The 144,179-nt window shown below is 44.0% G+C and overlaps 1 protein-coding gene across 1 annotated transcript; it reads left to right on the forward strand.

The window, feature by feature from the left end:
• Nucleotides 1-60,207: 60,207 nt before the first annotated feature.
• On the forward strand, nucleotides 60,208-121,197 carry LOC310800837 (kelch-like protein 9; the record flags this gene model as incomplete). The annotated part of the gene is made up of 15 exons (XM_083664741.1): nucleotides 60,208-60,220; nucleotides 65,837-65,970; nucleotides 66,577-66,709; nucleotides 69,498-69,694; nucleotides 71,902-71,977; nucleotides 73,988-74,542; nucleotides 75,857-76,036; nucleotides 76,369-76,482; nucleotides 87,304-87,787; nucleotides 103,026-103,257; nucleotides 104,176-104,334; nucleotides 104,518-104,644; nucleotides 104,818-104,874; nucleotides 117,144-117,205; nucleotides 121,003-121,197. 15 exons carry the CDS (start codon nucleotides 60,208-60,210, stop codon nucleotides 121,195-121,197), a joined length of 2,718 nt encoding a protein of 905 aa, XP_083520867.1.
• Nucleotides 121,198-144,179: the final 22,982 nt, after the last annotated feature.

The following is a 144,179-nucleotide window of genomic DNA, read 5'->3' on the forward strand; positions in this document are numbered from 1 at the left end:
CTGGGACGTTTACACAACATTAACAACCATGGAACATTGGCATATATTTTAGGATAAGATGCTGGATATATCTGCGACTGCAGTCTTGATTTTGAATAGGTTGACAATTTAATGATTTTAAAATGGAGGTTGTTGGAATTTATTATTGCAAGATATCTTACACAAGTTGACTGATAAGTCATTACAAAAGCAAACTGAAGTAAAAAAATGTTGCTTGAAAAACAAATGCTGGACATCTCATGTGACATAAATGTGATCCAATTTGATCAAATCAGCAAATCACTTGTAATGTCATATGTAGGAACAAGGCCATTTTGCGGAGGATTAGTGTATGACTGATTTTGAGCACAGTGGAGATGATGGAGATTTTATTTCGGGGGGGAAGGGCACTTGTATCAAGCTGACTTGAGTATGTGCTTTGTTAGCTGTGCATTGATCGCATTGTGTTTGCACAAACGCTGATACTATTGCTTGCCAGTGCTGGTGCATCTTGAGCCCATGTTTTGCCGGGCTCGGCAAATGATTTTGAATCCAGAACATCCTTTGCAGTGAGGCCTTTTTTGTGCTTGGCTTGTACTGCTAGTTCATTCAAGAACACTCAAGTCATAGAATTAACCATTTATTGCATAAATGAATATAATGCATACAATTATGTTTGGCGTTGAAGGCTCCGCTCTTAGAATTAATTTAATATTTAATTAATTTAATTCTCCCTGAACTCGGCCGAGCAGGGAGCGCAAGCAGAATCCCCCATGGGAATAAAATATTCCAGATACATTTAAACCATAGAAATTAAAAGAGGGAGCCTAAAAGCAAGACATGGAAACATGTTCATTTTTTGAGCCATGCAGACTCCAGAGCTACAATACATGATAGCATTTGCATTTGATCTAAAAGGTGGAGGTTGGGGTGGAGGTGGCAAAGCGTTTGCCAGCAGCCGCACGATCCAGCAAGGATCGGGAAGGAGGAGAACAGACAGGCCCGGTTCTACGGGGGTGCAAAAGCATGCATTGCACCCTTATTTTAATTGTCTGCATGCTCAGTTGAAAAGTAAAAAAAAAAAAAAAAAAAAAAATTTTTTTTTTTTTTTTTTTTTTTTTTAATAAATGCTACAGCTGCACACTTACTGTTTAAACTTGAATTATCGTTGTTGTTTTTCTTTGTTCTTTGATGTGATTTTATGGCTTTTTGGCACCTATATGTAACCTTTTAAGGTTGAGATAATTGTATTATCATTATATGGTCCAAATATTTCAGTAAAGCACTTGAAACACTTGAAATATTCTTGCTTGGGTGGTATCATTCTACTTGAAATGATGGTCAAATGCATTATTTTTAGTAAAATAACACTATTTTCACCTTAAGAGTGCCCGGCCTTCGGCCGGGCATCTGCACCCCTTCCTATCTTGGATGCACCCTTAGTCATCTGGTTCTGGAACCGGCCCTGAGAACAGATCAGTGAGTGAGAGGCTGCCCTATTTAAATGGACCGCCTTGTTGTGAGAATGACTGTGATTGGAGAATTGGTTAAACGGTGAACCAAACAGAGGCTGTCAGCTGGTACAGCTGGGGCGTCGACTATGACATCATGTCTTGAATGAACTAACGCAGGCTTCATTTCATTCAAGAACACTCAAGTCATAGAATTAACCATTTATTGCATAAATGAATATAATGCATACAATTATGTTTGGCGTTGAAGGCTCCGCTCTTAGAATTAATTTAATATTTAATTTAATATTGAATTAATTTAATTCTCCCTGAACTCGGCTCAGCAGCATGCTACGCCGAGCAGGGAGCGCAAGCAGAATCCCCCAAACAACGGAACTCGACAACGCCAAGCATGAAAACGCCCATGCGAATGCATCAGCCAGACTATAGAAGCTATGTGTAGCAGCAGCATGCTGCGGACCTCGGGTCACCTTAAAAGAGATACACCGAGTAACTCAAAAGAGGCCCATACTATAATTAAGTGAATTACCTATGTGTGGCAGTATGCCACCTTTCAATTAAATAGATGTATGCTTACACCAAAGGCCATTCTATCATAAGTGAACCATTTTTAAGAACAAGCAGCATGGATGCTGCAGATAGGGGGAAGCAAGCCTGCGACCCTGAGCATGAATGCAATGAGATAGGAGGAAGCAAGCCTGCGACCTTGAGCCATGAGTGCAATGAGATAGGAGGAAGCAAGCCTGCGACCTTGAGCCATGAGTGCAATGAGATAGGAGGAAGCAAGCCTGCGACCTTGAGCCATGAGTGCAATGAAACCAGCCAAGTGTTCCAATATTGACACATTTATTAATCTTAAAGTGACCGATGAATGAGCCGTCTCCTCAGGTGCCAGAGCCCATGGCTTTTTGAGCCGAGAGAATGTCATTAACTCCTGGGCGAACATAACGTACGTATGCTGCGGAAGACCATCTTCCCATCGCTTTCAGAGTGGCTGCAGGGACCAGTGAAGCAGCGGAGGTAGCAGCTCCGATGCGGAAGGAGTGAGAGGTGTACAGTGCCGGGGGAAGGCCGCACCGTTGGCAGAGGAGACGGAGACGGGAGGTGAACCATGATCTGGCCATGACCACTCTTTTGTCGGTCAGGAACAGAGGCTCATCCTGGCTGGCATGGCGACGCCATTGGAGGTATCGGGACATAGAAATCAATGGACAAAACACAGTATTAGTTTGAGATATGACAACATGAGATCCTTTACGTTCCCTGTCAGTTTTAGAGTGTTTAAGGTAAATGGAGTAATAGGTTGCATAAACCGTGACATCTGACATGGAAAGATCGTGAAGAGGGTTAAACGTGTTTGAGCTAGATGTAAATTCCCCGCACCTAAGAAATCCATAAAAGGCTGTGAGGAATACAGTTTCTAATAAAGTATCGACATAAGGACCGAAACACCCCTGCCTAAGGTGAGAAACCAGTTTGTGAACTAAAGGAAGAGAGAATGGAAGGCGCTTATCCTGGCTTGCTGGAAACTCTTTTTTTAGGCCGTTGAAGAGGAGATGAATGGATGGGTTTCCAAGCAGGCTACAGGCTGATGGATCTGCACATCTTAAATGAAACTGAATACCTGCTACAGATGCTTTGATAGAAGATGGATGCATTTTACGAGATTCAAAACAGTGGACAATAAATGCACATATCATGGAAATGTTAACAGGCATGACTGGGACAGAAAAAGCAGCACAAAAGGAAGTGAAGTGGAACCATGCGGAGTCATACATTTTTATTGTAGACTTTGCCAGTCCGAGACGCATGAACCTAGCAGCAGAGTTCATGTAGGACTGCAGATTGCTATTTAATCTAGCACCGTTTGGTTGAAGGCTGGGCAACGCAGGCCCTGAGGCGCAGCATGGGGGCAGAGGGTTCGGAACTCCTGAAATTTAAAACGTGACAGAGAGTCAGCAATTTTATTGTCCAGCCCAGGAATGTGCGCTGCACGGAGAGTGAAATTCCCCATCACACATGACCATGTTAATTTCCTAACAAACCTGTTAATGAAAGGAATAGAAGAACGCCCTTTATTAATAATGTTAACAGTAGCCTCGTTATCACAAAACACGACAATCTGTTTCCTGGACCAGAACTTACCCCAAAGAATGGAAGCTATAACAATGGGATACATTTCTAGCAGAGCAATAGATTGGACATCTGCCGAAAGAGATATTAATTCTTTTGGCCAAACTTCTGCAAACCACTGATTATTGAAAACCCCCCCAAAACCATTGGAAGGAGCCGCATCAGTATAGAATTTAAGGGCGACTGACGTTTCCGCATGATCATTATAGAAAAAAGATATGCCGTTCCACTGGTCGCATAGCAGAGACCAGAACTTTAAGTCTGACCTACAGCCCTCATCTAAGGTGACAAGATCATGGAGCTTATTTACAGATTTAGACAAGTCTAATAAACGGGAAATAAAAGATCTGCCTTGCGGAATAATCCTCATTGCAAAGTTGAGGTGGCCTAGTAACGATAACAATTCTCTTTTTGACAATGTCACCGCCTCCAGCGCACATCTCATAACTTGCCTAATTCTTACTAGTTTGTCTTGAGGCAGGGAAGCCTGCATGATGTTGCTATCTAAACGAATGCCTAAAAACTCAATCACCTTCAGAGGACCTTGAGTTTTTTCCGCCGAAAGAGGAACTCCTAGACGGTTAAAAACCTCTTTCAGCGCGTTGATACACCTACCTGGATTGGACTCGGGAAAATCTACCACTAAAAAATCATCTAGCAGATGAAGAACTAATGGCAGTTTACAATTATTTAATAGAATCCAACAAAGAGCTTCTGACAGAGTGTTAAATATACAGGGGCTACTGCGACAGCCGAAAGTTAGTCTGACGGAAAAATACATTTTCCCCCTCCATTTGACACCGAAAAGGTGCCACTGCGATGGATGGAGTGGCATGACTTTAAATGCATCTGTGATATCTGCCTTTCCTAGCCATGCACCTTTACCTGCCTTTTTAATTAACTGGATCGCGTTGTCAACAGTTGCATAAAATAAAGAGAATGGCGCCAGAGGAATAAGGCTGTTGATGCTTTGAGCACTATTGTCATGAGGAGCTGATAAATCTATGATTAAACGCTTTTTACCAGAGTACTTCCGAGTTGCTATTCCGATAGGATTGATACGGGATTTAGGAAAGGGGGGGCTATCGAAAGGCCCGAGCATGTAGCCTTTCTCTACTTCCTTAGCTAGCAGCTTATCGACTACTTCTGGTTCCTTCATAGCAGATTGCAGATTATCACAGACATAAGACATTTTAGGCAGAAAACATAGCCCAGCAAAAAACCCTTGAACAAGACCAGTCATTAAATAATTGACAAAACAACGTTTGGATGCTTTTCCAGTGCTCTCCCCAGTTCTGGAACGTTGACTGGAGTAGAAGGTTTAATGTTTTTTACATTAGCAGCGCTCTGGGATTGCGGCGGGGACACGCAGACCGGGAATGTCCGTCTCCACAGTAGCTGCAAGCATGCATATATTTACAATTTATAAATTTGCATACATTCTCATTGAAGTTTATACAAAGCGGTGTCTGAATGGATGACACGTTATTATATTTATTAAACTTAGAATTCACCTTATCGCCAGATTCTTTTTTAGCAGAAGAACTGGGCTGAGTCACAGTTCTGGGGCAGAGACTCAACGTGTGCGAAAAGGACCCGCACACAGCGCAGGAGAGAGCTTGGTGCCCTGTGAACAGTCTGCTGATAACAGCCAGATCCACCACGGCCCAGTCTAATCTCTGGTTGAATTTCTGAATGTACATGGCTGCCTTAGCAGAGAAAGATTTGTGGTATTCATAGAAATGACTGCCGCCATAAGACAGTGCCAGATCTGAAATGATCGCCAAATATGTGTCCAGCTCAAATCTACGTTCTGGGTACACCTCGCATATAATGTCCCTGAACACCCCGAAAGCCACGTTGAACTCAGCCATGGTCAGGATTTTAGACAGCCTCGGATCACTTTCCTTCAGGATGACTGAAACCTCCCCGAAATCGACCACACGTCTGTCAGAGGTCTCATTTGAACACAGAAGAATTTTTACCAAGTTAATGTCGTTACCTGCCAGGATCTGACTCCTCAGCTGTGGAGAAATAGCCGCCGCAGGCGGAAAGAACGGTACTCCGGCTGGAGCTGCAGGGACTGCAGATCCCAGGGATCTCAGCGGCGTGACGTCAATCGGAAGCGCCGGAGGTGTGCCGGCTGTCGACTGTGACCATGGCTGTGACGTGGACGGAGCGTGGAAGGTTCCGAAGATCGAAGACGATGAAGGCCCCGGAATCGCAGACACTGGGATGGGATCCGAGCGGTTCTCAAGAAGCTGGAGACGGGCATTCATGCGCTGCCGATGGATGACTGGATGTTGGCTAGGGCGACGAGGACCGGGTCCTGGACTGCTGGCTGCTGGACTCGGGCTCTTTTTGGAGGAACGTTAATGATAGGAACCTTAGCTTGGGCAGAGGGCCCATCTGCGGCATCAGCGATAACGTTGGCAAGAGCAGGGCAGTTATTCTTTTTTGCTTTGCGTTTTTTAGCAACTGGTGTGGCCAGAACATCTCCGGCTCTGAGGTTATAGACAAAAAACTCAAATAATTCTTCATGGGAAAGGCCCAAAGGCGCAGAGATACCATGATTATAGAGTCTCTCTATAATTTTGAAAACAGGCCAATTTTTAATCACTGGCAGATAGGGGTGTCACAATATATCGTCCCACGAAATTTCGCGATAGTAAAACGTCACGATATGTATCGTTGAGATGAAATCTCATATAGTGAAAAAAAAAAAAAAAAAAAAAAAAAAAATTCAAAAATAGACAAAGAAACGTCTTTGTTTGTTGAAGTTCAATGTGTGGAAAGTAGTTCAGTTGAACAAGTCTCTGAAGAGACACATGAGAAGTTATACAGGAGAGAAACCATTCAATTGAGTTTCTGGCAAAACTGTTTACCGTAAATTCCGGACTATAAGACGCACCGGTGTATAAGCCGCGGGACCAAAATTGACTATTTTTTTCTTCTATAAGCCGCACCGGACTATAAGCCGCGGGTGTTTTGATGTTTAATTACCATATGAAAGGGTTCGTGCACAGAGAGGAATGTCGGGAAAGAGATCGCTGTTTGGGGAAGCTCCCATTTATTAACATTTCAACAAAACAAAACAAAAGTCAGGTCACTAATCCCCAGACAAAATCACACAACAATAGGCTACCGTATATGTGCAGCAAACCTGTAACCAGAGAAGTCAAGTCACTAATCCTCGTCTTCCTCTTCTTCCTGCGTACTGAAACCACCAAAGTCCTCATCTTCAGTGTCGGAAACGAACAGGTTCAGGGTGGCTTCGTCAACCACTCTCCTCTCTCCTTCAGGTGCCATGGCACGAGTCCGATACCTCACGAGTCCGACACCTCACGAGTCCGAAAAAAGAGGCTAACTTCCCCCAGACCCTAACCCAAAACCTAACCTCTCCCACCCCCACGCCTAAACCTAACATCCCCCAGACCCTAACCCAAAACCTAACCTCTCCCACCCCCACGCCTAAACCTAACCTCCCCCAGACCCTAACCCAAAACCATGAGGTGTCGGACTCGTGAGGTATCGGACTCGTGAGGTATCGGACTAGGGGGCAGTCCCCGTGGCGTCATCCTCTTCATCCCGCAGCAGTCCAGCGTTTTGGAACCCGTTGGTAATTGTGGATGTTTTCACACTCCTATAATATTCCGTGATCTTCCTTTGTGTGAATTCGCCGAAGTTTGTGATTTTCTCCTGATAGTCGGGAGGGAGTTGTTCAGTAGTTCTCCCCCGGACGGACAGTCCCTTTTGCCCAGGTTACGCGCGGCTGCTCTGTTTGATCGGCGGCTGCTCTCTTTTAATGCGAGATTGACTGCTTTCAACTTGAAAGCTGCCTCGTGTGAATTTCTGCGTACCTTCCCCATGGTAAGTGAGAGTGTTGCTTCTACTGCTCGTCTTGTTGTGAATATTCCTTGATCTTCCTTTGTGTGAATTCGCCGAAGTTTGTGATTTTCTCCTGGTAGTCGGGGGAGGGAGTTGTTGCCCGAGTGGCCGTTTGCTTACCGTAATTACCATATGTAAGTGGTCACGCACAGAGGGGATTGTCGGGAAGAGATGGCTGTTTGAGGAAGCTCCCATTTACCGTATTACAACATTTCAACAAAACAACATAACACAACACCACCGTTGTTTATTTTTACAGTGCACACAGTGTCCGCGGTGTGGTGAAAAGAGGGCAAGAGAGGAAATTAAAACAGAAGTGGATTTATAGTTAGAAAGAGTGCTAAAAAAGAGAGATTTTTTTTTTTTTTTTTTTTTTTTTTCTGAAAAAATCCATAGATAAGACGCACCGTTATATAAGCCGCAGGGGCCAAAAAACGGGAAAAAAGCCGCGGCTTATAGTCCGGAATTTACGGTACTTGACAGGAAAAACTGAAGATGCATAAAAAATAGACTAAGAAAAGTCTTGTTTGAGTTTGAAGAAAAACTGAAGATGCATAATGAGAATTTATACTGCTGAGAAACCTTTTAGTTCAAAGTAAATCTAAGTGACGGTGTAACTCATTCTATTTCAAGATAAGCCTTATCTCCAATCTCATGTTTTTTCTAGTTGTTATTGTAATAACAATTTCCCACAACAGCATGTTTTGTATTTGTGCATTTCAAATAAAATACTACTTTTCCAGTCATATATTGTCATTATTCAAGTTTAAAAAAATATTGTTAAAATCGTATCGTATCGTATCGTTATCGTGAACCCAGTATCGTGATACGTATCGTATCGTGAACTGAGTGTATCGTGACACCCCTACTGGCAGAGTATTCGCTAGGCGGCCACTCCGACGCACACCGATGATATCCTCGGCTGTTTCGGACCCGCCCTCGTCTTCAGGAGGATCAACTGGAGGATTTTCTTCAAACACATCATCCTGCTCGATAGCAGACATCATGAGCCAGGAGATGGTGAGTACAAAGACACAGAGTAATTTTCTTTTCATACCTGATGAAAAACTTGCAAAGCGTTTGCCAGCAGCCGCACGATCCAGCAAGGATCCAGCAAGGAGGAGAACAGATCAGTGAGTGAGAGGCTGCCCTATTTAAATGGACCGCCTTGTTGTGAGAATGACTGTGATTGGAGAATTGGTTAAACGGTGAACCAAACAGAGGCTGTCAGCTGGTACAGCTGGGGCGTCGACTATGACATCATGTCTTGAATGAACTAACGCAGGCTTCATTTACTGAAACATCTGAAACCATAACGAACACAGGAGGACAGCAGGATTCTCTCTGATGGAAAATGCCCTCTTTCTTTACAACAATGTTATTTAAAGCCCCATTCAGTAAGTTTTCCAACTGCCCCCTCTGCGTGCATTAGTATCGATAACGATATCGCCGTTCAAAGTCAACAAAACACAGCGCCAGAAAGCTCTATGTACATGTTGTGACATTGGGTACTCACCACGTGATGAAATAATAATCCATAGTTCCGTGAAACATCATTTTCGTAGCAAATCCGAATCGAGTTACTTCCTTGCTTTCATGCAGACAGTGCTTATGCTGTACAGCGCATGCGCACATCCTTTTCTTTTTTTCTATTTTATTGACACGGGACGCTGACAGCAAACTGCTTAGTCCCAGTGCTGGCCAATGGAGGGCGGTGTGGGATAAATAAAGCCGAGAGTCTCCCTATTACACATCAATCTACCATGTCCTAAGACTAAAAATATCTTATATTACAGTAAAAAATGTCAAAAATCTTACTGATTGGGGCTTTAAGGAAAGGGGTTCTTATATGCTGCATGGAATGTTCACAAGCATATATACATATTATGAGAAGTATATATGTTGTAAATTGCTGGATACGTATATTTGGTGATGCAAATGTATGAAGAAAGTGAATGCCAACGTGGGAAACTAGTCATTTTTGTACAATAGAAAAGCAGTTTTGAGTGAAATGTAAGCATGCCCTTAGAGTACAGACCTACAAACTCTCAACTCAGTGCCTCTGCATGCAACAACTGTATCCTCTCCTACATGTATGTATACGAAAATCTTATATTTCAGCTACAAAACACAAAATGTCCTTGTGTTACTTAACCTGTTTTTATCTCAAGGAACAGGGCTAGCTTGTTGATACAGTATTCTATCATAACTCTACTCATAAGCCCATTACTTCTACCTGTAAAAGCCCTCGTGCATTTTTGCACTTTCCAATCTTTGACACCTTACTTGACAATGAAGGAATGTGTTACAGTAGTCAAGTTCTTGTTGGGTTTTGTTGGACCAAAGTCCTACACTATAGTAACTCCAGTAGCAGGTTGAAGAGAGAGTCCTCCGTGGTCTTGCCATCAAAGATTTTTTAATGTTCTGCACAAAGGATTCTCATGCACTTTTGTTTTCAAAAAAGAAAAACAAAATAAACCTGTAGCTATTTATCTGTGTAGCTTTTGTCTTTGCAGTTCTGTTATTGGCCCTCTATATTGATATAATACACATATATATCATATTTTGTTGCCCTGGTATTGACCGTCTCTTGTCAGGAACACAGAGATCCAGGGATGTTTGATCAACCACGGGCTATTAAAGATAATGCAACATCTCCAACTGTGTACCATCTGTTTCAAACAGTAACATGAGGTATAATACTGTTGTTCAAGACTATATTGGTTTGTTACATTGAATCCTGTTCCAAGTTACAGTACAGCTGTCACATGACTATATTGGTTTGTTACATTGAATCCTGTAAAGATTTCAACCGGACAAAGACGGATATTTAGGGGTTCAAGCCCTGAAGGGGCTGAAACCCTATTGTTTTTCTAAAACCGGTATTACTATTATTATTGTTAATCTGCCCCGACGCAAATTCCCGTGAGTTGGTAAATGGTAGAGACCTGAAATTTGGCCCAATGACAGATATTGTTGGCAGGTACCTGCTCAAGAAAGATTTTTCGAATCGGCCTGAAGGTGGCGCTATAATCGACGGTTTTACGTTAAAGGCCATAACTCCCCTCCCCCCCCCCCCCCCTCCCACCCCCCACCCCTCAGCACCCCTTCCCATTCACACCCAACCACCAACCCCCCCCACCCCCACAGAACCAGACCGCCCTCTCACCATCACTGAGGATGAAGTGTGCCGGTCGTTCCTGCGTATCAACCCACGCAAGGCGGCTGGCCCGAACGGCATCCCCGGGCGGGTCCTCAAGGCCTGCGCTCACCAGCTGGCACCCGTATACACAGACATCTTCAACCAGTCCCTCTCCCTCCGACGAGTCCCCCCCTGCTTCAAAGCAGCAACAATCATCCCCATTCCCAAACAGCAAAAAGTGACCAGCCTCAACGACTGGCGCCCAATAGCCCTCACGCCAATAGCCAGCAAGTGCTTTGAGAAGCTGGTCATATCAAAGATCCGCCCCACACTCCCCCCGGACCACGACCCGCTACAATTTGCATACCGCCCCAACAGGAGCACAGCGGATGCAGTAGCACACGTGCTCCACACCGCCCTGTCCCACCTGGAGGGGAAGGACACCTATGTAAGAATGCTGTTCGTGGACTACACTGCCCTGCAAAGCTAAAAGGGGGTAACTCAATTTTTGTCAAAAATGAGTTTTTGGCATTTTTGGAACATTGAAGATCTGCTTTATCATGTGGAAAAATATCTTGAGTCAATTGTGTTGTTTTTTGGGGAAAATAGGGGGTCATATTTACAGTAACTTCCAAAAGCCCTAGAAAAGCCAAACAAGACTGAGGTAACATCAGTTACGGTTGTTTGGTTTGGTTTGACTGCACTCTGAATGCTCTGCCCTGCAACGCAAAAAGGGAGTAACTCACCCTAATGTCATATGATTGTGACATCGGACCAATACAACCCCCACCCACACAGACACCCACACCACCCACATTAACTCCCAAGGTTGCCAGCTCATACGACATTAACCCCCTAACCCTTATACATTAACCCACGAGGCACCTCATATGACATTACCCGCCGAGGCGCCAGCTCATACCACATTAACCCCCGAGGCGCCAGCTCATACCACATTAACCCCCGAGGCGCCAGCTCATACAAATTTAACCCCCGTGGTGCCAGCTCGTACAACATTAACTCCTGAGGCGCCAGCTCATATGACATTAACCCCCGAGGTGCCAGCTCATACAACATTAACCCCCGAGGCACCGCGCATATGAAATTAACTCCGGAGGTGCCAGCTTATACGACATTAACCCCCGAGGCGCCAGCTCATACCACATTAACCCCAGAGGCACCGCTCATATGAAATTAACTCCGGAGGTACCAGCTCATACAACATTAACCCCCGAGGCGCCAGCTCGTATGACATTAACCCCTGAGGTACCAGCTCATACAACATTAACCCCCGAGGTGCCGCTCATATCAAATTAACCCCAGAGGTGCCAGCTCATACGGCATTATCCCCCGAGGTGCCAGCTCATACAACATTAACCCTCCAGGTACCAGCTCATACAACATTAACCCCCGAGGCGCCGCGCATATGAAATTACCCCAGAGGTGCCAGCTCATATGACATTAACCCCCGAGGCACCAGCTCATATGACATTAACCACTGAGCTACCAGCTCATACAACATTAACCCCTGAGGTGCCGCTCATATTAAATTAACCCCAGATGTGCCAGTTCATACGACATCAACCCCCGAGGAGCCAGCTCATACGACATTAACCCCCGAGGCGCCAACACAGACACACAACGGGCCAACAAGAGTCCCACCAAACTAGGCTTGAAGGATGTGTAGCGGCCTGATAATCTAGTTATATTATATTTATACGTATATTATATTAAGCCTAATTGTGTCATGAACATTAAACTTCATGTCTGTTATCATTATTATCATATATACTGGTTTTATATAGTGATAAGCAACCAAGTGAAGGATCAAATTGAAGTTACTGTCTTTTTGCTTGGCATCACCCCTTATTATTTTGCAGACAATGCAAAGCCAGAGTAAGGTAACTTCCAAATAAGGGTCAAAGGTCAAGTTTGAGCTAAAAAAAAAAATGTAGATAAATAACTACATTAAATAAACAAATAATTAACACATTTCCAGTTTTCTTCCTACAATACATTTGGCTGGACAACAACAAAACTTTAAAGTCATTTTTCTCAGTTCTACACTCTGGCGAGTTACCCCCTTTTAGCTTTGCAGGGCAGTACAGCTCAGCATTCAACACCATAGTACCCTCCAGGCTGGTAAGCAAACTCAGGGATCTGGGACTAAACACGGCAATGTGCGACTGGATCCTGGATTTCCTGACAGACCGCCGCCAGGTGGTGAGGGTGGGCAACCTCACCTCCTCCCCACTGACCATTAGCATAGGAGCGCCCCAGGGGTGCGTCTCCAGCCCCTTCTGGTACGACCTCTACACCCACGACTGCGTGGCGACTCAAACTTCAAACACAATTGTGAAGTTTGCAGACGACACAGCGGTCGTGGGGCTGATCTCGGGGGGCGACGAGACGGCCTACAGAGAGGAGGTGGGGGTCCTGGAACAATGGTGCCAGGACAACCACCTATCTCTGAACGTCTCCAAGACCAAGGAGATCATTGTAGTCTACAGGAGAGGGGGGGGCGCACACCCCCCAATCACCATCAACGGCACAGTGGTGGAAAGGGTGGACAGCTTCAAGTACCTGGGAGTCAACATCCACCAGGACCTGACCTGGGCCGGCCACACCGCCACTGTTGTCAAAAAGGCCCAACAGCGACTACACGGACTCAGGCGCCTGAAGAAATTCGGGCTGAGGAAAGAAATCCTCGGGGACTTCTACAGAGGCACCATTGAAAGCCTGCTGACAGGCGGCTTCACCGCCTGGTACGGGAACTGTACCACCATGGACCGCAGAGCGCTACGGAGGGTGAGGCGTGCGGCCCAGCACGTAACAGGAGGTGAACTGCCAGAACTGCACGAACTGTACAACCAGCGGTGCCTCAGGAGGTCCCTGAAGATCATCAAAGACACAAACCATCCCCACAACAGCCTGTTCTCCCTGCTACCCTCAGGGAGGAGATACAGGGCTCCAAAAACACGCACAAATCGCTTGAGGAACAGTTTCTTCCCGCAGGCCACGAGACTCCTTAATATGCACAAAATAGTGCAGTAGTCGTACCGTACCGTACTGCAGCTGCTACTATTACGGATGCCTAACGTTTAATTGTAAATTTAAGTGTATGTTTAATAAGGTGCCTAACGTTTAAGTGTAAATTTAAGTGTATGTTTAATAAGGTACATGCTATTTGCACATGTATGTATAAAACGTCGAATTTGGAATGTCTGAACACGTCTAACGTATGCACATGACATGTGCACCTATGTGCAATGAATATGCCACTGTCGTATAAGCCACCGACTTGTCTTATTGCTTATTTATGCCTATTTCTTATTGCCTTATTGCTGTCTTATTGCTTATTGATGCCTATTTCTTATTGCCTATTACTCATTGCTTGTTGCCTATTTGTACTATGTCGTAAACGGAGTCCACTGCACAAGAATTTCACACGTGGTACTTGTACCATGGAGTGACAATAAAAATCTTGAATCTTGAATCTTCCACGCCGTTGGTCCGATTTTCAAACTTTTTTTTTCCAGATGTTCAGGTGAACCTGCTCTACAAGTTTGCCATAAGGACCCTCAATGTCCGTCTGGAAAAATTTTGAGATATTTGAAAAAGTTTGGAAAACACATTTTTGACATCTCCTCCTAGACCGTTGGGCTGATTTCCACCAAAATCGCCAGGAAGCATCTATGGAGGAAGCTCTACAATCGTGTTTTTGGAATTTTTGAAATCTACTTTCGTTTCGGAGATTATGCCCCCTATTCTCCCACAGGCCTTCGGCGCTAAAACGGGCCTTAACCGCAAAAAAACATGCCTTGCGCCTGTTTTGGGACGATATCAATATGGCTTTACGCTGCCAAATGCGCTTTAGGCCGAATGGGCGTGGCGCAGTCCCAGAATGGGCCAGAGTGGGCGTGTCGGCGCTAAATACCGGCGTACTGCTATCTTCCGACCTGGCGTACATTTAGCGCTTTGCGCTTTTGAAAACCAGGCCTATTCAGAGTGCACCAGTTGCGCGGAGCGCTCCCCTCTGGCTCTCTTCCTCCCCTCTGGCTCTCTCCTCTGTCACCCTTCTCTGTGTCACTCTCTCCCTCTCTCCTCACAGTCTGACAGGCACAATACCGACTGTCTCTGACTCCCTCGCTCAGAGTCCCATAGAAAAAATAAGCTGTAAGTTCACTGCAATGTGAATGTCCCAACATGCATTGTGCTTGTCCATTTCGCTACTAAATAGCAACCAAATGAGCCGAAAACCTATATTAAGGGAGGATCTAAATAATGTGTAATGGTAAGACAACCTCCAATTGTAGAACATTTCAATATTGGACCAAATAAAACATCGAAATGAAAACACCACCCTATGTGAAACATATATGTCCTACTGGGGCTATAAATATCCCTTGTCGATTTAACGTGATTTAGATAAGTGACAGCGGAACGCGCTTCGGAAGCTTCTACTGTCATCTGCTATACTGTGATGTCCGCTCCAATAACTTGGCCCTACTCCACATTTAGTTTTACAATAAAAACACATTTATGCAATGACTTTACATAATGTAGGCTATATTTATGTGCATCATCCTTCCTGCAGCAGGCGAGAGAAAATGATATCTTTCTGGACAAACTTTCACCAATCTAATAGGCTATATTTTTCTAGCTGATTCGTTTAGAACATTATTTTCACTTTGATCTTGCTATAGTGTAGCGTTTTTACATGCTTGCAGTATTTAAACTGCAGTTATATTGGTTTGAGAAGCATCATAATATGGAATAATAGCCGATATATGGAGACAGACGGGATGAAGGGAGGTGGGGGGGGGGGGGGGGGGGGGGATCAGAGGCTTGGGTTTCGTCTGGTTTTGCTGGACCACTGGAATGGAGCTTAAAAGGCAAGCATGCGATTTGTTTATTGCACTTATCCAATGAACTGACGGTGCATAATTTTACGCTTAAAAGACGTGGTTGTAATGGTTGAGGCTGCGTCTAGCGCCAAGACCAAGATATCAAGTGCGCTGGTCCACGCCCACTGATTTGCGCTGCGCCAGGCGCTCGGCCTAGAAACAGCGCCGATGCAACGATAGGGGCCATTGATCGTTAAATTTGTGAGAGGGCGTGGCCTCACAGCTAAATTGTCATAACTTCATGAGAGATGAACGAATCTCCACGAAACTTGCTGGAGATGTTCGGGGACCATCATAGACCATGCATGTCAAATCTTGTGCAATTCGACCAAAAGGGGGCGCCATAAACCCCAGAAATGGGCGTGGCTTAACACAAAAAAGGCAGTAACTCTGCACCTGTTTGTCCAATGCTCGCGAAACTTGGCAGATATATCAAGGAGGATGTCCTAGTCAAAATCAGAAGTTTTGTCATTATTGGTGAAATTGGGCGGGGTCTATGGTCTAAGCATGTAATAGCCGTAAATCAAGTCCATTCGCATCATCGGTTGCAAACTTCTCAGCTTCATCTGGAATGGCAATTCTGGCATGCTATTTCGCAATTTGACCAAAAGGGGGCGCCACAGATCTGAAAAGTGGGCGTGGCCGAACACAAAATATGCTATAACTTCACACCCGTTTGTAACTCCCAGGCTGTTTCTTCAATTTTCAAGCAACTTTTTTCCACATGTTCACCTGAACGTACTCTACAAATTTGCCTCAAGGACTATTAGGTGTTCAATTTGCGCAAGGCTTGAACCCCTGCCATTGCCGCTTGCGGCTATATTTAGTATTTGATGTTACATCTTGATGGGACAAACGCACAGGCATGGCTTAAGAACAAAGTTTGAATCTAGGTGTCATCCATTCAGGAGTTCAGTTGACTTCATGCTCCTTGGAGTATGGAGGATCCTCATTGTTGTCGTGCACGTTTGACTCTCCAGATGTTTTTGGTTCCCCCGCAGGACAAAAAAATCATTTTCAAAACTTTTCTTTTCAGTTGGCTGCCAGTGCTTTGATGTTTACTTGCCATGCTATTTCAGAGGTGACGGGCTCTTTCTATTGTAAACTTTCTTTCTTTCTTTTTTTTTTGTAAAAACTGCTGTACTTTCATTTTGTGGTGGCTGTATTCTTTTGAAGGCAAATCTAAAATGGTGATCATCATTTACTTCTGTGGAGAAAAAGGACCAAGCTTTTCCCTCCTCTCCTCCCAGGCTGTCGTGCGGTCGGTCTCCTGTTATCTGAAGTGCCATATTATCCTTGTTCGGCTGCTGGAAGTCGCTCTGGGTTCTTCCACTTTAACTATATTATAATATTTGTTCTATTTTTACTGCCCTTTGAGGTTCATTTGGTTCTTTGTTGTAATTATTGTTTAACTTTTTTTCTGAAATAGACAAAAGTTGACTTGCTAGTACGATTCATGTTTTTGTTTAGTCTGTTCATCCTGTGTTTTAAAAGTGTGCGTTGGACCGGGCTAAACATCAGGTTTTGGTTTCAGTCTCCCAGAATCAAATGGCAAGAGCTTCTTTGTAGACTCAGCAATGTGCACTGATATTTAACTCAGAGGGAACGGAGTTCCCAGAGTAAACGTTGAGCGGGAAAAGCATTCCTCCTCAGGTTCCCCTTAAAAAAAATGTCTTGCAATGCAGTGGAGAGCAGAGCAGTGGAGATGGGGCAGCATGAAAGGGCGACAGGGCGGGGCCCAGGCCGCGCCGTGTCCAAGAACCCCTGATCCTGCATTCCCAGAGTAAAACCAGGCCATTTCCACCACTGCATACAGGGAGAGGGAGATAGACCAGATTCACACCTGTTCTCTGGGGGATGTCGAAAGGCATTGTGGGAAATGTAGGAATCGCCAACTGAAGCTGAAGTAGACGAGGCATAAGCTCTGTTCGAAACTGTTCCCTATTAGAGATATAGGCCCAATTCCAATCCGCCCCCTAAAGACACAAGCCCTGTTCCCTCAGTCCCTCTAATGGCTGCCATCTGAAAGTGGTTGAGTCATCAAGTGTGGAAGGGATCCACATTGGATAAATAGGAGGATTGGGACAGCAGAGCCCTTTGCACTTGACAAGATGATGTTGACTCCGGCAGGTTTGGGGTTCGCTATATATTGTTTATTGTCAAGACGCTTTGAGGGATAGACTCCCTGATGAGTCTGTTCTCATCCAGGCTCTGGCTCTACAGAGTGGACAACAGGTAATTTAAAAATAACTACTGCAAAATCTGCAATCTGCAACATGTGTAATTATAATTAAAATAAGCATAATAATGACATGTCACCCAACATTATACACAATGTCAATAATGTACAATACAGATTCGGTAAAACTATTTCTCATTCATCAAAAAAGTTGTGGATTGCAATTGTAATAGAAATGATCGATGATTATTCTAGGATTGTGTAAAATAACTACTTGCATTCCTCTGATATAATATTTTTGTCTAATCTGAAATCCCTATTAATGTAATGTTTCATTGTCAATTAAGGCATTCCAGCGCACTCGCAAACACCGTGTTCGTTTCGCGCGAGTGTTCTTTTATTTTTTTGACAGATATTTGCAGCCTTCCCCGTTTTATACGTCACAACGCTATGCATTGTGGGCAATTCCCTTTCCGTAAGTGGCCACAGCTGCTCCCTTACGGTAAGGGGGCAGAAAGGGCTCACTGCGAGCCCTCGTTCACTTTGCGATTTCACCGTGGGACATCCCTAAACCCTCACTCCCTTCACGTGAACACGCCTCTAAGGGGGTGAGTCAGTAAGGGGGCGAATTGGAATTGGGCCATAGTGTGTTGTTGGCCATTTTGTACTAGTGTCTGAATTACCAACTGTTAATTTGATTCACTGAAACGACTGTGTTTACAGTAAGGGATTCCACCTGTGACCAGAGAGCTAGAGTTACAAACTACTGTGTTTACACTGAAAGTGTTTAGGGGGGATTTTTCCTTCAGTATGCACTTCTGCTTGACAGAAATATGCTACGATTGTGTCTGAGATATTTGTTTTGAGGTGATTTCTTTTATGTTTTTTCTATTTATGTGATTTCTTTGTTATGTTAAAGGTTCAATTGTGATGTATTTTTTTTTACCACAGAGCAGTGTCTCCCTCATCAGGACAAGGAAGACAGAATATCAAGTAAATTAAACCTGAACCTGATATATCATGATAGGAATGTGTTCTGCACATCGATCATACACCCCCCCCCCCAACACACACACACACACACACACACACACACACACACACACACACACACACACACACACAGACAGTCACACACACAGTCACACACACACACACACACACACACACACACACACACACACACACACACACACACACATGCAAACATCACACCTGCCAAGGGGCACATAGCTCATAGCTCTGCTTGTGAAGCCAATGCTCAGAACTGAAGTAACTTAAATCTGCAAAAAGAAGTGAAGCGTAGATGTAATTTCAATCAGGAAGACTACTTAGCCCACACCCTGTTTCATTCACATTTCTCACTATTCAATCACATTTATCCACACCCAGTTTCATTCATACTTCTTCCTATCCAATCACCGTTATCCACGCTCTCCTACGCTATCAATAGCCAATCTGTGCAAGCCATCCCCTTCCCTCACTCTGCCACTGAACCAGTCATGTAAAGCAGTTGAGAGAATTTCAAGATCATTGGCCCTATCTTCCCTAAAGCGCTAATTTAGCGTTTGCGTTCGTTTAACGCCGTGCGCAATGCAAATTGGGGACAGACACAAGCACATGCCTGTGATAATTGTACGGGGCATTGGCTGCCACATACCAAAACAGGCGTTTCAGGGCTAAAATGTGGGATAGATGGCATTACCCTATCGTCAGCAGCGCGCAATTACTTTGCGCTAAGAGCTTTGAAAAGGACCTCTTACGTGCAAATACCTCCCTGCACTGGGAGCGCACCCGTAGGCCTCTATCTTCCGACAGGCGCTATCCCTAAATAGTGCTTTGCGCACTGTTTGCGCATGCCTTAAGGCACGGAAGATTGCATTCCGCCTTGCGCCGTCCGCCAGGTGTTCTGCCGAGTTTTGCTCCCCCGCAGAGCAGCAAAAAAAACATCCCCACCTCACGGGAGCTACTTGTAATGATTTATACAGAAATGCAACTGTTTCAAAGTGATATAATTGTCTGGTAGACGTGACCTCCCTGATTTCTAAGTTAAAACAGCCCTGAAATATGTTGGGGATGCAATTCTCGGCGGGCATGCGGAAACGTTCACGGCACCTGTCGCAAGCGCAAATTAGAGCCGTGCCAATTCCGCCAAAAATCATCTGCGCCCCAAAATGCCTGCGCAAACGGGATTTGGGCGGTCTTAACTACCAGAATTATTCACAAGCGTGGCCAGGCAAAGTTGGGAATTATGTCAATCAAAACCAATCACATTCCCGTCTCGCAATGGTTGTTTGCGCGAGGTTGCCTCGCCGAGGCATGCAATATGCTGTAATTCTCTCCATGCGTAATAGAGTGTACTCACTCGTGCGAGGACAGAGGGAGCTTATTGACAGATCGTCTGTGGTGCAATGACCCTTCGGGTTATGAAGGTAAATAGCCTATGTCCATTGTCCCACAAGTGCTCTCAATTAATTTCCCTCTTTGCGATGTGATAAAAGTTTCTCAGTGAGTTATAGTTGATTGCCTCACTGAATTATCTTCTAATACCCAATTTTAGCAGCATAATTTGATGTATAGGCTGTGCGTAAGGACATCTCGAAAAGGAATTCTACTTTGCACTGCGCTGCGTGGAGATTCCCAGCAAACATGAGACGTCCACCAGACGTGCATATCATGTCTATATTGCGTCGGTCGGTGCAGGACCTTATTTGTATGTCTGTTCGACGTGCAAATCAGGTACAGTTTATGTACGTCAAAGTACGACCCCTTTTGGATGTGGAAATGTAGTCTAATATTTGAACGTCATTTCTTTGGACGTCCGACTGATGTGCAAATCAGGTTCAGTATCTGGACGTCAAAGTATGACCCCTGTTGGATGTAGGAATGAAGTCTAATATTTGAACGTCATTTCTTTGGACGTATGCTCGACGTGCAGATCAGGTTCACTATCTGGATGTCGAAGTACGACCCCTCTTGGACCTAAATAAGTAGTCTAATATTTGTACGTCATATTTTGGACCTCTGCTCCACGTGCAAAACAGGTTCAGTCTCTGGACGTCAAACTACGACTCCTCTTGGATGTCTAAATATAGTTCAATGTTTGAACGTAATTTTTTGGACCTCTGCTCCACGTGCAAATCAGGTGCAGTATCTGGACGTCAAACTATGACCCCTTTTGGATGTGGAAATTTAGTTCAATATTTGAACGTCTGGCTAGGATATTTTTTTAGACATCTGCTCGACGTGCAAATCAGGTGCAGTATCTGGACGTCAAACTATGACCCCTTTTGGATGTGGAAATTTAGTTCAATATTTGAACGTCTGGCTAGGATATTTGTTTAGACATCTGCTCGACGTGCAAATCAGGTTCAGTATCTGGACGTCAGACTATGACCCCTTTTGGATGTGGAAATTTAGTTCAATATTTGAACGTCTGGCTAGGATATTTTTTTAGACATCTGCGTAATGTGCAAATCAGGTTCAGTATCTGTACGTCAAATTCCGACCCCTCTTGGATGTAGAAATGCAGTTCAATATTTGAACATCTGGCTAAAACTTCCGGTTTTTTGCCAGCTGAATCCATAATTCAAGAGGAGTTCCCACAAGAAATGTCAGCCCCCTAGGACTTATAACCTAGGAGTTATAAGCAACCCTAATTTCAAGATTTTTTAACGATTGCGCCTCAATAGCTCCTCCCCCCTGGGGACCCCCGGTCCCATTTTCACAGGGTGTACTCTATAATAGGGGGGCTACAAGCTCCAACCGAAATTGGAGTGCCAGGACCTCCAGGGGAGTTGATTGATAGCGAGGGCTTCTGACTGATGGAAGCTGTCAGGCTGTACAACCCTGACACCTTCCATCAGTCTGAAAGCTTCGCAATCAATCAACTCCCCTGGAGGTCCTGGCGCTCCAATTTCGGTTGGAGCTTGTAGCCCCCCTATTATAGAGTACACCCTGTGAAAATGGGACCGGGGGTCCCCAGGGGGGAGGAGCTATCGAGGCGCAATCGTTTAAAAATCTTGAAATTAGGGTTGCTTATAACTCCTAGGTTATAAGTCCTAGGGGGCTGAAATTTCTTGTGGGAACTCCTCTCACACTCCTCTTTCCGCCCACAAAAAAACGGAAGTCAAAACCACGCCCACATACCGGAAGTCGCGTTTCGACCACTTCCGGTGCCCGGATCGACGCGGGAGTGGTCTCGTTGGATTTCTCGTCAAATTCTACACTCAATAGAGTGGTTACACGTACATATACCCAAAAAAACAAAAAAAAAATAGATTTTTTTTTATTATGTCATATTAATAATCATAAAAAAGGTATTCTGAACATAGTAGCGCTCCGCCCTTTTAATATGTTGTAGATGGGCACCATACGAGCAGATTTGTCCTCCTCCATGAGGAAACAGAGCAGAAGAGATTAGGAGAGCACTGGTTGGCAGTTGAGGGATCCGTCCAGGACCTACTCCCGTTTGGCCACACACAAACCATTACAGTACAATTACATGTAATAGAATGAACCGGTATACAAACTAAAAATGACTACATGTCTCTGCCTTAACAGTGATCCATGCCGACTGCGCCAAATAGTGGCGGAGTGAGGGGGAAATAACTTGATATATGAACAAGATAGAAAACCAACTGAGGGGACAGAGACATGATTCAAAATAAATTATTTTATTTTGATTGATTGATTGATTGATTGATAACTTTATTGATACAATAATAGCAGAATTGTACAAGACAATACAACAAAAAATATTGATCAAAAGGAATAAAACACAATAAAGCCCAAGGGCTTGTTTCCATGTGGTCATTTGTGTGGGACAAGTGGAGTGAATATGTATACAGGTAAGAGCGCGTGTGTGCGCGGGCAACAACACAAACAATGAAAACATTTTACACACAACCATACATTCAATGACTGATTAGTCATTGACTGAATGGTTATTTACATAACAAACAAAAAATGCATCAATCAATAAATAAAAAGATAGAGACCAGCTCATATAATAAATCAAAGACCTACCTAGGGTTTAAAAACTGCGACCATACAGGAGACAAAAGAAAAAAAATAAAAGGTTAGGAACCCATTTGGGAGCCAACCAGCCATTTTTTCAAGGCAAGCTTAAAAGAGAACCTGGAATTAAGGGTCTTTATACTCTAAGGGAGTTTGATCCATAAAATAGCTGCTGAGTAAGAAAAGGTACATTTACCCTTTAAAGTTTTAAATTTGGGGGGAACAATGTTGGAGGTGCTTCCTCTTGTGGAGTAGCCATGTACCTCACTGACTTTACAAAAGTAGTCAGAGAGGTAGCGAGGAGCCTCCCGTTTAAAAATCCTGAAAACCATGCATCAAATAAGAATGTTGAAGAAAGTAGCTGAAAAACTAAAAGTAACAGTCAGTAAATAAACACAATATGTGATTTAAGTAGTAACAGCATAATTTTATTACAAAACTATTTTAATAATGTATTGTTTTACAATTTCATTGGGCTACTGGTAATGCAAAGAATAGAAAACTGGAGTAGGCTGAGGCCAGACTATAGGGTGTGTCCAGGGGTGCAATCAATACTCACCATACATTAAGTTACAGCAACCTAAACACACTCATACTGCAAACAGGTGAAACAATCATGTGTCCCGGTGTCTTTAACCACAGTGAAGGGTCCTCACCCGGAATTACTAGCATCCCCGCCTTCCCTGCCTCGCAGATGACTGGCACTCAGCTCCACTAAATCAAAGACAGAAAAAGAACGACAAACAAGATTAAACCAAATAATTAGACAAGTTATAGCAGTAGGTGGAGACCTACAAAAGAGACATTATTGTCATTATAGTCATCCACCTGAATACAAAATACTGTCTATTTCAAAGTGTTTACTCAAGGCCTACTCACCACTGTTAGTAATGAGTCTACGAGTAGCCTATGAAGATATGGACAGGGGTCACCAGCAAGGAAGCTAAAAGTTAAACATTTGAAGACCACAATATAGCTTCTTTCCCAAAGTATCTGCCTACATACCTCCAATCAGGGCACATGAGGAGCAAGAGGGAGAACAAACAGTCATACAACAGCAAAACAGACAGGAGCACCCACAGGGGGTTAGCCATCTGAACAAAACAATGTAGCACTCTAGGACCCAATTTGTCAGCCTGAACAGGGCAAATGGCAGCAGTGAGAGGGAAAACAATGCTCATGGATGTCGTATATACTCAGAGCCTAGGTGATTGGTGAGAGGAGTCAGGCCTGGGGCTGCGTTCGCCAACACTACACCTGTTAGTAGGGAAGCATTCCACACATGTGCAAAGTCAACCATACTTTCTGATCATTTCTAAGTGCTTAAAGGATGGGTTTTCCGTGGGGAATATGAATATATATTAAATCTCACGCCCCTAAGGTTTTCGAATCCGTTGAAATTTTTGAAATTGGATATTCACTGCCAGAGATATCAAGCATCTCTCACATATTTTTTGGGCCAGCCGACGCGTTTCGCGTCATCTGGCCCAAGTCCGCCTTGCGGAAGTCGTGCACCTATGAACTACAACTGTTGTTGGCCATGGTCCCGCCTCTAGAGGTCCTCCACGCCCCTTCAGAGGCCTTGACCAAAACAAAAACGCAGCCATCTTTTCAACCGCCTAGCCTGCTGTAGCTAATATTAGCTTCCCATAGTTCCTTGCAAAGAGACCATTATCTCGGGAACGGAAGCACTAATCGACACGGGACTGGCGGCATTGGAAAGCTCGTCAAATTTTACATCTAGTAGTAGGTGGGTTGAAGTAACGAAATCAACGCTGAGCAATGTACCCGTTTTTACACATTTTTACAGAAAATAGTTACAACATCAGATGCGCGTAACTCCTACGAAAATGCCTTAAAATGCATGAATTTTTTTTTATGAAGACATCTCCCGACATATATACTACCGTTTACATTTGGTGCAATTTGGAGGCAATTTTATTTTCGATTTATTTCTTGTTCTTTGTATATTTTATTGTCGAAGCCTTCTTCTTCTTCTTCTTTGAGTTTTATGGCGGTTGGCAAACATATATGTGCATTACCGCCACCTACTGGAGTTTGATATCAGCCAAATGCCTGAGGGGTGGGCATAAAAACGAAGGCCACGCGAGCCCAGTGCATTGTGGGAAATGTAGTATTTCGAGTCCCCGCACCCGCACCTCCCCCCCACCACCCCCCCCCCACACACAGAGTGGATTTCGGTTGATATCTCTGTGAGTAAACCTCCAATTTCAAAAATTTCAACGGATTCGAAAACCTTAGGGGCGTGAGATTTAATATATATTCATATTCCCCACGGAAAACCCATCCTTTAAGGATAAGGATGGGATCATGTCTATGTTCCCCGGGTTCTATGTTCCCCGGGTTCTATATTCCCCGTTTTTCACTAACCCTAAACCTAACCTCCCCCAGACCCTAACCCAAAACCTAACCTCTCCCAGGGAACATAGAAAGGGTTCTATGTTCCCCGGTCCCACAAAAACGGGGAACATAGGACCCGGGGAACATAGGACCCCAGGAACATAGGGATGACCCCATAAGGATGTGGAGTGGATGGATGAGGGCTGTGTGTGTCCAACTCACAATAAAAAGTCCTTTGAATGAAAGACTGATTTGACCAACAAGTCACACACTCGCACCAGGAATTGAACCTGAATCTTCCACCAGGATGGACGTGTTACTATTACACCACAAGAGTTGCACATGCATGCCTTGGAGGTGATCAGTCGGGATTGTGTGCAATTGTGTAATAGACCCTCCTCACGGGTGCCATTTTGCGTCGAAAAGGCAATGTAAACACAGGTGCAAGCAAAACACTAATGAGGGTTTCCAACTTCCATGATTGGAATTTGGAAACCCTCATTAGTGTTTTGCTTGTGTCACAGGGTGATGTATGGGTGTGTGGCAGAAAGGTGGGTGCCATGGTTAACCTGGGGGTGGCACTGTTTGTAGGGGGAGTTTCTCTATTTCGCGGGACTTTCTAAATTATTCTGGGCAAAATGGCTGTGATTAGCGGACGGGGCTCTGTGGGTGGTTCCCTCAATTACCCCCGATTGTTGATTAGGAGATGCAGAGCTGGTGTGCGACACACAGAGTCGGAGAGAGAGCCGTGCTGGACATGGAGGACTGACGTGCCAGAGTCGAGAGGAGGAATGGCGGAGCTGGGGAGCAGTGTTCAGCCCTGCCTGCGGTTTAGGTAAGATTGGTGGGAGCGGCTTCGGCTGGGATGGCCAAGCTACCTCCTCTCCCTCGCGTACCTGAGGTCGCACCGTGGCTGATGCACGGGTGAGAGGGAGAGGGGGTGAAGGCCCCGGAAGTCGCTCCACCATGAACTGTGAGCCGCAGGTGGGGTGAGGGCTCCTCAGTCTCTTTGTGTTTCAGCTGCCATTCCTCCTCCAGACGAACCAAGAGACAGAGAGTCAGTGTGCGGCAGAGTCAGTGTGCGGCAGAATCAGTGTGTCAGCTGTGCCTGGGACGGACGCGAGAACAGACACGAGGAGCCAGAGCTTGTGGCAGCGGGAGAGCCAGAGCCGACCTGAGACCTGAGCGCGAGCCGACCTGAGCCTGGAAGTGTGGGAGTAGCCGGAGGAACGCTGCGACCCTATCTCGCACGAGCTGCGAGGGAGAGAGAACAGGAGTGACAGCGGGAGACACGCCGTGGGAAAGCGGAGGGGTGGAGGTGCGCTTCCCCCCTCCTTCAGTTAAGTCCCGCTCCATTTTTATTGTTTTATCTTTGATTGTGACCAGCTCCGTGCACAGACGACGCGGGTCTGCCCGCAAGCCTAACCCCAGACATTGACAGTAACAAGAACGCTCAGTGGAACTACTATAGCTTACTACGACACGGAACGAGGAGGAGCCCTTAAGGTGTGTCGTGCACATTACGTTCGAGTGATTTACATGCAATAGACGTATTGCATTTGTTTTGCAGTGAATTGGGTTGCAGTGCATTTATCCACTATTTAACTTGGCTCATCCAAAATACCAGTCCTAGTGAGTTATCCTACCATTTCTGAACTGTCATTTATCTGGGGAATTAAGCATTAAGCCCTGCTCTGCTTTATACCCTCATCGTCAGCTGGAGACGTCAGGAGAGGACGGGGAACCGGACGAGAGGGAGACAACACAGTTGCTCGGGATTAACAGAGGCTGGACGTTGTCCCACGGAGACTGGACTCTTTTAAATAGGCACATTTTTCTCTTTTTATATTTTAGTAATAAAACCCATTTGTTCCAATGTTCCATTCTTGTCTGTGTATGCTGTTTGGGCCAGCACCACTCCCCAGTAGAATCCGCTCTTATTCACAGTCACGCACACACCCGTGACACTTGCACCTGTGTTTATTCTGCCTTTTCGACACAAAATGCCCCCCGTGAAAAGGGTCTATTGAGGTGAGTGAGGTGAAGGCAGGGTACCGTTCAGTAGGAGGTGTGGAGGATTGTGGGAGATTGAGTCCTTGGGTAACTTTTCTACAATGACAGATGTAAATATACCTCTGTCTAAATTTAGGAAGGGAGGTGACTGTGCCAGTAGTATTCAACGTGACCTTTCAGTTGCTTCGCCTTAGGCTCCAGGCTCCATAGCCCAAAACAACAACCCACAAAACACTACATCCAGGCTTGTTAGGATCTGTGTGTGTGTAACTCACCTGGTAATGCAGAGCACCACCAAATGCAGATGATGTCCATCGGCAGCGCCCTGACGATGGAGGCGATGAGAACGTAGCGCAGTTTGCCAGAGCCTGGTGCCATCACACTGGAGGACCACTGAAACCCCAGGGACAGCTTTGCCATACACTGTGAAAATGTCCGCCTCACGAAACAGACAGTGAGACAGACAGACAAACAGACAGGCTAGTTACACTACTACCATTTCATGATACAACCAGCATGAGCAGATGACTTACAACTTAATGACTTACTTGGTTCTCAAACCGTCATGTCAAGCACCCGGACATAAATTAGACCACAGTCCCCCATTTGATAAGATTTTGTCCCCGGGGCCCCTGGGATTATATGTTTTATTAGAGAAACTGTATGAAACCCATGACCAAAATAGCCATACATTCTGTCATTGTGTTATATGGATGGAATTACTGAAAAAAAAATTAATACTTGCTGCGGACCCCTTGGAACCCCCTCAAGGACCCCTGGGGGTCCCCAGACCCCACTTTGAGAACCACACTGAGTAACATCTTGCCAAAGTGACTTCATATAGCTAGCTAGCTTCTGTAAACATCACAACATAAATATACAATTTTAGCTTATGTCACAGTAAATGACATTGATAGTGATCTCAGAATGTTAGCGTTGGCAAGCTAGTCGCTATATATACAACACCAGACCAGACACAGCTGAGAAGTTACTTATCTTGTGTTAACAATCACCCAATCGTCACCATGGCCATGACGTCATGACGTCATGCACGACGCTACAGCAGTGATTGGTTGTACGCCGCGTTGCATGTAGGGAGATTCCATTTTGTCAAATCCCGCGGATTTGGAAAGAAGTATTCTCTGCTCCCGCTTGGAAGACAAGGCTACAGCAGGTAAGGAATTAGCCTAGTGTTCTCTTTTGTTCAGTTCTGTTTAAATAAGGAATAGATAAAGCATATTAATCAAAAACATGTGTTGTTTTTGTACACGATTTCAACCTGCTGTGTTAATTCGCGCGTTAGCGGCTGCATTATCTTATGCTATATGAGGCTATTACTAAGACAGCATCTGGCTTACAGGCTAAGGCCCTGTGTCCACCTAGCTTCTTTTCATCAGCTCCAGCGTCTATTTTCAATTGTTTCCAATGGGGGGAGAGCGTAGTGTTGCAGCGTTAAGCGGTAAAGTCAGCCCCCATGCAGCGTGAGTGTTGTGCTTACTGCTTTTAATAGCGTAGCCTACCTGTGTTGTTAGCTTGCTAGCTGTCAGCTATCAAGCTGAACTAACGTTACTTGCAGACTGCTTCCTTGTATATTGTGCGCTGGGATCAGCGTTCCCCAGCGCACTCCCAGCTTTTAACGTAGGAAAAAGAAGCTAGGTGGACACAGGGCCTAACATGAGCTAACTTGCTTTTGTTTAATGTTGAGTTCGCTAGGCCACGTTCAAGCAAGTCAAGCTTCAATCAGCTGCTAAGCTAACGTTATCGTTGTGAATATTTAGGCTAGTTGTGTTTTTCTGCTTTCAAAATCAATGCCTGCTAACGTTACACGCGACGCAGCTACACGTTTCTCTGCCATGTGCCATCACACTGGGCATCAACACTAGCGGGAGACTTTATCCCATGCACACTCCCGCAAATAAGTAATGTTACGAGCAAGCTACATCTTAGAGGGAGAGAGAGAACACCCATGATCGCTAACAGCGAGCTATGCTAATAACTAGCTAGCCATGTAAACAGCTAGCCGTGTGATTAGTGAGGACGTCAGTAAAATGGGTAATGAACCACACAGTGGGTAATGCCCCGCTGTGATGAAGAATATAGCGAGATTAACAAGGTTGATACCAAAACACTGTCGCAGGCAGCTGCCATCAGCAGCACTGATGCTAGCTTGATCTCCAAATCCAAAGCCATCGGCTTTGACTGGTGGTTGATGGTTGACTGGCTTCAAACAGTCATGTTAGACTAGCGATAAAAACAATACGCCTTCCAGTCGGATTTTCAAAATAAAATGATTCTGAACACGTGGAAAGCACTCAACATGAATTAAAAGCGTTGTGTTTTTGTAGTTCCATCTTTCTCTGTGTGTGTGTGTGTGTGCGTGTGTGCGTGCCTGATGAGGGGGGAGAGATTGACACAGCATGGCGCACGTGAGGCACAAGAGCCCTGCATGTTGTAGTATCAGTGACGCAACAGTTGAGCCTTTTGAGACATGCTTGTGTGATAGGGGTTATAAACATAACTGAAGTGAATCTCTAATTATTATAGGGTTTCAAACATGCGTTTTCATTTAATTGTACTTTACTTTAGGGAAATCTAATAATACTGGACTGGTAGTGTGATGCTCATCATGAATAATCATCCCTTTGATTCCTTCCCAGCTAGGTAACTCCTGTGATCATCCTTGGTAAGATAATTTCCTGAAATAGCCTCGAGCTGTTATCTTAATTGTGCATGTTGCTATTTTATTTTTTATTTTATTTAACCTTTAACCAGGTAAGTCATTAAGAAGTAAGAACAAATTCTTATTTACAACAGCGACGTGGCAGAAGGCACAGCCTTTTGAGGGATGGGGGTAGGGGATAAAATAAATACAAAGTTACTTACAACCAGTGGCGTGCCTGACCAAGTTGGTGCCCTAGGCAAGATTTTTGCTGGTGCCCCCCCCCCCCCCCCAAAGAAAATATAATAAAAATTATATCGCAGCTAATCCACCACTGCAGTGCAGGCTCAGAATGGCCCTTCCCCAGTGGCGCTGGAAGTACTGTTAGGTAGGGGGTGCTGTAAGGAAGGAACTCTCAGTGCTGTGAGGTGACGTTTTTTGGACTTTCATCCATATTTAGAAGAATATTAAATTTTAAATTAACATTAGGATTATACTGTTGTGATGTCATTATTCAGTATCTTCTCCTTTTCTCACTCACTTTTATGTAAGCACCTGCTCTCCCTTTAGTCGTTTTACACTACAACAGACAGCAACACAGGCATAAACACTGAACTTATTATTATTATTATGGAAAACCAGATTATGATGAAAATCAAACACTTTTGTAGAGAGAGCGTATGAAATAAGATTAGAGCTGGGAAGCCCAACTGTTTTTTAATGCATCTTGTTGGTGGTATAAACACAAGACAGCCAAATCCAACAATTTCGAAAATCCCATTTCTTGCCACCAGGGGGTGCTGCAGCACCCTCAGCACCCACCTTCCAGCTCCCTTCCCCCACTCTGGGAAAAAGCTCTGAGCAGGTAGAAGGGGGCGCGGCCGCGCAGGGGGTGGGGTGGTATGGATTAGGGACCATGGTGAAAGTGCTGCAGCCCAGGCAGCCAGAAAGGCAGAATTAGAAAATGATTTCACTATTATTTAAAGACTTAAGACGTTGTGCTGCTTATTTTTTGTCTACTATTGTAAAATAATAGTAGGCCTATTATCATACAAACGTATTTGTAATTTTTTTTTTTTTTTTTTTTTTACCCTCTCTGGCGCCCCTAACGGCTCAAGCGCCCCTAGCATTTGCCTAGTTCGCCTAATGGACGGCACGCCACTGCTTACAACAAATGAAAACAAGTTAAAACACAGTTAAAAACATAGCAGACAGACAGAGCTAATAAAACAAAAACAGTCGGAGCAGACAGGCAGGGGATAAGAGCTAGTCCAGGAAGCAGTGCCTGTGTGTGTATATATATGTATGTATATATATATACACATATATACACACAGCCTCTGTCAGTCTGCCACAGTTCCAGCTTCGGCCTCTGCCTGCCGTCTCCAGTTTGATAGTGTCATTGTCCTTCAAGGTACCCAATGTTAAGTCTCATAACTTGTCTGCTTTGGTTCCGGGGTGCTCCCTACCAATTTTGTTTTGGTGACCTTTCATGCTTGACCTTTTTTCGCTGCAGCCACCGCCTCCATCCAGCCTCTGTCAGTCTGCCACAGTTCCAGCTTCAGCCTCTGCCTGCCGTCTCCAGTTTGATAGTGTCATTGTCCTTCAAGGTACCCAATGTTAAGTCTCATAACTTGTCTGCTTTGGTTCCGGGGTGCTCCCTACCAATTTTGTTTTGGTGACCTTTCATGCTTGACCTTTTTTCGCTGCAGCCACCGCCTCCATCCAGCCTCTGTCAGTCTGCCACAGTTCCAGCTTCAGCCTCTGCCTGCCGTCTCCAGTTTGATAGTGTCATTGTCCTTCAAGGTACCCAATGTTAAGTCTCATAACTTGTCTGCTTTGGTTCTGGGGTGCTCCCTACCAATTTTGTTTTGGTGACCTTTCATGCTTGACCTTTTTTCGCTGCAGCCACCGCCTCCATCCAGCCTCTGTCAGTCTGCCACAGTTCCAGCTTCAGCCTCTGCCTGCCGTCTCCAGTTTGATAGTGTCATTGTCCTTCAAGGTACCCAATGTTAAGTCTCATAACTTGTCTGCTTTGGTTCTGGGGTGCTCCCTACCAATTTTGTTTTGGTGACCTTTCATGCTTGACCTTTTTCCGCTGCAGCCACCGCCTCCATTCAGCCTCTGTCAGTCTGCCACAGTTCCAGCTTCAGCCTCTGCCTGCTGTCTCCAGTTTGATAGTGTCATTGTCCTTCAAGGTACCCAATGTTAAGTCTCATAACTTGTCTGCTTTGGTTCTGGGGTGCTCCCTACCAATTTTGTTTTGGTGACCTTTCATGCTTGACCTTTTTCCGCTGCAGCCACCGCCTCCATCCAGCCTCTGTCAGTCTGCCACAGTTCCAGCTTCAGCCTCTGCCTACAGCCTCTGCCTGCAGTCTCCAGTTTGCCGCAGTCTCAGCCTCTACCTGTACTTCAAGGTATTGTCTTAACCAAATGCAGCACCCTCACCGGTCTTGTGCCCCCTACTCCTTTAACACTCAAGATAATTGTGTTGCAGTGAATTTCCATTGATCGTGAAGATATCGTCACATGAGAATGAATATCACCCAGACTCATGAGTGACTTGAAAAAGAGGAGGAACTTTGCTCACTAGCAAGTCACAGTCCTAATTGATTTCCAGTTTTGTTTATAATTCCCATTTGCCACAAGGGGGAGCCCACACCTTTCCAGGCAATTGTCATCGACATGGCTGAAGCTGTCTCAGCTTGACCGCTGTGTCCTTGAACTAAAAAAGTTAAATCAGAAATCAAAATGATGATGTCATCAGTGATGTCATCCTTCCTGGTGCCAATAGGGCAGACAAGGCAGCATAGCGGCAGAGCTGCGTATGCGGTGCGCAGTGGGCGAGCTGCAGGGCGGGCGAGGAATCGTTGCTAGTTTACAAAGTGTAGGGTAAAGTCATTCTAGTATGTTTAGTGCTATATTGAGTTTTATTTGAATTGATCATATCGTTCATTTCGAATAATTAGGACGGGATCAACGTGAAATTAAATGTTCATATGGTCCCCACCCCCCCCCCCGTATTTTCCAGATGGACATGAAGGGTTACAAGAGACGATGGCGAAAAAGAAAACGAGACATTGAACAGCTTCTCCAAGATTCTGACAGTGATGAGAATCTCATGGGGATTGACAGTGACAATGTGTCTGATTCTCCAAATAGTTTCAACAGTGACAACGTGCCTGCCACTCCAAATAGCTTCCACAGTGACATGCCTGGGACTCCAAATCGTTTCAACAGTGACGACGTACCTGGGACTCCAAATAGTTTGTACATTTTGGACTGCAGCACTGAAGTGGACCAAGACTCTACCGATGACCGACTAAATGATGAAGCTGCAGATAATGTGAATCTTGAAGAGGACTTAAAACAATGGGCCATCAAAAATGGAGAGACACACAGATCTTTGAAAGAATTATTGGCCATATTAAGGAAGCAGGGGCATCTGTTGCCTATTGATCCAAGGACACTCCTTTCTACACCACAAAATAAAGCATCTGAGGCTAAATGTGGCGGGCAGTACATGTACTACGGCTTAGAAAAGGGGATCCGCCGCTTTTTAAGTCGCACCGAGAGTAATGTCTTACACCTCAGTGTAAACATTGATGGCCTCCCGCTTTTCAAAAGTAGTGGTATCGAATTCTGGCCAATACTAGCGAAGTTGAACCATTTTGATCCATTTATTGTAGCTATGTTTAGTGGAAAACGTAAGCCTCCTCCCCTTGAGGAGTATCTTCATGATTTTTTGACTGAGTACAAACATCTCAAAGACACTGGGATAATTTATGAAGGCCAGACTTACACAGTCCATATTGAAGCTCTCATCTGTGATGCGCCAGCAAGGGCATATCTCAAATGTATTAAGGGTCATACTGCCTATGAGAGTTGTGAGAGATGTATAATCAGAGGTGCTCGTGTCGAGGAGACAATCGTTTTCAATAAACCGGTATGCACTTCTCGAACAGACGAAGTTTTCAGTAGAGTGGAGTACAGCACCCACCAAAACGGTATCAGCCCCTTCATTGCGTCAGGAATTCCTTGTGTCAGCTCATTCGTATTAGATTACATGCATATGGTAAGCTTGGGAGTAGTCCGACGACTGTTAAGATTTTTGACTAGTCGTGGCCCAAGATTTTGTCGTTTATCTGTCAGGCAAAGGCAAGAAATAACCCAAAAACTGACGTCGCTGAGAGGGAAGATGCCAAGTGAATTTGCTCGGCAACCCCGGGGTTTAGATGAAGTGGATAGGTGGAAGGCCACCGAACTACGGCAGTTTTTGTTATACACAGGACCTGTGGTACTAAAAACTCTGTTGTCCCCTGGAAGATACAAACATTTCCTGTCCTTGACTGTGGCCATGTCGATCCTGCTGGAGTCAGATGAGAGGACTCGGAATGGTTATCTCCATTTTGCCAATGAACTACTGAAACATTTTGTCAAGTGCTGTGCTCATCTCTATGGCCAAACCTTTGCTGTGTACAATGTACATGGACTACTCCATCTTCATGAAGATGTCAGACACTTCAACTGTTCGTTAAATTACATTTCCGCTTTTCCTTTTGAGAACTACCTGCAAAAAATCAAGAAGTATGTGAGGAGTGGGAGAAGCCCCCTGGAACAGGTCACTAGGCGTTTGGCAGAAATGGAACATGCAGAAGTGGACGAGTGCAAAACACAGCCTAAAGTGTTTGTTTCTGTCAAAGAAAGAGACCGTTGTTTTCTCTTGAGAGATGAGAGCTTTGCTTTCATTCGGGCAAAGAATGCAGACGGCACTTTGATGTGTGAAATTCTGCACCAGCGCCACACTTCACCATTATTTGAACAACCATGCAGCTCCAAACTCCTAAATATCGTATGCACAGGTAATGTGCAGGGCCGAATGGAAAGAGGACTACTGCGTGAAAAGGATCTCTTCCGCAAGGTGGCCTGCCTCCCGCAAGAAACTGGTGGTTATGTCCTCATACCCCTTCGCCATGGTGTGGAACACCACTTGTAAAGGTTTAATTTAACTCTAAACTCTCTTCATTAACTAATTACCATCTTAACCTGCACAGTAACATCTTAACCTGCACATTAAACTGCACGGTAACATATTGACCTGCACACTAACATCTTGACCTGCTCAGTAACATGTTAATGATTGCAATGAAAAATATTTCATAATAATGTCATAGGTAATTATTGTAGAAATGTGTTCGTGTGTAGCCTAATTGGTAGAACAAGGTGATATCAATAATGGTCTTGGGTTTGATTCCTAGGGACCGTACAAATAGGGGTGGGTGTCACCACTGATTTCCCAATGCGATTCCCACACACTGTCCCGAATCAATTTACGTTAACATTCGATATTTCAGTTACAATACCAATTTGGCTTGGATATTAGAGATTCTCAAAGAACTGTTCCTGTAAATTGTACAACGAACCCTCTAACCTGGTGTATTGTTAAAAATATATATATTTACACATGGAGACGAAATCTCGTAACAGGGTTAAAACTGCATGCATCCACGGGAAAAAGCATTATATTAAAATATCGATATTGGGATTTATGAATAGAGCAGATTTGATTAAATATCAATTGGATATTCTTTTTCTTTAACGCAGGCTAGCACATGATACAAATCTCCAGCACTACAAACTGCTGTGGATAAATTAAAATGTCAAACCTGAAAGTAACATATACTGTCCTTTCCAGATCATGTATGCCAAGGCTGTGTGGGTGGAGAATGGAAAAGAGACAGAGGGTACAGTTCCCGAAAATTGGATAGACCAAAAGAAGAAAATCGTGCGATGGCCAAATTCAAAGAATGTAAAGGTACTAGAAGCAGCTTTCAAGAAGAAGCAGAACCCCGAGGATGACTGGATGACCTTCCAGTTTATCAAAATAAAAACAAGATCAGGTAGGTTTTGATTAATGAATGGTTTCATTCCTCAGCAAAAAAATAAAAATATGCTGGGTCAAATGGTTTTTACAGTTGAAATATGTTAATTCTAGCTGAGGAAAAAGAATGCAATGACTACAATCAGACCAGCCAAGCCGAGTCCAGCCAAGGAGATGATGACATGGACGAGGTGGTTACGAAGAGGAAAAGAAAACGTAACCTAAAATTGGATGATTATGTTGTTGGTATGTTTTATCAATTAATTTAGGAATCTGAAATTGTATTTATTGGGGAGAAACTGGGCCTGAACATGTTTTATATCACATTTTGAATTGCACTCTTAAAAGATTCTGAGGAGGAGGAGCAGGAGAGCATGGACCCCTTTCCCCCTCCACCATCAAAAGTAAAGCCTCCTTGTGAGTATTGATCACAATTTAATAAATATAGTAATGAATTATTTAATATACACAGGTTGAAAGTAGCTACAGGGTCATTTAAATGTTTCAGGCTCTGAAAATCCTCGCTTATCCATCCCGGTGGAACATGGTGGCCTGGCTAGGGAAATTATCACACCAAGTGAGTATTTGTCACATTAAACCAGTCACCTGTTAGTTTGTGATACGTGTTAGTGATGTTAAATCTAAGAACATGCTTTGTGTGTTTTTCAGTCTCTACACATGACGGTGATGGCTCCAGGTCCAGAGATGGCTCCAGGTCCAGAGATGGCTCCAGGTCCAGACATGGCTCCAGGTCCAGAGATGGCTCCAGGCACAAAGATGGCTCCAGGCACAGAGATGGCTCCAGGTCCAGAGATGGCTCCAGGTCCAGAGATGGCTCCAGGCACAAAGATGGCTCTAGGCACAGAGATGGCTCCAGGTCCAGAGATGGCTCCAGATCCAGAGATGGCTCCAGGCACAAAGATGGCTCCAGGCACAGAGATGGCTCCAGGTCCAGAGATGGCTCCAGGTCCAGAGATGGCTCCAGGTCCAGAGATGGCTCCAGGTCCATTGTCAGCCCCAGGTTCAGCGGTGGCTCCAGGCACTCCAGGCCCAGTGTTAGCCCCAGGTTCAGTGATTGCTCCAGTGTCAGTCCCACGGTCAGGCCCAGCCCCAGCGGTGGCTCCAGGCCCAGTGTCAGTCCCAGGGTCAGGCCCAGCCCCAGCGGTGGCTCCAGGCCCAGTGTCAGTCCCAGGTTCAGCCCCGGGTCCAGCGGTGGCTCCAGGCCCAGTGTCAGTCCCAGGTTCAGCCCCAGCCCCAGCGGTGGCTCCAGGCCCAGTGTCAGTCCCAGGGTCAGGCCCAGCCCCAGCGGTGGCTCCAGGCCCAGTGTCAGTCCCAGGTTCAGCCCCAGGTCCAGCGGTGGCTCCAGGCCCAGTGTCAGTCCCAGGTTCAGCCCCAGCCCCAGCGGTGGCTCCAGGCCCAGTGTCAGTCCCAGGGTCAGGCCCAGCCCCAGCGGTGGCTCCAGGCACAGACTCAGCCCCAGGTCCAGCGGTGACTCCAGGCCCACAGATGGCTCCAGGCACAGTGTCAGCCCCAGGTTCAGCGGTGGCTCCAGGCCCACAGATGGCTCTAGGCACAGTGTCAGCACCAGGTTAAACAGTCCCAGTGTCAACCCCTGGCAAAACAGGGACAGTGGTGGCAGGCAAAACAACAGCTCCAGGGACAGTGGTGGATCCAGGCAAAACAACAGCTCCAGGGGCGGGGACAGTGTCAGGCTGAGGCATGGTGAGTTGTTCAAAGCCTGCTTCAAGTATCCATCAAAACGCTTTGCAATTCAATGATTAGTTCTGACCCACTGTAATTGTGATATTGTCATTTAAGTGAAGTAATGTCTTTAAAAAAAAGTTTATTTTTAAATATTTGTCATGCAGAAATTACATGTTCTAACCGGCTGAGCAAACACATTTTTTGAACGTGGAATCTTTTGGATTAGTTTTTATGACCTCAACCTAAGTGTATGCAAACTTCTGACAACTGCGTCTTGGGGCCCAAATCTGTTCTCTCTCAGAAATGTCACTTGGTAATTTCCTGAACACTTTTGTTTTACATGTACTACAGATGCAGGGTCTCAGAGGGCACCAGCCGGATTCCCAATGCCCGAAGCAAGTAAGTGCTAAAGTGTTTCAAATTGAGCTGTCAAACCATTAATTGTTTCAATTGCTGAATTTAGATAATTAAAGGGATACTGCAATATCTTTCCTTTCACTGTATATGGGGATGTAGTAGTTGTTGATGAATGCAGGTCAAACTGGGGGATGCGTATCCCTTGGGCAGTGGTTCCCAAATGGTGTGCTGTGAGGCAAGGCCAGGTGTGCCGTGGGATTTTGTGACAACCTGCCTAACTAAAAGGGGACTCAACCAGCTATAGACTTATTATGAAACATCTAAAATGATGTCACTAGTTAAGTAAATACATTTGTGAAGTAAATAAAAAACATTTCCAGATTATTTTTCATGATATGAATACAGGTGTGCCTTGGGCACAAAAGGTTTGTGCCCTAGAGTTATGGTTAGGTCAGGTGACCCCTAAAAGACGTGTCACTCCTAGAAGCGAATGCAGTATTCTGCACCGCTTAAGAAAATATATTTGTATTTATTCCAGATATGGCTGTCGGCAGGCCAACTGCGCTAACATTAGCAATTAACGTTGTGCTACTTAGTTAGGCCAGTTTTGGTCTTAGTAAAATACAGAACTTACACTCAGTCGAACATCCTCAATGACTATTACAGAAAGTCATCACTATCAACATTTGTGTTCTTTTTTATTTCAGAATTTCAGAAAAGAGTCTTGGAGAAATTGTTTGACATGCACACGGACATCAAAAACCTTTGCCGAAGTGCGCCTGCCCTTTCAGCCACCCATGTGGAGAGGTTGGACACCATGGAGGACTTCCAGAGAGAGGAGCTACACCTTGAGGACAGCAACACTTTTAATAACCTGGTAGGATTAACAAGAGTCTGAAAGTAATAACAGTAGTGCCCTTGTTCCAAATGTTTTCGGTTAATGGATAAATGCATTGCGCCAGTGCACTCATGGGGAACGAGCGTATATAGGCCTACTGGAGTATAGCATTGAAGAAGTACATTTTTAAAGCCCCCCTAAAGTAAAAAATCAGTTTTTCTTCTTGTTAGATGTTTGAGCTTCACTGTGCAGAATGATGTCTGTGCAGAGTTTGACACTAGAAGGCTGTTTCCACAATCGTCTGCTGAAAGTGGAACGTTTATCAGAGCTAACTGAAAAGGCCCGGGTTTTCCAAAAGTATCTTAGTACTAAGAAGCTTCTTAGACCCCTCCCGTGGAGCCTTAAGAAGGGTCTAAGAAGCTTCTTAGCGCTAAGAAGCTTTTGGGAAACCCAACCAAGGCCGTTTTCAACAGGCAAGATTCGTGACATCACGAATCCTGGAGCCAATCCCTGTCCAGTATTCAGCAGTTAACACATTTTTAATCGGTCAGGAACCCTTGTCGTCACTTTGTAATGAGTGAGAATGTGTTGAAAAGCATGTGTTGTATGCTGTGATTGGCTAGTTATGTTCTAGAATCTAGATAACCCTGATTGGTTGCTTTGGATTTTTAAATGAAAAAGAGGGAGGGGAAGCCATTTTAAGGATTTTAACAAGATAATTAATAATAAAGAATAATAATTCATTTATTTTATAAAGTGCTTTTCAATTACCCTAAGATGCTGACACAGTATGAGTACATAGAAAACAAGATAACAACAGGCAACAGATACAAGTAACTCACGTTGATTAGGGATATATGGAAACAGAGGGGAAGGAGGGAGTGTGTGGGAGGGACAGTGGCCAGACAGAAGAGAGGGAGGTGTAAAATGTGGGTGGCGAGGTAGGAAGAGGTGGTTAAGGGTAGGGGAGGTTGTAAGCTTGGGATAACAGGTAGGTTTGGAGTCGGGATTTAAAGAGCATGTTGCAGGTTAATGTTGCAGAGAAGAGGGGGGCGTGTAATCGGCCAAAGGGAAGATTAGTGGGGGTGGGGGTGGAGGAGTTGGTGATGGAGGCAGTAGCTATTGATTTGGGAGATTTTGTTAGTGGAGGAAGGCATTGCTGAGATCAGGGGAGCAAAGTGTGGTGTTGTCCGGGGGATTGGATTCGTTTCTTGACAGTAGAGAAGAGGGTGCGGAGGGGTTTTAACTTTTTTGTGGGGAAAAACCATCAGACACAAATTATTATTCAAAGTATTTTATACACATCTTGAAGCATGACTTTAGGGGGTCTTTAATATTCTGAAAATTGTTTTTTAATGGACCTTTTCCAGGTGCTGCAACTTGCCCGAATTGGAGGGAAGGATCTAAAGGACTGTGTCCACAAAGTCCTTGACCGGTATGTTTCATGAACTGTTTTCAATAATCTCTCTCTCATACACACACACACACACACACACACACACACACACACACACACACACACACACACACACACACACACACACACACACACACACACACACACACACACACACAGAGACATCTGCATTCTCTCTCATCAGACATCTGACCACTGTGTTTTAATTGAGTTAAAGCTGCTGTGATATTTTTGGTTAAAATAAGTGTAAAACAGCTCGACATTCTGACAGCTATCACTAATATAAATTATTTGGTCAATGACATGGATCTCTCAGTCCCTCCGCCCCGCAGCAAAACTGATTTTTTTCTGGGAGCCTCCCCACCTTATCCAATCAGGAGACAGAACTCTACAAAGTGGCGGTCCTCTGTGCGTGTTCACAGGCCGAAAGCCAATGCTGTAGGGGGGGACTGCTAACTGCAGTGCTGAAAATGCCACCGGAACTATGCAAAATGAGGAAATCACTTACAGCAGCTTTAAATGTGGAAACGGGTCAGAATTTCATACAGTGTGGCTTGACTTGTCATCTGCTTGCCCGGCCTGAACAATGTCTTTACATAGAGCAGTGATTTGGACTTGCTTGCTTGATTCTCACATTAACTTTAGACTTGCTTGAGACTTAAAGGTTGAAACTTGCTTGTGACTTGCATATGTGTGACTTACTCCCACCTCTGTGTAAATCACATTTATTTTTCTTCAGGCTCTTCAATAATTCCCTCATGGCCAACTTCAATATGAAGGGGAAAGGGAAAAAAGAGAAGATGGGTCTGGAGACCACCAACCATTACAGAGCACTAAAAGGTAAGCCCATATTTCACGTTGCATAGGGGAAGAAAACTGTTACCTTTTTTATGTTATACAGGGGGAGCAATGGTCTCTTTTTCAAGAGTACCCTGTTCACATTCTTACACACATTCACACCTGGAAGCTGACCAGCAACCACAGTCTGATCTGCTGGCCACTGATCAGCTGCACTGGAGCGGTCAGAGTTAAGGGCCTTGCTCAAGGTCACCTCAGTGGTGGTAATGAGGGAGGGGCAAGTGCTGCTTTTCACTTTACCCACTCTTTTGGTATTGAACCTACAACCTTCTTGTCACGAGCTTGCTTCCTACCTTTAGGCCACCACTGCCCACAGAGATGAAAATTAAAACACACTTGATGTAGTTTTTAGGGTTTGTTTTTATTATTTGAACTTCTGCTTTCTTCCAAGTAGATAACAGCGATACCTATTTCAACCCAGAGGCCAGAGCACAAGAGAATTAGACTAAAATTGCACATTTATAATTTTTGTCTTTTTCAACTCTTGCAGCTGCTGTACTGAAATGGAATAAGGATGCAACGGAGGAGGTTATCCGCCAACATGCTGCAGAGCACCTCAAACATGCACCAGCCAGAAAGGGAGGTCATTCATAGGAGGTTTTTGCTTTTTTCTTCTTTTTTTTTTTTTATAAACTTTAGTTCCAAGGCCAGCAGTAAACAAACTGTAGCATCTTTTCATTTTGTTTTAACAGTAACAGTTTTGTCATAACAGTATTTTACAAATTCCCTAGTTACTGAATGGGCTGCACAAGATGTTTTGTGCAAGTGAAGTGAAGTGAAGTAGCATTGTTCAAAAGCTACCTAAGTACAGTAGTCCACACATCCAGTTAAGGTGGACCGTAAGTAGACTGCAACAAACAGTTCAGTTTGTCAAGTGCATGCAACTATGACATGACTTTATGAAAGTTGTTGGTCTGTCAACTTGACAATGTTGCTGCAATAAAATGGTTGAAGTCAGATGTACAGACTGGAAAATTGTTCTTATATAAACCAGATGTTGACAAAGTTTTCCTTTGGGGACATCATTTGCAGTTGAAAAAGTAGGAAATCGCAATATATCGATATGTATATATGTGTATATTAATGTTATTACTATTACTGTTGTCTGTCCTGGATTATGACGTTCAAATAAATGTAAGTGATAATTAAATAGTTTGAGAAATTGTTATTTGTAAGTAAGGCCAACTTTGTATAGATTGTCTTGTATAGCAGTATACATGTGGAGGTCTAAAAGGTGTCGTCTAAAAAGACGTCACGTTACAAGACGTCCAAAAAATAACCACATTTGAACTTATTTTTAAACTTTTATAAAGAGGTATTCAGGACGTCAACAACAGACGTTGACAAGGCGTCATAAAAAGACGTCCATTCTGGCTCCTCAGTAGACATATTTTAGACGTCTGACAAAGACGTTCTGAAGACATCCTTTGCACGTATCTTCTGAACGTCTTTAGGACGTCCAACAAAGACGTTCAGAAGACGTTCAGAAGACATCCTCTGGACATCAAACATTGGACGTTAATAAGACGTCGCTCAGAAGACATCCTCTGAACGTCTAATATTAGACGTTCAGAAGAAGTAATTCTGATGACATCCTATGGATGTCAAACTTTGGAGGTTCAGAAGACGTCATGAAAAGACGTCATAAAAACTTCCAGTCTGGCTCCTCGGTGGAGCTCTTTGGGACGTCCAAAAATTACGTTCATATGACGTTCTTTGGACGTATTCTTGCTCAGTGGGTTACGGCCTCTATCTTCCCAAAAGCGATAATTTTACGTTTGTTGTATCAATAAATGTTTTTTTGCACCTTTATTGAAGTCCAGTTACATGGAAGTGAATAGGAAAATGGCCGTACTTCTCACTTGATTTATGACCTCACTAAACACTTTCCTAATGAGTTGATGGTCTCAATCGCTAGTTTCAAGTCTTCTTCAATACAGCGTGATGTTCATTTTGTCAATTAGGGTCCAATTGTGAGTCAAATAGACAAAGTCTATGTTTTGGGGCGTGATTGACAGGTCGCCTGTCCAGTGATCATCACGCAGCTCGCCGATCACAGACCAATTGGCGGCGAGAGAGAGAGAGAATGGAATGGCTTATCACCGGTTCGTACTTGTCACCATTACATTACATTACGTCATTTGGCAGACGCTTTTATCCAAAGCGACTTACAATAACACATTTTTGTCAGCAATAGAGCAATCAACTATGGAGCACAGTCTATGACAACTACAACTTCTGAAGGAACAGTGGTACAAGTTTAGTTTAGGTTAGTAGTTTTTTTTTTTTTTTTTTAGAAAGAGAGAGAAAGAAGTTAGATCAAGAAGGGCCCAGATGGAGCCTGAAAAGGCGAGTCTTTAGTCTTTTCTGAAAGATCGGCAGTGATTCAGCAGTCCTGACCAAAGGTGGAAGCTCATTCCACCAAGCTCGTTCACCATCAAGCTTGATGTCACTTGATGACACCGGCCGATCGCTACCATGCCACCTCTGCCCCACACACAGACACACATACATACACACACACACACACACACACACACACACACACACACACACACCCCCACACACACACACACATTCACACACACATACAGCCCCCACCCCCCCCCACACACACAGACAGCCCCGCACACACACATACACACACACACAGACAGCCACCCCCCACATCAATATCGGTATCCATATCCATACCGATATGAAACCTTCCAAACACAACAACACAAGGGGCCGGAATGAGTCCCTGCAAACAAGATCTGAAGGCTACAATCATCCTATATAAAAGGGAGTAAGTGGGTACTGTTTTCTGTTTCAAGCCTTCAAAAACGTCTGTGTTTTTGTGGCATTTAGCTCATCACAAGTGTGATCACAAGTGTGACACTGATGCAGATGCAACATGCAGAAAGAGAAGTAACACAGGAAGTGGATGCAGAGAAGATGACACATGACCAAGGCACTCTTAGTGGAACATTAAAATGCCTTTATTTGTATGGCTAATGCAGTGGGTCTCAAACGATCTCTCGTGCTCCCCTTGGGAGGAGGAAACATGTTTATGCCCCGCACCCCAACAAAATAACATGTTTATGCCCCGCACCCCAACAAAATAACATGTTTATGCCCCGCACCCCAACAAAATAACATGTTTATGCCCCGCACCCGTACAAAATAACATGTTTATGCCCCGCACCCCAACAAAATAACATGTGTATGCCCCGCACCCCAACAAAATAACATGTTTATGCCCCGCACCCCAACAAAATAACATGTTTATGCCTCGCACCCCAAACAAAATAACATATTTATGCCCCGCACCCCAACAAAATAACATGTTTATGCCCCGCACCCCAACAAAATAACATGTGTATGCCCCGCACCCCAACGAAATAACATGTGTATGCCCCGCACCCCAACGAAATAACATGTTTATGCCCCGCACCCCAACAAAATAACATGTTTATTCCCCGCACCCCAACGAAATAACATGTTTATGCCCCGCACCCCAACAAAATAACATGTTTATGCCCCGCACCCCAACGAAATAACATGTTTATGCCCCGCACCACAACGAAATAACATGCTTATGCCCCGCACCACAACGAAATAACATGTTTATGCCCCGCACCCCAACAAAATGGTAAGAAGTGAGCCAATTTTTCTTGTTGTTTCTTTTTATTTCTATATGTCGTCATGTGTATTTCCCCCCCATTTTGTTTTCACTATTGCACTTAAGGTCAGTAATTTTCATGTCAGCAGCGTATGTGTTGGTCAGCTCATCCCTCCTCTAAATTCATATTTGTTATTTTCACTCGGTTTGTCCCTCAATCCACTTTATGGCTAACAACCTAGCACCTAGCGGTTCTCTGAGGGTTACCAGCTGGAATGTTATGGGGTTAAATTCACCTTTAAAGCGTAATAAGGTCCTCTCATATCTCAAGGATTTGGGCACTAGAATTGCATTCCTTCAGGAGACCCACCTCAAACTGGAAGACCATCTTAGAATTAGAAAGGGCTGGGTGGGCCAGTTATATCATTCAACATTTACAAGCAAATCACAGGGGGCTGCAATTCTGGTGCACAAGTCAGTGCTACTCTCCGTCTCTAAGGTCATAGCCGACCCCCTTGGTAATTTTATTATAGTATCGGGCAAGATTAACAATAACTGTCTCACCTTGGTGAATGTCTATGGTCCAAATTGGGACAATGAGGATTTCTACAAGAAGCTTTTGTTTTCTATACCAGATCTTGGAACACACCAGTTAATTTTGGGTGGCGATTTCAATTGTTGTCTCAACCCTTGTCTGGATCGTTCCTCCACTAATACCCCGGCTCTCTCCAAATCTGCCAAGGTCATTCATACATTTATGGATCAATATGCTGTCTCAGACCCATGGCGATTGTTGAACCCCAATGTTAGACAGTACTCTTTCTTTTCCCCTGTCCATAAATCTTTCTCACGAATTGATTTTTTCTTGTTGGACCATAGACTCCTCCCCTCGGTTCAACAATGCTCATATGGCCCTATTGTCATTTCTGATCACGCAGCTGTTTCGGTTGACCTCTCTCTCTCGGGTGGCTTCATGCAGCGATCTCCTTGGCGTTTTAACAATGTATGGCTCTCAGATCCAGCATTTGTTGACTTTGTGAATGCGCAAATAGATTTTTTCATCTCTTTTAATATTACACCAGATGTGATGGCCTCTGTGATCTGGGAGTCCTGCAAGGCATACCTGAGGGGGGTGATCATCTCTTACACTGCGTATCAGAGGAAAAGGGCTACAGAGGAGAAATCTGATCTTTCCAGGTTAATTTCTGAACTCGAAACCCAGTATTCTTCCTCACCAAGCCCAGACCTCTATACAAAGCTTCTCACTGCTAAGGCCGACTTTAACATCTTGTCATCTAAGCACGCAGCGGAAATGCTCCAAAGATCTCGACACACTTTTTATGAATTCGGAGACAAACCCGGCAAACTGCTCGCTCATCAGCTTCGTCAGATGTCTGCGTCTCACTTAATCACTCAAATTAATACACCAACTGGTACAACAATTGACCAAGAATTAATCAACAACCAATTCAAGGATTTCTATAGCTCCCTTTATACATCTGAACAATCGTCTGATCCATCGTTATACAGTTCATTTTTTCAACCACTAAACATTCCTACCATTGACTCTGAGCAGGCGTCTGCCTTAGAACAGCCTTTTACGGTTGACGAGATTAGTCTTGCCCTGAGGTCTATGCAGAGCGGAAAGTGCCCGGGTCCGGATGGCTTTCCGGTCGAGTTTTATAAGGCCTTCTCCGCGAAGCTAACCCCACTCCTGCTCAACATGTATAGTGAATCGTTTGAATCTGGCCTATTGCCTGCCACATTGCGCCAAGCTTTTATCTCCCTGATACTTAAAAAGGACAAGGATCCTCTTCAATGTGGCAGTTATCGTCCCATTTCCTTACTGGGATGCGATGTTAAGTTGCTGGCAAAGGTGCTGGCTCGGCGATTAGAACATATACTCGCCTCAATTGTATCCATAGACCAAACTGGGTTCATTAAGAACAGATCATCTTATTATAACATCAGACGCTTATTTAATGTACTATATAATCCCTCCTCTTCTAAAACACCAGAGGTGGTCTTGTCATTAGATGCGGAAAAAGCGTTTGACAGAGTGGAGTGGGGTTATCTTTTCGAAGCACTGAGAGGATTTGGGTTTGGTGAGAACTGTATAACTTGGATTAGGTTGCTGTACACCCTACCAACAGCTTGTGTACGCACCAATAACAACTATTCAGATTACTTCCCCCTCTGTAGGGGCACAAGACAGGGATGCCCATTATCTCCTTTATTGTTCGCGATAGCGGTGGAAGTATTAGCTATAGCACTGAGATCTAGTGAGTTTTGCAGGTATCATGAGAGGTGGAGTGGAGCAAAAGGTGTCCCTTTATGCTGATGATCTGCTGTTGTATGTCTCCGACCCTGATAAATCCATCCCTCATGTGCTTACCATCCTTGGAAGTTTTGGTCAAATCTCTGGGTACAAGTTAAATCTAAACAAAAGCGAACTCATGCCGGTTAACTCTTCAGCTAGGACCCTGAATTTCAGTAGATTGCCGTTTAAAATTTCTCATAAAAAATTCACCTATCTTGGAATATGTGTAACTAATAGTTTTAAGGATTTATTTAAAAATAATTTTGCCCCTTTACTAGCCCGTCTCACTCAAGACTTCCAACGATGGTCACTTCTCCCCCTGTCTTTGGCTGGGCGGATAAATTGTGTCAAGATGAATGTGCTTCCCAGGTTCTTGTACCGTTTTCAATGTATTCCCATTTTTATTGTAAAGTCTTTTTTCCGTAAGTTGGATGGCAGGATTTTGCATTTTATTTGGGGGGGTAGGAACCCAAGAATTCGAAAACAAGTACTGCAGAGACCCAAACTCTCAGGGGGAATGGCTCTACCTAACTTCCAACAGTACTTTTGGGCAGCCAATTTGCGCTCCATCCTACATTGGCAGAATATGGATGATATGGATCCCACTCCTGCGTGGCTTTGTATGGAATCTGCTTCCTGCGCTCCAGCCTCATTGTCGGCTCTTTTGTGCTCACCCTCCCTGCCACCATTAGCCAAATTTATTAAGAATATTATGGTGAAGAACAGTGTCAAAATCTGGCACCAATTTGCACGTCATCATGGGCTCACCTCCCCTCCCCTGTCCAGGGCCGATTTTACACTTCATGGGCCCCTGGGCTATTCATCTCTGCAGGGCCCCCCCCTCAAGCGGAAGGGGGGGCTTCGCCGACGAAAAAAAATTTGAGTGTTTTTTTTTAACCTTTTTTAGCCGTATTTAAAGGAATATCTCATTTTAAATCAACATTAGGATTATACTGTTGTGATGTCATTATTCAGTATCTTCTCCTTTTCTCACTAACTTTCATGTCACCACCTGCTCTCCTGTCAGCATTCTAACTTACAAACACAAACTGTAGGTTTAGCCATCATGTTCTTTCATAAACAGCCTGATTGGAAAGAAAACATTGCCACTGAGATGTCACAACAAGCACTTTTATTATTATTATTTAGGCCATGTCCACACGGAGACGACTTTAGGTGTATCCGCTAAAGTTTTTTGTCATATAGCCGTTTCGTCCAGATGGAACCGCGTTCTGGGACTATACGTTCTGGCCGTATACGCTAATTTTTCAAAACGGGTCCCAGAGTGATTAAATCTGAAGACGCCACCCTTGCATTTCCGTGTTTACAACCCATACGCATCTTTCCTGAAACGATGACGCCATAGCCCCACCTCTCTCCACCAGCAACAATAACAATCATGGCAGTAACGTTCGTGCTACAGCAGTGGGGATCTTGCAGCAAAATATAATGCTCCTCTATTACCACCGTCAGCAACAAGTGGACACGGAGAACAGCGTGTAGCCTACAACATCCTCAGGGCTCCACACAGCTGACTCTTCCCATCCACCCCTCCCCTCCCTTCATCAGATATTTCCCAGAAGGCTTAGCGGTGGCTACATTTTTACAATAACACAAACAAAATCAGGCTTAACGTGTTAGATAGAAATTATATTTATTTTTAATACAACATGCAATTCTGGAATATTTTAATATTGGACAAAATGAAATGAAATGAAATCTAAACCCTGAGTGTAACCAACATACTCTCTTGCCCTATATATAGCCCTCGTAAATACAATGTGAATAGGGAAGTGAGAGGTTTGAGGAACACGCGGTTGCACTTTGATGTCTGTGATATCCGCTCGTGTCCACTCCAACAAGACTTTAGCTTACTTGACGCGACTTTTTCCAATAAAAACACATTTATGCCATGAGTTTATATAATGTATATTTATGTTGCATCATTTAGCCTGTGCTGTGATGTGCAGGAGCGGCCAATACGCTGGGATGTGTTTGCAACATGTCTAAAGATCATGGAAGTGGATGATATCAGGAATGTCACCGATAGTTAACGTTCTATATTGTAGGCTACAGGGAGACCATCAGCCCTGCTGAACAGCTCTGCATTTGCCTGTATACTGTAGGTTTCATCATTTTATTCATCGACATGGCAAACCTCCCCGCAAAGCCAAGGGTTTAAGCTGCTGCTACAGTGAGATACACATTATAGACTGTGCGCCCCTAGAGGTTGTATGCCATTATTGACGAGATTGTCTTTCTCTGTTATTCTACAGCGGTTTCAGTGGTTTCATGTGGATACACACATTTCTTGAAACGTTTCCATGTTTATGGAAAACTTTTCTGAAACGAAAAAAAAAAAGATAGCTTCCGTCTCCGTGTGGACATGGCCTTAGTATTTATTATTGCTGTTATTATTACAGTGCACACACACATTCTCACAATTATTGCACAAATCAATCAAGCAGTAAGTCTGTTTGTACCTGAAATGTCTTCTTCCTGACTTTTGCCGTGGCAAAGCGTTTGACTAGAGTGGTGAAGTCCAATGTTCTAACAATGTCACTTTCCAATGACATCAATGTCAAGTGGGTGAGCCTTTCTTGTCCCATTGTAGACCGTATCCTGTTCTTGACAAGCCCAAGTTTTGAAAAGGAGCGCTCTCCAGAGGCATTTGTTACAGGGAGAGTTAAGTAAATCCTGAAGGCAATATCCACATTGGGAAAAACTGATGACAGGTTCCTCTTCCTTATTATTTGAAGCAAGTGCCGCACACTTTTATTGTCTTTGTTTTTGATGAATTCTTTGAATTGCACTATTTCAATTACAAATTCGGGAGCCCTCTCATAGGGTTCCATGTCGTTGTTCCGACCTCTCGCTGTTCCGACCTCCCCTCTCCCAGCCCCCATGCCTAAACCTAACCTCCCCCAGACCCTAACCCAAAACCTAACCTCTCCCACACCCACGCCTAAACCTAACCTCCCCCAGACCCTAACCCAAAACCTAACCTCTCCCACCCCCCACGCCTAAACCTAAGGTCGGCATTGCGAGTGGTCGGCATAGCGGGTGGACACCCTCTCACAGTGGATGTTATTACTCTGCAAAAAAAATTGAATGGCGTCAGTAAAAAAAACATTTTTTGCGAAGACCCTGGACAGGGGGCCCAAAAAAAACCATCAAGGGTCCCCAATTTTTTTTTTTTTTTTTTTTTTTTTTTTTTTTTTGGGCCCCTTGATGTCCCGGGCCCCGGGCTTCAGCCCGGGCCCTGCCCCTGTCATCCCCTGTCCGTGCCAACCCGCTTTTCCCTCCCTCTGTACTGGACAAGGCCTACAATTTGTGGCACAGTCAGGGAATCTCCACAATTAGTGACCTATATGTCGATGGCATATTTGCTTCATTTAATGATTTGGTAAATATATATGAGCTTCCAAAAGCCCACTTCTTCAGGTACCTGCAAGTTCGTGATTTTGTCCGCAAACATTTCTCAGGGTTTCCTGCCATTCCTTCTATTTCTCCCATTGATTTGCTTTTACAACAAGATCCGATTCAAAAAGGTGTCATTACACGTTTATATAATGAGATATCCATGCTACAGTCCCCTGAACCCTTCGCATTATGTACAATCTGGTCACAGGAATTGGGAGAAGAATTAGATAATGAGACCTGGGATGAGATTCTTTACAGAGTTCACCACTCTTCCTTATGTGCCAGACATGGGGTGTTGCAATGTAAGGTGGTCAACAGGGTGCACTGGTCTAAGTGTAAGCTGGCGAGGATTTTTCCCACGTGTGATAAATGTCGGCAAGCTCCTGCAGATCTTTGTCATATGTTTTGGCTGTGTCCCTCTCTCTCTTCCTACTGGGAAGCTGTTTTTGATACTTTGTCTAAGGTCACTTCGGTGCCCATTGAGCCATCTCCAATTGCGGCACTGTTTGGAGTCCTGCCAGCTGGGACTCTGCCCAAATACTTCTTAGACTTTGTGGCTTTTCTAACTCTTCTAGCGAGGGGTTCAAATCTAATGAATTGGAAGGGTCCCTACGCTCCCACTCATTCTCGGTGGGTGGGGGACGTGCTGCATTTTATGCAGTTGGAGAAAATTAAGCACACCCTACGAGGCTCCCTGCACAAGTACTATAAAATATGGCAGCCTTTTTCAGAATATATAAAGGGCATCCAAATTATCCCGCCAGCCCCGGACTGATGAACCTCTGGTCCCTCTTGATCTTGTCTTGACCCTGAGCTACAGTATCTGACCTCTGAATAAGCTACTTCTACTGACCTCTTTTTATCCTTAATTTTGTGTACCCCCCCCCCTCTTGTTTATTTTATTTGATATTTATTTATTTATTTACTTTTCTTTCTGTATTGTATTGTTGTTTTGTTGTAACTGTGAAGCTGTGTGTTGTGTTGTGATGTACGTGATTTGTTGGTGTAAACTTGAAAAATCCCATAAATAAATCATAAAAAAAAGGAAAAAAAAGGGAGCCAAGTTGAACTCTATTGAGATCACATCAAGATCGTAACCATTCCTTTCACCCTTCTTTCAGTCATTTATCTTGTGATAAATAAAGAAGCAACTTCCACTTCAATTTTATCAAACCACTTTTTGTGAGATTGTTCCATCAATCTGTGTGCTCTTTCAAAGATAAGAAAAAATCTAATGAACCAATTTTGCAATCACTTTGCTAGAACAATAACAACTAGAATGTCTACATTTCCTAACGAAAATGTAATTGTGCTTGCTGTCCTCGCCATGCACCGCCTGGCTTCCAAAGTCCCTGCCCATGGACCTAGGGGGACTAAGTAGTTATGGGGGTGCCTATGTGAGTAAAAGGACTTTGGAGTAGAAGTCAGACTGGTTGTAGCCTACTAGAGAGACACAAAAGGGTAAAGTTGGCCCAATCTCTGCAATCTAAAACTACATTACCTGCAAACTACAGCATCAATAATTACCATGTATTGTAAATGTCTCCAACTGTCTCAAGGAAAATAGGACATGATAACCTCCAGAGAAGTAGTATTCCTTGTAGTGTCATTCATGTTTATGGTTGCGACAACAACTGTTTACAAAACTAGCAGGCTTACCAGAGCTGCAAACACACAAGTGAAAAGCTATCAATGGCTGCATCTAATCAGCCAGTAACTAATGTAGGCTATCTTCCATGATGTTAGTGTAAGAAGTCAAATGTACTGATAATAGTCCCTGGTCACCAAAGTAATGTTACCCTTTTAGTTTTGTTACAGAGTTGCTGATCGGTTGTCATGTGTCCAGTCAGCCAGAGAAGCTGCTTGGGTAGCATGCTAACTAACGCCTAACGCAGTGGTTCTCAACTGGTGTAGCCTCAGGACCCACTATTTTCCTTGTCATGAAGTCGCGACCCAAATTTCAGATTTTTTTTTAAACCACTCAAATTTATTGCACAAAAAATAGCGCATTTATTTAATACACAATGCCTTCATGCACTGTCAAATGAACAAAAAAGTGCAACAGAAGTGCAACTAGGGCTAAAAACCAATTGAAATAAGGCAGACTTGAATTACAGGCCTATATGTTTTTAAATTTAAACAAGTCAAACAGGTCATGGTCAGAAAGTCTTATTTGAACTGTATGAAATATGAAATAAAAGGCAGACTTATCTAGAATGACATGCCTATATGTTTTTAAACAAGTTAATAATAATAATAATAATAATAATAATAATAATAATAAAACAAGTAAAACTGGTCAGGCTAATCCAGTTTCAATAATCTGAATTTAACAAATGAAAAAAAAAAAAAAAAAAAAAAGTCAATGTCCGCGACCCAATCGAAACGGCCCCGCGACGCTACCCACCAGTTGAGAAACGCTGGCCTTAGCTAGCATTAGCTCAATTAGCTTGTTGCAACTAGTCCCAAACATTGATGAACAGTGTGTCCTAACGCCAGGGGGACAAGGTGTTTGTTTTGGCTGGCTGAGGTTAGCCTATAAGGCACAGTTGTTGTGGCTAACAGCCTCCATTCACACTAGGCTATTCACACTAGGCTATCTCTTCCATTTTGTTTTCAAACCCAGCTGGCTGTATATAATGAACAACCACAAAGTGGTGACACTTACCCATGGGTTCAGTTCATTGTTTTCTGGACATGTTTCCATGCTACAGTAACACAGCAGCTAACAGAACAGACAGGCCTCCCATGGTTGGCGACAAGTGTATATCATTCTCTCTACCCAACATGCAACACTGCTCTACCCAACATGCAACACTCCTGCTCAGAGTTACTGTTAAGCTATATTTATCTGGTGAAATCACACTGGATTCCTGCTTCCAGTACACTTTTTGCATGTGTTTTTTAACAGAGAAGAGCTGCAGCTGCTCAAAAGATAATATGTAAAGTGTATGAGAGTGAGACCATGAGTGATATAGCACTTGTAATACAAGTATAGGTATGTCTGTTGTGTGTACAATAGCGTGCGTGCATCAAGTGTCAAGTGTCATACAAGAAGGAAGGCTGGCCATAATGAGAATGAATCCGCACTTCCTGCCGCCCTTCAAAATAAAACAATTTAGAAGGGACAGGCACTGAATGCTGCTATAGCGCCCCCTAAAGGCTAAATGACAAAATACTTCTCCTATAGGCTCAGAGTACATCCCTCCACACCTGTACCAAGTTTGGTTAGCATCGGACAATCTTTGTGAAATAGGCCCCACCCACCGAACTTTGGAAGTCGATTATATCTCAACGGTGCGTTTTTTTCAAAAACTTCCAAATCAGTGTTGTGCAGGACAGTCCCCACATGATGTCTGCGTTGGTTTGGTGAAGATTGGACAACATTTCAAGGAGAAATGGCAAAAAAACGGTTTTGGACAAAATGCAAAATGGCGGAAAATCTAGTCAGACGCAAATGGGCGTGGCCTAGTTGAGTAGATGCGGGAGGACCCAAGGAATCCAGGGAAAAAAGAATTTTGATGATAAACCCTACGGTTCAAAAGTTATGGACCAAAAGGTAAGGAGGGCTGTTATAGCGCCACCATCTGGTCAATTGGTGCAATTTTTTCGGGGATAGTAAAAGACCCCTCAGTGCACCTCCCTACCAAGTTTCGTAGCTCTAGCTGTTATGGTTTCTGAATTACACCTAATTTACTGCAAGATTTTTCCAAACCCCATGCAAGTCAATGGGGGAAAAAATGGCGCTTAATGGCGAATTGCGGCCAAACCGCTTTCACAAACCCTTAGCAAAGTCATAGCATACATGTCATCAATGAGGCGGTCATTTTGAGGTCTGGCATGTCTATGTGGCGCAAAAATTGTGGGAGTTATTACGCGCCAAACTTTTTGGCAGATATAATAATAAGTATAAGTATGTGGGATTTCAAGATTGTGCCTTGCTTGTCAGCAAGCACAATAATAAAGCTCAATCTGTGCGAGATAAAAACACAAATTTAAGAATTTGACAAGAAAGATGAACAGGTATATATATTTTTTTTTTATTCTTCTTTTTCTGATTTTCCCCAAAATGTTCTCCCCAATTGTACTTGGCCAAGTTCCAAGCAGATTTAGCTGGGGAGCTAAATCACTCACTCACTCACTCACTCACACTCACTGGATAAAAAAGTTTTAGGTGCAAGGCACAGGAGTTTCCATAGAGCAGTAGAGAAGGAGCCTGTTGTATTCGCCCTCTGGCACACTGTAAACTATCATTTAATAAATGATGTCCACACGCTGTATGTAGTACTGTTGTTTTATTCAGCCATCTTGAAGTCACTCCAAGTCACATTGCTCTCGCGGGACTTGACACCAAACTACGGTGTCCTGTATAGCACATACCATTCTAGCTTCGCTGAATGAGGATGTTACATCTCCCTTCTTTCAAAAGTAAAAGGACATAACAGTAAAGTGCTTCTTGTATGAGAACTGACTATTTTCCATCATATGGACTTTATGCATACTGTATATGTATATATATGGCTTCTTGAACATATTGTGGCTATAACAAACAGACTCAACAATTTCTTTAAGCAATCAACATTTCACTATATTTTAACCTTAGCCAATCCTGTAAACAGTGTCTCCCTTATAGTAAGGATATCTTCAGAATAATATTGGCTGTTTATATGTAAACAATTGACAGGTATACTATGTCGAGCGGGTATTTTACCATGTGATAAAATGCAGTAACCTTATCACAGTAACCCTTAATGACAGGTAAGTAAACAAAACGTTACAGTGCATTTTACATGTTTTCTTTTTTCTCTCTTTTCTTTTCTTTTCTTTTTTTTTTTTTTTTTTTACATGAGTTTACAGATCAAGGACTTGTCTCGGCTTGATGGTACGACCGGCTCTTGTTGTATAGTCAGTGTGTTGTTGGTCCACCTGACTGCTTGTTTGTGGATGTTCCACAGGTTCAGGCTGTGGGGCCTGTGCGCTGTTGGTGTGTGGCTCAGTCTGTTGGACATTTGTTGTGCCTGACTTTTCTTTGCTTTCACGAAGGTGCCAGCGGTTGCGTCGGAATGTCTGTCCTTCTCTTGTTTGTATGTGGTAGCTCCTTTGTGTCTCTGCAGGATGAGTTACCGTTGCAGGTCTCCAGGATCCATCCTCCTGTCGGAAACGGACGGGGGTGCCCGCAGGTAGGTGAGGAAGGGGTCTGGTAGATCTGTTGTAGTATGACTGCTGGCGGTGCTGGCAACGCTCTCTTCTTTCACGTACAGCTTCCTGAGAGGTGACTTGTGGCTGGAGCTGTTTTGCAGTCACTGGGAGTATCGAGCGTAGTCTCCGGCTCATCAGGAGCTGTGCGGGTGATTTCAGGTTGTCCACAGGTGTGTTTCTGTACTCGAGCAATCCAATGTAAGGGTCCTTGTTTTCAGCTTTAGCTTTGTCGAGGATACGTTTTGCTGTTTGGACTGTTTTTTCAGCAAGGCCGTTGCTTTGGGGGTAGCGGGGGCTTGTGGTGGTATGTTTAAAGTCCCATGCCCTTGCAAAGCGTCTGAACTCCTCCGAGCTGTAACATGGCCCGTTATCACTGATGACAGTTTCTGCAATGCCGTGGCGGGCGAAGGCTGGTTTGAGTTTGGTGATGACTGTGGATGATGTGCAGCTCTGTAGTCTCTCCATCTCAAAATATCTGCTGTAGTAATCCACAACGACGATGTAGTCTTGTGTGTTCCATGTGAACAGGTCCGTGCCTACTACTTGCCATGGTCGTTCAGGTATGGCATATGACAGCAGGGGCTCTTTGGGGTTTGCGCTGCATCTTTCTTGGCATATGCTGCATTGTTCCACTACTGCCTCAATTTGCTTTCCCATGCCAGGCCAGAACAGTATGTCTCGTGCTCTGTGCTTGCTCTTCTCCACGCCCATGTGCCCGGCATGTATGCGTTGTATCATGTTTTCTCTGAGTCTCTGAGGAATTATGATCTTTTCCCCTTTGAACATGATGCCGTCCATTTCTGAGATTTCAGATCTGTGGTTCCAGTATTCCTGGATGTTGGGCGGGCATTTTTTCTTTTTCTCAGGCCAGCCGGCCTTTGTGATTCTTTTCAGTGCAGCGAGCTGGGTAGGGCTGGGTATCGAGTTTCGATACTTACTTGGCACCGAAATGGAAACATCGATACTAAGGGGTATCGAAGCCTCCCTTGTCAATCGATACCAATTTTCGATACCAAAACAAAACAGCGTCATTGAGCCTATAAGCATGCGACATGCTTGCACGCCGCGCTCTAATACGGCTGGTGATTGGCTGTCATGTAGAGGCATGCAGGAAACGTTACGCCCACTTTAGCCGGTGTGTTTGTTGTGACTGTGAGCCAGGCGTGCGGTGCGGATATAGTATACAAGAAGTTAGCCACTCAAGCTACTCCTATCCTGGAGTACCATATGGCGAAGATGATGAAAAGCAGGAAAAGAAACAGAAACAACACGGACTGGTTTCCACAGATAAGAGAAATAATTGAGAGGTGGGTCAGCTTACCGCAAGTTAGCGGTTATCAGATCCCTCAGTCTGACAAATCCATGCATCTGGCTGTGAGTTGTAGCTAGCAGATCGTTTAATTAATTGCCGCCGTAGCGTTATGCGCAAGCGGGCATTGTGTATTTTTAGCAACTCGTTAACAAACGCTGATGTCATGATAGTTTGTTGAATGTAAATGCGATTCATTTATATTGATTGGCTAGTCAGTGAATGCGTGAAGTGGAGCTGTCTCGTCAGATTTGACAAGAATGCCGTTCTGTTGCAGCAGTGAGCATTAAACACTGATCTGCAACACTAGCGTTAATGTTTAATTAATTAGCGTTAACGTTATGTGCAAACGTTATCGCCCATTATGTATTTTTAGCAACTCGTTAACAAACGCTGATGTCATGATAGTTTGTTGAATATAAATGGGATTCACTTTGTGCCATTGGCTATATTGATAGGCTAGTCAAAGCTCAACTCTTCCATGCATGAAGTGGATCCATCTCATCAGTTTGGACAAGAATAGAGTTCTGTTGCATCAGTGAGCATTAAACCCTGATTTGCAACTCTCTGTTTTGCACTGAAAACTATTCCACTGATTTATTTGTTTTACATTTCTTTCCTTTGTAGTACTTCCAATATTTTTTGTAGGGACGGCAATACGTTTAGAGAACTTAAAGTTATGTTAAATACAGTAGGTTTTATTTTTTTCTGCTGTAAAACTTAAGATGGGGGGAAAACTAAAGATTTGTAAAATAATTTCAATGTGTAATGCTGTTTTATTTTTGTTAAAATGGATTTTTCTAAAAATTGGTATCGAAAAAAGTATCGTTCAGGAACCGGTATCGAAATCCAAGTATCGAAACGGTATCGATATCGAAAAATTTTGAACGATACCCAGCCCTAGAGCTGGGCATCTTGTGCTGTTGCTTCTTTGATTTCCTGCATTCTGCTGTCACTTACTGGAACGTTGCTGATGATGGTGTGCACTTGTGCTTCCATGCCTTCTCTTAGGCTGTCATCATGGTACTCCATTGACTTTCGTGACAGAGTGTCGGCCACCGGTATGTCCTTTCCGGGGCGGTGCAGGATGTTGATGTTGTACCTTTGTAGCTGTAGTATCATTCTTTGCAAGCGTGGTGGCGCTGCTGCCAGTGGCTTTCGCAGTATCGCTTCCAGTGGTTTGTGGTCGGATTCCACAATCACTCTCCGGCCATACATGTACTCGTGGAAACGCTTGCAGCCGAAGAGCACTGCATATAGCTCTTTCTCTATTTGAGCATAATTTTCTTCTGTGCTGTTGAGTGACTTGGAAGCATAGGCAATTGGTTTGCCGTCTTGGAGCATGACTGCACCGAGGCCATTTTTCGAGGCATCTACTTGGAGCCTCAGCTCTTTCTCTGGGTCATAGTAGGCGAGCACTGGATCATTTGTTATGAGTTCTTTCATCTGCTTGAATGTTTTCTCATGGTTTTCATCCCATATGAACTCACTGTCCTGTTTCAGCATGTGTCGCAGTGGTGCATTTACCTCAGAGAGCCGTGGTGCGAATTTGGCCAAGTAGTTGATCATACCAAGTATGGTTTCCAGTTCGGCCTTGTTCTTTGGTGGTTGCATCTCCTTTACCGCCTTCACTTTCAGTGGGTCCGGTCTCATGCCTTTCTCTGTGAGCTTGTGCCCGAAATAGCTGACCTCCGTCAGGCCTATGCGACACTTATCAGGGTTCAACCTGACTCCTCTCTCTCTTGTGCGTTTCAGCATAGCTTTGAGGTTGTTGTCGTGCTCCTGTTTGGTTTTTCCGAAAACCAGGATGTCATCGACGATGGCAGCTACTCCCTCTAGACCTTCATACGTCTCATCTACACGTCTCTGGAACTCATCTTGGGCTGAGCAGATCCCGAACGGCAGCCTGAGGAATCTGTATCTGCCGAACGGCGTGTTGAATGTTGTCAACAGTGATGATTCGGCGCTCAGTTTTATGGCCCAGTAGCCTGACCTAGCGTCTAGAACGCTAAAGTATCGGGCTCCGGCGAGTTTTGTGGTGACGTCCTCCAGTGTTGGTAGGGGGTAGTGTGGTCTTAGAATCACTTTATTGAGGTCTCTGGGGTCTAGGCATATTCTTAATTGGCCTGTTTTGGGCTTTTCGACAGCCACTAGAGCATTAACCCATTCTGTGGGTTCTGTGACCTTGCAGATGATGTTTCCTTCCTCCATCTTGTCGAGCTCTTTCTTTAGCCGGCCTCGCAGTGCGATGGGGATCCTACGCGGTGGGTTCACCACAGGTATCGCGTCTTTGTCAACACGGAAGTTGCACTCTCCTGGGAACTCTCCGATGCCCTGGAACACATCTGCATATTCCGCCATGATACTCTGTGAGTCATTGTCTGTTTTGTCATTTTCTTCTGTCACTGCCAGTATTAATTTGATTAAGCTCAGGTCTACACATGCTCTGAATCCTAAGATGGGCGGAGCTTTGGTGTCGACGATGTAAAACTTAAGCAACATTGAACTGTCCTTGTGTTTACAGCTCAGCTGGCAGGTGCCTTGTACCCTCAGTGCTTCTCCTCCATAAGCAGTGAGCTTACGTTTAGCTGGTGATACAGCAGTGTTTCCAAACAGAGTGTGAAACATCTCCTCTGGGAGGGCATTGGTCTGTGCACCGGTATCTAATTTGAATTTCACTTTCTGCTGTGATGGGCCAACTTCAATTTCTGCATAAGCTTGTTCGTTGCTTTTGCCAGTATTTTCTGTCATGAGTCCATCAATGTACAGGTCCTCTTGTTCTTCTGTGTCATCCTCTCTGACGGTATGCACATTTCTCCTTTGGGGCCTGTATGTCTGTTCCTGGAACCTAGACTTGCATGCTTTTGCAAAATGATTTAATTTTTTACATTTCATGCATTGTTTTCCTTTAGCTGGGCACACATCTGTTTGGCTATGTGAGCCTCCACATCGGCCACATTCTTTTGAGTTAGACTCTCTTGGTCTTGCTTGCTTGCTGCTGTTTTGCCATTTTTCTCTTGGTCTTTTATTTATTGCATGCACAGTGTCATGACTGTTATGGTCTCTGCTCCCGACCATTTCTTTCAGCTGCACCTGTGCTAGCTCATGTGAGCGAGCTATATCTATCGCTTTGTCCAGTGTTAGGTCTGCACCTTGGCTGAGTAGCTTCTCACGCACACGGGGGGAATTTGTGGCAAACACAATGCGATCTCTGACCATCTCGTCGCTATTGGGATAGCCACAGTCCTTTACTAACAGTTTCAGTTCTGTTACAAAGTGTTCAAATGCCTCCCCATTGCCTTGCATTTTCTCATGGAAACGGTATCTGGCATATATTGGGTTAGACTTGGGCGTGAGATACGCTGTGTACTTATCGTAGTATGTCTTCAGCTTCTTGGCGTCATCCTCTGAGAGCGTCCAAGTGTTGTATACATCACGTCCCTTCTCCCCGATCCACAAAAGAAGATAGCTGCATTTATCCTGCTCGCGCTTTTCACGCAGGGGGCCCGTGAACATTAGCTCTGCATGCTGCTGGAAACGCCGCCATGCCTCCGGCAGGTTCGGGGAATCTCAGTCCATTCTGGGCGCAGGTACGCCGTATGCGTCCATATTTCCGTCTGTCGGTGGGTATTTTTTTTAACCTCTACTCTGACACCATGTTGTATTCGCCCTCTGGCACACTGTAAACTATCATTTAATAAATGATGTCCACACGCTGTACGTAGTACTGTTGTTTTATTCAGCCATCTTGAAGTCACTCCAAGTCACATTGCTCTCGCGGGACTTGACACCAAACTACGGTGTCCTGTATAGCACATACCATTCTAGCTTCGCTGAATGAGGATGTTACAGAGCCAGCACTCAAAAATGTCCTTTTGAGGGTTTTATTCCTGTTTCAAACAACAACGTACGCGTTTCAGCAAGAGGTGGCGATAGGGACCGAGCCTTATTACAAAGAGAGGCGTTTTGGATCCACACGCTCCAGTCAGAACACCCAAAAGGGCTAAATGAAGAATTACTGTTGGGCTGCTTTCTGTAAAAGCATTTCTCATATTGTATTTTGTATTTTTGTATATTTGAAGTGTCACGTGTCACTATCTTAAATCTATAGCCTACGTAGGTGCCAGTCTCCTTCCTGTCTTGTCACTTTGAAGACAACAGGACTGTTTCCTTGACAGTTTATTTTATTATTTTAAATTTATACAAAGTCCAGTCCTTGTTTTATTTTTATGCATAGCAAAGCTTCGAAATATGCACCTATGCATTCTGGCACACAGGCCTTCATCAGGGTGACTAACCAGTAATGAGAAACAGACAAGACATATATAGGAAATGACACAGAAGACAGGAAGTGGCTGAGGTCTTGGTTAAGGCAGTGAAACGGTGATGCTCACCCAGACGCTGTGACTCTCCTCCCAGCTGGTGTACTGCAGCAGACGTCGTTTACTCCGCGGTCTGGCTGCTTAGGTGAGCAGGCCGGGGGAAGCCCTCAGATACAATCTGCTGAACAGGATCTCTTCCAGGTAGGACCAGGCTTCACTCTGCTCCTGGTTTACATTCGGGTACATGTCATGCACCTGTAAGTGTACCAAACAATAAGTTACTGTTTTACTGTTCTCTATCTACTGTTGTCTATGGTTCTTATCATGCCAGATGTAGCAGAGAATTACAGTTTAGTCTAGTTCTTTAAACAAAGCTGATGTGAGAGAGATGGGAAGATTTTGACAAAGATAAAGGAAACTGGGAAGAGAAACCATCTTAGCTGAGTTTATACGGCCAATCATGGAGAGGGGCAGGATTTTCCAGTTTTCTATACACTGTTTGAGTCTTGAAACAAAATTCGCAAAGTTCAACTTAAATATTAGGTAAATATAAATACCTAAATAAATATATGGTCATGCCAAGATAGGTGAGGCGGTCCTTTGCTAGTTTGAATGGGAGATTTTCGAGGAAACCAGGGGTGACGACATCAGTGAGAGGCATAAAGTCACTCTTTTTCCAGTTAATTGTGTATCCGGAAAGCTTACCGAAAGAGGTGTGCTAGGAGGGGAGGGGGGGGTCGATTTTTTGGAATTATGTAGATATAATATTACATTGTCGGCGTACGAACTGATGTTTCATCTCAATACCTCCGACCTTCAGCCCTGCAAGGCTCGGTTGACTACGTATTTTTAGGGCAAGGGGTTCGAGCGCAACGGCAAAGAGGGCCGGCGAGAGAGGGCATCCCTGCTGAACCGAGCGAAGTAATGGAAACCTGCTTGACTTATCACCATTGGTTATAACTGAACATGTTGGACTAGCATGAGCTTTATCCAGGATATAAATGAATCGCCAAACCGGAATCTGTGCAGTGACTCGAACATATGAGGCCACTCAACCTGATCAATCGCCTTCTGTGCGTCAAATGATCAAATCACTGCATTGATGGTCTTACTGTGATCTGTGTAGATGGTGTTGAGGAGACATCTGACATTGGAGAAAGAGAACCTATTCGGGATGAACCGTCTGGTCAGGATGAATGATGGATGATAAATGTTTATTTAGCCGGGTGACCAGCATTTGAGTGATTACTTTTCTGTCAAAATGGTCAAAATCTACTTCCTCCCTCCCCCTTTTTTTTAAATGAGGGAGATGTTGGCTTCGTCCTTCTTAGGCCATGTTCAGACTAGGAGACCAAATCTGATTTGTGAACTTTAATGACCTCTTAATGATTCTATCCAGATTGGTTTTATGAGTCTGGACGCTCCAAGTCTGATTTGGATCACTTGTCCCAAACCACATAGGTCTGGACACACAGATCCGACTTGAACACTTGCCCAAATCAGATTTGTGGGAGTGCGGACACACTCCCAAATCAGATTTGGGAAACCAATCAAGATAATGATGATTAATGACTTTATCAGCAAATCTGATTTGCCTGTAATGTGAACATGGCCTTAGAGCTAGATGTCATGTCGCAAAATTTCTTGTAAAATTCAACACTGAATCCATCCGGCCCAGTTGCTTTGCCTGATGGGAATGCTTTAATGGCAGAAGTTATTTCTTCCAATCTGAAATCATAACATGACTATGTTTGACTCTGATGAAGACACTGTGAGCATTGAAACGTTTGTCTTTGCACTTTTTTTATTAAAATATTTTTTCCAGTGATTCGAGTGCTCCAGGATCCTCTTTGGGTTTACCCCATTGACTTTTGTTGCTATTCCTCTCGACTTCTGCTTTAAAAGGAGAGTGTTTATTTGACCACCCAGGATGCAGTTATAAGTTCATATTTTAGCTTCAATATCTTATTATGTGTACCGCAGGTTGATTGACATCATACACACAGGCCCGTGATGGCAGCCTTTCCTGCTTTCTTCCCAGTTATTGGATAAACGCCAGATTCTAGAAAAGCATCAGTCCAGCAGTGGTTTGACTTTTGAAAACTAGAGCCAATCAAAATGCCGGACATTGTCTCAATATGTGGGACGCAGGACAAGGGGTAAAAATACTGTGGAGTCCCGGATAAAGCGGGACACCTGGTCACCCTATATGCAAGACATATGCAAGAGATGAGTTGAAGATTGGTGGCATACCCTCCATTAGTTAGCACATACGCATTCCCTTCTAAACCAATTCATATGTGCCAAGTTAAATGCCCGCTCCTATCTCTCTTTTTAAATTACAACAAATAATCCATTGATTGTAGCTACTGCTGTATGTTATGAAAGTGTATATAATGCTAAGATGCAAGATGATGTGGTCTTACATTACTTTGCAGGTTCCTTTGAGTGTCATGCAAGTCTTTAATCTCATATCCTTCTAAACACATAGAAGCAGCATGTTGAAGACTTCACAGAGTTCAGTCCTAAAAGTAGTAGAACATTAGCAGTGAGTGATGAGAGTTACTGCAGATTTATTGTTTAACCTTCCAGTCTATCAGACTGTCATCAGGGAATCTAAATCACTAACATCAGGGCATTAAGATATAAGACTGTACAGCTATAGGTGCCATGTCAAAGCAAGATAAGATCAAGATAACCAGATGATGTGCAGCAGAGGGGGTCTATTTGTGGGTCTGATAATACGATACAGTCATAATGGGTCACAAGGCCACATAACAAACCATCTGGTGCGTCCACAGTCTATTTTTGCTATAAAGAAAACATATTCTTGTCTGCATTTAGGAAATCTTCACAGAGTAACAACAGTCCACATCCCTGAGAGGCCTTTCAGATGGGGTAAGGTGGTTTGGGATTCATTGTTTCATTGCTGATTCTTCAGATTTCAAGAATGTTACATTACAAGAGTTTTCCCATAAAAAACACTCCAGATTTTCACGGGGAAATCAAATGACTGTAGCGGGCTCAGTTTTAAAGCCAGAGTGAAGTTCCTGCTATCATATGAAAGTGATGACCTAAGCATACATTGGTACCAACCAGGTCATCCTAGCTTGTTGGGAAGGGGGCTAAACAACGCTCCAAAGTTAGGCTAAATTCTGGCGAGGGAAAAACATTTTCAAAGGGGTCCCTTGACCTCTCATCTTAAGAAAAATGAAAATGGGTTCTGCAGGTACCCACGACCCACGAAATATTGCTTTGACCCATCTAAAATCATGTAACTCATGACCCGTCTCTGACCTACTCACCGTGTCGGGGTTCACCCGCTATGCCGACCACCCACAGTGGCGACAGCCCGCAATGCCGACGTTAGGTTTAGGCGTGGGGGTTGGGAGAGGTTAGGTTTAGGTGTGATTTTAGATTGGTCAAAGTAATATTTCCAATGTATTTTGTCCATTCTACGGCCAGGCGAGTTGTAAATGATTGTCATGTCATGGTATTTTGGGGTCATTAATAAACAAGATTGATTCCGTTATTTTTCTATAATTATTTTGGGTAGTGCTATTTTACATCGAAGTCAATGGGGAGAGGCAAGTGTTTTCGCCCTAAAAGGGGCGGGGCCTAATTGTCGATCTGATGTATTTCAGATAAATTGGCATTTTTCGACAAGGCAGCAAAGGGGTGCATTTGCCCCATGACTGGTGCATTCCCCATGACTGTCCATGGAGACATTTAACCCATTGATACCTGATGCAGCATTTGTGTGTGTATCCCTTTAAGACCGCGAACCGCGTGACGCGGTTCACGGTCTTAAAGGGATACACACACAAATGAGGGATATACATGCAAATGCTGCATCAGGTATCAATGGGTTAAATAGCATTAACAGCTTGTGGATTGATTTTTTCCTGTTGTTGCTCATCTCAGTTTGTCTCAAACTAACGGAGTTCATCAGCTTGGACTTATTGTTACAGTAACGCAGTGGGGATGCAAGATGGCACAGTAAAGCAGAGGCCATTCTCTTAAACTATGCCATTGCTTCCTGGTTTCCAGGGGAAGGGGAGATGACAGCAAGCCAGGCAAGCTGAGACTCGCTCAACAAGGTTTCCACTCTCTGCACCTTTCACTTTTTACAATGCAATATTTTACACATGAAGAGCTGACAAAAGACGATGACATCGAGTCCAAAGTACTAATGGATGGAATGAGTAGTAGGCTAGAATAGATGAGATTATTACTAGCAGGGTGATAGTGACAGTGCCATAGGGATTAGGTCAGGGATGGGCAAAAAAAGTAAAGTCCAGAGGGCCATAATGAGTTAGATAAAGTAAGCGAAGCGCCACACATTTCAATAGAATTGAAACATGAAATGCATAGTACTGAAATGCGTTCAGTGTCAATCTGGTATATTCTTAGGTTACAAAGATTTATTAACATAATGCTGCCTTTTTTGGGTTTCCTTTGAGGATATTGAGGGCCGGATTGAGATGGTCCACGGGCCGGTTCCGGCCCTCGCGTCGTATTTTGTCCATGTGTGGATTAGGTAGATAATCCTTCATCCACCCTGCTGAAGTAATAATTAAAAGCATCACAAAAAAGATAAAAGAATAGAGTATCTCCCATCTGACAGCAAAAACTATCCTCCATCGGTATTTCCATTACATTACATTACGTCATTTGGCAGACGCTTTTATCCAATGCGACTTACAATAACACATTTTGGTCAACAATAGAGCAATCAACTATGCAACACAGTCTATGACAACTACAACTTCTGAAGGAATAGTGGTAAAGTTTAGTTAGTATTTTTTTTTTTTACACATTTCCTTTCCTCCAGCTCCAGTTCCATCTCCAGTCTCAAAGCCTCGAGCCCCTCCACCTGTGGAACCGCCCCCTAAATGTCCAGATGGGGCTCAGAAGCCAAGGCTCCACCTCCCGCCTCTGTCTAGGGTGTTCAGCACCAGTGAACATGGAGCAGCTCTCTTGCAGGTACAGCAGCACAGTGAAAGCTCTGCTGGATTTATTGTCTGAATCATTTGAGATATCAATTGATCATTGATTGCTTATGAGCTCATTTTGAGGCACAAAAATAAAAGTAGCATCGATCATCAGTCAAAAATTTCTCTTTGTGAAGCGATCCAGCAGATTTCCCTCCAGATCCACCAGGTGGCAATAGAGTACAGGTTTTTGCAATTGCCAAAAATCGTGATCGCCAGAAAATGCAAAATCATAAAAATGTGTGTTCATTTGTGAAGATTGTCTTGCTGAACACAAAGGTATCAGTTTCATAAACGTCTGTTAACCACAGATCTTATGTCAGGAATCTAACCAAAATCCCCATAGAAAAATCCCATTGACTTCGAGACGAGAGAACCATGCAATGCCAACTTCCAGGTTTTAGGACTCATTCCTCACTCTATTAGTGTCAAATGCATAGTGGAATCTGGTAGAGGCTGACAATCTCCTCAGCAATGCTTGAAGAGTAATATGGTAATGATTTATTGATGTTAAAATGCTACATGTAACAACATCTTAGTGTAGCCTTGCTGCTGACGCCAAACTATTAACACCAAATACTGTTGATTTTTTGCAAAGGGCTTTGAGATTTTCCGGGGAGACGAGACTCTGTGTGACGTCCTCCTGCTTCCTGGGGACAGTGCCGACACCTTCCCCGTCCACAGGGTCATCATGGCTTCAGCCAGTGACTACTTCAAGGCCATGTTCATTGGTGAGTGACCCTCTCTCTGTAGGTTGAGGTGGACTTTTACCTTCAACTCATGGTGAAATAAACCATCTCAAACCCTGACCCGGCACAAGTGTGAGCTTAGGCCATGTTCAGACTAGGAGGCCAAATCTGATTTGTGAACTTTAGTGACCTATTCATTATTCTATCCAGATTGGTTTTATGAGACGCTCCAAGTCTGATTTGTGTCACTTGTCCCAAACCACATATGGAGGTAGTTTCCAATCTGCTTTCGACTGATGTGACTTCAGTGTGGACGGACGCGCTGATCACCCAAATCAGATTTGAGAGTGTCTTTTGCAGGGGGCGGGGACTTGAAGAGCAGAGAGCAGACATGCAAACACTGCCAGAAACATTGTTTCCCAAATCAGATTTGGGAAACCAATCAAGATAACGATGATTAATGACTTCAGCAGCAAATCGGATTTGCCTGTAATGTGAACATGGCCTTAGAGTTATGACACATACTGTGGGCCCTATTCTCCCACAGGCCTTCGGCGCTAAAACGGGCCTTAAACGCAAAAAAAACGTGCCTTGCGCCTGTTTTGGGACGATATCAATATGGCTTTACGCTGCCAAATGCGCTTTAGGCCGAATGGGCGTGGCGCAGTCCCAGAATGGGCCAGAGTGGGCGTGTCGGCCTTAAATCTCGGCGTACTGCTATCTTCCCACCTGGCGTAAATTTAGCGCTTTGCGCTTTTGAAAACCAGGCCTATTCAGAGTGCGCCAGTTGCGCGGAGCGCTCCCCTCTGGCTCTCTCCCTCCCCTCTGGCTCTCTCCTCTGTCACCCTTCTCTGTGTCACTCTCTCCCTCTCTCCTCAGTCTGACAGGCACAATACCGACTGTCTCTCTCTGACTCCCTCGCTCAGACGGACACAACACACGTCCTATAGGAAATAGCAGTTGTAAGTTCACTGCCTGTGAATGTCCCAGCATGCAATTGGGTACTCCATTTCGCTACTAAATAGCAACCAAATGAGGCGAAATAGATATAAAAGGTCGATCTAAAATAATGTGTAATGGTAACACAGCCTGCAATTGTAGAACATTTCAATATTGGACCAAATAAAACATCGAAATTAAAACACCACCCTAAGTGAAACATATATGTCCTCCTGGGCCTATATATATCCCTTGTCGATTTAATGTGATTTAGATAAGTGACAGCGGAACGTGCATCTGCTATACTGTGATGTCCGCTCCAATAACTTGGCCCTACTTCAAATTTAGTTTTACAATAAAAACACATTTATGCAATGACTTTACATAATGTAGGGTATATTTATGTGCATCATTCTACCTGCAGCAGGGGAGAGAAAACGATATAGTTCTGGACAAACTTTCACCAATATAAAATTAATCTCATCATATAGGGATAGGCTATATTTTTCTAGCTGATGCCTTTAGAACATTCTTTTCACTTTGATCTTGCTATAGTGTAGCGTATTTACATGCTTGCAGTATTTAAACTGCAGTTAGATTGGTTTGAGAAGCATAATAATATGGAATAATAGCCTATATGGAGACAGACAGACTGGATGAAGGGAGGGGGGGGGTGGGCAGAGCGCTTGGCTTCTGTCTGGTTTTGCTGGACAACTGGAATTGGAGCTTAAAAGGCAAGCGTGCGATTCGTTTATTGCACTTATCCAATGAGCATGACGGTGCATAATTTTACGCTTAAAAGGCGTGGTTGTAATGCTTTAGGCTGCGTCTAGCGCCAAGACCAAGATATCAAGTGCGCTGGTCCACGCCCACTGCACCAGGCGCTCGGCGTAGAAACTAGGTCGATGCAACAATAGGGGCCTGTATGTCAACAGGCACTCATATAATAGATTCATGCAACTAACTCAGCTTTGACAGAGCTCGTACCAAGGTCAGGAAACAAAGGAGGGACTGGAGCACACTGATAGATTTGGAGCTTTTATTAGTGCAAACAGGTGACTAACGTTTTGACACTACTGTGTCTTCATCAGAATCCAAATTTGCAAAGACATGAAGCAACTGGTTATATAATCAACCTAAACCGGGTGTGTGAAGTCCTTAGAGAAGCGAGCTTGTGACCGGAAGGTCGTCGGTTCAATCCCCGGGACCGGCAGGATAAATCTGGTGAAAAGGCACCCCTCCCTCATTACCACCACTGAGGTGCCCTTGAGCAAGGCCCTTAACCCCAACCGCTCCAGTGGAGCTGATCAGTGGGCAGCAGATCAGACTGTGGTTGTACTGGTCAGCTTCCAGGTGTGAATGTGTGTGTGAATGTGAACAGGGCGCTCCTGAAAAAGAGAGGATTGCTCTCAGTGACACTCCCCCTGTATAAATAAAGAACAAATAAATCAATAGAACTTGCGCTGTAGATCGTCTAAATTAGGGCCCCAAGATGTAAACAACAGATGGTGAAAATGCGTATACTCTCTTCTTTGTGGTTTGTTTTGAATGCAATGATTCAATGGAGAAGGTTGTTGTAAGATACCAGTGTGTTCAGTGCCGCTTCTTTTACTTTCACTCAGATAGAAGAAACAAGGAAGTTATTTCGAGACAACTACATATTGGCCATTTGACTTAGTTCTGCATTAAACTTCCTCCCTTCCTGGGTTCCAACTTCACAGAAAACGTTTACACTTCATACATAATCAGTATTACCCTGCCTAACGAAATTGCAAGCTATATATTTGAACTTGTTGGCTTTTTGTCTTGCTGACTGTGTAGAAGACAAGTGTCCTGAAAGAATGCTAAACCTTCAGTCTTTGTCTCTTTCCACTTGTGTTCTTACACTCAGGGGGCATGAGGGAGCAGGAGATGACAGAGATCAAGCTGCACGGCATCACTAAGACAGGTTTGAAGAACATCATAGACTTCATCTACACGTCCAGAGTCAGCCTCAACATGGCCAACCTGCAGGACACTTTGGAGGCTGCCAACTTCCTGCAGGTCCATCCGGTCCTGGGCTTCTGTAACCAGCTGCTGAGCAGCGGGGTGAGCGGGTCAAGGTTCTTCTCAATTAGTTCACTAAACATTTTTTTTTCAAATTTTTTAATAGAACAATAAACGAACAAGACAAACAGGCTCAGACACAGGAAAATAAAATAAAATACATACATCAATGACATTTGGCATCATTAACGTGGTGCTACCAGCTACAAAAGATGCTTATGTGCTTATGAGAGATATTACGCATAGGACCCCACCAAAGGCGTCCACATGAAACAGACCGGGCAAGCTGTCCATCACCCCCAACCTTAGTCACCGCTCACTAATCATTTTTAACCTCGTCAAAGTAGCCCAGAAACGGGTCCCAAATAGTTAAGAACTTTCTAAGCGAGTTGGTTCTCAAGAACCTGAGTCTCTCCATCTGTATAACAGATACCATGTCCATCAACCATACTTGAAAAGAAGGTGAAGAGGAGGACTTCCATTCCTTCAGGATGAGTCTTTTGGCGACAGTTGTCCCCAGTGTGAGAGATTGTTGCACAGCTGTAGGGAAGTTCAGAGAGGACTCCGAGCAGCTGAAGATGGCGAGTTCCGCCTCTGGCTGCAGGGTTATTTTGTAGGCCTTAGAGTACCAGTCAAATACTTTACCCCAGAATCCTGTTAGTTCACTAAACATTTAAACTAAGTGTGATAACCAAAAAAAAAGAAAAAAAAGCTAGACTTTAGAAAAAAAGAGCACTAACTGAAATAATGTTGTGTACTTACAAAACTAGCTAAACTAGAATACAAATATACAGAAAATGTGCATCATCCACAAATTCAACCTGGACTTCCATTGCTACGCCGACGATACCCAGATCTACATCAGCACAAAGTCCATTCAGAACCCACTCCTCACCCACATCGAAACCTGCATATCTGCAATAAAAATCTGGCCGACCCACAACTTCCTCAAACTTAAAGGAGAATTTCGTTTTTTTTAACCTGCAGCCCTCTCCTCACATTAATTATGATCTGACGACTCACCCAGTGCTCTCCGCAGCGTTTTTGTCCGTCCTAGGCATTGTTTTGAGCTCAATAGCGTCCAAGCCAGTCCTAGAATGGAGCTCCGTGGGGGACAAGTGGCAGCATGCTTTTCCTCCATTTAAATAGACAGTTTTATTCCCGTTTTCGACGCATATCATCATAAACTGTTCCCTAAGGAACGATCAGACTGCATTTCTCCCCCGGGCTCTTTTCACTAGTTACAGGCATCCCATTTTTGCCTGTTGGGTCAGTGAGACACACGTCAGGAAAGTCTCGCGGGACTTTCCTGACTTTCCTGGCTTGGACGCTATTGATCTCAAAACAACGCCTAGGACAGACAAAAACGCTGCAGAGAGCACTGGGTGAGTCGTCAGATCATAATTAATGTGAGGAGAGGGCTGCAGGTTAAAAAAAAAACGAAATTCTCCTTTAACAGTGACGAAACGGAACTTCATCTCATTGGCACCAAATCCACACTAAGCAAAACTGGACCCATCACACTCACCATCGATGATTCAACCATCACCCCCCTCCCCCCTGGCTCGCAACCTTGGCTTCATCCTGGAGCCCACCCTCTCCTTCGATCTCCATGTCAGCTCCATCATCAAGACCTCTTACTTCCATCTCCACAACATTGCTCAAATCAGAAACTGTCTCTCCCCCCCTGCTGCTGAATCCATCATCCACACCTTCATCTCCTCCCATCTGGACTATTGCAACTCCCTCCTCACCGGCATCACCTCCCGCTCCCTCCATAGACTCCAGATGGTTCAGAACTCAGCTGCCCGCCTGCTCACTCATACCCGCGATCACATCACTCCTGTCCACCACTCTCTCCACTGGCTCCCCGTCAAAGAACGCATCAACTTCAAATGACTCCTCCTCACCTTCAAAGCCCTCCACAGCCTGCCCCCCCCCCCCCCCCCCCCCTTATCTGACTGACCTCCTCCTCCCCCATTGCCCCTCCCCTCCCCTCGGATCCTCCTCCACTGTCAGCGAAACTCGGAAAAGTCAGAAAAAACATAATATATTACAATGTAATGCAGACTGTAATCAAACTATAGTTTACCACAAAACATTGAGTGAGTGAGTGAGTGAGTGAGTGAGTGAGTGAGTGAGTCATGCATGTAAATGGTAATACAGGAACAAAATAGACACACAGAGAAAAGCGGATGATTTTTTTAATGACACTAATGCATCCCTCCACTTTCTCTTCTGTGATGCAGATCACTGTTGAGAACTGTGTGGAGGTGGAGCGCATTGCTGCAGACCTTCTTCTGGAGGATGTCCAGGTGACCATAGGTGAGTAAGGTGAAACTAATCTGGGAACGGCATAACTAAATAATGCATTTTATTACATCTATATTTAAACAGATGATGTGATACGTGTAATCAGCATGGATACTCTGCACCAGAGTTATTTCAACCCTTTCAGCTAGACAAGGAATATGTTTTTCCTCAACCCAATATTGGGTAGCCTCGGAAACCATCCTGATCATGTGATGCCTTCAGCCCGCCCCCAGTGATTTCCAGAAGTGCATGAGCCAATCAGGGTCCTGCATCGTAGTTGTACGGGTTGCTCTCTGCTCACACAATGCAGTCAAGGGCAGATAAGCAGTCATCATCCTATTGGGATGTCATAGCACTTCCTCATATGTCATCCTCCTGCACCAATCAGCAGACTGTGGCATCCTTCGCTAGCTAGTGAGACCTCAGCACGCATGCATGTGGTATGTGGCTGGCTCCTTTTATTCACATCTGATGGGCTGGTTTCCCTACCCCTTTCTAGTTTGAGCCAATCACAAACTTTCATGGCCCTACATGGTATACACTGGCAACCAATAGACTATCACTCCCTCATATGTCATCCTTCTGCACCAAGCAGGAGACTGTGTGATAACATTCCTTCATAGAAGTGTGTGTGTGTGTGTGTGTGTGTGTGTGTGTGTGTGTGTGTGTGTGTGTGTGTGTGTGTGTGTGTGTGTGTGTGTTCTGTTGGGTTACTCGAGGTCACTGTGATAATTGTGTCCCTCCACAAGCTTAGTGTATGTAGTCAAGTGCCAATAGGGATGCAGTATAAGGAGACAGGCAGGATTAACCCATGACATCCCAATAAGGATTAACCCATGATATCCCAATAAGGATTAACCCATGATATCCCAATAAGGAGTAACCCATGATATCCCAATAAGGATTAACCCATGACATCCCAATAAGGATTAACCCATGATATCCCAATAAGGATTAACCCATGATATCCCAATAAGGATTAACCCATGATATCCCAATAAGGATTAACCCATGATATCCCAATAAGGATTAACCCATGATATCCCAATAGACTTGTAGGCAGGATAATTGGTGCAGGATGATGTAATGGCAAATTTAACGCTGGACCAACGTAACCGGCCAATCTGGGACACCGCTGGCAAAACGGTATGGCGGCTCCCACAGCAGCAAGCATTAACGTGAATGTTAGTAGAGAAAACACAGCCGTAAGTGCAGTTCAGTCAGGGCCACTTTAGTCAAAACACAACACCACTTTAGATCAATTTAAAGCTTTTATTTGCATAAGTTAAATGTGGCGGCATGGCTCTGTTCTGGAGGCTCCCTGCCCTTCCACGCAGCAAGCATGGAAAGCAGCAGCAGCAGATTCTGGGAGCTCCTTGCCCTTCCACAGATCTGTGGAATAGCCTTAAGGCAAGGAGCAGCAAAAGACCCGCAGGTACAGAACAGAGCAAGCAACAATGACAACAGAAATGACATTGTTTAAGTCAGATATAGCATGAAGGAGGAGCTGGGGAGGAGGTGGGTTGCAAACAGGCTTGCAGAGGAAGCAGCAATGACAGGCAGAGTAAAGCAGGTTTAAATAGGGCGCCCCTGTATGAGTTGAGCCAATGGCATCAGCTGAGCCGATGTGGGCTGGGTTTGAGATCAGCTCCTAATCAGCTGTGGGCTGGGTTTAAGCTGGGCTTGACATCCGTGGCCTGCCTGAACTACCGCCTTGCTCAATGTATTGCAGAAATAGACTCAATAACAACAATTAAACAAGAACAAGAGTATATAGGCCTATGCACCAGCGGAGTTTCTTTAGGGAAAATACATTTTTGCCGTTCTTTGGATTGGATTTGGGGACACTCATTGGCTGAACGAGTAGTCTGTCAAAGCAAGTACACCCACCCACTGAAACTGATCACGATGGTTTTTACCACGTGACATTTTGCCTCCCAAACCATGAAAAAAACGGGGGGGGGGGGATCTGTTATAAAGGTTAATCTTAGAACTGTCATTGTTTTTTTTTTCCAAACCTAGGTGAGTTTGTGAGCCACAACCTGTCATCGTTGGTGCAGGGCGATCGCTACCTGCAGCTGTCAGAGACCAGCCTGGCCACCGCTCTGGCCAGCAACTCCCTGAAGGGCTTCTCTGAGCTGGAGTTGTACCACCTGGCCAGAGCCTGGCTGGACCACGACGCCCCCAAACGCTGCTCCTCCGTCTACGCCCTGATGCGTCACATCCGCTTCCCGCTGATGAGCCCCACCGAGCTGATACAGATCTGCCAGGATGACGAGCAGAGAGACGAGCCTATGATGCGCTCCCATGCGGCCTGCCTGAACCTCCTGCTGGAGGCCAGCAACTACCAGATGATGCCGTTCCTGCAGCCGGCACTGCAGAGCGAGCGGACTCAGATCCGCTCTGACACCACGCGCATGCTGGCTCTGGGCGGGGTGATGAGGCAGGGGGGGGTGAGCCGGGAGCTGAGCATGCATGACGAGGAGAGCGACCAATGGTGGGCCCTCAGTCCCATGGAGGTGCCACGATACCAGCACTGCGTGGCTCTGCTGGGCGGGTTTCTCTTCATTGTTGGAGGTCAGAACATACCATCTAGACTGTACACACTCACTCCATCCAGCATGTTTGTAGCACTCCTTTAGTTCAGTTTAATTGGGCAGGGATGTCATGCAGCCACATATGCCTTTGAATCCAAACCACCAGTGGTGCAGACCAATTAGCATCCAAGAAAGGAGGAGGCGGTCATGAGTTCAGTACAATAGAGAGCTCCAGGAACGAGTCCGGAAATCATCGATGCTAACAGCCCTGGTTCTTCACAGTTTTTGCCTATGGGAGTTTTGAATGGGTTTTTGGCGCGATGCTTCTAATAATCTCTCTGAGCAACGCTGGCTTAATCAAACGCGAACCAGTGTTTAGTAATATCATCTTCACACACGAGGACCACTTTTACGAGTTTTGAAGCTTTTACGTGCCGTTAAAAGGACGGCTAGCTAGCAAACGGCTAAATGAGACTACACTTTTGAGTCGATGAGGATATATATGTCAATAACGTCACCACTTCAAAGGGCGAACACGGAAATTCTCTTTCCCTCACCTGGTTCAGCCCCGTTCAGCCCGAGGTAATCAGTGCACACATCAACAACAGTCCAGGTTGAGTGCTGACGTGACGTGAAAGCCTATGCGACAGTGTGTAGTTCTGGATTAGCTTAGCTCGAGCATTTTACCTCTAGGGCTCGCATTTACGCTACAAAACTCATGAAAGTGGTCCTCATGTGTGAAGATTATCCCGCTGAACCTTGGTTCGCGTTTGATTAAACTTGCATTGCCCACAGACCTTATTTGAAGCATCGCGCCAAAAACCCATTCAAAAATCCCATAGACAGAAACAGTGAAGAACCAGGAAGTTCGGGATTTCCGCATTCAGCCTACAAAAATACGTCATCCCTGGAGCTCTCTATTCAGTTTTTTTTTTTTTTTATAGCAACATCACCCCAAGGTTGAAATATATGTATGCACACACACACACACACATGCATATCACACAAACGATTGCACAGATATACCCACATAGACAACAATGGACAACATGAATACAGTATACACACAGACAAATTCAGCAGAAAAAATAAAATAAAAACCAAGTTGTAGCAATGATGAATTACGTGCCAAGTATTCTTTTTTAAAGCACCTGCGCTTTTCCAAACAGTTTCCAAGGACTACGTCAGGTTAATAAAGAGCGGGTGTTTTAAAGAAAAAAGAACATACAGTATATGAATTATTTTCTGATTATACAGGTTATCTCTGCTCATTATTTCCGTAAAATACTCACCAAATGGAGGTCAGTTTACTGTCCTTTGTATTTACCAGTTCATCTCCTTCCTCATCTCTCAGGCCAGAGCATGCATGACGTGAAGGGTAAGACGGCCATAGATAGCGTCTACAGGTACGACCCGCGCTTCGACAAGTGGCTTCAGATCGCCTCGCTCAACGAGAAGAGAACCTTCTTCCACCTCAGCGCTTTGAAGGGGAAGCTGTATGCAGTCGGGGGCAGGAACGCCTCAGGAGAGATCGGTGAGCACAATGCTATGCTATTGACCTTTTTCACAGCAGCCATTTTGTGTCTAAGAGGCAGGAAGTAGCACAGGTGCAAGCAAACATCAATGAGGCCATTTACACCTGTTACAACTTACAAACCATTCCAGTTCCAGTTCCGTTCCAGTGTTGGAGCCCTCGTTAATGTTTTGGTTGCACCTGTGTTACTTACTGCCTTTGAGCCTGCTGTAAAAAGGCAAATACAAATACGTTATGGTTTAAGTGTGGGGAGGTTGTAATAAAACAATGTAAACAAATGAATAATCATTTTATATACCTTTGTAAGATAGCCTCTTTGTAACTTTTTTCAGACACGATGGAGTGCTACAACCTGAAGAAGAATGAGTGGACATTTGGGACTCACATGTTGGAGCAACGTTACGGGCTTGCTGGGACAGTGCATGGGGACCTCATGTATGTCTCAGGTAATGTAACATCGTTCACACAGACTGGAGTTATGATTGAAATTGACTAACTCGGATTGAATTTGTCTCAGGATTGTCTTGTCAGGTTGGAAAAAATGTACAGCATGCCACAAACACTACCAGGGTTAGGACTTTGATGCACTCACAGCCAGACTTGTTTTGGTACATTTTTATATGGGGGGCGGTCCACTCGTGGTGGAGCCACAATTCAAATTGAAATTCATTCCATAAATAATTCCATAATTAATGCTCAGTAAGTGTATTCAGATGCAAACACACGCGCCCATAACAACCCGGCACAGCTGGCAAATCATCTCACACACATGCAACCATTATCACAACATATGACTCCATTAGTGTCAGATAAATTATATCTTAATTAATCTTAATAAATATATATATTAATATTTTATTTGCTTTTCCCCCAGCAATGATTGGGTCCAGTTGTAGCTTTCACCAACGTACACCGAAACTGGCCCGGTTAGGCGGAATCACTTGATCTCAAAATAGGCTGCAGCGCTAACACATGAAATTCTCACTGAAAAAGAGGGAACGTAACTGACATTACTTACATCAAATGAGTGGAATGAGTGTTTCACTTGAAGTTGCATATATGTGGGGCCAAGAAGCCAGGAAACACAAAACCCTGTGGTTCTAGTGGGTCTGAGTCAAACCCACAGCTCTTAGAAGCGGTATTGTGTTAGTTTCATATTCGTGTGTGTCGACATGCTACACGCTCAACTTGCTGTCGCCAACATTGAAAAAAATGACACCAGAATATAACACATAGGCCTATAAGACACCAGAATAAAATGACATGTAGGCCTATGTATAAAGACACAAGAATATTATAATTATAATAGGGAGGGATGGACATGTTATGATGTGATCTTAGGGCGGGGCAGAGCCATTCTGTGTGTGAAATGATAAGACTGATTTTCCTATAGGTCAGGTCTGTGGCGTGCGTGAGGCGAAGAAACGCGTGCCTCTCATATACTCCATGGAGGCAGCTGTGGACACCTCCGGACCAGTAGTTCTGTTTAAACTAGTTTCTGGAGTCCGCATGGACTTAGACTCTAAGTCTTAGAGGATGCGTGGAGAGAGAGAGGATGAGCAAGGGAGAGAGAGGAGCAAACTAACGTTAAGTATCCTAATAACTAGCTAGAGCTTAAAGTCGAGCTGAACCCAAAAATGACTTTTCTTTTCTTTTAGTTCAAATACCTGGGTATGCAGTGCACCTATTTAATAATGTATGCAAACAAAATCACAAAAATCTAATTTCTTTAGTTTTTCACACTTTTTCACATCAAAAGTTGATTTTTCAAGATTTCATTGATAACACTAATCTACAGTTTGCTGACGTCACCTAGTACTATCAAATTTCTACCCCATTTCAACCAATCATATCACGACATGCAGCTGTCAATCAAATCTTCATTTCAGGATAATTTTCTCTTCCAAATGAAGAATGCAAAGAAATGTAACTGGCTCGTTAAAATGCGCATTCCAGGAATATCGTATTTACAGAAATAGCATAAAAGGTTGTCAGGGGTTGCCCCTCGGAGATTCCAGGCCGATGGGCTGCACTCTCCGCTCGGCAACACGAAGGCAGCTGGCTGCCTGCGGCTCCCTGAGCTCCGCTCAGCCATTAACCTCGCGTCAGCAGGCTCTTCCCGAGGGGAGCGCCATAACAGGCTGAATCCCACTCGATTTGGAGTCAGAACACGCCAGGATTGGCCAAAGCCCAATCCAGTCCCCAGAATTGTCAAATAAAATCATCGACATGATACTATGACCCGCCTCTCAACCTGTCATCTCAGACAAATTATGTTTTCAGTCTGAAACGGACTCAGACGCACGTGATGAACGGGTTCAGTTCGACTTTAAGGCATTACATACATTTATACATACGTTGTTATAATTACAAATATACTAAATATTTAAATCCCTACATGCATTTTTGGCTACGGCCACTAGCGGGTTCAGTGAACCCCCTGAACCAACGAAAACTTCGCCCATGACACTGTTTATTTTGCTATTAGCTAGCAAGAGCAAATGAACTAACAACCAGGCTAACACAAACCAATGATGCTGGATCGCTTCTTGGCAAATGTCATGGATAAATTGGAACATAATGTTATGGCTATACAGTACATAATGTTATCTACACAATGTCACTGACACTGTGGGAAATACTTGTTACCTAAGTAAGAAAAGCACAATGGTGAAAGACAGCAGGTGGGTGGGTGGGTTTGAAAGGAAGTTGGGCGTTAATGGTCGCAGCTCCCTTCAGTTAACAGCACCAGACCACTTCCTTCCTCCTCAACTGCAAAACGCACGTGTCTCTCAGAAGGCAGAGTCAAGCTTTGTGCAGGAGGAGGGTGTCTGACCAGACCACGACTATACACACATTTCCTCTGCAGAACCTACGTCTTTACAGTCGAGTTACTTACCACAGAGTTGGTCAAATGTATATAGCCTATACATTTGCCATAAAGGCCCCGCCCACACATGATCCGTGCTAAAAGCACTCTGTTTCATGGGGACAGCGGTGCTGCCCAACTGCGCGGCACCGCTCTCCTTGGTGTCACACTTTGTGCTCAAAGTTCAAATGACTTCAACGTTGACTAGTTATTATCACCGACCTTTCATGAGTGCAACCAATGAGATAACAGCTGTAGCCGGCTCAGTGTCGCCTAGCAACAGCTGCTCCTCCTGAGCACTCTCTAATGGCGGATGCCTGCGCTGCTATCTGCACTGTGCCCTTTGCTCTAGCTTGTGGTAAGCAAAGAGCAGATCTCTTATCATGTGGAGGCAGCTTAACATACAGTATGAGGTATATATACTGTCAAATAAAAAAAAGATACAGAAATACCCATTAATTGGTAAGCGCATCAATAAACTACTGTAATTGTTTCTTATAGTTATTTTGATCGAAAATGAATTTTTGATGGGGGGTTTTCTGGTGTTTCAAAGTATATAGAGTGGAGCACACCCAAAAAGTTTGAAGAGGTGCAGACTAATGTAAAGTCAAAGTAACATAAAGAAAAGAAGTCGCACACTCAAAATCTCCTCTGCTGTGTTTTAATGGTTACACGAACATGTTTCGGCGAAAGTGCCTTGGTCAGGGTGCAGTACAACATAAGGAGGTGTGACCCTTTTTATAGGGCACACCTTCTCCAATCAGTTGCAGGTGAGACAATTACAAAAAGGGTTAAAACATATATAAATACAATAAGGTACAGATTTTCATTTCCAACAATCCAATGATCTGTTTTAGGGAAAAGCATTTTACAATTACAATATACAATCATTAATATTTTTTTAAATGTGATGCCAAACAAGGCATCTATTTAGGCAACAAAGTTGGCCTAATTGTCTCAATTTACACAGCAATTCAATAATAATTCAAAGAAACGGCCTCAGGTCATAATCAATATTCAAACCATTAGGAGAACGTGTATTTAGTTCATACATCCAGTATGCTTCTCTTCGTAACAGGTTACGTTCTAGATCTCCTCCTCTCCTAGACAGAAATACTTTTTCAATCCCTGTATAGCGGAGTGATGAGATAGAGTGATTAGCTTCCATGAAATGGACTGCAATGGGAGAGGTTTCATCTTTGCGTCTAATAGCACTGCGATGTTCTGCAATTCTTTGCTTAAGTTGGCGTTTTGTTTGACCAACATACCCCTTGCCACAGGAGCAAACAAGTAAATATATCACTCCCTTTGTAGTACATGAAATAACTCCTCTAACAGGTATCTTCTTACCTGAATGTGGGTGTCGAAAGAATTGGTTTTTGTTCGTGCTATTGCACTGTGCGCATGCACCACATTTATAATTACCATTAGGAATAGGAGTTAAGAGAGTTTGTGAGGACATAGGAGTAGGAGGAAGATCTGAAGCAGTACACATATCACTTAAATTGCGGCCCCTTTTAAAAACCAGCAGAGGGGGCTCTTTATATAAGTGTTCAATATGTTTATCAGAATTCAAAATATGCCAGTGTTTCAAGATCACTCCTTTAAATTGTTCCGCAGACTTAGGCCCCTATCGTTGCATCGGCGCCGTTTCTAGGCCGAGCGCCTGGTGCAGCGCAAATCAGTGGGCATGGACCAGCGCACTTGATATCGTCGTGCTGGCGCTACACGCAGCCTAAAGCATTACAACCACGCCTTTTAACACGTTCACTGCCAATGACGTATTAATCCGTAAAAAAAAATCCAACGGTTCACTGCCAATGACGTATTAACACATTCACTGCCAGCCTTTTTTCAATACTGTAGTTAGCTTCTGCCAGAGGTTTTTTTTGAGGATTCTGGCTCATTTTACAAGAGCCGAGGATTCTTTTCTGCTTTGACTTTTTGAACACAAAGTTCACAAAAGTACTAATAGAATGTGTGCTTTCTCTGTCTAAAAGAGTTAGTTTGTAGAGTTAGTAGTTATGTAGATATTAGCCGTTGAGTACAGCATGGTTTCAGCGTCTGAAAATTTATTTTGAGATAAATGGCTTTTTGTGAAATTCGATAGAACAGTCACTTTAACCATTCATTTTTGGCATCAGTAAGACCGTCAGACATCTAAACAATAGTTTTGAACAGTAATTTCCTCCATAACAGCAGGAAACACCCCTCTCCCTTCAAACTCCTCCCTCCGTGTGTCTTCTCCTCCTTCCTCCTGGCTCTGCAGCGGGCGTGTCAAGCGCGTTGCTGCTGCTGCTGCTGCTTGCCTGCCTGCGACGCTCCTTGTGTGAGTCAAGATGGGCCGGGGAATGCGTGGGCGATGGGCAGATGTTGATTCTGGCCTTTCTGCGGTGTTTCAAAGTGTGTTTCACCTATAATCTATTATGCAAATCGCTCTCCGCTCTCTGTGCTGCTGCTGCTGGCGCCGGCCGCTCGGGCAAGTCTGGATGACTGTAAAATCGCCAAGCAATTTCCTTGAGAATGGCTTCCTCCCGCCGCTGTTTTTTCTTTGCTTTCGCTCGTCTGGGGGGAGCACTGTCAACACTTAGTGGGTCGGTAAAATAGATTATACACATTCAAAAAAAGGGATTGATCAACGCCCCACCGTCAAAAAAAAAATCGATTTATTTTTTTTGACGGTGGGACGTTGATCTAACCCTTTTACGTCTCCTATACCAATATTAGAGGTATTGAATGTGTATAATCTATTTTACCGACCCACTGAGTGGCGACATGTCTCTCCAGAGTAGGAAGAGGCGAGCCAAAACTGGAGGGAAAAGCGCGAGGAAGCCGTTCTCATAATGTAAAATGGATGGCGAAAACGCTTTCACTTTCGCGCTGACGCACAGCGGTGGCAACGGTGGGGGGTTCCAAGAATAGACTGGATGCACACTTTGAAACACGCACCATAAATAAGCCCAGAATCGCAAGAGCTTCATCAGAGCTCTCAACCAAAACGCCAAGAAACGAGCGAAACCCATCCAGCGAGCCCCATCCAGACTGCCAGGCAGCAGCCAGAGAGCAGCAACTCGTTTGTCACAGACCCGCTGCAGAGCCAAGGAGGGCGGAGGAGAACGCCCACGGAGGGAGGAGTTGGAAGCAGAGGGGGGTTTCCTGCTGTTATGGAGGAAATTACTGTTCAAAACTATTGTTTAGATGTCTGACGTCTTACTGATGCCAAAAATGAATGGTTAAAGTGACTGTTCTATCGAATTTCACAAAAAGCCGTTTATCTCAGAATAAATTTCCAGACGCTGAAACCATGCTGTATTCAACTGCTAATGCTTACATAACTACTAACTCTACAAACTAACTCTTTTAGACAGAGAAAGCACACATTCTATTAGTTCTTTTGAGATATTGTGTGTTCACAAAATCTTAGCAGAAAAGAATCCTCGGGTCTTGAAAGATGAGCCAGAATCCTCAAAAAAACCCTCTGGCAGAACCTACCTACAGTAAAAAAAAAACGGCTGGCAGTGAATGTGTTAAGCGTGAAATTATGCACCGTCATGCTCATTGGATAAGTGCAATAAACGAATCGCACGCTTGCCTTTTTAGCTCCAATTCCAGTGGTCCCGCAAAACCTGACGAAAGCCAAGCGCTCTGCCCCCCTCCCTTCATCCAGTCTGTCTGTCTCCATTATAGGCTATTATTCCATATTATTATGCTTCTCAAACCAATCTAACTGCAGTTTAAATACTGCAAGCATGTAAATATGCTACACTATAGCAAGATCAAAGTGAAAAGAATGTTCTAGAGGCATCAGCTAGAAAAATATAGCCTATCCCTATATGATGAGATTAATTTTATATTGGTGAAAGTTTGTCCAGAAAGATATCGTTTTCTCTCCCCTGCTGCAGGTAGAATGATGCACATAAATATACCCTACATTATGTAAAGTCATTGCATAAATGTGTTTTTATTGTAAAACTAAATGTGAAGTAGGGCCAAGTTATTGGAGCGGACATCACAGTATAGCAGATGACAGTAGGAAGCGCGTTCCACTGTCACTTATCTAAATCACGTTAAATCGACAAGGGATATATATAGCCCCAGGAGGACATATATGTTTCACTTAGGGTGGTGTTTTAATTTCGATGTTTTATTTGGTCCAATATTGAAATGTTCTACAATTGCAGGCTGTGTTACCATTACACATTATTTTAGATCGACCTTTTATATCTATTTCGCCTCATTTGGTTGCTATTTAGTAGCGAAATGGAGAAGCACAATGCATGCTGGGACAGGCCAGACAACTTACAACTTATTTTTCCTATATGGGAAGTGTGTTGTGCCTGTCTAAGCGAGGGAGTCAGAGAGAGAGAGAGAAGGGTGACAGAGAAGAGGCAGAAGAGCACTGGCGCACTGAATAGGCCTGGTTTCAGAGAGAGACAGAGAAGGGTGACAGGGGAGAGGCAGAAGAGCACTGGCGCACTGAATAGGCCTGGTTTTCAAAGGCGCAAAGTGCTAAATTTACGCCAGGTGCGAAGATATCAGTACGCCGAGATTTAAGGCCGACACGCCCACTTTGGCCCATTCTGGGACTGCGCCACGCCCATTCGGCCTAAAGCGCATTTGGCAGCGTAAAGCCATATTGATATCGTCCCAAAACAGGCGCAAGGCACGTTTTTTTGCGGTTAAGGCCCGTTTTAGCGCCGAAGGCCTGTGGGAGAATAGGGGGCTTAGTGTATTTAGTGCTGAAAACAATTACATCTGACTTCTTTTTTGGACTAGGTTTTAGAAAATCTCTTCTGTTTTTTTGAGAGATTTTTAATTTAGCCTCTTCAAGAGTTTTCTTTTTATAGCCTCTTGTTTCAAATTTAGCCAGCATTTTGGAAGAATTATGCTCAAAGTCAGTGTCTTTAGTGCACATACGTTTCACGCGACATAATTGGCTGTATGGCAGGCTCTTTTTCAAGGGAAGAGGATGGTGGCTGTCGGCCCTAAGTAATGTATTGCGGTCTGTTGGCTTGGTGTAAAGATCTGTGTACAACTTGTTATCTTCCTTTATGATCCATAGATCAAGAAAATTTATTTTATTAACATCAAACTGCATAGTAAACTTAAGGTGAGGAGATAATTCATTTAGCAGAATGTGAAATTCATTCAGTTGTTCAGCCCTTCCTCCCCAAATGACCAACACATCATCAATGTAGCGTTTCCACAGCAAAACATTTGAAAAAAGGGGATGAGCACTCAGGCCCGGTGCTTCTTCAAATTCTCCCACATACAAGTTAGCAAAATTAGGAGCCATGGGAGAACCCATAGCAGTACCTTTAATTTGTAGAAAGAAATCATCCTCAAATCTAAAATAATTATGAAAAAGTACCAGCTCAGCCAGTTTCAAGATACATTTATTAGAAGGCTTTATGTTGGAATCTCTAGTCTTGGTCAAGGCATGTTCAAGTGCATCTAGTCCCCCACTGTGTGGAATATTGGAGTATAGACTTTCCACATCAAATGTGACCAACATAGCATGTTCTGGTACATGATCAATAGCTTCAATTAAAGAAACCATATGGCTCGTATCTTTTACATAAGAAGGTAATGTTTCCACTGCTGCTTTAATTTGATGATCAACAAATTTTGATATATTACATGTAACAGAGTCAATAGCCGCCACTATAGGTCGACCAGGTGGTGGAGTTATCTGCTTGTGTAATTTTGGGAGGGTGTAAAAAGTAGGAATGACAGGACAATTTATGGACATGAACTCAAACTCATTTTTCTTAATTTCCCCAGACTCATAGAGTGTTCTCAGTTCCGATGTCACGATTTCTTGGAACTGTGGGGTAGGGTCACTGTTGAGTTTGTGATAAAAAGTTTCATTAGAAAGTTGTCGGCGGCATTCCAAAACATAATTCACTTTATCTAGCAGTACTACTCCCCCACCTTTATCAGCCTTTTTAATAATAATAGTTGAGTCAGTTTTCAAATCATTCAAAGCATCTTTTTCTTCTGTAGTTAAGTTGTCAAATGTCTTTTTCTTGTCATGTTTTAATAAAAGATCAATGTCCGTTTGTACAAGACGGCAAAAAGTATCTATAGAGGCGCTTGGATTATCCGGGGGAACAAAATAGCTCTTGCCTCTGAACACAGAATGTCGTTGGCTGGCTTGATCAGTGTTTCTGTCAGAGCTTGGCTCATTCTCCGACAGGGTGATGACATCATCAGGAGACCTGTCCTGTAATGTGACCATAGTATTAGGTTTATCAAAAAATTCCAAAAAAACTCTGGTCATTTAATTCACTGTGTAGTGATACTTTACATTTGTCCATTGTAGTTTCAATCTCAGTAATGTCTTTTTTCAATTGCTCAATTATAAGAGTCATAAGGTCCAATGAACACTTATTTAACACGTTCACTGCCAATGACGTATTAATACGTCAAAAATAATCCAACGGTTGACTGCCAATGACGTATTAATACGTCAAAAAAAAATTTTTTTTTTTTTTTGACCGTGGGATGTGCATCTAACCCTTTTACATCTCTTATATAATTATTGGAGCCACCGAATGTTTACAACCCATTCCACCGACCCACTAAGTGGCGACAGTGCTCTCCTGACTAGAGGAAGGCAAGCAAAAAGCAGCCATTCTCATGAAAATGGATGGGGGAAAACGCTTTCGTTTTCGCGCTGATTGCTGGCGATGCGGGATTGCAAATTTGCATAATAGATTACAGGTGGAACACACTTTGAAACACGCAGCATAAATATGACCAGAATCGCAAAAACCAAAACAACCAAAACTCCAAGAAGCGAGCGAGTCCATCCAGACTTCCTCAAACAGCGGCCGCGCAGACAGGCAGCAGCAGCAGCAAAGCAGTGAGACTGGTGACAAGCTTGTGACGGCCGCTGCAGCCAAGAAGAACGCCCACGGAGGGAGGAGTTGGAAGCAGAGGGGGGTTTCCTGCTGTTATGGAGGAAATTACTGTTCAAAACTATTGTTTGTTTGTTTGACGTCTTACTGATGCCAAAAATGAATGGTTAAAGTGACTGTTCTATCGAATTTCACAAAAAGCCGTTTATCTCTGAATAATTTTTCTGACGCTGAAACCATGCTGTATTCAACTGCTAATGCTTACATAACTACTAACTCTACAAACTAACTCTTTTAGACAGAGAAAGCACACATTCTATTAGTTATTTTGAGATATTGTGTGTTCACAAAATCTTAGCAGAAAAGAATCCTCGGGTCTTGAAAGATGAGCCAGAATCCTCAAAAAACCCCTCTGGCAGAAGCTAACTACAGTAAAAAAAAAAAACGTCTGGCAGTGAATGTGTTAACATGGAGCACCAACGTTCACAGACTTCACCTGTTCTTTGGCCCAGTGAGGGTTATTTTTGCCATCGGAGCCCTCTTGGAATTATTCCTTGTCTGATGTAATCACTGAGGGTAACGATGTGCAGGTGAGTCTTGGTTTTCTTGGCAGACAGTTCATTCAGTTGTTTCAATTGATTCTCCCAGTTACCTTGATGTGGTTGATCAAACAGGGATTCTGCTATGATGATATCTTCTCTTGATTGTTGGTTGTATTCAAAGGTGCCTGTTTGAGCAGGGTTAGAGGCCGTTCCGTCCATTTTGAGGAGTAATTAGGAGGGGTGCTGTCCACGGGACAGGTAATTCAAAGTATATAGAGTGGAGCACACCCAAAAAGTTTGAAGAGGTGCAGACTAATGTAAAGTCAAAGTAACATAAAGAAAAGAAGTCGCACACTCAAAATCTCCTCTGCTGTGTTTTAATGGTTACACCAACATGTTTCGGCGAAAGTGCCTTCGTCAGGAGGTGTAAAAACACTTTTTCTTTCAGTGTATCATAATATTGTTTGGCCTGCGACTATGTGGCTCACAACCATACACGTTTGGCCACCCGTGGTATATACTATATTATACAACAAGGGGTCTCAAAGTCTGTGGCTGTGGGCCTCCCGTCAGACAAAGCTTGGGCACAAAGCCCCCCCCCCCCACTCCATGTTTATTTGCTCACCGTAGTTTCGCTAAATTCCTGGATGCCTACGGGATCATGATTGTTATTTGATCCCAACAATCGAGACAAGATAGCTTCAGACTAGAAAAAAGGTCTGTAAAACCAGTCCAATTACTCAAAATACTCTTTAACCAAAGCACACACATTTAGGCGATTTTATGAGATCTTCTTTTGATAACTAATGTTTAAAAAAAAATCACTTCCATTCACTGAGCCTCCCCTGAAACTGTTTGGAGCCGCCCAGGGGAGGCCTGCCTCCCACTTTGAAAACCTCTGCTATAACAAATGACAGATTAGACACCACCGTTGTGAGCTGTTACGCCAGATATTTCTGACATAACCTGTTGGCATTTCCTTCTGGCACACAGGTGGCATCACCACAGACACATTCCAGACAGAGCTATGGTGCTATGACCCGGTCTGCCACACGTGGAGCCGCCGGGAGGACATGACGGAGCCGCGCGGCCTGCACTGCATGTGCGGGGTCGGGGACCACCTCTACGTCATGGGTGGCAATAATTACCCCGGGGGCAGCAGCGTGGAGGACGTCCTGGGCGTCGAGTACTACAGCACCACGACGGGCCAGTGGACGGTGGTGGCACCCATGGCGCGCGGCCAGAGCGACGTGGGGGTGACCGTGTGTGACGGGCAGGTCTACGTGGTGGGAGGCTACTCCTGGACCAGCAGGTACATGCTTGACGTGGTGCAGCGGTACAATCCGGAGCGCGACGTGTGGGACAGGGCTTTCAGCGTGCCGGAGCCCCTGGGAGGCATTCGTGCCTGTACGATGAAAATCCACCTGCCCGAGGGCACGGTGGACGAGGCTCAGATCAGAGATTGGGACTTGGACTTGTGAATTAGACTCGGGTCGGACTTCATTCATATAAGTTAATGAATGTTAACTTAGGTTCAGGAGTAGGGCCATGCCTCAACCACTTCTCTAACCACGCCTCTAACCACACCTCAATTACCTGGCAGGTTACATATACATGTACCTGGTGAACCTGTCCTGCCCTGTTTGTCTCAGATCATCTCAGTTCTCTCAACAGACCGACCATGCAGCATAGCTCAAACGCTTCTACACATCAGTAAACTTCGACAATCGCTGGAATCACCATGCAAAAACCAGACAAACTCACCGTGGATGCCGAGCGCAGATCAAACCTCTCCGGTAACGTTTATCAGGCATGCTAACGTTAGCCGCTAACAGTTAGCGTCACAGCCTCCACACCAAAACCAAGAGTCCGCACGGCCAGCCCGACGGCATCATCAGTCAATATTCCCCTGTCAAATCGACTCGACAAATGTGGAAGGCGATCATATTCCTGTACCGTCGCCTGCATCTGTTTCCACAGAGGGAAATGCATTCTCTTTCAACACGGCGACGAAAACTACTCTATTCAGCCTCACAAATATCAACAACCAAACTTCAGCGCTTCCGGTTCCTGCTCGGGTACCGTCGGCAGAGCCAACCACAGCCGGTGTCATCAGGCGTGACATCAGAGCCTCAGCCACGTCACCCCAGCCGCATCTTCAGCTCCCCCTAGTGAGGGACAGGTCGTATGTCTACTACTCCTCCATTTGATACAGCTCACTGCTAAATTCAGCTCTCTTTAATCAGATTCAGATTATTTACTTTAGACCACACGTTGTGGTATGAAGTACAAACATTTACAAATATTTCATTATCTTAGAACCAGTGTAGTGTCCTATGCCTGTTCTTAATGTGAACCACGGACAACTAGCCTTCATGGCTAATTCTGGCTTATATATCTATTGGCTCATTTCCACCACATTTTACTGCCCTGCACAGCTCGTCACCAGTCGCCTCTACTCGTTTCGGCCCGATGGATGTTCTGCTTCGACCGCCGTTCATCTGCCCCCACCCCCACCTCCGCCCACAGCTGGTCGTCATAGCGACCGCATATCTGTCCTTCGCCTAATAGCCGAAGTAGGCTATAACATAACGTTACAATTAAATCCATCCACAGAACTTTTAAACTGTTTATGAAATACTGGTGCCTCTAAATGACCTACAGTGTACATGGGCAAATGTGACAATCGGCCAGGAGAATGGATATCACTTTGTAGTTACTCAAACTCACAGGCATGCGCTGCGCGCGGACGGGAGAGGCGCAACAGAGTGAAGCCTGTACCCCGCGGCCTTTCACCAGGCAAGACCGCGGCTTCACCAAAGACCCGCTGCGGCCTAGCGGAGCGCTGCACTCAACTAACTACAGGAGCTTCCTGAGCAGCAGACTTTTTTCACTCTGAAAACAATTGAAACCACCGCCACGACTTTATTTCACCAGAGGCGAAGGCAGCAACACAAAAGACTGATGGAAATAACACAACAGAAGAGAAGGTAAGCCCACTAAACTCGTATGCAGCGTTGCATTGATAGACAGAGTAAACACGATTCTGCCTGACCAATCAGTCGTCAACAATGTTTTCACGTCACCGTATGGTACCGGGTCCACAGAATAGAACCCCGACGAGGCAGGTACGAAAAGTAGCACGACTCGACCCCAATACAACCCGGGCTGGGACAGTTTTAACTGGTGGAATGAGACAATTTATCGAGTCGAGCGGAGCGGGATCGCGCTACTACCTGCGGTGGAAATGGGCCATATAGGTCCTATATACACACACATATATTTTAACATGTTTGTCAATGTTAAATATACAAATAAATAACACAAATACATCAGTTCAATGGTAAACAACCAGCATTGATCTTCAACAACAACAACAACAATTCTGGTTTCTGTCTGCATAAGTTCAACATAGACAGATAGTCACAAGTACTTAGGCAAGTACTTCTCTCTTTCTCAACAATGATCATGTTTTACTTTCAAACAAAACATGATATTCAGCCTGTCTCTCAGGCTTCACAAACTCCCTGTGCACATGTACAGCCTACCATCCATCATCCATTTCCTCTACCCTCCCTTCAGCCGCTCACAGCAACATGGCTTCTGTTCCTCCTTTTCTTCCAGGGCCATATGGCAGCAGCCTGGCTATTAACCCAAGGAGTCTGGCCACAGACTAAAATCGGGCCACAGACTATTCAGTGTCAGCCTCTTCCTTCTTTTCAAACTTGTCTATCCTCACCCCCATCCCCACCTCCTCCCTACCCCGTCCCTTCCCCAACACCCAAACATTGTGGTTGTCTTGTTGTCTTGTGCTAATACTTAACACTCCAAAGCAGCGTCACCCACCCAGGGAGCTTCATCACTTCATCCTGCTGGCTCTGTTGTTGCACAGTCTGCCTGCTTCACTCGCTGCAGCTCAGAGCGCTGTTCGCTTCACCCCCTCATCCCTTCATCCCCTCATCCCTTCATCCCCTCCTCCCCTCATTCCTCCATCAGAGTGAGGATGGATAGCAGCAACTTGGGCCATTATTATTTTCCCTGTACATCAATGACCTGCCGGACATATGCCCTGACTTCAATGTACAGATGTACGCTGACGACGCGGTCATTCTTGTACATGGTAAAAAAAACGACCTGATCTCCTGTAATCTCACAAATGTCTTAAACAAGGTCCAATACTGGTTGCAAAACACGTGCCTGCTGCTAAATACAAAAACAACTGTATGCATGATGTGGGGGGGGGGGGGGGGGGGGGTTGGGGGGAATTGGAATTGGTCTCCCATTTCAAGTACCTCGGAGTCATTTTGGGCTCGAACCTTTCCTTCAAGAAACACATAAAAAAAATGAAATGCACAATTAATTTTAATTTTGTTAATTTTAGACAAATCCGGCCTTTCTTAACAGTTGATGCAGCTAAAACGTATCTTCACTGCATGATATCATGCATTGAGATGAGCTTCACAAACTGGTCGTTTGCAGGTGCCACTGTTATAAAACCTATTGAACAGCTTTATCACAGAGCCATCAAGGCATTTGCTAGAAAACCATTGTCATACCACCACTGTAACATTCTGGAACAACATCTCTTTCTGAGCTTTGAAAATCTCAAGGTCTTAAAGAGTGCTTCTTTTTTCTACAAATGCCTACATGGACTAGCTCCCCCTCCTTTACAGGAATTCATCCATAAAAACAGAATCACTGGACTTGGCACCAGGTCAGACACCAGAGGTGACTGCAAGGTCCAACGTAGACTGACCACGTTTGGTCAGAACGTCCTGTCTATAAAAGGCAGCCAAACGTGGAATAGTCTCCCCGTCTCCATAAGGGACAGCCCCACCCTTGCTACTTTTAAAGCTAGACTTAAACAATGGCTGAAATCCAACCAGTCATGTGTCCACAGGTAATATGCTTTCTTCTCTTTTTTTGTGTATTGCTACTATGTATTTTTATTTTTTGTAAGTGTAATTGCTGCTATGTATTTTAGAGTGTATTGCTGCTACTTATGTTTTACGTATTTTCGAGTGTACTGCTGCTACCTATGTTTTACGTATTGCTGCTACCTATGTTTTACGTTTTATGTTTCTTGTGTTTTATGTCTTTCGGGGACAACGGATGGAAATTAGCCAAATTTGTGCTAAATCCGGCAATTTTTACACTTTTATTATGTTCCAGGTTTTATTATCTGTTCCATGATTTCTGTGTTCATTGATTTTGCACTGTCCCGTCCAAATAAACAAATAAATAAATAAAATAAACAGATCAGCGTGGAATTTCCTTCCCTCTACTTCTGCTTCTACACCTATCTTAGCAACACAAGGCACCGACTAATTATTTCCGCTTCATGTACGCTGCAAGCATCACCTCAAGACCCACTCTTTACCAAAACAGGAAGAGTGGCCACTCAATTCTGGGTCCAGAAGCTACACCAAGTTCTCTGTATATATTCTGAACAACTTCTATATCTTCTATTCGAGCAATTCCTTCTACAGTCGCAGACTGAATATCTCGGACCAAACCATTTAGGTTCATGGTCGCCGGTCATCTCAAGCATACCATTCCTATATCGGCAACAACGTGAATGATCTTTGTCAAGCTCACGCTCAACTCAGCTTTTTCTAAATCCAACTCTTTTGGGGGTCTGAAATCAGCTCGGACGTAAACACGCCTGAGAAGCAATCCGCTCGGGCAGCTCATGCTGAGACGGAACCCCCAACGCTGAGTCTCTCTCTGCCCGATCTTCAGTTCCTCCTCCCAGACCAGACAGATGTCAACGGACGACATATCCATGCACCCTCACCCTCACCTGCACCTCAACACATACACATTTCAATCTTCAACACATACACATCTCAATCTTCATTAAACTTCTAAACGATATATTGTTGTGGTGTGGTCCTTGCTAGTGAACCTATACTTAGTGACTTGAGACTCGTCCTCAAAAGACCTGAGACTTGACTTGGCTGAGGGGCCAGTCTTGATGTTGGGACACTGAGAACTTTTATGGATTCACATTAAATGATGATACAAAGAAATCCCAGGTTATGGTGGCCAAAGACGAGCAGGATAACATGTCAGAATGTGAGACACAGCAGTCACCTTGTTCCTCTGCTCTTCTCTTTTCAAAAGTGAAATGTGGTGAAACCCATGAGGAGATGTACGAGATCTTTTAAAAAGATGTAGTTTTCTCGAATGAGCTTGAGTAGCATGAGGTGGCCTGGTTGCTACAGTACATGACGCACGCAAGGTGCCCTTGTTTGTCTTGAGGAGGCTTTTTAGCTTTAGCAGCTCAGAGCTAATCTATGCTTTTTTTAAATCATTAGTTTAGACACATTTATCATGTCCAAATTCACTGCATGTCTATCCACTCCATGCTCAGTGCTTCATTACCAAAAGACCCAAATCAATGAAACTCCCTCATACCACATTTTCACTGCTACCTTGCAGGCAGATTCTCACAGAATGCAACACACACATGCACGCACACTCGCACACACACACACACACACACACACACACTCACACACACACACACGCACACACACACGCACACACTCACACTCACACTCACACTCACACTCACACACGTAAGCACCGGAGGTGGGTCCTGTCACCACAAAATGCTCAGGAAATTGTTGTCTTACTTACCGGAAATAATGAAAGCCTGGCTACTGGCTTTAACTCAATGTTTGTCATTTGTCATTGTTGCTTGCCTTCCTGCTATTGTAGCAGCCTACTGTTCAGTTAGCAAAGTGAGCTAACCTTAGCAAAATAGTGAAAAGATGAGGAGGGAGGCAGGCTAGTTTTTATTGGTAAAAAATATACTTTAGCTAGAATAAAGAATGGTCTATTTTTTGGCGGACAATCTCTTGGTGTTTGCTTATGTTTGCTCCCCCAGACAACATGGACATAACAAGGATTGTCTTTCGAGGAAAGTAAGTCATCATCACAGGTATAGGGTACTCAGTTAACTTCAGCTCACCTTAAAGGGATAGTTGACGTTTTTTTAAATCTAGCCCTATTTGCTACTTACCAATGATGGTGTTGATTGGCAGAGTTCTTTCTCAGCACAATCCATCCTGTTCCTCACAGTAGCTCTGCAAAGTTGGACAAAAACAAATGCAAGGTCACTGGGGTCACGCTCCTGTCTGTGCAAGCTGACTGAAGCTCACTGAAATGTACTTTGTGTGCACTGTGTGTGTGTGTGTGTGTGTGTGTGTGTTTGTGTGTGTGTGTGTGTGTGTGTGTGTGTGTGTGTGTGTGCACTGTGGATGACATTTTAGTGAGCTTCAGTCAGCATTTACATATACAGGAGCGTGACCCCATTAACCTTGCATTCATTTTTGCACAACTTTCTAGAGCTACTATGAAGAACAGCTTCGATTGTGCTGAGAAAGAAATCACCCTCCTGTCCCTCTGCTGTTCTGCTGTCTGTCCTGTCCCTCTGCTGTTCTGCTGTCCCTCTGCTGTTTTACTGTCCCTCCTGTCCCTCTGCTGTTCTGCTGTCCCTCCTGTCCCTCTGCTGTTTTGCTGTCCGTCCTGTCCCTCTGCTGTTCTGCTGTCCCTCCTGTCCCTCTGCTGTTTTGCTGTCCGTCCTGTCCCTCTGCTGTTCTGCTGTCCCTCTGCTGTTCTGCTGTCTGTCCTGTCCCTCCTGTCCCTCTGCTGTTCTGCTGTCCCTCTGCTGTCTGTCCTGTCCCTCTGCTGTTCTGCTGCTTCAGGAAGCTGCTGTGCTGCTGTGTTCCTGCGCCCCAACACAACAGCACCATTAGCATGTTGTGGAAGCAGGCATGTGGGCTTTGTGCATAATAATATACAGTGCTTCTAGTTTTACATGCTGCTTATTATGAGCCTGAGGACCTGTGTGTGTATGTGTGTGTGTGTGTGTGTGTGTGTGTGTGTGTGTGTGTGTGTGTGTGTGTGTGTGTGTGTGTGTGTGGGGAGGTTTACTGATGTAGGGAGGAAAAGAGTTGAAGAAAGACAGGACAGAAGGCCACCAATCTCTCCTGTCTCCTCCTCTTCTGTTCCCTTCCTTACTGAGCGCAGGCTGTTCTCATTCAGTACTTAGTATAAAGCATGAAGGTGCAGTAACCCACCAGCAGGGGGAGTGATGCACTGGATGCCTTAAATAAACGGGTCGGGGGGGGGGGGGGGGGGGGGGGGGGGTGGATAAGCACTGTCTTTACCATCTGTTCTTTTTCCTCTTGACACAGGTTCCAGTTTGAGATGAGCTCGTTCGTATCTTCTCTTTCTCATTCTCTAGTCCAGTGACATCACTGATGACATCATCAGTGCTTCTCAAACTTTGTCACATCAACAAGCCGTTCCCCATCTTTTTGATTGAATTCAACTCATTGCTTAATTCGATTGCTCTTGTAAACAATAAAAAAAAGCAACAGGTTCTTAGAATATTACCGAAACATATTTGATGTAACCCCTGTAAATAGATTTTTGCTAATGTCATTTTGTCTGTCCTTATTTTTATCTTATTCTAACATGTCAAGTTGTCTTTGTAAACATTAATTATTGTAATGTGTTGTTCTATGTCTTATTCATTTCTGTTTGTTTATAGCTCTTAAGTATGGTGATGTGTTATTGTCTGTCTGACATATTTTGTACATCTATATTGTTAATAAAAAAATAAAATAAAATAAAATAAAATAAAAAATAAAATAAAACATAAACGAGCCGTAAACTGACACAAATTAGACCACGGAGCCCCACCTGATTAGATTTCTGTTTTCAGTACAACGTTGGGCTCTATTCTCCCACAGGCCATCGGCGCTATTACGGGCCTTAACCGCAAAAAAACGTGCCTTGCGCCTGTTTCGGCAAGATAGCAATAGGCTTTAGGCTGCCAAATGCGCTTTAGGCCGAATGGGCGTGGCGCAGTCCCAAAGTGGGCGTGTCGGCGCTAAATACCAGCCTAGTGATATCTTGGGACCTGGCCTACATTTAGCGCTTTGCGCTTTTGAAAAGCAGGCCTATTCTGTGCCTTCACTGCTTCTTCTCTGTCACCCTTCTCTCTCTCTCTCTCTGAGTTCCCAGCATGCATTGTGTTTCTTCATTTCGCTACTAAATAGCCACCAAATGAGCCAAAATAGATATAAAAGGTAGTTCTAAATTAATGTGTAATGGTAACACAGCCTGCCATTGTCAACATTTCAATATTGGACCAAATAAAACATCGAAATGAAAACACCACCCTATGTGAAACATATATGTCCTCCTGGGCCTATATATACCCCTTGTCGAGTTAACGTGATTTAGAGAAGTAACAGCGGAACGCGCTTCGGAACGCGCTTCTAATGGCATCTGCTATACTGTGATGTCCCTCCAATAACTTGGCCCTATTTCACATTTAGTTTTACAATAAAAACACATTTATGCAATGACTTGACATAATGTAGGGTATATTTATGTGCATCATCCTTCCTGCAGCAGGCGAGAGAAAATGATATCTTTCTGGACAAACTTTCACCAATCTAATAGGCTATATTTTTCTAGCTGATGCATAGAACATTATTTTCACTTTGATCTTGCTATAGTGTAGCGTATTTACATGCTTGCAGTATTGAAACTGCAGTTAGATTGGTTTGAGAAGCATAATAATATGGAATAATAGCCTATAATGCAGACAGACAGGCTGGATGAAGGGAGGGGGGGGGGGGGGCAGAGCGTTTGGCTTTCGTCTGGTTTTGCGGGATCACTGGAATTGGAGCTAAAAAGGCAAGCGTGCGATTCGTTTATTGCACTTATCCAATGAGCATGACGGTGCATAATTTTACGCCTAAAAGGCGTGGTTGTAATGCTTTGGGCTGCATCTAGCGCCAGCACGACGATATCAAGTGCGCCTGTCCACGCCCACTGCTTTGATCTGCGCCTGCCGCTCGGCCTAGAAACTGCGCCGATGCAACGATAGGGGCCAAAGTGTATGAAACCCATGACCAAAATATTCCTACATTCTGTCATTGTGTTACTTATGGATGGAATTATACTGAAAATTAATGATTCCCTTTCTTGCTGCCCCCCCCCCCCCCCCCCCCCCCGGAACCCCCGGGTGTTCCCGGACCCCACTTTGAAAACCACTGGTATAAATGACTCTTTAAGTTGCCTTCCTTTTCTGCCATGTAGGCTACTACAGAAGGAGAGAGAGCCACAAATGCCCCAGATCCGTTTATGTCTTTTAGGCTAAACACACCGTCTGGTTTTCGGTGAATGTCTATACTTCTGTGATAAGGGGCTCTTGATGCAGCATTTCAGAGATAACTGGCAGATGATTGCTTTCTTACAGTTTACACACACACACACGCAGTCACACACACACACACACACACACACACACACACACACACACACACGCACGCACGCATGCACACACACACACACACACACACACACACACACACACACACACACACACACACACACACACATACACAGGCACACACACAGTGATGATCCTTGTATAACCTCAAGGTAGGAAAGCAGAAAAGCTGGCTGAGCTGAACATAAATCAACAAGACAAGCAGTTGTCGATGTGCTGTGCTGATAAAAAGTATCCACCACCTTTAACTTTTTGCAAATTTTCTTAGCGTACAAAATAAGCAGGAAAATGAAGGTATGGAGTTTTTGGTCTATACAAAGTACTCCTTTTGGTCATCCAAATAGAATGAAAATTTGAGAAAGTTTGTGAAAATATAGAAACTTCTCTTTAAGTCAAACTATTTTTCTTATACTGTGCACCTACTGTATTTAACAATGTATGCACACGAAAATTCTAATTTCTTTAGCTTTTCACATTTTTTCCACATCAAAATTTTTGTCAAGAGTTGATTCATAAGTTTGCTGACATCAGGTAGCACTATCAAATTTCTACCCCATTTCAACCAATCATATCATGACATGACAGCTGTCAATCAATATTCATTGCGAGGAGAAGATTCTGAGCAGGCAAGATGGCTGCCTAGTGCCTACATGGGCAGACTTTTCTAGCCCATAAATGTTCATATATTTGGCCAATATTTATGTAACATACAAAATAAAACGAATGGCAATGTCTTCATTTCACATAGAATGGAAAGGACATGTAACTGACTCGTTAAACTTCAAGAAATATCTTATTTACTGCTGCTCTACCCCGGCCGACAATCACAGACCCTGAGATCTCATTTCAGCTCATCTTTCAGCAAAATAGAATGGAAATTCAAGGGATGAGAATGAATGTAAAAGTGTAAAATGTTCTCTTGTAACTGTTGAAGTGCCAACTTTTTTTAATTAAAGTGTAAAATGTTATTCCGTTTAAATAAATTTGCTCACTGGCAGAATTTTGTTCAACATTTCCTACCATACAGTATGAATACTTCATCAGATATTTTGAATTAATTTTCATTTAAAATGGTTCAAATAATACCTTTCTTGCCGGGACGTCTCCCCCTTCAATACCAAGGGGCAACCTCCGTCTTGGGGAAATGAAGCAAATGCGGAAGTGCCAAAAACTGCAGTTCCTCAAATGGCCACTTGAGGGTGGCTCCAAAAGCGAGTCATAGAACCCCATGTTAAAATGTCAACATTTACTGCAGAGATTTTGTAAATGATGGTCCAATTTAAAGTAAAATAGATGATAAAGTAGTCTATGCTATAGACCAGTGGTGCCCAATTTGGGGCCCGCTCTGTTTGTTTTGGCCCGCCACGGATTTTGATTCCCCCCCCCCATGGACATGCTTTTTCATGTGGTGACTTTGTGAAACAGTGAGATTCCTTCCTCACAAGAGAAGCGACTCAACTCCTGAAACACCTTCAGTCCTCACACGAAAACGCGGTCATTCCTCCTGCCTCACTTATCACTCAAACTAGCTGTCAGGCATCACTCCTCACGTCTCACACAAAAACGTTGTCGATCCTCCTGCAGACTAGCTGTCAGACATCACTCAAACTAGCTGTCAGGCATCACTCCTCACGTCTCACACAAAAACGTTGTCGATCCTCCTGCAGACTAGCTGTCAGACATCACTCAAACTAGCTGTCAGTCATCACATGAAAACGCTGTCATTCGTTGTTTTTGGTTGTTCTTCCGTGTAGAATGCCTCTGTGAAATGAGCAACAATTTCTTACAACTTCACTTTCGGTTGGGTGATTTTGCCTTCAAAATAAAAGCGTTTTTTTTTTTTTTTTTACAATAGATTAAAGTAGTAATCCATGAGACCCAACATAATTAACATCGTAACACTAAGAGGAACATCTAGTTTAATAATCAAAGATTAAACTAGATGTAACTCTTAGTTAATTCTGTGTGGGAGGAGAATTAACATCGTAACACTAAGAGGAACATCTAGTTTAATCTTTGATTATTAAACTAGATGTTCCTCTTAGTGTTACGATGTTAATTCTGTTGGGTCTCATGGATTACTACTTTAATCTATTGTAAATAAAAAAAAACAAGCTTTTATTTTGAAGGCAAAATCACTCAACCGAAAATGAAGTTGTAAGAAATTGGCTGAGTTTCCCAACAAAGAAGCTTCTTAAGAGTTAAGAAGCTTCTTAAGGAGTTAAGAAGCTTCTTAAGGAGTTAAGAAGGCTCCAAAGAAGTGTTTCCCAAACGCCTTCTTAACAGTCGAGAAAAATAAAAAAAATAGAAGGCTCTTAAGAAGCATCTTAACTGGAGCGGCTCACTTGATGGCACTCTGAGCCCAGCAGTGGGCCACGACTCAGTGTGAGAAACACTGTTAACACCTAATCATGGTCATGTTAAACTTTATTAAACATTATTTATTTCAGACATGGACTGCAGTTCAAATTGCTTTATATACACAGCATACAACAAAACAGAGAAACACTACAGAATTTAAGCGACCTTGGGTTCTGTGAAAGGTGCTATATAAATCCACAACATTATAAAAGTAATCCATTCTGATTAGAGGAATATAGCCTACGGTAAAACATTTAAAACACAAGTAACCATACATACAGGGGAGATTTTCAAGTGTTCCCTAATTTTAAACACTAAAGGGTACATGAAAGAAAGGAAAAAGGGAAAAACACAAGAGGAACAGTGGACACAAGTATCTCCTTTTGCCTGACGCGGCTGGATCTGCCAGTGTTTTGTCATTAAGAAGGTGTTAAGAAGGCTCCAGACCCTTCTTACAAAACCTTCTTAACGAAAGATCATCTTAGCGCTAAGAAGCTTTTGGGAAACGCAGCCTTCTTAACGGAGGATAATTGGAAGATAATTTTAGGCTAAGAAGCAATCGGGAAACGCGTTGGCTTCGTTGGCTTCTTACGGGAGCCTTAAGAAGGGTCAAAGAAGCTTCTTAGCGCTAAGAAGCTTTTGGGAAACGCATGCCTTCGTAAAGAAGCAATTGGGAAACGCGTTTGCTTCTTAAGGGGGCCTTAAGAAGGGTTGAATTAGCTTCTTAGCGCAAAGAAGCTTTTGGGAAACCCAGCCATTGTTGCTCATTTCACAGAGGCATTCTACACGGAAGAACAACCAAAAACAACGAATGACAGCGTTTTCATGTGATGCCTGACAGCTAGTTTGAGTGATGTCTGACAACTAGTCTGCAGGAGGATTGTGTGAGACGTGAGGAGTGATGCCTGACAGCTAGTTTGAGTGATGTCTGACAACTAGTCTGCAGGAGGATCGACAACGTTTTTGTGTGAGACGTGAGGCGTGATGCCTGACAGCTAGTTTGAGTGATGTCTGACAACTAGTCTGCAGGAGGATCAACAACGTTTTTGTGTGAGACTTGAGGAGTGATGCCTGACAGCTAGTTTGAGTGATAAGTGAGGCAGGAGGAATGACAGCGTTTTCGTGTGAGGACTGAAGGTGTTTCAGAGCACACTCGACGGTTTACTATAGGAGACATGACAACTGACAACGCTTTAGACTGAGGAACGATAGCCTATACTCTGACTGACGAGGATGCCCTAAAATGGTTGCCGTACGTCTGGTATTCAACCAACCCAAATTCTCTCATGTCACTCCCCTCTTCCGGGACCTCCACTGGCTTCCCATCTCAGCTCGCATCAAATTCAAGACACTGGTACTGGCCTACAGGGCAGTACACCAGTCAGCTCCCCTGTACCTGCAATCTATGGTCAGGTTCCAAACCTCTCACCGCTCCCTTCGCTCCTCCACCAGTGCAGGGCGCCTCGCCCCTCCTTCGCTACGGGCGCTCAAAAGTCGCTCATCCCGATCTCGACTCTTCTCGTCCCTGGCACCTCAATGGTGGAACGAGCTGCCACCTTCGGTCAGGACTGCTGAATCACTGCCGATCTTTCGGAAAAGACTAAAGACTCACCTTTTCAGGCTCCATCTGGGCCCTTCTTGATCTAGCTTCGTTCTCTCTCTTTCTTTATTAAAAAACAAAACAAAAAAAACAATACTAACCTAAACTTGTACCACTAACCTAAACTTGTACCACTGTTCCTTCAGAAGTTGTAGTTGTCATAGACTGTGCTCCATAGTTGATTGCTCTATTGCTGACAAAAAGTGTGTTATTGTAAGTCGCTTTGGATAAAAGCGTCTGCCAACTGATGTACTGTAACGTAATGTAATGTAAAGATTGCATCCCTGCAAATTGTCATGGCAAATTGTTTACAAAAGATGGACAATAAAGCTGATTTTCAAAGTACCTTGAGGATTTTTCAAGTTGTGAATTAAGTCAAATTTCTCTCTTGATTACAAAGGTAACTGTTTTTAACTGGGTGTTTACTGATTAAATGTTTAAGCTCCCCACAAATGCAAATGTTTTTTTAAATATCTATAACCAATTGCAAATTATTACAATTACCAAACAGATAAAAAGTAGATTATTATATTGAAATGTTATTTTAGATTTAGAATGTAAATTTTCTATAAAACACAATACATTTTAATGTAATTCCACAACGTTTATTTTTGGCCCTCGGCCCTCCACCCAGATTGAGTTTTGGCCCTTCATGGGAAAGAATTTGGGCACCCCTGCTATAGACCCTTTTCACGGGGGCCATTTTGTGTCGAAAAGGCAGAATAAACACAGTTGCAAGCAAAACACTAATGAGGGTTTCCAAATTCCAATCATGGAAGTTTGAAACCCTCATTAATGTTTCGCTTGCACCTGTGCCTTTTCGACACAAAATGGCCCCCGTGAAAAGGGTCTATTGATGCTGTTGCGGTTGCCTGTCCAGTGCAGTGCAGCTCGCCATTTATGGACTAATAACAGGCAAGATGGCAACGGATGTCCCCACAGAGGGAGATGTGACCAGTAGAAAGAGAGAGGACATCCTATTGTCCTTCTATGTCTGTCTGTGTGTGTGTGTGTGCGTGTGCGTGTGTGTGTGTGTGTGTGTGCGTGTGCGTGTGTCTGTGTGTGTGACTGTGTGTGTGTATGCGTGTGTGTGTGTCTGTGTCTGTGTCTGTGTGCGTGGTGTGTGTGTGTGCGCGTGTGAGTACATGTGTCTCTGTTATACCCTTTCACACATGAGGCATGTGTCTCTCGATCACATGAAAGTGAAGCTTCCTTCAGGTACAATCAGGATGGTCAGCTTGGGTGGTGGGGGTGGTGGTTGCCTAAACCTGTGCTAAAACTCTGGTGCCACTCCACATTTACTCTTTAGGCTTTAGGGCAAGGTGTCACAATAGTCTACTGGAACCCTCCCCCCCCCCCCCCCCCCACACACACCAGCTTTATGTTGATTGACAGCTGAAATGTAACATTTTAAAAACCAGACAGGTCAAACTTTTTACAGCGGGAATTTGGCCGAACTCTCTTAGTCTCGCTGTCTCTCATTGTCTCTCTATGTCTCTCGATCACATGAAAGTGAAGCTTCCTTCAGGTACAATCAGGACGGTCAGCTTGGGTGGTGGGGGTGGTGGTTGCTTAAACCTGTGCTAAAACTCTGGTGCCACTCCACATTTACTCTTTAGGCTTTAGGGCAAGGTGTCACAATAGTCTACTGGAACCCCCCCCCCCCCCTTCCCACACACACACACACACACACACACACCAGCTTTATGTTGATTGACAGCTGAAATGTAACATTTTAAAAACCAGACAGGTCAAACTTTTTACAGCAGGAATTTGGCCGAACTCTCTTACAGCTCGTACACACCATGAAACGCTCGGCGGCATGCCTCCTGTGAAAGCCTCTTTGACGCTGCATCTTGATAGGCTGTCTTGCTCTATTTCCGTGTCTGATTGGTCCATTTCAACCTCGCGCCCCCTGCCGCTGGAACCGCCCAGCGCCTCTAGTCTGCGACAGCGAAACGCTGGGCGACATGTTTCCATGTCTTGCTTTTAGGCTCCCTTTTACTTTCTATGGTTTAAATGTATCTGGAATATTTTATTCCCATGGGGGATTCTGCTTGCTCTCCCTGCTCGGCGTAGCATGCTGCTGAGCCGAGTTCAGGGAGAATTAAATTAATTAAATATTAAATTAAATATTAAATTAATTCTAAGAGCGGAGCCTTCAACGCCAAACATAATTGTATGCATTATATTCATTTATGCAATAAATGGTTAATTGTATGACTTGAGTGTTCTTGAATGAATTGCAGTTTTCACCTATTATGTGATGATTGTATGTGTTTGAGGTTAGCGTGGGGAGGGGGTGGCTTGGAGCGTGTTCAGCTGGAAGGTCACCGAGACGACACACTGGCGAGGCCAGCTGAACACTTTCCATGTTTCATTGGTTTGAAAATAAAAGACACATATGTTGGCTCTATGTGTGCATGTGGTCAGTCCCACTGAAGCGACCAGGACAGATGGAGAGGTGAAGTCCAAAGGACTGGCCAACAGAACGTGGTGCCGCTTGGCAGCGGCGGGTCCCCGGGCGTGCAGGGATGGATGGGGGATCGGTTGTGGGGGTGTGGGCGGGGGTCGTAGGTCAAGCAGGGGCAACCTGGCTGGAGGAGATGGAGGAGCTCTGGGTTTTGGAGGAGGCGGCGGTGGTGGTGGTCTCCTCCTCACCAAAGTTACCTTAGCTCAGTACCTTAGCCTGCATGCAGTGATAATGTAGCATCAGTTACCTTAGCATGCATGCAGTGATCATGTATCATCAGTTACCTTAGCCTGCAGCATGCAGTGATAATGTAGCATCAGTTACCTTAGCATGCATGCAGTGATAATGTAGCATCAGTTACCTTAGCATGCATGCACGCACGCACGCACGCACACACGCACACACACACACACACACACACACACACACACACACACACACACACACACACACACACACACACACACAGAGAGAGAGAGAGCATTACACAATAGAAGAAAACTCCTGAGAGTTTGTTAAGCATTTTCAAGGGCAGGCTATCCCGATAGCATCATCACTGTAATGCATATCAGTGCATCATGAAGCGGTCTATTGAGGGTAAGCACTGCAGCCGGCCTGACTCAGCTCAACATGTCAAGCTCGGTAAAGAGCGGGGATTTAAACTGTTTCACATCTGTAAGACCTAATCCCTAACCATTGCATAATGTAGACCAGGGGTCCTACACATTTTCCATTTCAAAATTTCATACTTTTCCAGAATCAAATTTCCAGACTTCTCTGTCAGACCATACACCTATGGCCACACCACAATTTGGAGGTTTTGGGGTTAATCCTCGGTGAAAAGTTGGACTTTGAAGAACTCCTCAAGTGAAGAGTGAAAAGCTCAGACAGAAATTACTTGACATTTTAAAGTGATCACTTCATTCAACAGCCAATCAGAAACGATCCTCCAACAACAGACAGGTAGGTCTGTGAGTTTGTCTGTATGGTCAGTGCAGTCGTCTGTGTTCTGGTAGACCAGGGGTCAAAACCCCAAGACCCTGCAGCGCATAGTTAGAGCAGCTGAGAGGGTGATTGGTGCCTCCCCCCCCCCCCCTCCCTTCTCTCCAGGACATTTATGAGACACGGCTGGTCCACAAAGCACTCTGCGCTGCAGGCGACCCCACCCACCCCTCACACTGCTTCTCCAGTCTCCTGCCATCCGGGAGGAGAATGAGGAGCTTTCGGGCAAGGACCAGCAGACATGGGGACAGCTTCATCCACCAGGCTGTCAGGAAGCTGAACTCTCTTCTAGCCCCCCCCCCCCCCCCCTTCCTTCTCTGCCCCCTGCCCCCACAGACTCTGGACTATGACACAACAGCTGAGTTGGCCTACAATACATCATCCCTGTGGTCCTCTATGGGGATGGTGTTGGACGGTGTGTACTTTGGTCTGTGTGTGTGTCTTTGGCAGGATGTGGAGCAGGTCCTGGCTGGCTCGGATGGTGCCGCCAAGGGAGTGGTGCTGAAGGATGGGACAGAGATCCACAGCAAAGTGGTTCTGTCACCCTTACGTCACCTTCAAGAAGCTCACTCCACAGGTAACAATGTGGTAAAACACCACATGGAAACACCATGACAGACAGTACTACTGTATGATTTATTCTCTGACTCCATGTTTTTTTTCAGATGAGTCCAATTCGTTGTATGTACACATACTTGTCCAATAAAGCTGATTGTGATTCTGATTAATTGCAGGGTTCCCTATCTCCAGAGTTCCTCAAAGCTGTAGATCAGATAGATTACACCTCTCCTGTCACCAAGATCAACGGTACACCAATTCCCAATTCATTTTTCACTTCCCTATGACCAGACAATTGTCCAAGTCCCTCTGATCCGAGTCCCAAGCGAGTCTCAAGTCAATTGGTCCCGAGTCTCAAGCAAGTCCCAAGTCTTTCCTTTTGTCGGCAAGTCAAGTCAAGTCAAGTCACAATGTTATTTCAAGTCAAGTCTCGAGTCGAGTCACGGGTTATGTCAAGTCGAGTCACAGGTTAGAAAAAATGACAAGGCAGAGATTATTTAGGCTGCAGACGTGCGCGTTCACGTTAATACGTGCTTGTTGCCAAGCAACACACTTCTCTCAGACGAGCTCGAGACAGCTGACAGACAGCTCCAACTCAGCTCAAACTTATAGAGTTGTATTCAAAGCATAGAAACGTTCTCACAGCTCAATTTAACAGCGCCAACACAAGCAGTTTGATCACAAGTGCAATCAGTACTGAATGCGATGGCAGACTGCGCACTGCGGGCAGTTGACGAAGTCAGGAAGAAATTGAAAGATCTTCCGACGCATCAGCTTAAAACCCGCCGACGAGCGGAGGTCCTGCGCCCAAAACGTCTATATTTACAGCACATATCGATCGATATTTTTGGAGAAGATTCCGGCCGCATCACGCGCAGATCAAGATGAGACAGCTGTCAGTGAGTAGCTACGCATTTGGGTGTAACTTTTACGCCTGCTCCATACACAGACGCAGCGCATACAGGGTGCACTAGTCATAAAATTAAGTTAGTCCTAACTTTGAGTTCTACATCGGACGTAGCGTGTAAACCTAGGCGTACGCCCAGCTGGTGCACTCGGCTGATCTTGTCACAAGTCCGAGTCGAGTTTCGAGTAATTTTCTTCCAAGTCCGAGTCGAGTTTCAAGTATTTACCTTCCAAGTCCGAGTCGAGTCGGAAGTCGTCAAATTTGCGACTCGAGTCCGAGTCCCTATGACTCGAGTCCAATTGTCTGCCTATGACATAATTTACTCGTTCTGTTCTGTTCTGTTCTGTTCCGTTCTACTGTCTCTATACCATTCAACTGTCAGGTTTTGACTGTTAAATCTACGGGAAGTCACGATCAAAAGGCCTCCAGAAATTCTGATTGGCCGAATAACTAATAAGCGAATAACTAATAAGTGACCTAGCGAGATGCAGTCTTTTTCTTAAAAAGTTTAACAATACTTTTCAGTACTACGATATTCAATGTTACTTGAAAGAATCAGCATTTAAAATAAGCTGTTAAAGGGACAGCTCACCCTAAAATCCAAAATACATATTTTTCCTCTCACCTGTATCGATCCATCTAGGGTTACTCAAGACTTTGTTGTGAGCAGTTTCATATAGGAACTATTTTCTTTTGCAGTCTCATGTAGGAACTAGCTAGCAGCTAGCGGGTGTAGTTCGGTCAAAAGAAAATTAGTTCCTCCATGAAACTGCTCATAACAAGGTCTGTGGATTATCTTGAGTAACGGGGTCATGATTTCTGGAAAGAGACATTGCTGTTGAGTTTATCAAATGTATTTCTTTGGCACTTTGAACACCACAAGCCGAGTGCCATCCAGTTCCATTGTATTGGAGAGAAGGCAGAAACTCTGCGGCCGATGGCCCCTATCGTTGCATCGGCGCAGTTTCTAGGCCGAGCGGCAGGCGCAGATCAAAGCAGTGGGCGTGGAAAGGCGCACTTGATATCGTCGTGCTGGCGCTAGATGCAGCCCAAAGCATTACAACCACGCCTTTTAGGCGTAAAATTATGCACCGTCATGCTCATTGGATAAGTGCAATAAACGAATCGCACGCTTGCCTTTTTAGCTCCAATTCCAGTGATCCCGCAAAACCAGACGAAAGCCAAACGCTCTGCCCCCCCCCCCCCTCCCTTCATCCAGCCTGTCTGTCTGCATTATAGGCTATTATTCCATATTATTATGCTTCTCAAACCAATCTAACTGCAGTTTCAATACTGCAAGCATGTAAATAGCTACACTATAGCAAGATCAAAGTGAAAATAATGTTCTATGCATCAGCTAGAAAAATATAGCCTATTAGATTGGTGAAAGTTTGTCCAGAAAGATATCATTTTCTCTCGCCTGCTGCAGGAAGGATGATGCACATAAATATACCCTACATTATGTCAAGTCATTGCATAAATGTGTTTTTATTGTAAAACTAAATGTGAAATAGGGCCAAGTTATTGGAGTATAGCAGATGCCATTAGAAGCGCGTTCCGAAGCGCGTTCCGCTGTTACTTCTCTAAATCACGTTAACTCCACAAGGGGTATATATAGGCCCAGGAGGACATATATGTTTCACATAGGGTGGTATTTTCATTTCGATGTTTGATTTGGTCCAATATTGAAATGTTGACAATGGCAGGCTGTGTTACCATTACACATTAATTTAGAACTACCTTTTATATCTATTTTGGCTCATTTGGTGGCTATTTAGTAGCGAAATGAAGAAACACAATGCATGCTGGGAACTCAGAGAGAGAGAGAGAGAAGGGTGACAGAGAAGAAGCAGTGAAGGCACAGAATAGGCGTGCTTTTCAAAAGCGCAAAGCGCTAAATGTAGGCCAGCTCCCAAGATAACACTAGGCTGGTATTTAGCGCCGACACGCCCACTTTGGGACTGCGCCACGCCCATTCGGCCTAAAGCGCATTTGGCAGCCTAAAGCCTATTGCTATCTTGCCGAAACAGGCGCAAGGCACGTTTTTTTGCGGTTAAGGCCCGTAATAGCGCCGATGGCCTGTGGGAGAATAGAGCCCGATATCTCCAAAACTCAGGCAACTAACACAAAACGATATAGATGGATAAATAGCACTACAGGTGAGAGGGAATAATATGTATTTTGGATTTTAGGGTGAGCTGTTCCTTTAAGCTCATTGTCTCATCTAGCATAGTTTCTCTCCTTATAAGCCTAAAACACGTACACTTTTATAAAGCAACCAATTTGTTATATTCCTGTGGATAGTTGGCTAAACACAGATGATGTGATGTCAAGATATTTCCATTGTAGCTACGATGGAGTTGAATAGGACAAAAATGTCCAACTGTCTGAAACATAAACATCAGGTTTTGGTGTCAGTCCCTCAAAAGGACAAAAAAAGCAAGGACTTCTTTCTCTTTCTCCTCTCTTCTTTCTGATAAAAGAACTCGTGGAATGCACTGACCGTCAGAGGTTGATGATCTAGAACAGTGTCAAAGTATCTGAGGATGGTATTTTCCTTTTAACTAGCACATAAAGTGTAGCATAGCAATCTTGTGACTATGACACAATCATGTCACATGAGAACAAACAAAATGTGTACAATAAGAAAATCATCCAGATACTTCGTATTGGCTAATTATTATTTTCCTATAAATCTTTTTAAAATGGAGAATACCCCTACAACTCTTTAAATAATTCGGTAGAGAGTTCCAAAGTTTAATACCTGTAACTGAAACACACATCTGTTTTAATGTGGTCCGTGCAAGTTGATGTCTAAAATTATATTTCCTTCTATGGTCCTCCTCTAGAGAAACAAAAACAAACAATTTCTGCAAATTAACTGGCAAAGCTTGATTCTTTGCTCTAAACAAAACCAATGTCTGTAATTCAACTAAATCTCTAAGTCTGATTAATCCGGATTTGATAAACAGTCTGTTGGTGTGTTCTCTTGAGTCCACATTATGAATGATTTTTACTGCTCCTTTCTGTAAAATAAATAGTGGATTTATATTACTCATATATGTATTACCCCACACCTCCACACCATAAACAAAATAAGGCAAAATAATTGAAAAATACAAAATCTGCATTGCCTTATACTTTAACACATACTTTGTCTTGTTCAAAACAGCAATATTTCTGGACAATTTCGTTTTTACATAATGCTATATGAGATTTCCAACTTAATTCATCATCCATTATAACACCCAAAAACCTAAATTCGGTTTTACCTCAAATCCCCATTGTGGTGTTTGTCACCATCTGCTGGCTGAAAGGTGGATTGTGCAAGTGTGAAAGCTCTCTTAGCCCTGTTGCTAACCGCTCTCTTAGCCCTGGGCTAACAGCGCTCTTAGCCCCAGGCAAAGCGACTGACTTATCCCTGGCTAAGTGTAGTGTGAAAAGCCCTAACGCGATCTAGATGGATAAATAGCACTACGGGTGACAGTGTATGTCACCTGTATGTCAAATGTAGCCTACTGGTATGTTTGATCTTATAGTGTGAGGTGTTCAGTTAATAAATGTGAAGGAAACACTGGGGGAAACAGGGAGAAGGATACTGACTCCACAGAGAAACCAGTGACACACAGAGATTTCAGAATCACTTTAACAACAGCGCTCTCCTTCAACACTGATGAGAATAGTTCACTGTGCAATCAAACCATGACAACCTGACTCACTCATTGGTCTCAGGACTTTAGAGAGTTTTTTTGATTGCTGATGGGCCGACTATTCCACTGGCTAGAGTATGATGGGAGCTTATGATGGGAGCTTACGTATATATTACAGGCAATGTACACCAGATGCGTTACGGATCCGATCGACTCTCGCCCATGTTAATTGATGGGCGATACATGCGGTACAGAAAAATGACGCACCTGTTCTATTTTTGTTGGATCCCGCATCTGTTCCGTAGTGTTTTTACCTCTACATTTACTTGTTTAACGGTTATTTAAGAAAATGTGGATAAATATATAGCTATATTTCCACATAATTTGGCTTCCATAGCACAATATAATCATGTTCATTGTTTGCAGGTATTCTTCTGTACAGATTTTCACAGGAGTCCCTCAGGGGCTTTTAGGGAAGTAAATTTTGCAGCCTTCATTCATATTAAACCTCAATGCCTCATTTAACAAAGGCACCTGCCTACGTTTCCTCCTCCCTATTTTCCTATGACAGGTACATTTGATTAAAATAACATGGGTGTATGCTACATGTCATAACTCCCCACTTTTGCTCTTACACCCTTCCTGAAATTATCAATACTGTGGCCTTTGAGACTTCCTGTCAAATGCTCTCTGTAATGAAGCAGCATTCAAGGATGAAATAATCTTAAAGTCATTTAGGACAGAAACAGAACATTTTATTGAAATACTGTACTTCCTCATACGGTGGCTCTTCTCCCCGAAGATCTGCACCAGGAGGACCTTGGTCTCCACGTTGGGCATGATAGCCTACCTGCTCACACACACAAACAGAATTAACAAAGGATGTGTGGTTTCCAGTCAATGTGTACATTTTGAAGAGCATTGTATTTATGATAAATGGTCAGCCTTTTATAGTGCTTTTATCCAAAGCACATTGCAATCAGTAGGTACATTCACCCATTCACATAGACATTCATACATCGATGGCGACAAGCTACCATGCAATGGTGCTGGCAGAGTCATCGGGAGCAATTTGGGGTTCAGTATCTTGCCCGAGGACACTTCAACATGCGGACTGGAGGAGGCGGGGATCGAACCACTTATCCAAAGGGATTAGTGGACAACCCACTGTACCTCCTGAGAAACAGCTGGTCATTATGTCTGCCAGTGCACCATTATAAGAGCAGGCATAAAATGTGTTAATGACACTATGGGAGAGACTTGATGTTCTCTGACATTAGGTGTGTGTTTGTGTGTGTGTGTGTGTGTGTGTGTGTGTGTGGGGGGGGGGGGGTGTGTGCACATATATATATATATAAATTAGGTGGGGGGATGTGCACATATATATATATATTTATATATATATATATAAATTAGGTGGTGGGGTGCACATATATATCTATATACTGTATATATATATACATATATATATATAAGCCTATATAAATTAGGTGGGGGGGTGTGCACATATATCTATATATATATAAATTAGGTGGGGGGGGGTGTGTGCACATATATATATATATATAAATTAGGTGGGGGGGTGTGCACATATATCGTATCGGCAATCAACCAAAAGAACTGGAAAATATCAGCATGTTGGATATCGGCCCAAAAAAATGCAATATTGTGCATCCCTTTTCCAGGTTGGTTTAAAGAAAAAGAAAAATGCATTCTACTATATTCGTGTAAAGTGACTTATTCATAAAACTCCCTAATAGTCCCTGACTTATCCAGAGACTTTATCAAATCACCTAACTTTCCCTGCCTGGAATATCCCTCTCTACATTCCATGATAATCCACGACCAGAGGGACCCTCATAAAGCGACACACACCATAGTTCTCCATCTGCTCCAGGACGTGTCCGCGACGCCTCCCATCCCTCTGGGTGAACATCTCCAGCACCCTGCTGAACGTGACCTTGCTCCAACGGGTCATTGTGAGCCACCAGGAAGTCTGCGGGCATTGGGCCGGCCACTCTTCAAACAGGCTGGGCTGCCGTGGAAACGCCTCAGCACCTACAGATGACAGTTTGTTTTGGTTATATGCAGTGGTGTAATGTACTTAAAGCCCCTGGAAACACAAATCCACAATAACCTTCATTGTTTACAGTCCGACTGACACGGGAATGGGTTGGAGTGGATTGATCAATACTTTATTTACTTTTCTTTCTTTTTGGTTAATCTCTATCAAGTTATGAGACAGCAAATGTGTAGCCACATTGTAAAGCGCTATATAAATGCAGTCCATTTACTATTTATTTATTTTTTGTGCAATATACTGTAACGAATCAGGTATTCGTTCAGGAACCAGGAGACTTGTACAGTAGTTGGTACAGGCTTTTATTCTTGGCTCATTCTCATAGCTCCTAGCGGTAGCTATGCTGCTAGCTCCCCACACGACCAGCCAGCTCTCTCACATATACAGACTCACATCACCACGAGACAGGAAGTGCCACTTACACACCGTGCCCCCCCAGGAACAACCCCCACACATCAGTTCCTATCTAAACACCGCATCACCACATTACATGTCAAACCCTGGGTCGCTACATAGTCCTCACCCAACAAAAAGCCAGCTCCCACGCTGGCACCAGCTCCCACGCTGGCACCCACAACCCACACATATATCCCTGTACCAAAACACAACATTTTTCCCCGACATCTTTTTTCCCATCACCACATCAAATTCTATTTCCCCACAACATTCCCATTCATTTTCAATTAACACAAGCCCCTACCTACGGGGCGGCTTTAGCTCAGGAGGTAGAGCGGGTCGGCCAATGACGCAAGGGTTGGCGGTTCGATCCCCGCTCCCTCCCAGCTGCTGTCGTTGTGTGCTTGGGCAAGACACTTAACCCCAAATTGCTCCCGATGGTGTGTAGGCACCCTGCGTGGCAGCCTGCCGCCATCGGTGTATGAATGGGTGAATGTAGACTACCTACTGATTGTAAAGCGCTTTGGATAAAAGTGCTATTCACTAGCAAGGACCACACCACAACAATGTATCATTTGAAGCTTTAATGAAGATAGATATGTGTAAGTGATGAGGTGCACGTGAGGGTGCATGAAGGTGCATGAAGGTGCATGTGAGAATGCATGAAGGTGTCATCCGTTGATGTCTGTCTGGGAGGAGACAGGCAGAAGGAGACTCAACATTGGGGTGCATGAAAGTGCATGTGAGAATGCATGAAGGTGTCATCTGTTGATGTCTGTCTGGGAGGAGACAGGCAGGAGGAGACTCAGCGTTGGGGGTTCCGTCTCAGCATGAGCTGCCCGAGCGGATTGCTTCTCAGGCGTGTTTACGTCCGAGCTGATTTCAGACCCCTCCAGACAGATCCTGGGAATGAGACATGAGAGAGACATGCACCGAATTTGACGGGAAGGAATGAGGATGTTAGGAGGTGAGGGTTGGGATGAGGGTTGAGGGTAGGAATGAGGGATGAAGGGATGAGGGTTGCGGGTAGGGATGAAGGGAAGGGAGGGTGGGTTGAGAGAACTGAGATGATCTGAGACAAACAGGGCAGGACAGGTTCACCAGGTACATGTATATGTAACCTGCCAGGTAATTGAGGTGTGGTTAGAGGCGTGGTTAGAGAAGTGGTTGAGGCGTGGCCCTGCTCCTGAACCTAAGTTAACATTCATTAACTAACATTTCACTAGCAAGGACCACACCACAACAATGTATCATTTGAAGCTTTAATGAAGATAGATATGTGTAAGTGATGAGGTGCACGTGAGGGTGCATGAAGGTGCATGTGAGAATGCATGAAGGTGTCATCCGTTGATGTCTGTCTGGGAGGAGACAGGCAGAAGGAGACTCAGCATTGGGGTGCATGAAAGTGCATGTGAGAATGCATGAAGGTGTCATCCGTTGATGTCTGTCTGGGAGGAGACAGGCAGGAGGAGACTCAGCGTTGGGGGTTCCGTCTCAGCATGAGCTGCCCGAGCGGATTGCTTCTCAGGCGTGTTTACGTCCGAGCTGATTTCAGACCCCCAAAAGAGTTGGATTTAGAAAGAGCTGAGTTGAGCGTGAGCTTGACAAAGATCATTGACGTTGTGGCGATATAGGAATGGTATGCTTGAGATGACCAGCGGCCATGAACCTGAATGGTTTGGTCTGAGATATTCAGTCTGAGACTGTAGAAGGAATTGCTCGGAAGGAAGATATAGAAGTTGTTCAGAATATATACAGAGAACTTGGTGTAGCTTCTGGACCCGGAATTGAGTGGCCACTCTTCCTGTTTTGGTAAAGAGTGGGTCTTGAGGTGATGCTTGCAGCATACATGAAGCGGAAATAATTAGTCAGTGCCTTGTGTTGCTAAGATAGGTGTAGAAGCAGAAGTAGAGGGAAGGAAATTCCATGCTGATCTGTTGAACTAGTGTTGAGCCGAGATCAACGCGATTCTGTGCAAGAAATGCATGATGGCTGGAAGACTAGATCGATCGTTGTTTAGGATTTCTAGGACTGCTGAGTTTTCTAGGACTGCTGAGTTATGAGAGTGGATGAGTATGGACTTCCTAGACCCAACATGCCCCCAAAGAATGGCAGATAAGCGATGATAATTGCGGCTGAATGAAAGCGAGACTGGGTCGAAAGATTTGACCTCTGCGTCTGTCTGTGGCTGATAGAACTGTCTGCGGCAGCTGAAGAAGAAACTGCATGCTGTGTAGTAGCTGACGGGAGTGCACTGTGGCTGATCTAGCGAGCTGCATAAAGAATGAGTTGCACTCTAGTGCAGTTACTGAAGAAGCTAAATGCATCTACCGTAGCCGATGGATTAAACTGTAGCCTAGCTCTAGCCATGACTGATGAGCTAACTGCTTCTGCTGCAGCCGATAGACCAAGTTGCACTCTAGTGCGGTGGCTGATGAAACTAACTGCGTCTGCCATCTGCAGTAGCTGATGAAGTGAATTGCACTCCGCAATGGCTGATGAAGCCTTCTTTGTCTACGGCAGCTGATGGAGTGATCAGCACTATGCAGTAGCTGGTGAAATAAACTGGACTCTGTATAGTGACGGATGGATTTAACAGTGTATGTTGCAGCTGATGGAGTGAACCTTATAGTGGCTGGAGAAGCTATTGTGTGCTACAACTGATGCGAATGAATTATGCTCTATGCATTGGTTGACAAAGCTATCTGTCTGCAGCATCTGATGGAGTGAACTACACTCTGGCTGATGACGCTAACTGCTTATACCGCAGCTGATGGAGTGATTTGCACTCCATGCAGTGGCTTATGGAAATAACTGTCTGCAGTAGCTGATGGAGTGAACCCTACTCTGTGCAATAGGTGAAGCTAACTGTCTGCAATAACTGAGTAAACTGCACAAGGAGGCTATTGAAGCGAACTGCGTATGCAGCAGCTGTAACTGAACCCCTGTGCAATGTGGGATGAACCAACTACGTCTGTGGCGGCTGTAAGAGTTTTGAACTTGTGCAATGGCTGATAAACGAACTGCGTGTGCAGCAGGTGATGGAGTGAGTGAGCTGGCTGATGAAGTTAACTGCATCTGCAGCCGTGGATAAGTGAACTGCATTCTGTGAAGTGGCTGATAAAGTGAACTGCGTATGCAACAGCTGATAAGATTGAACTTATTGATGAGGCGAACTGCGTCTGCAGCATTTGATAGAGTGAACTGCATTCTGTACAGTGACTGATGAAGCAAAACTGCGTCTGCAGCAGCTGATAGAGTGAACATGCTGATGACGCAAACTGCGTCTGCAGCGGCTGATAGACTGAACATGCTGATGAAGCAAACTGTCTGCAGCGGTTGATAGAGTGAACTGCATTTTGTGCAGTGGCTGATGAAGCTGACTGAGTCTGCAGCAGCTGATAGATTGGCTGACAAAGTGAACTGCGTCTGCAGCGGTTGATAGAGTGAACTGCATTTTGTGCAGTGGCTGATGAAGCTGACTGCATCTGCAAAAGCTGATAGATTGGCTGACAAAGTGAACTGCGTCTGCAGCGGTTGATAGAGTGAACTGCATTTTGTGCAGTGGCTGATGAAGCTGACTGCATCTGCAGCAGCTGATAGATTGGCTGACAAAGTGAACTGCGTCTGCAGCGGTTGATAGAGTGAACTGCATTTTTTGCAGTGGCTGATGAAGCTGACTGCATCTGCAGCAGCTGATAGATTGGCTGACAAAGTGAACTGCGTCTGCAGCTGTTGATAGAGTGAACTGCATTTTTGAGCCGTGGCTGATGAAGCTGACTGCATCTGCAGCAGCTGATAGATTGGCTGACAAAGTGAACTGCGTCTGCAGCGGTTGATAGAGTGAACTGCATTTTGTGCAGTGGCTGATGAAGCCAACTGCATCTGCGGCAGCGGATAGAGTAAACTGACTGATCAAGCGATCTGCGTCTGTAGCAACTGAAATAGTGAACTGTGGTCTGTGCATTGGCTGATGAAGCGACTGCGACTGCAGCAGCTGATAGAGGGAACTGAATGTGGAGGGATGGAGGGAGCTTGTGGTGTTAGTCAAGATTCAACACAGGTTGCAGAGCTAGGCTTCCTTTCACCCCTGTCCTCACTCTGATGGAGGAATGAAGGGATGAGGGGATGAAGGGATGAGGGGATGAATGGATGAGGGGATGAAGGGATGAGGGGATGAAGGGATGAGGTGATGGAGCAAGCAGCGCTCTGAGCATTGGTAGCCGGGTAAACTGCGTCTTTGCAGCGACGGGCTGGTTGAGCTGCCTCTGAGCAGCAGCAAGTGGTTCTTTACCACGGCGGCGGGATGAAGTGATGAAGCTCCCTGGGTGGGTGACGCTGCTGTGGAGTGTTAAGTATTAGCACAAGACAAGACAACCACAATGTTTGGGTGTTGGGGAAGGGATGGGGTAGGGAGGGGATGGGGATGGGTGTGAGGATAGACAAGTTTGAAAAGAAGGAAGAGGCTGAGACTGAATAGTCTGTGGCCCGATTTTAGTCTGTGGCCGGACTCCTTGGGTTAATAGCCAGGCTGCTGCCATATGGCCCTGGAAGAAAAGGAGGAACAGAAGCCATGTTGCTGTGAGCGGCTGAAGGGGGGTAGAGGAAATGGATGATGGATGGTAGGCTGTACATGTGCACAGGGAGTTTGTGAAGCCTGAGAGACAGGCTGAATATCATGTTTTGTTTGAAAGTAAAACATGATCATTGTTGAGAAAGAGAGAAGTACTTGCCTAAGTACTTGTGACTATCTGTCTATGTTGACTTATGTAGACAGAAACCAGAATTGTTGTTGTTGTTGTTGTTGAAGATCAATGCCGGTTGTTTACCATTGAACTGAAGCCTGTACTACGAAGCTAGTTTAACAGATCCGCGATAAGTCCCTTTGATCTGGTTTGACTGAACAGGATCAAAGCTATCTAGTTAACTGATACTACGACGCTGGTTTTCTACTAGGTAAGTGGACCTGGGATCTGCCTGTGCACGCGCACGTTTTTCGCTCATGCACAGGCGCGCGTCCACGCGAAAGAGGTGCGCTAGCCAATCACATTATGAGCAGCTGAGTTGGCCAGCCCGACGGCATCTTCAGTCAATATTCCCGTGTCAAATCGACTCGACAAACGAGGAAGGCGATCATATTCCAGGGAGGCAGTGTATCAACGTATTCTACGTTGCCGGTGTAACGACGCATTCTGCATCCCTTCCTTGGGTGAAGAAATTCCACGTTCACAAACGGGAGCCCAACATCAGACTGTACCGTCGCCAGCATCTATTTCCACAGAGGGAAATGCATTCTCTTTCAACACGGTGACGAAAAATACTCTATTCAACCACACAAATATCAACAACCAAACTTAAGCGCTTCCGGTTCCTGATCGGGTACCGTCGGCAGAGCCAACCACAGTCGGTGTCGTCAGGCGTGACATCAGAGCCTCAGCCACGTCACCCCAGCCGCATCTTCAGCTCCCCCTCCCGACTGTAACAGCGCTGCAGATGATGTCTCCCTCTTCCCTCTGGCTGCTCCCCTGGAGCACCATTCTCCTGACCGTAACAACATTCTCTTCTCCCCGGCCGCTCACATCCTCCCCAGCCGGTGTCTCTCCTCCGGCCTCCACACTCTCAGTGCAGTCTCTCGCTAAGTGCTCCGGCGAACGGCAAGTCCAACAGAGTCTCACCTGCCCGCCGCCTGCACGCCTCTCTTCTCCTGCAGTCCTCCGGTCCCCGACAGCCTCTCGACATTCCCTGGCTAGGTGTCCAACCGCAGCGCATAACCAGCAGGCTCCCGGCCGTCCCCAGTACCGTTGCTCCGCGTACCTGGTCTTTCCCCCGGGACCGCTGCGACACCACCTCGCTAGGTGCCCATGTTCCCCGCATGTCCAACACAGTCTCTTTTGCGGCTCCTCCGGCCGTTCTCCACACTGCGTTACCTCTGTGCTCATCAAGTCCACATGCTGCATCACCTCCTGCAGCATCTGCATCAGATCTACTGCCCAGGCAGGCGTCGCTTCCAACAGCCGACTGACTTCTTTCAACACACGGGCTTCCATGCCCGCCAGCATCGAGCTGAACGTCAGTATAAGGGGAGCCAGTATAAGCTCCTTTTCCCCGTTCAGTGACGGCCATTCTCCGTCGCGTACCATCGCACATGGTCTTCGTAGCAGTTAGCACCCCAGGTAGCTAACCGTTACCGCTAGGATGCTCGAGCCCAAAAGCCGTCTCACACACAGTCTCTTTTGCCGTTCCTTCTCACCCTCTCCCCTCTCGGCCGACGCAGAGGCGATACCGCTTAACTTCTGACGCCAATGTAACGAATCAGGTATTCGTTCAGGAACCAGGAGACTTGTAGTTGGTACAGGCTTTTATTCTTGGCTCATTCTCATAGCTCCTAGCGGTAGCTATGCTGCTAGCTCCCCACACGACCAGCCAGCTCTCTCACATATACAGACTCACATCACCATGAGACAGGAAGTGCCACTTACACACCGTGCCCCCCCAGGAACAACCCCCACACATCAGTTCCTATCTAAACACCGCATCACCACATTACATGTCAAACCCTGGGTCGCTACAATACTATACTGTGCAATTCTTCAATCTATGCTGTGTGTATTTTTTTGTTTTGTTTTTAGTGTGTGTTGTGGAAAATTGAAGTTCCATTGTTTCAGCAAAAGGGAGAAATCCTCAATGCCACTGGGGTGAATGTATGTGTGAGATGTCACTAATAAGTCATACCATTAATTATGCGTATGCAATTATAGCTTATGCCAATGGAACTTCAATTTTCAACAGTGTGTATATTGGATATATCTGTTTACTTTTAGAATTATTTTAACATGTCAATTTTCTGTTTGTGAGCTGCTGTAACAAGTTAATTTCCCACTTGTGGTATCATTGATACCACACCGTATCAATAAAGGTACAATATTGCATTGCATCCTATACACCCATCTACCCTCCACTGCTTTCAAACTGAGGCAAGTTGGTTAGAGTAAATGTGTGATTTTCTTTCAACGATTGCATCACATCAACCCATTCCTTCAAGTTAGTTGAGGTTACAGCTTCTCTGAATGTCTGGCGAAGGTTACACATCAATCTGTAACAGTAATGTGTTTGTTGATACCTGATCCTCACTCTCTTCCCCAGATACATGTTCACTTCGATGACCTGATGCATAAGATATGGAAAAACTACTGTCAGACTCAGCCATCAATAATGAGAAACCACCGGGCATTGACAACCTAGACGGAAAGCTTTTGAGAATGGTAGCAGACATCATTGCCACTCCCATTTGTCATATCAACCTGACTCTTATGAGTAATGTCTGTCCGCAGTCCTGGAAGGAAGCAAAGGTCATTCCATTACCCAAAAATGCTAGGGCTGATTTTAGTGCTGATGTAACAGAAAGGAAAATAACATAATCGTATTTCCCCATTATATTTATTTTCATTTATTTCCAAATTATTGTGGCGGGTGGCGCCAGTGAGAAAAGGGGCAGAGCCGCAATCAGGCAGGTTAGTAGATTACCTGTGGGAGGAACGTCAGTCGCAATTGTTTGTTCCGGCGAGTGAGGCAGTGCACACCTCACACCGGCCGCTTATTTTCCAACTTCCGCATTTTGTAAACTCCACTCGAGTCCCTATCGTTTATTAACACAACGTTTTACTTGCTCACTACTTCTAACAACTAACTACATAACTAGCGTTAGCTGGGATAGCTAGCTAACTAGGGCTGTGGCGATTCACTTATCTCCCGATTCGATACTATCACGATTCTTGGGTGCCGATTCGATTTATATTGCGATTCTTAAGTATTGCGATTCTACGATTATTGCGATTCGATATTACGATTTATTGCGATTTTTGTTTCTTTTTTTCTTTTCTTTTTTCAGTTTGTTTGCCTTTTTACACTAGATTAGAACATGGGAAAAGTTGAATCATACACTAGAGACTGTATATTATATCATGAGTAGGGCTGGGCGATATAGTTAAAAACAGGGGCGGACTGGGATCATAATTCAGGCCGGGCATTAGATACCAAGCAGGCCAGGCCGATATGGGCCGACGCGCGTGAAATTTGGGCCATTTGAAGCCCAATTTGGGCCGTTTGAAGCCAGATTTGGGCCGTTTGAAGTCCAATTTTACAATGAGATGCACCCACTTTAACCCTGAAGTGTAATTATTACTTCAGACTAACTAATAAAGTAATAAAACCACTAGTAAACCAGTAGGCGGCGTCTGGCCTGCTGTTCAGTGAGTGGCCTGACTGCAAGCACCCAAAACATTTTTTTTTTTTTGCGATTATCGATTCTGGAATAAAAGATCGATTCAAAAAATAGTGATATTAAAAATCGCGATACTTAGGTGAATCGATTTTTTCCCCCACCCCTATAGCTAACGTTAGCAACCTACAGCACCAAGCTAATTTCCGGTAATCTGTTTGTTTTTTCCGGTTAAGGTCTGTGCCAATGGACAGACCTATTTTTACAGTCTATGGGACAGACACGTAGTTTTGACTTGCTAAATGGAATCAAGAAAGACTGGAATCGTGTGTGCGGTTAGGGGATGCAGCAATAATTGGGAGAAGAGAAATATATTTCTGAGGGAAGAGTGTTTTGAACACACAAAAGCACGAAATATGAGGAGCCTCTTCGACTGTGGCTGCCGTATGTGTGTTCATTTCACTTCGTGGCCGACTGAAGAGCATCCCCCCCCCCCCCCCCCCACCACACACACACACGTCTGTGAACCACCATCATTGATTATTATTATTATCATCATATAAAGATTTTGGTCGTTTGAAGCCAGATTCATATAGGAATATCTAATTTTAAATTAACATTAGGATTAGATGGTTGTGATGTCAGTATTCAGTCTTAACAAGCATATATTTGCTCCTTTTCTCACTCACTCCTATGTCACCACCTGCTCTCCCTGCAGGGTTTGAGATTAAACTTTTTTTTATCACCAGCCAATATGGCTGCTAGATTTTAAAGTTACGAGCCAATTAATTTCAACTAGCCAAAATGTTTTTCTTGAAATAAACCAGAATATGAGTGCCACTGGGTTAATATAAGCATTCGTATCAGTACAAATAAGTTATAGCATAATTAATCTATAAATTACAGCAGGGCTATTCAACTAAATTGTTCAGGGGGCCACATTGTCAGAAACCTAAGGGACCGGGGGCTATTAGCTGCACAATAAGTCAATGATGCAGACCTGACCATTCAATATTTTGTATGATTTCGTAAGGTAACAAAAAGTGACGAGATGCGATATTGAATGTGACCATATAAACCACTTTTCCATCTAACTGCTCTTCTGTCTCATCTCTCTTCCCTTTAGTCGGTGCAGCAGGTGATCTCTAACCTGCTGATCTCCCACATCGAGCTGCATTCAGAGGAGAGTCCTGACATCCAGGCCCACTCCCACCAGCGCAGCGTGCAGAAGGTGGTGGTTCCTCTGGGAGAGGAACTTGCTGCTTACCAGACACGCTACCTGCAGGTAGGCTCACATCAACGCCGCATCATCTTGAGTTAGAATCCTTTCTCCATAACTTTGATCTGCTCTTGCAACTAAACATCAAGTTGAGGAAATCTGAATCGCCAAGACCGGATTTCTTTCTTGTCGCTGTAATGATTGTATCATTTCATGACAACTGCATGATTTTATGTGGAATAATTCTTATTAATATTAACACAACTTTTTAGTCATTAGACCTTCATCAGGTTACATTAAAAGGCAGGATAAACGCAGTTCCAAATGCACTTTTATTTTAAAAGTAGCCACACAGTGAGAAAAAAGAAAGTGAGAAAAAATAAATCATGTATTGCGGAAAAAAGTGATGCATCGATTTAAGATGCATCAAGATGCATCGATAATCGTAATCGAATCGAATCGTGAGGCCAGTGAAGATTCACAGCCCTATAGTGGGGACATGCAGCAGCCGGCGAATAGCTCTGCTATGTGACGGACAGCAAACAGAGCAGGCTGTGCCACACCGGCAGCAGGGAAAATCAGCTATTCACAAGACATAAATACAGCATTTCACATGCCCTGATAGATCAGAGAAGGATCAGTGTGGACCTTGAATGGTGAGACTCACTTTAACTTATTGAGTGCCAGCCACTTTTGGAAAACGGATGCTCCCAGTGCCAGCCCTTTCAGAGCGTTTTCAGTGATAACTCAAGACCCACAGAATATTGTGTGATATTACTATGTAAACACCGAACACGCCCAAAGAACGATGAGACTCTCTTGTATCATCAGCAAAAAAAAGTTTATTGATATCATTTTCCATTCTTTAGTTATCAGCCGGAGAAGATAGGTTGATTTATGTTAATGACATGCCAGCGGCAGTAAAATGTAAACTTATTTTGTATGCTGATGACTCTTCCCTACTAGTGTCTGGGAAAGATATCCATGATATTGAGATCACTCTTAGTAGGGAGTTAGAAAATGTAAGGGAGTGGCTCATTGACAACAAATTGTCACTGCACTTAGGCAAAACTGAGTCAATTCTGTTCGCCACTAAGCGTAGGCTGCAGAAGTCGAGCAAGATAAAGGTTACATGTGAAGGTACTGAAATCGTCTCACAGGCTTGTGTTACGTACCTTGGGATCACTCTGGATCAGTCTCTCTCAGGAGAGGCTACTGCTGAGAAAATATTATCAAAAAGTGCCAGTAAACTCAAGTTTCTGTATCGCAGAACAAGGCAGTTTGATATTACTATTAAAAAACTCCTTGTAACGGCACTGATACAGTGCCACTTTGATTTTGCCTGTTCAGCTTGGTACAGTGGTCTGAACATGAAATTACAGAAGAAGTTGCAGGTTATGCAAAATAATATAATTCGTTATTCACTGAATGTTCCTCCTAGGACACATGTAGGTGGAAACTAATTCAAAAAGGTGGGTATGTTGCCTGTTGAGTTTAGGATTGAACAGCTAAAGCTAAACCATATGTATAACATCATCAATGGTACTGCCCCCATGTATCTGGGCTCACAGATAACAATGGTCCATACCCAGCATGGTCACAACACCAGGGCTAGTGTGCGCTCATGCAAGGTACCACGAGTGAATAGTGTAGCAGCTCGAAGCTCCTTTTTTTATACTGGGTCCTTGCTGTGGAACAGCCTTCCCCTAGGTATCAAGCTGTCAGAGTCGAGAGGTGTCTTTAGAAGGCAGGTCTGGGATCATCTTTGGAGTAAAGTGGCTAGCTAGAGGACAGGTTTTGCCGCCAGCAAAACAGTGTTTTTAATTCGTGATATTGTTGTTTTTGTTCTTGGATTTGGTTCTCTGAAATTGTTGCCGATTTTCATGTTTTTGTTTTGTTATTTGTTTTAATGATTTTAGGTGTCTGGTTACGGATAAGAAATGGTATATTGATTAGAAATTGTATATTGATATGACTGACTTTTTACATGTTATGTGTTGTGCGTTCTGTCCTACAACAGCAGGGACCATGTTGGAAATAAGTGTTCTCACTTTAACATGTTATCCTTTGCAATTTTCTTTTGTAAATTATCTTCTCTATATCCATAAATAAAAATCAATCAATCAATCATTTCACCAAAAACAGACGTTTCAAACTAGAAGCTGAGATAATGAGCCTTTTGTGAAATGAAGCATTTCAAGCACATCACTGACTCTGAAGCTATTATTTTCTGATGTAGTGACATGGTGTAGTTGTGTGGTGCCCTGCGTGCCCCACTCCCCTCAACTGCAAACTCCTCCTCCGTGGGAGTGTCTCTGGTGGCTCTGCTCGAATCTCTGTTACCTGCGTCAGGCGACAAATCTCTTCCTGCTGGAGCTGGGATAAACTCATCCCCACACTAACACACAGCTTGCATGCTGGAGCTGGGAGAAACTCACCCCCACACTAACACACAGCCTGCATGCCAGAGCTGGGAGAAACTCATCCCCACACTAACACACAGACTAACGCACCCAGCGTCTATTTTCGGAGCGCTCCGCCGTTTTTGTGCGCCGGCTCCCAGCGCGACACCGAAAAGCCAAACCGGACTGCTGAGAATGGTTTGGCTTTTCGGTGTCGGGTGTCTCCTTTTCTGGCGGCTAATCGTGTGGAGAAACTATGCAGCAGAGACAGAGGGGCTCAGTTGTGGGAGCGGATTGGCTGCTGTTCGCAGCTAACGTTGGCTCCAGCCAGAGCAATCTGTGCCGCATGGCTCCAGCATGCATCGGTTTCTCTTTCATCACGGCTTCTTTGCTGTTTTTCCTTGCCTTTCTCTGGTCTGGAGAGCGCTGTCGCCACCTAATGGGTCCGTAAAATACTTTATACACCTTCAACATGCCCCATATTTTTACAGGAGATGCATCAGGCTTTGATCCACGTCCCACCGTCAAAAAACGCAATTGACGACTTTAGTCGTCATTGGCACTCTACGTTACTATTTGAATTGGCACTCAATGAGTTAATTAATAGGGATGGGCATTTTAAGCAATTTAAATACTCGAGTACTCTCCTTATATTATGAACGAGTGCTCGAGCACTCGCGCGGGGGGGGGGGGGGGTCTGTGTGATTACTATGGTAATGACTGAGCAGGGGTAATTTGCTGTATATGGGGCTGTTCACACATAACATTTGCATTTTTGCATGGAAAAAGCGCTACCTGGAGCATTTTTTGTCAATATCACAGTCAGTCCCTCTGACTGTGATATTAGGTGACGCTAAGTGAACATCTAAAGCCTACCTCAAACAGTATCTCCGATGGTTGGATGGATGGCATTAGCGCTTTGGAGCAGACAAGTTGTGAAACAAGCGAATGCATTTCCAATAGCCTACATGTCCATTGTCCAGCAATGTCAGGTTATTGTGTAGTATCATCCCTTTTGCTTTATGATCACTGTTACACTAACGTAAATCCACGGATTACAAGGTCCGGTGTTCTGCCAAAAAGTGAAAACTGCCCACAGTGCCCAGTGTGATTAACGTTACAGCTGCAGCTAAATAGTGATCACCATGAAGCGATTGTCTCCCAAAAAGTGATGTCTCCCAAAAAGTGATTCTTTCTCCACATTTCTTGTGACTACCGTTATGGGAAACGACAGTGTAGTCAGTAAACTAGCGTTACTGCAAAGTTTTGAATGAGTTTTATTGGGCGTGCGCTATGAAGAAGTGTGCGTCTCCTTCGGGAGCATATCTTCAGCCACCATTTTCGGGATGAGCTGGAAAACTTCCGGTTAAAACTTTCAAAATAATGTTACTTAAACAAAAGTAAATAGCTTATTGATGCACGTTGGAGGAGAAAAGGTATTTCAACGAATGAAGCAGCAAACCTTGTATCAAAATACTCGTTGTGATGTTATATGGCGTGAAACTGTAGCTGTAACGCATTACTCAAAATAAATAAGGTTACGTTACAATAAGCGTTTTATTTTGAAAGCAACAAAGCGGACGATGTTCTTGTACATTCTGGCTGACTTGACGCCCGTGCAGTTCATGCTGCCAGATTCACATAACGATGCGTGCGTAGATCTTCTAGACCATTTTTAAAGGGGGGGGGAGTGGGGCGAGTACCCGAACAACAGAAACGTTACTCGACTACTGACGTTATGAACGAGTGCTCGAGTACCCGAGTACTCGCGCCCATCCCTATTAATTAAGTGATGGAGAAGCCTCCATCTGTCTTCCTTTATTTTTTATCCCTCTTGGTGTTGTCAAGCATCCCACCCCCCCCCCCTCTGTGGTATCGAAAAGTATTGATATTTTCCTTGGTATCGAAGTAGAAATTCCAGTATCGTGACATACAGGCCCCTATCGTTGCATCCGCCTATAAACTGCGCTGCCGTGGGTAAGGCACCCCCGGAGGGTATCAAGGTGCATTCTACGCGAGGCGTCGCGACGTCTTGCGCATTATTGCGCGGGGTATCAGTGGAGGACATGTGCGCTGTGGCCTCATGGGTCCTCCCATCACACGTTGTTAGGTACTACAGTCTTGATGTGTCCGGGTCGCTCTTCGCGTGTGCGGTCCTGTCAATTGCTAGACGGTGGTGCCGTTGTCACTCCGATGCCACACGATGGGGCATGGGCAGTTGCCATGCATTCGTTGTTAACCTACGCCTCTCAGGGTCGCTCTGGGGAGTGCTCCCTGGAGCAAGGGTGGTTGAAGTTGGCAATATGTGAGAGCTTGAGTTCGAAACGAAGTAAAACGTTAGGGTTGTGCTACAACCCAGGTTTTACGAGTGAGAACGAGAGCTCTCACTACCCAGCCTTGCTGCGTCGATGCGTCGATTGTGCAGTGAGCTGGATGAGTGGAAGTGATTTGCATGATGGCGGGCGGACGTGACACAATCACAGCGATTGCTGGGTGCCGCGCCTTTCTCATGCATACCATGCCACCTAGTGGTGGATGGTTGGTTTGATAAAAAAGGTCATTTTTGGAGTAAAATTAGTGTTCGTCCAGTGGCGCTGCTCTGGCAGCGATATGGCAATATGTGACAGCAGCTGGTGTCAGGGACCGTAATTCGGCCGTGGCCGTTCTTCACAGCAGAGGATCAAAGTTTTTTTTTGAAAAAATGTGGTTTTGCTTTTTTTACAATAGTACAAAATATATTATTTGAACTATCCATTCCATATAAAATGAAGACGTTTTGGGATCAGTAAATAGGTATATTTAGCGATTTAAAAAATCAAGATTTCAGGCTTCTTGAGTCCTAGCTGAGGGGGGATTTTCATTCATTTGCATGTGGCGTTTCACTGGCTATGTCTGCTATTGTTCCGAGTTTCGGCCAATGAGCCACATCTGTTACATGGGGGCGGGGTGCAAAGCTCTGTTTACAAGTGACTGACAACCCAAGCAGAGAAGCGAAACATGGCCGTCTCCAGACAGTTTGGCTGACTTTCAAATTATATCAAAACAACCACTATTGCAATTTGCAATACATGTCCCGCAAGGTTTCTGAGATTAGGGGAAAGTCTGAGCTGGCGTTATGCTAAACCAAACATGGGGAGGAGTTGCGGATTTGTTTGGCGTTAATGTTAGCTGTTGTGTGGTGGCTAGCTGGTTGTGGCCTACCTAGCTAGTAGTTCAGCAGGCAGCGGTCCACAAGCTTGTTGTGACCAAAATCCCCGCATTTAAAGCACTTCATACTCCCAGAGCTTGCGTAAACCATAGAGAACCTCATGCATTACTCAAAATGAAACGTCCAGGGTTTGTGTCTCCAAAAGCAACCGCTAACGTTACATGCAAGGTAACGTGAAGCTAACGTAGCTAGCAGCTAGCTACGTTAGCTTGCTGTAACGTTAGCGTTATACAGGTTAAGAACTTATGGAAAAGTCATGGAAAGCCCTAACGTTACGTTTTGTTTCTGTTTTAGGACTGTGCGAACATATAGTTGTGGATAGATGTGTGTTTTAGCCATAGACTGTATAATATAAATGTTTTAGCACGTTTTGACGTGTGGAGTAGTCGAAGAGTACACAAAGAAGCAAAGAAAGAAGTGAGCATTAGCACAGCGCTGCCGCCATTTTGGCCCGAAAATCGTCCCCTTTTGCGTGGTGTCATCGTCATGGGTGCATGGCCGTAACTAGCTATGAGGACGGGGAGGTCCGGACCTCCCCTAATATTTCAGCCTGCAAAAAAAAAAAAAAAATTTTTTTTTTTTTTTTTTTTTTTTTTGCAGGCCAGGCCAGGCCAGGCCACTCACTGAACAGCAGGCCAGGCGCCGCCTACTGGTTTACTAGTGGTTTTATTACTTTATTCAGGTTTAAAGTGGGTGCATCTCATTGTAATCATGCATGATGCCAATTGCCAAGCTCCCGAAGTCAGGTATGCAGGTGGCTATATGCATGGTTTCAGTTTCATGACCCAATAAGTAACAAAAAGAGGTGGTGTAAAGTTAAAAACAACATAATATATTTTATTTTATTTTTCAATCGTTCCTATCAGGAATAAATAAATGTCCCTCTGTATGTTTTTTTTTATTATCGATGATGACTTTGTGTGTTGTGTACGGCTTGGGTTGTGTACCTGTGTTTGTAGGTGTCATTTTGATATGAATTTGGCTAAAACAGTTTGTGTTTGTTAGTTACAATTATGTTGACAGGAGAGCTGAGCAGGTGGTGACATGAAAGAGAATATACTGAATAATGACATCACAACAGTATAATCCTAATGTTGATTTAAAATGATATATTACTCTAAATATGGCTAAAAAAGGGGGGGGAAAAAACTCAATTTTTTTTCGGCGGCGCCCCCTTGCTGGACCTCCCCTATTTCGGAACCCTGGTTACGGCCCTGCATGGGTGTCTCCAAAATGGCGGGTTTCTTGTGTGCGATTGAAACTCTCCAGCGTTTCTTATCAATAAGTTCTTTGGCGGGACATAAACCATAGATTATTCGCCTATTTTCACATCAACTGTAACAATCAATGAGGGGAAACACGGGAAACACACACATCTCTTGTTGAGAACAAAACTTTAGCGTGCTAGCGAGGCCTGCTAGCCACGGTGTGTGTGTGTGTGTGTGTGTGTGTGTGTGTGTGTGTGTGTTTTTATTTTTGTTCAGCACCTCCTGTCTCTTATCAAATCTTTATTCATATTATATCCTATTATTATTATTATATAAATGAAACCTTTATTGCCCCTCAGGGAATTTTCTCTGCACAAGGAGCCCAAAAAGAACATAATAGGCACACATGTAATAATAATTACAATAATCCAGATGAGAGTGATAAAAGCATGGATACCTCAAAATTAGACCGTGCGTACCCCATTTGATAAGATTTTTGCTTTCAGATGTTTTATTACAGAAAGTTTATGAAACCCATCACCTAAACAGTAGGCTATTACATTCTATCATTGTCTTACTTGTGGCCAGTGTCCCAGTGTGTCAGAGTGAAAGTGATCAGCTGTGGGGAGTGGTTAATTTAAATGAGGAGGCATTGTTCACTCCCCCCTTGGCTGGCTGTCCCAGGTGTGAAAAACTTCTCAAACTTTGAGGGCTGATTTCTCAGTTCCTGCTTCCCAGAGTGTGAACAATCAAATAAGCATATCTCCTTCAAATTTTTTCAGATTACAATGTGTGACACATCATTTGAAAGCTTACAGTCTGCCATTTCAGAATCTGTAAAAATCTGAAAAATGCCCTCGGCCTAATTGAGGGTCAAAAGGCCAGCTGGTGTATGTGAGAGCAAGTTCTTCTACTCTTTGAGAACGCCGGGGTCCGCGGCCAACATTGCTGTCTTTCAGCCAATGTAGTGGGCTCACTTTTAAAGCCAGAGTGAAGATACTGGTATATCCTCTGAAACTAGAAGGCCTAAGGCAGGGGTATTCAATTAGAATTCAGAGAGGTCCAGTTCGAGAGAATTTCCTCAAGCAAAGGTCCGCGACATCGTAATGTCTAACCTGCGTTATGATTCAGTGCCATATAAGTACCCTAATAGTTGTATCAATGTCTGTATGTAGTCAGCCACAAAGAACAACTCGTTAATTTCAACAATTAATATCTTAATATTTTCAAGTAAAGTAAGGGCTGCATTTAAAAAACCCCCACATATAGCAGAAAGCTTTTGGAAACGCATCTTAAAATAAAGTGCTTAAGAAAAATTTAACAAAAGTAGCAGCTTGAGCTTCCCTTGTTCTGGTTTTTGCAGTCTCAACCAAAACAATCTCAACATATTTGAACAATTGAACAGCTTTACACCTCTTCTTCTGTTCTGAGAGTAGATGACTTGCTGACTAGGAATATTCATATTTAACCTGACTAGTTGATGACTAATTTCACAAAGAACACATCCTTGTTTCAACAGACTAGCTAACCAAGAATACACTCATATTTAACCAAACTACCTGCCTGAGGCCTGTACTACAAAGCAAGATTTAGGTTGATCCTGATAAGTTTGGGTTTAAACCTGGTTTAGCCGTACTACAAAGCAAGTTAACTTCTTACCGACATATATTTCCATAGCAACTTATGCTTCACACTTAACCTGGTCCGCAGCAGGTTAAGTTGCAAGGATGAGATTAGACCTTAAATACACCGCCCACGAACCAATCGAATCAGCAGTTTGGAAAAATGGCCAACCCCTTTCTGGACGAGTTTCCCATCGAGGAAGGAGCACGAATTGTAATGTTGAATTAATCAAGGACTAAAGCCTTGCACTTGTTGCAGGCTACATTTTAATTAAGCCCTACTTACCACTTTGGAATATGTTTTTATATATTCATTTTTGTGCTCTCTAGTAGCCTAGATACGTTGTTTGACCCCGCTGATCGATTGCAGCTGAATAGTGAGTGGAGAAATATCACTAAACCGGCATAAAAAGGTTACATAAACGTCTCCAAAGCGCACGGTGCCGTGTGCGCAACGGAGCTCAGACTGACGTTGGGTTGGAATTGAAATGGTCATAGCATACATGCTAGAATAGCCTACTACATCTAAGCAATTTAATATGGGATCACCTGCACACAGGCGATCCCATATTAAGATGATTCATATCTAGGCTACTCCTGCATTTTGCAGCTGCAACTGTGTTGCTTTTGGCCTGTATGATGTGATTGAACTTCATATTTCCAGCATCATTATATGAAATATGGAGATATGCGACTCTGCTGACAATAGCCTATATATGTGACCACAAAATAGGCTAGGTTTTATCAATGAAAACTATGCCCGCATCGTCTCAATTCAGTTCAGCAGTTTTCTCTTTTATATTAGGATATCATTATTTTATATATGAATTATTCGATCAGTGCAACCACACACATAATGAGTGATAGAGATCATTATTCATTGAGCATGCGTTTCTAAATCTATGGTCTAAATAGGCTTACAGATTGTGGAAATTTATAGACTGAGATTACACATTTACATTTACACTCGCAAAAAGATGCTGTAGGAGACAGAAATCGCTGATCAAAGTAAATCAAATGACTGATGTGAATACAAGCGGCAGCTTTAAACAGTCTTTCAGCAGACTATATCCAACGCTGATTTTCATTCTGACATAGGCTACATTAAATATCCGCTAAAAACTCTGATCATTGAATGAGGAAATGGGTGTGCCTGCCGTGTCAACTCAGCTGTTCATAATGTGATTGGCTAGCGCACCTCTTTCGCATGGACGCGCGCCTGTGCACGAGCGAAAAACGTGCGCGTGCACACGCAGATCCCAGATAAATCCAGCTTCAGTTATCGAGTAGAAAACCAGCGTCGTAGTATCGTTAAACTAGATAGCTTTGATCCTGTTCAGTCAAACCAGATCAAAGTGACAGATCGCGGATCTGTTAAGATAGCTTCGTAGTATAGGGCTCTGAACTCATTCAAACTAAACCAGGCAAGATTCAACCAGACTGCAGCCTGTGTGCAGTTAGTTGTACTGGGAAGGGGGGAGGGAGGGAGGGAGACAGACAAGACAGACAGACAGACAGACAGACAGACGCGCACACACACACACACACACACACACACACACACACACACACACAGCCGCTTTTAATAAGTGTCTCGCAGCAGATCAGACATACGGGTTTTGAACTGGCGTGGGGAGGAGAAACATGAACAAATCTGTCCATTCTTTATAAAAAACTCTGTTCTCTCCACTTTTCTCTTTTTAGAGCACGCCATACTTCTTGTGTCTCACCTATTCCTCCAACGTGTCTCGGTTTTCTCTCCCCTGTGTGTGTGTGTGTGTGTGTGTGTGTGTGTGTGTGTGTGTATCGCTGCTCACTGACACCAGCTCTCTGAGAAGCAGAGTGGAGCGCTGCCGCACAGAGGAATCTTGAATGGTCATTGGCCGAGTAACGTCACGTGAGACTCTAAACCAGTACCGTACATGCTAGAATAGCCAGAAAAGCTGCGCCATTTAAAAATAGAAACACTTCAACATTGAAGAAGAATCTCAATATAATAACAGCTTATAGGTCTGGGTCCGCATAGGACGGCGTCTCGCTCCGGACTCGGACCACGGTCCGCCTATTAGTGACCTGTGGCCTAAGGCATCCATTGGTACCAAACATGGCCTGCTTGCTGTGAGCATCGACTTATAAAGATGGACGCCATTCCATGGTTCCATTAGTGAAGCCGCTGCATGTTAGATCGCCGCCCTGACGGCTGAATCCAGTATTAGGTCACAAGGCCCGCCTCCCCATGTTAGTGGATGGGAAAATTACAACCGAAATAATCACAGTATACGTCAGATAATTTTTTTCCAAAGGTGGTTTGTATCATTTTAGATAGTCATTATCATGCTAATGCCTGTGCAAGTGGTCATTTTTCTGATCAGTTTGTTTTTAAGTAGTTATTTGACATATAAAAAGGGATAAAAATGGATGATTGACAGCTGTGGCAGCCAGTCTCAAGCCGTCATTGGCCGGACAGACTCTTCACAGTATAGAACTAGCGTTGGTTTGACATAGACAGGACACAGTGCTGCTTTGTGCTTTCATCATGTAACGCTGCCTGGAGCGAGGTCTGGGTGGCTCTGTGTGGACCCGGGGCGGACCCGGGGCAGAGGCTCTTAACACGGGTAGTGGCTCCCTGGAGGTCGGGGTGGCTGTGCTGGCTACCAGACATATCAATGGACCGCAATAAAAAGAACATTGTTTTGAGAAAGGCACGCGAGGAATTAACGTTGGTTGGGGACTGAAGTAAGTTCAGAAAATATGTGTTTTAGTAGTTACTCCAGCTACGTTAGCCACTTTCGCTAGTCGGCTGTTTTTCATTATTTATCGGCTTAATATTACTATAACTTAACAACCGATAACGATAGCTGGAATAACACAATAATATACACATATTTTCAGAACTTGCCAGGTTGTCAAACTGCCAGGAAATGTGTTTTATAAGATGGGGCCTAGTACGCAAGCACCAGCCATGAGCTAATCGCTAACCCGTTAGCGTCACATAAACAGAGGTTTTATTTCTGGTATTAAAGCAACAAACATTTTTATATGGATATCTCAGAGAAATGCTTTGACTGTGGGGCTGTTCCTTCTTCACAAGCTCCTTTCTTAGCTGTTGTAAGGATATACGGTAGTTAACAGAGACGAGACTAGGCAGCTAGGCTAACGTTACCACTGAGCTATATTAAATGGAACATTACAGCAGGCTGCCCTACCCACACTATACCAGTAAACAACGTAGTGTAAAGCGTCAAGGTTAGATTTGTAAAACCAACATTTACTCCAAAAGGAATTAAATCATAAAGTTAATCAAAATGCCACGGAAACATTGGCTAGCTTAATCAACACAGCAGATCGGATAATTTCCCCAGTGAGGCCGAGAGCAGCCTCCACTTCCGGTCCGGGCTGAGAGCACAGCAGCCCGGAGGAGAAATCTCCGACAACCAAAATCTGATTTTCGTACAGGCGTCATTTTGATAAACTGATCTCATAGTGGGACTCTTCCTGGTTACTTTTGGCGAGACAAAAAATATTACAACTTAAAGTGTTATATTTACAGAGCTAGACTGTGTATAAATACACAACGCACTGTGCGCATTCTAGAAACAGCATCTCTACATAAGAAAGTTCAGAGGGGCGGGGAGCCCACAGAGGTTCTAAATCAACGGAGCTACTGCGCAGACTCTGGTTCACTGATTTTCACAGGATTTTGGCTTCAATAGAGCATACAGGGAGGAGATAGGGACACTCTCTCCATTCATATATCTCAGTGGCTGTGAGCATCACCGGTTTAAACTTGTTCAAAAAGCATAGAGGCATTGTATTAGCGGTTAGGGTTAGGGTTATAGAGGCATTGAGGAATCTGACATTTGGGTCATGACTTAATGACTATGAAAGATGTGGGTCGTGAGCCTAGACCAGTTGAGAACCACTAGTGTAGACCATAGTGTGTGTGTGTGTGTGTGTGTGTGTGTGTGTGTGTGTGTGCAGGCACGGACTGCATAATCGGGCACGTCGGGCAAATGCCTGGTGGCCTGGCCTGGCCTGGCCTGATTTTTTTTTTTTTCCGCAGTCAGGCCACTCACTGAACAGCAGGCCAGGCGCTGCCTACTGGTTTACTAGTGGTTTTATTACTTTATTCAGGGTTAAAGTGGGTGCATCTCATTGTAAAATTGGACTCTGCCCAAATTGGGCTTCAAACAGCCCAAATTGGGCTTCAAACGGCCCAAATTGGGCTTCAAACGGCCCAAACCTGGCTTCAAACGACCCAAATTGGGCTTCAAACAGCCCAAATCTGGCTTCAAATGGCCCAAATTGGGCTTCAAACGGCCCAAATTGGGCTTCAAACGGCCCAAATTTTTCACCGGCGCCATTCGGACACGGGCACACGCGTCGGCCCGTATCGGCCTGGCCTGCTTGGTATCTAATGCCTGGCCTGAATTATGATCCCAGTCCGCCCCTGATCATCACTGATGACATCATTAGCTAATTTACCTGATTAGAAAATCCAGCTCTGTCAGGTCACCTGCACGGCACGGGTGCCCTTTACACACCCTGAAGGTTTCAACCCGACCGCACGTAAAACGGCATAGCTGTGGCCGAACACAACTTGAAACAAAAAACAAAGTCCACATACTCAATTGTATCCACCTTATTTTTAAATGCCCCGCTGTAAAAATAATTATGGGTACAAGGTCCGGTTTAACGTGACATTAGTGCAAGCTGCAACAATCAAGTGAGTCACGTTAACCCCCCCCCCCCTCATCCCAGCGTCTGAGTTTTAACGAGTCGTACTCCGGGGGAGTTGCTTGTCACAATAAATAAGTCTGTTTGATGACTTATTTGAGGGAATGTAATAATTGTATCTATCACATCCGCTATTTCTGTTGCTCTTTTAGCAACTCTGGATATTTATCGACGAGATTTTTGCCAAGCTGGACCTGATTAGTGATTTGCTCCGTTGGCCTGCAGCTTTGAAACATTACAGACGGGTGTCTAGCAGTCAGCAACAAGGCTGGGAGGATTACACCGGAAGAAGCACCCATAAGGCATCATGGCAGGTAGAAATAAGGTGGATATATATAGAAGCAGAAAAAAAGTTTCACATAGAATAACAGACACAAGACAGCAACTTACATCAGACAATTAGCAGTGTTCAGGAAAAGCATATGCATTCAGTGATCAAATAGTCCTTAATCCTCTTTTTATAATCTTCCATGTTTATAAAATAATCTAGTTTAAGGTGACTCTGTAGCTCACACCAAGATGAGAAGCTTTGGCCTTGCAGCTGTTATGAGTATTTAGTTAGGATAAAACAGAAGCTTGAATGTTACAAAAGGCCCTACAGCAAAAACAAAAAGTAATCAGTGACTGCAATCTTACTTTTCTTTGCATATACACATACATTGTTCAATACATTGTTCATTCATTGTACATCAATTGTTCAAATGTTATCTTTATTCTGTATATTCTTGCTACTGTTGTGTCAGCTAGAATTAGCTAGACATATTTTCTGTGAAGCCCTCTGAGACATGCTTGTGAATTAGGGCTATATAAATAAACTTGACTTGACTTGACTTGACATTATGTAAACCATTTTCAGTTTTATTTACTATCATAGTACACATGGGCCCAAGTGGTTTTTACACAATTTATTTCAATATAGCTGTGTTACAAATAATACATCTCCAAAAAAGAGTGAAATACAGTAGTAATAAGAACAATGAATACACAAACTATTAATATACAGAGCTTAATTCTTTTAGTGTTGGAGTCAAGACCACCTAACCTAAGACAAGACCAAGACCGAGGGTGGGCGAGACCAAGACCAAGACCAGACCATTTTCAAGACCAAAAAATAAAAAAAAAGACCATGACTCTAATGATGGCTTAACCTTTACACCATTGCTCTGCTAACAACGAAATAAATCATTATCTAGGAATTATACTAAAATATGAATGGCTGTACAGTATAGTGACAGAATGCAATCCTTAAATTGATCTGAAACACCATATATCACTGACCTTCAGAGAGGCTCAATCAACACAGTGGGCAGAAAGTGTAAAAACGCCTGCTAAATTATGACTCCCCCGGTCCATGAATGTGAGGGGAGTAGTGGCTACAGCGGTAAAAACTTTCAAACTGCAAGGTTATTGGTTGCTTGAAGGAGGGATTTTTACACCCAATCACAGTAAAAAAAAATACACAGGCAAGGAATGTCAATGTAGCTGTGGTCTCGGCTGGTCATGAAATAAAATCCCGAGTCCGGCTCGAGTCCGAGACCATCAAAATGTGGTCTTGAGACCAAGACCGGTCTCGAGTAGGCCTACTCCCTCTGTGGCATGCGACCTATCGTTGTTTTCAGCTCAGTCCAATGGTATAGCTCATTGGTATCAGTACTTCGATATAGCCACCAGATGGTGACAAACGCCTGTACTCGCTCCAGGGATTCAGTCTGGCTGTACTAAAATGGCTGAGATGCCCGCTGTTTATGTCAAGGATCCTTCCTCGGCAGGACTTGTCCTTCCTAGTCACTTCCTACCTCTGTAGGCAAGTCTTCCTCACATTGGAAGAGCAAACATTTGGAACAGGCTAGTGAGTGTGCGATTGCATCATGGTCACAGGTACTTTTAATAACATAAATAATACATAAATACATTTCTAGCTTATTAAGAAACAATTGGGCATTAAAACATTTGCTGGCACACTACAGTGATAACATTCACGAATGACAGAAGATACTTATTGTATTTAAATGTGTAAATTTGCACACCTGGCAATGTTTTGCTGATTGCCATTTTTAAAAGACCTAGCCGGCAGCAATCATTTCATTCGTGCTCATAGAATTGTGGGTAATTCATGTGTGCCGACTGCTGAGTGTACCCATGGGCATCCTCAAATTTTTTCGCTTCTGAGGACGCTGTCCTTTGTAGGATTGGGACATTGGAACCGTAGCCTACTCCGGCGGGCTCCAATGACGTAACATCCTTGAAATTCAGCCAAATGAGCATCCTTCCTTCACTTTGAGAAACGGTGACCGTTTCACAATGTTAAGGATCCTTCCTTGGCAGGATGGGTCTTCCTACAGAGGGCAGGCAAGAGTCCTTCCTCGCTGGCTAGGAAAAACCATGGAAGGACCCATCCTGCTGAGGAAGGAGCCTTAACATTGAGAAACGCAAACGGAGGCACAAATACTCTTTCAAACCTGCAATAGAACCCTGAGTAAGCTTTTTTTAATGCCTTTTTTGGTGAAAACAAGCCTTGGTGAAATATTTTGGCAAGAACATAGATTTTTGTTATGACTGGAATTAGAATGTTTACTGCTTCTTTTCCCATAGTTTTCAGTGATACCAAGAGACGAGAAAATTATCCCTTTGATCATAACTTATATTTCACCCATTCTTGAGAATTGGGACAAAACAACTTAAATGACTATCAACACACCAATTCCATATTTTTTGGTGAACATTTATTTTTAAAATATTTTAACTTCTAAATGTGCCCTGTGCCAGAAAACACCCTTGTCTCAGACAAGAATTCAGAACTTCAAACATTTCTGGTGACAGTTCTAGTGGGCTAAAAATCGCATGTGGCTCCTTTGACTTCAGTGCTGTTTGATGCTAAGTTTTTTTTTGATGCGTTTGATTTTTGCAATGTTATGGAAGTGAAAGAAGGCCTTCCGATTCTTTTTCACGGTGGTGCTACTTACCAATGATATTGATTACAGTTGTTACCTGCTTTCAATATCTACATTTTTTTGTCCATTTCTAGAGAAATAATTGCCAGTCTGTTACAATGCAAGCAAGAGAAATAATCAATATAGTGACCACATTAAATGGTCTGCTTCTCTTAGCTCTGCTGGTGCTGGGTGAAGTTGTAGTTGCTGTATGTGTTACTGTTGTTGGTGCTGATGATGTTGCTCTAGTTACAGTCTGTGTTGCAGCAACAGTTGTTGCTGTTAATACTGTTGTTGTTGTTGTTGTTGTTGTTGTTGTTGTTGTTGTTGTTGTTGTTGTTGTTGTTGTTGTTGTTGGTGCAGCTGTAGTTGCTGTTGTATTTGTTGTGGTATTTGGGAGAGCTGTTAAGTAAAAGAAAACACAGTTGAAACATAACTCAGTCTTTTTGAAAAATGATTTTGAAAAAGTAACCAAACACACTACATTTGGTTACTTTTTCAAAATAATTTTTTCACTCCCACCGAATCATGATAGCAGCTATTAAATGTTTAATCAAAAATAATATTCCATGTGGTTATAACCAATCATGCAATACATTTTTTAAATTACAACTACACATAATTACAAATAATATTACAAATAATGTTCCCAATTGTAAGAGTTGTCAATAAAATGTGGGGTGAAGTGATGCATGACAAGGACACTTACCTGCACTAATACTGCCTGGGATGACATTCATGGATATAATTGATGTATTCATTGCCATTTTGAAAGATTCCACTAGACTGGTGGTTGTGGGAACCACTGCATGGTTGTTAAAGATCACATTGTTTTCCACCTCAACAGAGCCAGGGCTGGTGAGAGAAATGTTGGTCAGTGTGGAATATTTTAGTAGCAATCATGAATCTCTGAAACATAAGCATTTCTGAAATTGTGTATTATTTACCTAAAACGTGTCACGATGTTTCTCCGGAAAATCAGTGGATACAGACTGCTGAACGCTGTATTGCACTAAAGAATGGGGAAATGTGAAGATTAGTTTGTTTAATGTCTCTAAATAATATTGAAGTTTATCTAGCAAGTTTCAGGAGCAGGGCAGCACCTCTCCTGGCATTCCTACTGTTGGTACTGGTGGTTATTATGATAATGAATTTATTAAGTTACGCCTAGCCTAAGGGCCAACAATGTTAGCTCTTTACACAGTTAACCCCCAGCCCTAATGTAACAATACGATTTATTTCCCTATTGACGTGAGTGGAGCTTACTTACTTGTGTTTGCAAGTTATCTCTGTCTAAGCAGGAGTGACAGGTAAGTTACAGGTCGTTGTGTTCTGATTATTGATCACCCGCTACATGGCCCGGCGTGACTTGTTTTGAAGCGTAAATATGTTTTTTTTACGTGATTTTCAGAAAACGCTTAAAAAGTCATAAAAGTGTCTGGGGCTTTAAATAATTTAAGTTTTGTCGTGGAAAAACTCTGTCAGAATCCTGAGCCAGGTCAGGGGGGTTTTGAGTATACCAGAATTTTCCGTGCATACACCAATTTGTTTTAATCACTCTTTTTTAACCCCTAGAAAAATGTGTCATCCCTGCGGCCGGTAGTCTATTGTTCCATGCAGTTCGCCTGTTGGCTTCCTCAATCAGTGTCATCAAAATCAGCTCTTACGTCTCCTCTTGTAACTTAGGATGATGTCATTTCATTTGTCTTGTCTTTGTCTTTATTTAAGATCCCCATTAGCTACAGCAGAGCTGCAGCTATTCTTCCTGGGGTCAAACAACTTGCATAGTTTCAAGACATCAAACAATTTGCATAGTTTCAATCACATACAAAATTTACATTCTGTGTAAAAAATACATTTTGTACAAACGGTACAGTTTTGGATATTACATACATACATACTGTACCTTTGACGAGAGAAACCTTCACCCCATATGGTGTCAGCATGCCAGTAAGCCTGCTGTACTACACCTATAATACTAAACACTATCGATGAAGCTTAGTAAACAGTCAAAGTGAATGGGAAAAGATTGTATTCTAAAAAGTAAGGAAATGATCAAGAGCGTAGCCGTGTAACACCAACCCTCTCCCTCCTCTTTCGCTCTCGTACCCCCCCCACCCCCACCCCCACACACACACCAATCCTATTGTCTCTTCCTCAGTGTTGTTGGGCAAGTTACTGAAAATTAGTAATTACTGCAGTTAGTTACTAGTTCCTTCTCTCAAAAAGTAATTTTATTACTTTAAAGTTACTAGTTACCTAAAAGTAATTATTTACCTTTTGCTTCGATTGTCTTATCATTGTCTTATTGTCTACTGTGTGGGACAAGACTGTCAAAATTGTATCTACCATCCATTGTACCTGCATGGGATACTTGAACATTAGCTTATTGAGGAGGCTCATAGCCTACTCAAGGTCATTAGCCTCTGGGGCTTGTAGCCTACTCAAAGTCATTAGCCTCTGGGGCTCTGTAAGTAATTAATTAGATTACTAGTTACTGCAAAAAGTAGTTAAGTTACAGTCAATAAATCGTTACTCCCAACAAATCCATTTACATCTGTTTTATCTCAAGAGAGGAAATGATTGTATTACCTCTGTTGTAAGATTATTAGCCAGTGCTATGTATTCTGGGGACTGTGGGTCGTTGTATGCTTGGATGAAAACATGGTCAATAGCAAACAGCAGAATCAGGAAGCCCTCATCTCCTTGTGGGGGATCAGTTGATGCTGTAGTTCTGGTAGTGGCAGGGATGCTTGTGGTTATCTGTGCACTGGTAGCAGCAGGAATAGAAACAGCAGTAGGGGCTAAAGTTGTCGAAGTGGTTGGAGATGATTCTGTTGTTGCTGCTGAAATCTGAAAGTGGAGAAATAATGCAAAGTATAGAACAGGGGTGCCCAATTACACCGGTCGATTGTGATCGACCGGTAGATCACAAAGGCTGTGCTGGTAGATCGCCTTCCCATTCATAAAAATCAATTTAAAAGAGAGAGAGAGACGCGAGGCCTGCAAGTGGACAGGCGGACTCTCCACTATATAGACGGTTTTCACCAGGGCGCAACCCCACAGCACTTCCTTTTTCTCAGCATTCGGCAAACTGCAGAAATATTCACTCGACATCGTTACTTTAGTTTTCGCCGCTCAGCTGTATAGACGGTTTTCACGGAATGGTCACTTGAATTTTTCTTTTCTTTTATGTCCAAACACTGCAACAGGAAGTGAGTGGGGGTTCAATTTAGAATGTTTTTGTTGTCAAGTTAAAACTGTCTATAGGATGAATGGAACCGTGTGCGCATCCACGTGACCAGTAACTAAGTCTGCAGCTGTCAGCGGAAGCGAAACATGGACATTATGTCCCAAGATAGTCTCTCAAGCCAGACTGTCTCTTCTACATTCTGCAAATGCATTATATACAGTCTGTATACTTCATGCCTGCAGAGCCTGGTCAAAGGAAGTTGGAAAAGAAACCGGAGGAAGTTCGAACCAATGCAGGTGATTGGAGTAAATACGAGTGAATGCCTCGTATTTCTCCAGATGTATTACAATGAAGCAATTCAGCCTTCTCGTGTGCGGTGAGTCTTTCTGATATATACAGTATATATATATATATATATATATATATATATATATATACATATATATATATATATATATATATATATATATATATATATATATATATATATATATAAGAATATGGCTTTATTAAATACACTTTTATAAGACACTTCCTGGACTCTTGGTTTTCATTAAATTTGGTTTATATAAGCTGTTATAATTATTATATAGCGGATGAGGAGTGGTGAAATTCCATTCTACAACAATATATATATATATATATATATATATATATAAATAATGTACAGACACACGGTAATACGGTTATAATGTTATGGCGATCACTTACCATTGTGCTGCTACTGAATGTAGGCATAGTTGATGGTGTTGCAGATGTAGTTGTTGGTTGTGCTGTTGCAGTTGATGGTTGTGCTGTTGTAGTTGGTGGAGGAGCTGATCCAGTTGTTGGTGCTGCAGCTGTTGTGGTAGTTTTTGTTGTTGTGGGAGCTGCTGTGGTACTTTGGGCAGTTCTGCTTGGAGAAGCAGTTGTAGTTGTTGATGCTGCTCTTGTAGTTTTGGGAGCTTTGCGAATTGGGGTAGAAACAGCTGTTGTACTTTGGGCAACTGTACCAGTAGGAGCAGCTGTAGCAGTAGCAGTAGGAGCAGCTGTAGCTGTAGGAGCAGCTGTAGCAGTGGGAGCGGCTGTAGCTGTAGAAGCAGCTGTAGCTGTAGAAGCAGCTGTAGCTGTAGGAGCAGCTGTAGATGTAGGAGCATCTGTAGCAGTAGGAGCAGCTGTAGCAGTAGCAGTAGGAGCAGCTGTATCTGTAGAAGCAGCTGTTGCAGTAGTTGTAGGAGCAGCTGTATCTGTAGGAGCAGCTGTTGCAGTAGTTGTAGGAGCAGCTGTAGAAGTAGGAACAGCTGTAGCTGTAGGTGTAGCTGTAGCTGTAGGAGGAGCTGTACTGATGGGAGCAGCTGTAGGAGTAGGAGCGACTGTACTGGTGGGAGCAGCTGTAGCAGTAGGAGCAACTGTAGCTGTAGGAGCAGTGGGAGCGGCTGTAGCTGTAGAAGCAGCTGTAGCTGTAGGAGCAGCTGTAGATGTAGGAGCAGCTGTAGCAGTAGGAGCAGCAGTAGGTGTAGCTGTAGCAGTAGGAGCAATTGTAGCAGTAGGAGCAGTTGTATGTGTAGCAGTAGGAGCAGCTGTAGCTGTAGGAGCTGCTGTGGCTGTAGGAGCAGCTGTTGCAGTAGGAGCAGCTGTACTGGTGTGAGCGGCTGTAATGGTAGGAGCAGCTGTTGGAGCAGCAGTAGCAGTGAGAGCAGTGGTGAGAGCCGTAGTGGGGGCAGTAGTTGCTGTATGAACCCCTGTATAAAACAAAATAGAAATTGGTACAGAAGTTGGAAGAACACTGGGGGCAGTGATAACTGCAGCTCCTGTATGTCATAATAGTGAAAGAAACGATTTAAAAAAAATCCTACTTGTTGCAACAATGGTTGATACATTCACTGGGAGGGTGAAGTTGTTCGCAGCATTCACTAAAGTGTTAGCCACATCAGTCATCTCTGGCATCGAGCTTGCATTGTTAAATGTCAGTTCAGCATCCACCACGATTGAACCCTGACTGTAAGATAGATTATTATTATTATTATTAGTAGTAGTAGTAGTAGTAGTAGTAGTAGTAGTAGCAGTAATAATAGTAGTAGTAGTAGGAATGGTGAGTTCTGATTTCATGTGACTTGTCAATTGAACATGGAAACATATTTAAGTTATTTCACGATTACCACAAAACAATGCCTAAAACACATTCACCAAGCTAATAAACAAAATGAAGTCATATAAATCTGGTATGAAATTAGCAGTTTCTGGCATAGGCTACATGTCCCATGTGAGTTAATAAACTTTTTTAACAATATTACATCCCAGCCATTGAGCCAAAAGAGAAGTAAGGCCAAAGCATCTTAGATCGCTGCCCTAGTGGTCGGTCCCGGTATATGTCACAAGTCCCACCTCCGCCATGTTAGTGGATGGGAAATGAGCCAAACTAAACAATCAAAGTACATGTCAGATATTATATATATAGGTGGTTTATCATGCCGCTATCAATGCCGCTATCATGCCGCTATCAATGCAGCTATCAACAGGGGCGTTCCCCAGGGATCGATCTCCGGCCCAATCCTATTTACCCTGTATATAAATAATATATCCTTACCCTTCGAGCACTGTAACGTCCATTATTATGCGGATGATACCATCTTGTACTGCTTCGGGACCACCCCTGCTCAGGCCGCTGCTAGATTGCAGACTACATTTGATGCATTCCAAAGGTCTCTGTTTGAACTCAAATTAGTTCTAAATTCAAAAAAACTAAGTGGATGCTGTTCACTAAATCCCCTGTCGTCGAAGACAGTTTTGGCATTCACTCGCTTCAGGGTGAACAAATACAGTATGTTGATTCCTATAAATACTTGGGCATTTGGCTGGACACTAAACTCTCTTTCCATGTACATATTGATTATCTGACAAAAAAGCTACGGAGAAAAATTGGTTTTCTGTATAGGAATAAGTCCTGTTTTTCGTGTCATACGAGAAAATCACTTGTTCACTCATTAATAATGTCTGTTTTTGATTATGGAGATGTACTGTACATGCATGCCTCATCCACCACCTTGAAGCCGTTGGATGCAGTGTATCACAGCGCCCTGCGCTTTATAACAGGTGATGGCTTCTGTACACACCACTGTATACTGTATGAAAAAGTGGGCTGGCCCTCCCTGTCGGCTCGAAGAGAGCAACACTGCCTTTTATTTATTTACAAAGCACTAATTGGAAAGCTTCCCCTTTATCTGTCTTCACTCCTTACTCAGAACAACACAAGTCATCATACCCGCTCACAGTCTCATATCAGACTGCTCATTCCACGTGCGAGGACTGAACTCGGAAAGACGGCTTTTTCTTTCTTTGCCCCTAACAAATGGAACAGACTCCAGGATATTTTGAAACTGGAACTCTTCATCCCCCTAGAGTCCTTCAAAGCGCACATCAAGAGTACCAAGCGCCAGGAGTGTGCATGTTTTATTTAATGTACTTAAGTACAGTACAGTATTTAATCTTGTCTTGTCTGTCTGCAATTTTGTTTTCCTGTATGTGTATTGTTGTACCAGGGCGCCCTTGTAAATGAGAGCCCGCTCTCAAGAGCCCTCCCTGTATAAATAAAGGTAAAAATATATATATATATATATAATTTCAGCTAGTTCTTATCACGCTAATGCATGTTCAAGTGCTAATTTTTTCTGATCAGTTTGTTTTTAAAGACGAACTGAACCCAATGGAGCCCAAGTAGCGCCATGGTCGGAGACGTTTCAGAGTCTGAAAACAAATCTTGTCTGAGATGACAGGGTTGAGAGGCGGGCCATAATAGCATGTTGAT

The sequence above is a fragment of the Poromitra crassiceps genome (genome assembly GCF_964638095.1).
Source record: "Poromitra crassiceps genome assembly, contig: HAP1_SCAFFOLD_97, whole genome shotgun sequence".
Lineage (NCBI taxonomy): Eukaryota > Metazoa > Chordata > Actinopteri > Beryciformes > Melamphaidae > Poromitra > Poromitra crassiceps.